General features: G+C 43.7%; 7 protein-coding genes and 1 long non-coding RNA gene across 11 annotated transcripts in view; 5 read left to right on the forward strand and 3 right to left on the reverse strand.

The window, feature by feature from the left end:
- Positions 1 to 1,356, reverse strand: part of LOC107075991 (butyrophilin subfamily 1 member A1-like) — an 18,667-nt gene extending 17,311 nt beyond the window's left edge. The window contains exons 1-3 of one of the 2 annotated variants that reach the window (XM_069187958.1): positions 1,177 to 1,356; positions 821 to 937; positions 1 to 54 (exon numbers count right to left, since the gene is read on the reverse strand). The exon at positions 1 to 54 is cut by the window's left edge and continues 21 nt beyond it. In XM_069187958.1, the coding sequence (XP_069044059.1) occupies positions 1 to 52 (52 nt within the window). In that variant the 5' untranslated portion in view covers positions 53 to 54; positions 821 to 937; positions 1,177 to 1,356. The remainder of the gene's footprint in view (positions 55 to 820; positions 938 to 1,176) is intronic. The other variant, XM_069187957.1, reaches the window with a different exon arrangement.
- Positions 1,357 to 5,181: 3,825 nt separating this feature from the next.
- LOC138238103 (tryptase beta-2-like) lies at positions 5,182 to 8,688 on the forward strand. The gene is made up of 5 exons (XM_069187985.1): positions 5,182 to 5,437; positions 5,829 to 6,003; positions 7,245 to 7,516; positions 7,855 to 7,985; positions 8,405 to 8,688. The coding sequence occupies exons 1-5, from the start codon at positions 5,389 to 5,391 to the stop codon at positions 8,564 to 8,566; spliced, it is 789 nt and encodes a 262-aa protein (XP_069044086.1). The 5' UTR covers positions 5,182 to 5,388; the 3' UTR covers positions 8,567 to 8,688.
- Positions 8,689 to 18,572: 9,884 nt separating this feature from the next.
- LOC138238118 (uncharacterized) lies at positions 18,573 to 103,559 on the reverse strand. Its single transcript, XR_011189277.1, has 2 exons — positions 103,501 to 103,559; positions 18,573 to 19,525 (listed from the first exon to the last, which is right to left on the reverse strand). It is a non-coding gene; the product is annotated as an uncharacterized lncRNA (long non-coding RNA).
- Positions 24,017 to 40,514, reverse strand: LOC102682410 (butyrophilin subfamily 2 member A2-like). Its single transcript, XM_069188233.1, has 11 exons — positions 40,375 to 40,514; positions 39,734 to 39,806; positions 32,959 to 33,237; positions 30,556 to 30,663; positions 29,420 to 29,437; positions 29,151 to 29,177; positions 28,322 to 28,354; positions 27,792 to 27,818; positions 26,507 to 26,533; positions 25,997 to 26,023; positions 24,017 to 24,171 (listed from the first exon to the last, which is right to left on the reverse strand). The coding sequence occupies exons 2-11, from the start codon at positions 39,804 to 39,806 to the stop codon at positions 24,017 to 24,019; spliced, it is 774 nt and encodes a 257-aa protein (XP_069044334.1). The 5' UTR covers positions 40,375 to 40,514.
- Positions 44,157 to 50,220, forward strand: LOC138238084 (E3 ubiquitin-protein ligase TRIM39-like). Its single transcript, XM_069187952.1, has 5 exons — positions 44,157 to 44,820; positions 47,583 to 47,678; positions 47,812 to 48,045; positions 48,172 to 48,331; positions 49,389 to 50,220. Exons 1-5 carry the CDS (start codon positions 44,230 to 44,232, stop codon positions 49,937 to 49,939), a joined length of 1,632 nt encoding a protein of 543 aa, XP_069044053.1. The 5' UTR covers positions 44,157 to 44,229; the 3' UTR covers positions 49,940 to 50,220.
- On the forward strand, positions 56,031 to 69,949 carry LOC138238083 (E3 ubiquitin/ISG15 ligase TRIM25-like). 2 transcript variants are annotated; one of them, XM_069187948.1, is made up of 8 exons: positions 56,031 to 56,870; positions 59,856 to 59,951; positions 60,097 to 60,330; positions 60,457 to 60,616; positions 60,989 to 61,048; positions 62,461 to 62,493; positions 63,226 to 63,252; positions 69,072 to 69,949. In XM_069187948.1, exons 1-8 carry the CDS (start codon positions 56,280 to 56,282, stop codon positions 69,653 to 69,655), a joined length of 1,785 nt encoding a protein of 594 aa, XP_069044049.1. In that variant the 5' UTR covers positions 56,031 to 56,279; the 3' UTR covers positions 69,656 to 69,949. The 2 variants fall into 2 exon arrangements, with proteins under 2 accessions (XP_069044049.1, XP_069044050.1); XM_069187949.1 differs by lacking the exon at positions 69,072 to 69,949 and adding an exon at positions 63,777 to 64,489 and having other exon boundaries at positions 56,033 to 56,870.
- Positions 75,161 to 79,904, forward strand: LOC102684240 (mast cell tryptase-like). Its single transcript, XM_069187988.1, has 5 exons — positions 75,161 to 75,449; positions 76,105 to 76,270; positions 76,974 to 77,230; positions 77,941 to 78,083; positions 79,430 to 79,904. Exons 1-5 carry the CDS (start codon positions 75,398 to 75,400, stop codon positions 79,586 to 79,588), a joined length of 777 nt encoding a protein of 258 aa, XP_069044089.1. The 5' UTR covers positions 75,161 to 75,397; the 3' UTR covers positions 79,589 to 79,904.
- LOC107075988 (E3 ubiquitin-protein ligase TRIM39-like) lies at positions 89,777 to 99,864 on the forward strand. Of its 2 annotated transcripts, XM_069187959.1 has the most exons (8): positions 89,777 to 89,933; positions 93,114 to 93,209; positions 93,350 to 93,583; positions 93,710 to 93,869; positions 94,411 to 94,470; positions 95,702 to 95,734; positions 96,049 to 96,075; positions 98,986 to 99,864. In XM_069187959.1, exons 1-8 carry the CDS (start codon positions 89,874 to 89,876, stop codon positions 99,567 to 99,569), a joined length of 1,254 nt encoding a protein of 417 aa, XP_069044060.1. In that variant the 5' UTR covers positions 89,777 to 89,873; the 3' UTR covers positions 99,570 to 99,864. The 2 variants fall into 2 exon arrangements, with proteins under 2 accessions (XP_069044060.1, XP_069044061.1); XM_069187960.1 differs by lacking the exons at positions 95,702 to 95,734; positions 96,049 to 96,075.
- Positions 103,560 to 109,018: the final 5,459 nt, after the last annotated feature.

The following is a 109,018-nucleotide window of genomic DNA, read 5'->3' on the forward strand; positions in this document are numbered from 1 at the left end:
GGTGGAGAAACAGCAGAGTCACAAAGAGCCACTGTGACTGGTCAGACTCCATCTCTGAAAGAAAGAAACACTCTGAAGTAAGAAAGACACACTTATGAGCTACACGTCACATCTGAATTAAAGAAAAACAGAGATGAAATGTCTCAGAAAGACACAGGTACAGCAGTGTACAGTCCTGACCTGACTGTTCACTCACACACTGCTGTACCTGACTGATCTCACTGGCACTCCAGCACACAGCAGCTTCAGTCCTGACCTGACTGTTCACTCACACACTGCTGTACCTGACTGATCTCACTGTCACTCCAGCACACAGCAGCTTCAGTCCTGACCTGACTGTTCACTCACACACTGCTGTACCTGACTGATCTCACTGGCACTCCAGCACACAGCAGCTTCAGTCCTGACCTGACTGTTCACTCACACACTGCTGTACCTGACTGATCTCACTGTCACTCCAGCACACAGCAGCCTCAGTCCTGACCTGACTGTTCACTCACACACTGCTGTACCTGACTGATCTCACTGTCACTCCAGCACACAGCAGCTACTACTCTGACTCTACCCATGCACTATAAAGAAAGGAACAGCACTTTATTTGACAATACAATGTGTGGAAATAGAGCAGGGTTTCCTGTCTCCCTTTACAGATGGACAATAACATACCTGATTCACACTCACCTTTTTCTATACATACATTGTCATTGATCTCTGCAGTACTAAACACATCACACTGAATTAAACCTACAAGGTTCAGAAATATATCAAGTTTCTTGTCTTCTTACACAGCTAGACAATAACACAGCAGATTTACACTCACCTGTTTTTATATTAACAGGGTGTTTACAATTTTAAATACAGACCGGATTCAGAGAAAAGTTTTTTTGTCTTTACAGTGTCGAGAGATGTTGTTCTGAGAGAGAGAAATGCCATTCAACTACAGGAAACACAAAGTGAAAGAAAAACCTTCAGCAGGAGCCATGACATTTATTGTTTGCCTGTTAGATCAAAAACGGTGAACATCCAGTGAAAACAGTGATATTATACACCTTCGGATACACATTAATAAGTAATCTCTCGTGTGAATAACTGTACTACCTGACTGCTACAGGTATAGCATACTAACATTACAGGACACCATGCTGTTAACTGATGTGAGAATGACAGGATACTTACAGGCTGGATACTCTGATCATACCACTCTGAGCTCCACTTTTATTGTTCAGAAAGAAATCTGTTATTCTCTGAGGCCTTTTTATAATTAGATTTGAAAATAAGCTCGCTCTTTCTCACAGTAATGAACTAGTTTCACTTTCACTTCCTGCTGTAACACACAGAGGAAGGAGAGGATTCTGGGAAACTGGGCTGTGGCTTCAGGGTGTGTTGTTGTGATCATGCAGCTCGAGCACAGATCAGTGTTCAAGGACGCAGGAGCTCTGGGACTTTTCTGTGAAACAGGTATATCAAGCTGGAGCCCAGCTCCTCTTGTCCACAGGCTGCAGGATGTGGCTCTTCTCTCTCTTGAAGGAGAAGTTTAGCTCCTGATTACCTGCCTGTGAGGCTGTGAGATCCTGAGTGAGGGAAAGGAGCTGTTACGATAAGATGTGTGTAGAATTATCCTCCTCCTGACTAATTAAGACCTCTTGGGAGAAAAGGGATTTGTCCAGAGTCCAGTCTGGAAGGAGAGCATGTGAGAGCTCCAGTAGAGGCTCCAGTAGAGATCTTGTCTCTAGTGATGATGAGGGGCTCACAGGTGCTGGACAGGAGGGCTGTGTGCTGGTTCCTTTGCCAGGTTCAACGGTGATGAAGTGTGATGCCAAGGAACAGGCCAGCTGCACCAGGGCTGACTGGGGGCATAGGCCTCCGAACGGCGTACAGATCTTCTATTATCACTTTAGTTAATTACATTAATGAAGTAAAGACTTGGATGTGTGAAAACTCTTTGTTATTCAACCTGCAGACAGTGCCCCCACCTGGTGTGTCCTCTGCTTTAACAATTCGATACTCTGCCTGCTGTGAGAGATCAGTTATCCTGTGACTCTGTCAACAGCTCAATAAAACTGCAAGCATTCAAAATCCTGGCCTGGATACTGAAGTTATTCACAGAGTAATCAGTGAGGATTGGGGTACACATAGAGAATAGGGTTCACTGTTAGACTGACAGGAATCAGTGAGGTTAGGGGTACACCTGGAGAATGGGGTTCACTGTTGGACTGACAGGAATCAGGGAGGATTGGGGTGCTCATGGAGAAGAGGGGTTCACTGTTGGACTGACAGGAATCAGGGAGGATTGGGGTGAACATGGAGAATGGTATGAATTATTAAGAGTGTGGATAGATACTTTATTGATCCCGTGAGGGAAATTGCAATGCAACAGCAGCTTAACACAGACACAGTGTAACGAATGATACAATAATACAACAATACAATCCATACAATACAATCAGTCCAGTGAGTGAGAATTGCACTAAGAAGAGTTACTCACGGTCCAGAACATAGAAAGAACAAACCAGAAACGTGAATTCTTTATTCTCTGGCACAGCTTTGGTGAGAGGAGTAATTATCCAGGCACACTTAGTTAAACAGATATTTATTACAATGACAGGACACCAACGACGCTACACATAGCATACAACACACACGTTACATTATGTAGAGTATCTCAAAACAAGGCATTTCAGAGGCCAAAACCCAGGTCACCCAGAAAATACCAGACTGCTACTAAGCACTAAACTCATAATATACCTACAGAGGCCACACAAGAGATCAGCTGCCTCCTAACTAAATACAATCCAACCTGCAGTTAAATCTCTCTGCACCCTGGGTGCCACAAGGTTAATGGGAGCCTATATCCCTCTCCATATAAATACACCCTATGTAGCGATGCGTTGGTCAGGACCCTGTGCAGATGGTATAATGGGAAGTGGAAACGGACATGGGGAGGAGACAACGAGGAACTGGGCAGGTTGACAAACAGAGGGGGGCTAACTGTGCTCGGGTGCTCGGGTGCTTGGGTGCTTGGGTGCTTGGGTGCTTGGGTGCTCAGGGAGGGGTGTGGCCATGGCGAACTAGTCCAACTGGAAAATCCAGGGCGAAGACCAAGAGTCCAGAGCCGGGAGATTCATCCAAGACCAAAACAAGACAAGGCTTAATAAAACGGAAGGGGATCTGGTGCGGGGACAGGGAGTCAAACCGGGGTAACGAGGCAAGGCACGCCGAGCCCCGGACTCAGATGGGCAGGACGCCATGGTGAAGCCGATGCCAGGTCTCTCCTGGACCCACTGGTAAGGATAGCGGGAGCACAAGTCTTAAATAAGGAGACAGAACAGGGTTCAGGTGCGTGTACTCAACTAAAATACGAAAGAGCTGGGAAACCCTTAAGAGGAGGGATTGCGATCGTGACACCCTCAGCAGGAAAGACGTATAACCGTGAAGCAGATATCTGTGAAGCAGATATCCGGGCCGCGTGGTTTCTGAGTGGGCTGGCCGAGACACACAGAGACATCCAGGGACAAACAGAGACACATGCAATCCTTCTGCAGCTGAGGCGAAACACTGGGCCTTCGGGTTTGCAGGAACACAAGACGATTGCAAACGAGAGGAGGCCTTTAGGCCCTCTGAGCCCACAGAGTAGTTAGCAGCTACATGATCTGAGAGTCTCACCCGGCTGTGTCTCCACGGAATCCAGGGTATCAGCTCGTGCCATTCTCCCACCACCCTTTGTGTAAAGAAGTGCCTCCTGTCCTGATTGCAGGATCTCATCCATCGAAAGGAATCTTGTTCATCAACTAGAACTTGTTCATCTCAGGATCTCATCCAGCTGCGTCCGGGGCAGGGGTTCTTTACACAAAGGTGATGAGCGGATGGCTCGGGCTGCCCAGACATGTTGTTAAAGCTGATTCAGGAAATGGCTGGATAAGATCCTGGAATATGATGGTAATATCGAAAGTTGAACACTGTCCTCCTATCTGTGACCTGTCCTATTAGAGTTGTGACCTAGTAATCTCAGGACCTCATCCACCTGTGCCTGGGGGGGAGGGGGGTTTACACAGAGGGTGGTGGAGTGTAAAACAAGCTGCCAAGCCATTTTGTTGAAGCCCATACCTTTCTTTCAGGAACTTGATTCACGAGATCTTGGAGATGAGCATGACAGTAATTCTACATGGGTTACAATATACAAATTATATACAACATAATTCTATACGGGCTGATGCGAGACCACTCTGCTCAGACAGCTGCTGCAGATCAACACTGGATAACAAGGTGCTGTGAACTCGGCCTACTTTCCTCGTGGTCTTGCAGTTGTGTTCTGTTCTGAGTCACTTCTTATCATTCTGTACCATTCTCGCATTGATGACATGTCTCTTTCGCGATCAGATCTGATATGCCGCGCTGATGAAGAGCAGACTGATGATCTGATTATCTGAGCAGCACTGCAGTGTGGTCTGAGCATACAGCTCTGTGGCACTCAAAGTGTTCCTGAAAGATCCAACATCTGCAGCTCATCTGTCTGCAATCACTCAGACGGTCCAGGTCAGGGCTGTCCAGTCCTGGTCCTGGAGGGGTCAGTCAGTGTGTCTGAAGCAGGGCTGTCATGTCCTGGTCCTGGAGGGGTCAGTGTGTCTGCAGCAGGGCTGTCCAGTCCTGGTCCTGGAGGTTGCAGTCAGTGTGTCTGCAGCAGGACTGTCCAGTCCTGGTCCTGGAGGGGTCAGTCAGCATGTCTGTAGAAGGGCTGTCCAATCCTGGTCCTGGAGGGGTCAGTCAGTGTGTCTGCAGCAGTGCTGTCCAGATGCCGGTCATTGTGTCTGAAGTGGGGTTGGTCCTGGAGGGGTCGGTCTGTGTGTCTACAGGTCAATTCAAAGCTGAAAGACACAAAAAGCTGTCAGAAGCAGGAAAATGTTTGAATTTGTCCTGATAAGCCTAAAAAATAAAAATGAACTTTCATGAGTCCAGACTCACAGTGACCTTTAACCCCTGAGTGAAGACACTAGAGCACTGAAGGACTGGAGACCAGGGCTGGAGAATAGTTTTCGCAGCTCCTGTGTCCTCTGGGTGTCTTCTCAGCTGAGCTCTCTGAGGTGCTGACTCAGACTCTGTGGTCTGTACTCTGTGGGCCCACTTGTTTTTGTGTGCTTTTGTTTCCTGTGGGAGTGGTTTGTATCAAGGTATGTATATATATAAAATGCCTCAAGGGTGTTTGATACAACAGGAGGGAGAGTCGTCTTCTGTCTACTGCAGTAGTTGGGGTGGGTCAGTCCTCTGTGTCCAGCACTAGTTAGGGAGGGACTGTCCTCTGTGTCCAGCACTAGTTAGGGAGGGACTGTCCTCTGTGTCCAGCACTAGTTAGGAGGGACCATCTGTTTGCAGTGAGACATTAGAAGAGTGAAGATGCTTTTCCTGCAGCTGCTGTTTGGGATCCTGATCCTGGACTCTGAAGGTAAGAGCAGAGCTATTCTACTACTGACTGTTACTGCTCTTGTTCCTGCTTCTGTTAAAACTCATCACACTAATAATAAGCAAAACCACCTGGATGTTCCCAGTCTGGAATCATTCTGTCTGCAATCAGCACGACAGACCACTGTCTCCTGTGTCCAGCTCTCCTCTGTCCAAGGGCTCTATACTGGTTAGTCAGGGTGTGAAGGAGGGACAGTGGTCCTGGATGACCGATCTCAAGACAGTTCTGTATGAACCCCTCTGTCTCTCTCCAGTGTCCAGCTCTCCTCTGTCCAGGAGCTCTATAGAGGTCAGTCAGGGGGTGAAGGAGGGACAGTGGTCCTGGATGACTGGTCTCAAGCCTGTTCTGTATTATCCCCTCTGTGTCTCTCCAGTGTCCAGCTCTCTTCTGTCCAGGAGCTCTATAGTGGGAGGTCAGGAGGCACTGAAGGGAAAGTGGCCCTGGATTGCCTTTATTGAAATTGTGAGGTTTAATAATAGAATTGAAAACTGCGATGGCACCCTCATCAGTGATCACTGGGTTCTGTCTGCGGCCCACTGCTTTAACAAGTGAGTGTCTGTGTCTCACGGATTTCATACCTGAGTCTGTGTCTCACTGATTCCATGCCTGAGTCTCTTTGTCTCACGGATTTTATGCCTGAGTCTCTGTGTCGCACTGATTTCACGCCTGAGTCTCTGTGTTTCACTGATTTTATGCATGAGTCTCTGTGTCTCATGGATTTTACACCTGAGTCTCTGTGTCTCACTGATTTCAATCCTGAGTGTCTGTGTCTCACCGATTTCATGCCTTAGTGTCTGTTATTTGCTTTTCACCTGCTCTTGTTTCTCTCTCTACTGGAGGTCTGTCAATCTCCCTGTCATATCCTTGGTCCTTTAGGCTGTGCTGTCCTATTTGTGTGTGCATGTCTTTGTGTTTGTCCCTCTGTCTGTCCCTTTCTGTCTGTGCACCTGTCTCTCTTGTGACTTTCACGGTAACCTGTCTCTCTCTCTCAGCACTGTCACTGTTACTTTTCCATATCTTATGTATGTCAATGATACTTGTTTCACTCTCTCATGACCCATACTGCTACTCCTCTCTCTCAGGGTTGTCACTGCTACTTGTCTCTCTCTCTCTCCTGACTGTCACTGTTACCTTTCTCTCTCTCCTGACTGACGCTGTTACCTGTCTCTCTCTCTCCTGACTGTCACTGCAACCTGTCTCTCTCTTCTGACTGGCACTGTTACCTGTCTAGCTGTCTCTCTCTCCTGACTGTCAGTGTTACCTGTCTCTCTCTCTGTCACGATATTAGTTCCCCCTCCTTAAGGGTGCTCCAGCCCTTTTACTTAAGGCTTTATTCTCTGCACCTGTTCCCTATTCCCAGCCCACCTTAAAAGCCAGGCGCTGACGCTCATCCGGGCTCTGCTCTGATTTTATATCGTGCGAGTCCAGGACCTGGAAGCGTCTGGTCCCGTTAAGGTTTTAATCTCGGTTCCCTTTCCTGTTCCCTGTCCGCCGGTTCCGTCCCGGCTTTCGTGGTTTTTAATCCTTCTTCTGATGGATCTCCTGGTTTTGGACTTTCTCGTGTGTTTTAGGATTTTCCCTAAGGACTACTCTCGGATTGTTCGCCTCGGCCACACCTCCCCCGTGCACCAGCGCACCTTGGACACGCCCCCTTGTCTTCAGCCCCGTTTTCCTGCATGACGTTTCCCTAGTGTTTCCCCACTCCGTCGGACTGTGTCGTCTGCATAGGGTCCGGAAAGAACTGTTCGTTACACTCTCAGGACTGTTGCTTCATTGTTTGCTTTTGCAGACATGACAGACTGAGAGACTCCAAGGTGACTCTGGGCCGTTACCAGCTGTCGAAGCCCAGCAACAATGAGCAGGTCTTCTCAATAAGGAATGTCATCGTTAACGGGAACTTCAGTGATATCATGACAGGGAACGACATCGCCGTGGTGGAGCTGGAGGGGAGAGCGTCCCTCAATGGCTACGTCAAGCCTCTCGCCCCACAAAACCTGCACACAGACTTCACCAGAAACTCCAACTGCTGGCTGGTGGGCTGGGGCAACATGGACAGCAACGGTAGGTGATCCCAGGGGCTGCTGGGTAGGTGCCTCTCTGGCCAGGGCAACATCAACAGCAATGGTAGGTGATCCCAGGGGCTGCTGGGTAGTTGTTTCCCTAGTTTCCCTTGTTTCCCTCTGCTTTTCCTCGTACCACCATCCACTGTCTCCTCTGTGTGTTGTAACTGTGTTTTGTCTTGTGTATTCTTTTTATTTATCGTTGTTCTGTAAAGCGCTTTGAGAAGCCACCTTTAAAGGCGCTATATAAACTAAACTTTTTTATTATTATTATTATTATTATTATTATTTAAAGACGCAGGCCATCTATTGTCCCAAAATTGTGTCCTGTGTCTGCAGTTCCCCTTCCAGAGCCCAGGACTCTGCGCAACGTGAACCTCCCTGTTCTGTCGAAGGAAGAGTGTGAGGATTACTGGCCGGTTAAAGGTGGAATGGTCTGCGCTGGAAGAGGAGCAGTGGGAGGCTGCTCTGTGAGTCACAGGGGCAACTGAAGACACAGTAGGACTTTAGGACAGAGAACTACAGCATCAGAGCAGCAGAGCTGTAGGACAGAGAGCAGTGGAGCTGTAGAGCTGTAGGACAGAGGGCAGTAGAGCTGTAGAGATGTACATCAGAGGGCAGTGGAGCTGTAGGCTTGTAGGACTGAAAGTTGTAGAGCTGTAGGACTCAGGAGTGTAGGACATCAGGTCACAAAGCTGTTGGACCATAGAACACAGAACTGTAAAGGTGTAAGATGGTGAAATGTAGAACTGAGGGAGAGAGAGGCTTTTAGACTACAGGGCTGAGGGACTGTTAAGCAAAAGAAAGGAAGAGTTAGTTGGCTCTCTTTGCCCCTGACAGCTTCTCTCCTTCTCTCCCCCTGTCTCCCTCTCCATCACTCTCTCTGCAGGGTGACTCTGGGGGTCCCCTGGTCTGTGAGAAGGCCAGTCACTGGGTCCAGGTGGGATTGGTCAGCTATGGCCAGGCAAACTGCTCTCCTCCCTTGAAGCCCACAGTCTTCACTCAGGTCTCCAGCTACAGGAACTGGATCAAGAAAAAAACTGGTGTCTGACCTGCAGACAGCACCCCCACCTGGCTGGGTGTGTCGCCTCATCCTCTGCTTTAACAATCTGATACTCTGCCTGCTGTGAGAGATCAGTAATCCTGCGACTCTGTCAACAGCTCAATAAAACTGCAAGCATTCAGATTCCTTGATTCATTTTTTTTAGTGAAAAAGGTGGGACACTGAGGGACCAGGACAGACATCACACTGAGGGACCAGGACAGACATCACACTGACCGACGAGGACAGACATCACACTGAGTGACCAGGACTTGCTCAACATTACTGTGATTTTCCTCTGCCTTCTGTGAGATTTGAAGTCCAGGAAACTCTGCTGCTCTGAGCTGAGCTGTGGTCTGCTCTTGAGAGAACGGTGTCTCTCGGGGCAGGACGAGCAGACCAGTGATAGATAGCAGATACCGTAATTGTGTCAGGGGGCTGCGGTCTGGCAGTCAGTCCTCTCTGTCTGCGTTCTGCACTGACGCAGGAGGAGCTGTGAGAGTACAAGACTGTCACAAACTAGGTCACAAACTAGAGCAGGCCTTTCTGCCCATCTAGGCCCTCTGGGAGTTAGGAGCTAATTAATCTAGATGTCTCACCCAGCTGGTTCTTGAACAAAGCTCGGTTATCGGCTTCAACAACATGGGTGGGCAGCTTGTCCCACACCTCCACCACTCTTTGAGCAAGGAAGTTCTTGCTGTCCTGATTGAAGGATCTCTTCCAGCTGCAACTCGAGAAAAGCCAGGGTTTTAACTTCAATGACAGAGCGGGATTGCTTGTTCCACACTCCCACTGCCCCCTGTGTAAAGAAACAAACAGTGCTTTGCTGTCCTGCATGAGTATCGAGCTCACAACTCTCAGATTATGATACTGATGACTATTTGCTGCGCTGGAGAGCCTGGACTCTGCTCTTAAACGAGGCTAGATGGTAGCATCTAAGGTGTTGAGCAAGTTACAAGTTGAGCAAGGTTTGTCCTGGGCTCAACTTGTAACTTGTCCTTTCTCTCAGGGCTGAACAGAGCCAGTTACTGTCTTCATGAGTCCAGATTCACAGTGACCTCTAACCCCTGACTGAAGACACTAGAGCACTGAAGGACTGGGGCTCTCAGGGCTGAACAGAGCCAGTTACTGTCTTCATGAGTCCAGAGTCACGGAGTTTAAAGAGAAGGAATAATGTATTAACTGATTCTCCCTCTGTAGGGAGACTCTGGAGGTCCTCTGGCCTGTAAGAAGGAGGACGAGTGGGCCTTGGCTGGGATTGTGAGCTTTGGAAGAGGTTGCGCTCGGCCCAACTTCCCTGGGGTCTACACCCGGGTCTCCAGCTACAGGACCTTGGTGCAGGAGAACAGTGTTCTGCAGCTCAAACCGCGAGCTTGCGGGAGCTCCCACCCACAGTCAAACCCTCGAGCCCCAGCGGGTCTGTAGAGACAGCCGAGGATGGCCCCATGCTCCGGTTGCACTCTGAACCCCTCCTGTCTGGAAGATCGGGGCAGGCTTTGCAGCTGAAGCCCTGAGTGCGAGGTCAGGCGAAGACTCTGCCCCCTTTTCTGTTTCAATGCACTCGTCGTCTCAGATCATACCAAGGGCCGATGGGGACCAATTATTTTAAATGGCTCCTTCTCGGTTGCGAGCTTTCTTATTGTCTTAATGAATATTCTGATCTGAAGTCTGTACGTGCATACGCTTGATTGAGGGGTCAGATCTAAGGCCAGTCTGGGTGTCTCCTTCCCTGGTCAGTTACTAAATTGTGAAGTGTTTTCTGTGGGGTTGACCTTACACTGGCTGTAGCAGAGTGGGAGTACAGGAGCATGGGACTATATTGCATTGCAATATGGGAGAGTAGGAGTATGGGAGCACAGGAGTCTGGGATTTTGGGAGTCTAGGAGTGTCGGACAGTGATGCTATGGGGTGAAGTAGAGTATGGAATTATAGGAGTATAGAAGTAAGAGAGTATAATAATATGGGAGTATAGGCATATGGGAGTGTGGAAGTACAGAATTATAGGAGTTTTGGAATATAGGAATACTGGAGAATGGGAGTATGAGAGTTTGGGATTAAAGCTGTATGGGAGTCTGGAAGTATGGAATTCAGGAGTATGGGAAAATGAGGGTATAGGCACATGGGAGTACAGGATGATAGGAATATGGGACTATTGGAGTCTGGGGGTATAAGAGTATGGCATTTCCAGAGTATAGGAGTAACTTAGCAGCTTTCCTCTCTGCCTGCTCATGATCACAGTCTGGGTCACTTCACACTGTGAAGGTATCTAATTTTAATTTTTTAATTTCTCTTTTATTAGTAAAATCCCTACAGACTGGAATCCAAAGCACAGTCATATATGTTTGGAGCAGCAATAAGACATGGTCGTCATGCGCTGGATAAGCACAGACCTTTAATTGTGCAGTTTCTCCTGCCTTTCGCTATCATTAACGTTAAAAGTTAAATGTTATTGCACTCATGATTAAATCATGACTAACTCAACGTCTTTTTTAAGGTGTAGTGGGGGGGGGGTTGTGAATTCGACTCAACTCAGGGGTGATCAATAAGAATTTCTCGAGAGGCTGTTCCCCTCTTCCCCCCTTCTGGCGTTGCCTCACTGCCCGTTGGGGGAATGAGTTCGTTAATGACTGGGCGCATTTCCGTCCTTAAACCACACATCTGGTCATCTTGCACAAGCTACTCTGCCCCTTGTCAGGCTGCAGCCATTACTTAATCATTTGTTAATAAACCATAGATAGAAAAACGTGTTCGGCATCAGTGGTGCAGTGGTGAGAATGTCCTCACAGAGCTGGGGCTGTGGGCTCAGGTTCTGGGGTGCTGTGTGTGTGGAGGTCTTCTTGTGTTTGCTTGAGTTACCTCCTGGAGGTCCACTTTCCTCCAGCAGCCCAGAGATATCCCGGGAGACTAAGTGACTTTGAGCTAACTGGCCCCCTGTGCTCATGTCTGTGTCTGTGTGCTGCCCCATGATGGACTGGACTCTCTGCCTGATGGGATAGGCTCTGCCCCCCCGCAACCCAGAAGCAGATGTAGAGCTGAGAAAATAGATGGATAATTCCAAATTTTGGGGGGAATCCTCAGACTAAAGACATACTCCCCAAATTTGCAGATGCATTTTTAGAAGAGGGAGACAGATTTCCATTATCTTTTGGGCACCCAATTTATATAAGAAGGGAGATCATTAGCATTTTAGCATTAGTATTAGCAGTATTAAAAGTATTATCAGTGTTAGTATCAGTACTAGTATCAATTGTAGTATTAGTTTCTATAGTTTATCAGCAGCTATATCACTCTGCAGCACAGCACTGGCAGCCCACTGGAGCTCAGCAGTGTGAGGCTGGTCAGTACCTGGAGAGGAGACTCCTGGGAAAGCTGAGGCTGCTGCTGGAAGAGGTGTTAGTGGGGCCACCAGGAGGCGCTCACCCTGTGGTCTGTGTGGGTCCTAATGCCCCAGTATAGTGATGGGGACACTAGATTGTAAAAAGGTGCTGTTCTTCGGATAAGACGTAAAACCGAAGTTCTAACCCTCTGTGGTCACTAAAAATCCCAGGGTGTTTCTCGAAAAGAGTATGGGTGTAATCCAAGCATCCTCCCCAAATTTCCCATTGGCCCTTACCAGTCATGGCCTCCTAATAATCCCCATCTCTGAACTGGCTTCATCACTCTGCTCTCCTCCCCACTGATAGTTGGTGTGTTGTGAGCATTCTGGTGCACTATGGCTGCCGTCGCATCATCCCGGTGGGGCTACACACTGGTGGTGGTGGAGGGGAGTCCCCATTACCTGTAAAACGCGTTGAGTGGAGACTCCAGAAAAGCGCTATATAAGTGTAAGCAATTATAATTATTAATTAGTTTCTGTGTTAGTGTTAGTATCAATTTTGGTATCAGTATTAGTCCCTGCATTAGTACCACAATCAGTATTAATATCAGTATCATTATTAATATCGGTTTTTGCATGAAGATTAATATAAGTATTGTCATCCATCTATATTTCTATAGTTTTACCAGCTGTAGATTCTAGTATTCTAGGTTTAAATATGAAGAAAGATGTGAAGACAGGGGTTTGAATTTAATCCTTTCTGTAGGGGGTTTAGACTTCTAAGTCACAAGCTGGGGTTTATGGCAGGAAAGGGGGTTCACTGATAAGGATTGCAGATGCAAGCTAGGAACCCCCCTGGGTGTAATCTTAAACTGACCATTTGTCCAGAACATCGTAAACTGGCCAAATACCATGAACCCCCCTCTTTACCATCAGACCGAGTGACGTCAGAAACGGAGAAGAAAACACTATATAACCCAAAAGTTGGTACCAGTACGGTGAACAATACTTCGGTTTTGTTGTTTCTTGCGGGAAACAAGACTTCGGCTTTATTGTTCCTTGCATGCAATAAACTCATCAGTTTTACTTCATCTCGGGATCAAGAACCTTATTCGTTCTGTTACAACAAATATTTTCAGTGTGATTGTTAGTATCAACAGCAGCAGAAATATTTAAAAGAATCCTGGCTCACGATTTCACAAAGTTGTAATTTAAGGGTTTTTTTTCTTCTGAAGCTGCAAGAGGTTTGCACAAGCTGTGCTGAAGAAACCAATCCGTTATCGACCACAAATCTGGCAACGTTTCACAAAGGAGAGATTGGCTCCCTCGGTCCCCTGCCAACGGCCCGCGGTTGAGAAACCAGACCGCAGCCCTGATTCAGCAGGATTCAGGATTCCCCTCTCTGCCTCTCGCTGCTCTCGCTGTTTCCTGGAGCTGTTGATTCATAGAAACCATGACTTCCTGGATGGGCAACTAGAGCTGAAGACTACAAGCCAGAACTACAAATACCAGGAAGCTGTGTGGCACCAGAGGGCCAACTGACAGTTTCACGGGGGTGATGGCTCACAGAGGTTTTCCACTGGCCCTTTCACTAGCTTGTGTATACAGTATAAGGCCTTGGCAAAGACAGTCCTAGTGCCTTTGTTTACAGATTGGAATCTATTTGGGATACATTGAAGGAAGTAAGTTGAAAGGGAAGGGACTTTTGGGGGGCTGAAAAAGAATTCTGTAGGAGAGGTTTTGTAGTTCAAAGGTCAGAGGAAAATATGTTCTTTAGGAAAGTAATCAGCTTCAGTTTAATTGTTAAAGCCTTGAATAGAATTGCAGTTACAAATAGTAGGTAAGAACTCACCTGCAGTGCCAAGAGGTCATTAAAGCCATAACCTCTCTTGAACTTCTGAATTGCTTGGATGCTCTTCCGCTTTGTGGACATCTGGAAGTTTTAGCACTGTCCACTACACTTACTACTCCAGCAGCCCTACTCTTACTGACAGTGTCCTGGGATCTGTACTGACCAGCAGTCAGGACACCCCTACTCTTACTGACAGTGTCCTGGGGTCTGTACTGACCAGCAGTCAGGACACCCCTACTCTTACTGACAGTGTCCTGGGGTCTGTACTGACCAGCAGTCAGGACACCCCTACTCTTACTGACAGTGTCCTGGGACTTGTACTGACCAGCAGTCAGGACAGCCCTACTCTTACTGACAGTGTCCTGGAATCTGAACTGAGCAGCAGTCAGGACAGCCCTACTCTTACTGACAGTGTCCTGGGATCTGTACTGACCAGCAGTCAGGACACCCCTACTCTTACTGACAGTGTCCTGGGATCTACTGACCAGCAGTCAGGACAGCCCTACTCTTACTGAGAGTGTCCTGGGATCTACTGACCAGCAGATTAGACAGTATTTTAGGAAAAAATGTTTTTTTAAGGGGGAAACTGCTTTAGGGGTATTGTGACATTTGTACTGTGACTCCCGAGATGAACATCCCCCAGCCAGGGGCCGCTGTCCTCACATCTCTGTGTGATCCTTTATCCAGGCCCTGTAGCTGGAGACCCGGGTGTAGATTCCGGGGGACAGCGGGACGGCACAGCGGAGCCCGAAGCTGACGATCCCGGCCTGGATCCAGGGGCTATTCTTGCCCTTCTGACAGACCAGGGGGCCCCCAGAGTCGCCCTGCAGAGAGAGCAGGGAGAGTCGGGGGTGAGAGGTCAGGGAGGTCAGTCGAGTGCAAGGACTTGCTCTGGCACAGGTATAAAGTGATCATTCGCACGAGATGTCGGCAGGATTCCAGCTGCCGAATTCTGAAGTAAGATAAAATCACCTTTTTAGCCATATATAATTTCTAGCATTAGGAATTTGTCTTTTCACAGACCCCAGCTTGCTCTCCCTGAGAGACGCAGACAGAGAGAGAAGCTGGGGGTCAGAGTGCAGTGTCAGCCATTTATACAGCACCCCTGGAACAGCTAGGGCTAAGGGCCTTGCTCAGCTCAGGGGCCCAATGGAGTAGGATTCCTCTGCTGGCCACAGGAACAGATCCCAAGACGAATGTAAGCTGTGAGAGGGATTTCGGAATCTTTGACAATTTACTTCAAGTTAAGGCCAGAGCAACAGCAATAGCTGTCGAGGGTTTGATCATGTTTAAGGAGAACAGGTCTTGGCAGTGGCTTGAAAAACTAGATTCTGGAGTTTTATCTCAAGCTAGAGTATCAGTTCAAGAGCAGAGGGCTGTGTTTTGTGAGAGGATGGCTAGGATAACAGATGCCAGGTTGCAGACACTTAGAGAGAAGAAGGAAAAAAAGATAGAAAAGGAAACGAGATATAAAGACAAAAGAAGCACTAGCAGTAGAGATAGGAAAGTAGGGGGGACTTTGGAACAGTGAGGAAGAAATAGACGAGCAACTGAGGAATTTAGATGAGGACAAGTAGCTTCCTGCAGTTACAGCACAGTTGAGGTTTAGGAGATTTGTAATAGGAATGAAAAATGAAAATGGAGTTTTCAATTTTTCAAAGGATGGGAAAAGGCTTAGTCTAGAACAGCTGAATGGGAATTTAAAAAGTGTTGTCTGCAGGCCAGAGGAAATCCCAGGTACATCTAGAGAAGAAAAAGATTATTGTTTGGCACCATCAGAACATATTGTTGAAGAAAAGGCAGAGTTTTTAAAGGAGGCTGTTAAGCAGCATTTTAAGGCTAGAGATCTAGGTAGAAAAAGGGTCGGTATGGAAAGATGAAGAATTCCTATGTTAATTCAACCAGAACACTTGTTAGGAAAGACAGTTAGACATGCTTTTGACGAGAAGGTAGAAAGGTGTGGTACAAGGGCACGGTCGCTGAAATGAGACTAGATGGCCAGGAGAATATTTTTAAAATAAAATATGGATTTAGAAAAATGTGGTGGTTTGCTTTGTGGAAAGATTACATGGATAGTTATTTAGAATTGCTTCCTGTTTGTGCAAAGGACTTTGTAGGCAAGAAAATAGAGCACATTTGTGAGTAGCGAAGATGGGGGTGAATGTTGGTGGCCAGGCAGGGTAGTCCGTGTAAATAGAACAGGAGACTTGTTTGTTGTGGATTATGTAGAGGAGGGTGATGATGAAGTTCGTGGCATAATTGAGTATCCATTGTTAGATGATCACATTGATAATGAGGTGAGGATTGTTGCTTAGGTTTTTTAGGTTCTGAGCAGTTGCTAATGTTACACTGTGTGACAGATGCAGATAATCTTGAGGAACACGAATAGGAAACCATCTTGTAGCTGATGCTGATGCGCCCGGGAGGCTGGTGAAAAGCAGATCTCTGGAGCCAGCGTCTTAAGATATCTGTATTTGTAGATACCTAGGGGGTAAATGAATTGGAAAACATGCAGATTATGGATGCTGATGTGCCAGGGAGGTCAAAAGGCTGATCGCTGGAGCCAGCAATACGAAATTACTCCTCTCTGTGCAACTGCTGATGTAACTTCCCCATGCCTTCTGATAGCTGGTTTCCAGCACTGTATATAGTTACTTGTTAGTTATAATTTCTTAAAACATTCACATGATTATTCATTGTTCATTGTTATTCATTGAATATGTTTGCTGTTCATTTACAGTTTAAAAACTTTTATGGTTTATCTTATGATGTAGCTGTGATAATGCCTTTTTTCCCCCATCAGGTCCAAAGAAAGTGTATGTCCTCAGCGACTCTATGTTGCGGGGCCTGGAAAAACTGACGCCAGCAGAGCAGGTGTGGCTGCACTTTGGCACAACACTGCAGCGTAGTGCCCACCAGCACCTGTACCACCTCCAGGCCCTGACAGAGGATATATTACTGATCGTTCACATAGGGACAAATAACATAGCCCAGGGTGACTCACCCTATGACATCCTTAGAGCTGTGAAATGGCTGACTGTGGCAGTAAGGAGAGCATCTCCTTGTAAGGTTCATATTGCAATTTGCAGCTCTGCAGTGACTCATTTACGGCTGGAGCTGTGAAGGACGTTTACTGGGCTTCTCAGATGCACCACGAGCAGCTCCTCAGGGGCAACAGAGGGCTTCTGAAGAATAAGCAGCCCATTGCTCAGTCCTTTGCTGCTGATGGGCTTCATCTCAGGGCCAATGGGCAAAGGAGCATTTTATTTATTTTATTTCTCCTTGTTTTAGAACTTTAATTTGATGTGCAGTATTTTATTGTATTACTGCCACGTTTTATTGCAGAATTTACTTTTTTGTTTACTTTCATTCTGTGATGTTTTTATTTTGTCAGACCCAATGCACATTTGACCAAAGTCTTGTACTGTAAAGAATCACTTTTTACAAGATATGGATAAAGGTGTAACAATTTATTCTAATGCAATTTTGATATTAATTCCCGTATTTGTCATTTATACTGTAGCGCCACGCTGAGAACAGCACCTGGGGGCGGGACTACGGGACTGTATATAGTGGAACGGAGGCTGGGAGACTGTGTGTGTGTGTGTGTGTGTGTGTGTGTGTGTGTGTGTGTGTGTGTGTGTGTGTGTGTGTGTAGAGCTGTAACCCCTGTCCCTGTCCCTGTGTGTGTGTGTGTGTGTGTGTGTGTGTGTGTGTTAGTGTGGGTGCAGTACTGTAACCCCTGTCCGTGTGTTAATGTGTGTTAGTGTGTGTGTGGTGCTGTAAACCCTGTCCCTGTGTGTGTACCTTTGTACCTTTTCCTGGTTCTGGTTATTAAATGTGTTGTTCTTGAGTCCTGAGTCCTGTGCCTGCTCCATTCCGTACCGAAACCCACGGTCATTACAATATTTTGGATTATGTATATTAAATCATTTTAGAATTTATACGACCACATTAAACTGTCACATAATATTTACAAAATGCAATCGAGAATAATTTTGTGTGTTTTGTATGGATTAAACCTTTCCAAAACCTATAAATCATTAAAGATGATTAAAAACAATTTTCCACAATAATATAATTAATATCATTTTAGGAAGTACAATAAGATCCTTCATTGTTTGACGATATTATCAAATGATCAGTCTAATTGGTGAAAAAGATCTCGTTTCTTTAATGATAAATTAAAAACAAAATTACATTGGTGATAAATTAAAAAAACTAAGTTATAGAGACAGACGCGGTCGGTGCCATAAGCACTCCAGGCAGCAAGAACAGAGCTCAGTGGGCGAGGCGTTGCTTTCTCGACCTCTGACTGGAAAAAAAGACCTCTTGATGTGGATCACGCACAGGGAGAGAGGAGGGTGATTTTCTCTGTACGAAACGCGTGTTGCGTTTATGAAATTCAAGTATTTTAAACATTTCATGAAAAAGTAAAAAAAAAATTACAGCTTACACAAAGATTCTAAGCTGGAAGCTGGAATCACGAGGAAGAAAAAATACCCATTTTTTGCTTGTAAAAACTGTTTTTTAACTAAACCCGTTTTTTAGAGCTTTTAAAGTGTCGCTATGCCTAAGTAAGGCAGGGACACGTCATTCTTTCTTATTTTTTATGTTTGTTTTTTTTTTTAAAAAAACAGTTGTCCAGTATGCTTAAGGGCAGCTGGGTAATAGACTGGCTATAGCTGCTCACAGACACAGTGTTGGATGTGAGCTACAACTCCCATAAACACCCTGAGTCACTTCCTGACAGCATTTACATCATAGTCCCTATTCCGCCTGGCTGTGGTGACGTCAGCGAGTGCCTCCCACTTCTGGCAGCTTCACAGTCACTGGGGCGTACAGGATTTCTTTTTTTAAACTTTATTTTCTCAAAAATTCAAGAAAAAAACTAGTAGGGTTTCCAGAGATACTGTATATACAAGTCAAGAGTACAGTCAGCAGGCTGGTAGCAAGGTGTATCTCCCTCTCTTGTACGTGTTATTCCTCCCTGTAATATAACGTTTAAACACAACACAACATTGTCATCATTTAAAATATTTCAGGTGGGCAGCTGCGTCAGCATGCGTAGTCTGCAAAGGAACAAGTAATAGGTTTATTCCATGCTGAAAAGAGAAGAGAGACACACCTAAAGAAGGCTTCACAGCCGAAACATTGTGTTTTCTCTCTTCTCTTTTCAGCATGGAATAAACCTATCATCTAAAATGAATATTTTATTATAGTTATACATTATCTTACTCGGAGAGTCAGCCTGTTCATGAGTCAGTGACGGGTTAAATCTCCACACTGACAGCAGGCAGCAGCTCAAGGTCTTTATAACATTCATCAGTCCAGAAGACAGGATAGATCTTCTCCCCCCGAGTGAAGACCATGTCAGTGAAAGTGTAGAGATGAGCTCTGGACTCCACTGTGTAAAAGGAGACCTTCCTCTCCTCAATATCCACACACACCCCCAACTTCCTGGGCTGCAGACTGAGGGGAAGATCAGTCTCAGGGTCAGTGAGAGCAGAAAAACCAGGGTTAACATCCAGACACCAGTAACCCTGCTGGGGAGAGAAGCTGAAATCTCCTTTCCTCTCTGCAGACTCTCTGGTCACTCCTATTATCCACCTGTCATTCACTTCCACCTCCCAATAGTGTCTCCCTGAGGTGAAGGCCTCCCTGCTCACAACACATTCCCAGAAATCAAATCTGTAACGACTGTCAGAGAGACTCTTCCCCTGTCCCCATCTCACTCTCTTCCCATCCTCAGACAGGCTGAGCTGACAGTGAGCTGTATCAGGGTCCAGAGTCACAGCAGCTGGGGAATAAAACAGCAAACATCACAACAGGCTCCTGAATTACATTCAAATTAAACAAAATTCTACCTGTGAAATATCTTTGCCCCCCAGCACACCAAGAGAGAAAAACAAGTAAATGACTAATTACTTCTCTTCCCTTCCAGAGAAACGAAATATTCTATTAGAGTATTACACATGCAAGTGATCTGTGATATCCTCTAAATACAAACCTTAAACACTTGTTTTCACAGCTTTCACAACTTTTTTTTTAGCTCAGGTGGGTAGCTGCATCAGCCTGCGTAGGCTGCAAAGGAACAGATTGGTTAATGAACTCAATCATCTTCTCCAGAAAAATACCATCAACACTCCTACGACTTCCACCAATCCTAACCTTGATATTATTATACCCTCTGACCTTTCTCTTTCATAGTATGAGCGATCTCTCCTCAGCAAAAGCCTCAGGTTTGTACCAGTCCCCAGGAAGCAGGACCCCCAGACCCGAGTCGACCTTCACCGATTTTACAGCAGGACTTGTCCCAGAGCACATTTTGTTGATGACTCCTCCTCACAGGCAGCTGACGACAACCCGGTTATTGATGTCATTAACAACGTTAATCCCAAACAGAGCTGTTGGACTCCCCCCTCCGGCTGTTTTCCACCAGTCGATTACTTCATTAACCAATGCACCAATCAAGCTCCCAAGACACTCTCTACACCCAGTAAACACAGGTCCAACCTCTCCCAAGGAGAAAATCAGGTGCTCCATTGTCTCCACAATAGAGATGATATCGTCATCAAAGCAGCGGACAAAGGAGGCACTGTTGTGGTGTGGCGAAAGGACCTTTATATTATTGAAGCCTCTAGATAGCTTTCCAACACTTCTGCCTACCTTCCTCTCCAACAGGATCCTACCACTGACTACCAAAGGAAGTGGTATCCACCATCCCCCTTATCAGCAGCAAGGAGCTCCCCAGGACCCGGACCTATACAAGTAATACATTGATGACTGCCTTGGTGCTGCTACATGCTCTAATGATCAGTTAGAGCACTTCCTGCATCACTTCACCAACTTCCACCCATTCCTCAAATATACAGTTAACATATCCTCCACTACTCTTCCGTTTCTAGACATCAACTTCTCCATTAACTACTCCCAACTCTCTACTTCAGTTTATTACAAACCCATGAATTCACACAGCTATCTCCTGTATAGCTTATTTCAACTCAAACACTCTAAAAACTCTCTCCCTTTTTCACAGTTCCTTTGGCTACATTGACTCTGCAGTGATGACATGGATTCCAAGAACCAAGCACTCAAAATGCACTCCCTTTACATCAACAGAGGATACCCAAGCAGTGTGATTGACAGGGCCCTCATCCGAGCCAAAAACACCCCTCAAACCATCGACTCAATCAGGAACTCCTGCCGTAACAACCGCATTCCTTTGGTGCTTCCCTACCATCCCCACACACTTCCTATCCCCAGGACTATTAACAACAACTTTTCCATCCTATAGGATGATCCCTCCATTGGGGCCCTCTTTTCTGATCGCCCCATCATCTCATATTGCTGACCACCTAATCTGCGCAACCTTCTTGTTCACAGCTCCCTTGACCGCCCTCAGCAACCATCCACACCAGGCACTTTCCCTTGCAACAGAGCTCGCTGTATCACCTGCAAGTACATATCTAACACCACACTCATTCAAGGCCCCTCAGGACAATTCCGGATCACCCAGATGGCATCTTGTACCTCCAGCAACCTTATTTACTGTATCTCTTGCAGTAAATGCCCATCCATCTACATCGGGGAAACAGGAAGGAGACTCAGAGACCGCTTCGGAGAACACGTCAGGGCTGTGAAGATTAAAGATTTCACTAAGTCCATAGTTTCACATTTCATGTGACCACATGACCACACTAATCTCTCCGTCTGCATTCTCAAAGAAGGATTTCTTAACTCCTATAGCAGAAAAATATCTGAAACTAAAATCATCCTGAGACTCGGTTCACACCTTCCCCATTCTGTCAATGAGCGACTTGTTTTTTTCTAATTCTCTCTATTCATTTGTAGGTTGATCTTCACTTCACCCCTCTCTTCACCTCTCTTGATTTAGCACCACCTGAGTGGCCTCTCTGCCTCTTCCTCTCTCCCAGCTTTTGTTCTCCCAAAGAAGGCTCCGTAGCCGAAAGGTTGTGGTTCCTTTCTTCTCTTTTCAGAATGAAATAAACCTATTGCGTGTTTTTTTAACTGACATTATAAAAAACATAGGACTGCAAGAGAAACTACAGCCTGACCACTCGTTTTCAAAATCTTAAAAACCCACCATAATAACCTGTATATTGTAAGAAACTAGACAGCTTGTCTTTTAAAAAGGTTTATTTCAAATCCCAGTTCAGCAGCTCGTTCATCTTCTCTACAACCATTTTCCTGACGATTCAGAATAAAAAAGTGCTGAATAAAAAGACTGCGTAATGCTCGTTTGTTACAGAAAAAATATATAATGGCAAAAGCAAAACCTTGCAGAAATATAAGAAAGCCTTCCCACTTACTTTGAAATTGTGAAGAAATATCCAAAGTTTTCAATTTAAACCAGAAATAACACATCCAGAAACCCGGAAAGAAAGACGAGAGAAACAGAGGCGCTCATACTGACTTCAGACTGCTCGCGCTCAGCTATCCGCCTCTCTGATAGGTGACACCAGCTGTCAATCAGTGAGCTCTGTCCACTGAGAGACGGGGGGCGGGGCTTACACATGTTCAGATGAATGGTGGTTTTAATCAATTCAATTCAAGGAGCTTTATTCGCATGATCAATGAACACTGACTTAATACTCTCCTGACTCTTAATACTTAAGTATTAACTCCTAATACTTAATCCTGAATAAACACTCTCCTTCATTTGTCTGCCTGTCGATCTAGTGAAGGTCAACGAGCTCTTATTTTTTAAGTCCTGGAGCCTCGAACGACTGACACAGCCACCTACAGGAATTTGTACAAAAAATGACTGATTTCTGGACACTGCCTTTAGTTCAGTGATGAGAGAGGGCGCCCTCTGCTGGAGAATGGTAGAAAGTGCAGCTCTGAAACCGATATGGCAACATCTTCCACTGATATTTCAATCTTATTCTATGTAGCTCAGGACACAGTGTCATTTGTTTCCACACATACTGTACATTCGTAGACACACAGTCACTGTGTCACTCTAAGAAGATAAAGACCGGTCTGATATGGAAAGAAAGAAACTAAACTTACTCTCCCTGCCCTGTGAGAAACAGTCCACAGATATGCCCCCTGTCTTGGGAAGAGCCCCTCATTCCTAGATAATTACCCCCTGACTGAGAGACATGTGCCCCAGACCCCCTTGAAACCAGACTGGTGTGGTGACAACAGCCCATGAACCTCAATTCACAGCTCTACGTAAACACATCACATCAAAATGTACACATCAGAGTGCCCTGTAATTAATTCTGGCAGAGGGATCCCCTCCAGGCTCCCAGATTTCCTGCTGGTCCCCTTTAGTAGAAGCCTGCACAGTCCACTGTTCAGACATTCTTCCCAAAAAGATTTGTAGACTGTAAACCCTCTTTCAGGAGTGAGCAGAGACCAGAGCACATTGCTTTCAGGGGAAATTGAGTTTATTTAACTAAAGTTCGGGAGGGATGACAGCAACCACGCTCAATCATCCCCAGCCATCAGCGATTAGCAATCACTCAGGTGCGTCTTTCGCGTTGCACAAGCCCGTGCTTTTTCTCTTGCGTTTTGATCGCCCTCGGTCCTGTAAGTTTTCAGCTCCGACGAAGAACCTTTGGCAGCACAGAGGATTCCCCTACACTCCTCGACCAGCACGTTCCTCCTGTGCCCTGTCGCCTCCATCCCCTGCCTTCCTACCAGCAGCGCTCATTTCTGGCCAGCTCCCTCAAGACTCAACTCCTCGCTCAAGTTCACATTCTGCAATCGTCGCCCTCGCCTCACCATGAATCCAGCTCTCCTTCCTCCGCGGCGAATTCTCCGAGCAGCCCCTGCCTCATACGTAAACGTTACCACCGCAGTCTCGCATATCCGCTCCTCTTTTTCTCCGGTTTCTCCTGCGAGAAGGCTTGCGACAGTCCAGATAAAAGAAACGCTTCCAAATTTTCCCGCGCTCTCTGCTGACGTCAGCCGCGCAACCATTCTCCAGCCCAGACTGGAGACCGCCAGTCGGTTTCTCACTTCTGGGATATTAAACGGCTTCATTAACCCAGTTTTACATGGGTTCATCAATCGCATCCATCTAAAAACGCCCGCTTTCACACAAAAAAGGGGGGGAGGAAAGAAAGAACAAAACGTGAATACGCAAGAGAAAAGAAGCTAAGCTGCCCATGCCTCTGCCCCTCGTCTTCTGTCGTCTCGTCCCGCTACACATCCGTCTGCGTCTCGCCTTCACGGGGCAACGGCAGTCCGATCCTGCAAACCCGCTGTCAACGGCGTCCAAGCCCAAGCACACCCTCGGGTGCCCATCCTCTTCAGATCACTCGTCGGAAGCATACGAATCCATGGAGAGGCGCTCCAGCTCGTTGTCTCCTCCCCGGCCGTCGCCCTCAACCTCCATCTTACACAGCTTTTCCAGGGAGCCCTCCTCGTCACTCACGACAGCCACCACTGCCTCCTCCCACCGGGAGAGTGCTGGTCGGGCCCTCACCCCGCTCTTACCCAGCTTCCTCTCTCAACTCTGGCACCACGTCTCCCCCTGCCCCCGCTGTCCCCCTCCCGCCATCCTCGCACGCCCCCGCCGTCCTCGCACGCCCTGCATTAAACAGCCATGCCTTTCCCAAGACCAGAACCCGGCATTCCCAACCCATTCATTCGAAACACCTAGCATCTGAACATCCAGATACTTCTCCTGTTAATCCAAAATGAGCTGCTCTTGGCAAATGCATGCTCACCGCCACGTTCGCAAATTCAGCCCCCGGTCCCCGTCTCTGTTGCTACTGTGGCCATCTCCTCGGCCCTGGGTCTGTCCAGCGTCCTACCTCCGGCCCAGTCAGCAATCGTCTTGTGTCCCCGTACCCGGCGTTCAATTCAGCCCCGGGCTCATCCCTCCTGTCTCAGCTGCTACTGCGGCCATCTCCTCGGCCCCAGGTCTGTCCAGCGTCCTACCACCGGCCCAGTCAGCAGCCGTCTCGTGTCCCCGTACCCGGCGTTCAATTCAGCCACCACCTCTCAGCCCTGGGTCCACCCAGCCTCCTACCCCTGCCTACTCAACAACCACCCCCTGACGTCCAATCCAGCACCGGGCTCATCTCTCCCACTCCGCACCGCTTGTTCTCCGATCCAGTACTGCTCTCACTTCACGTAAATTCCATGAGCTACAGTACCACAGCTTGAGCCCGGAGCTATCCAAAAAATGCTTAGCTGCCCGGAGGGGGGGCATCCATTTGGCTGGGACCCCCAGAGGTTTATTTTCTCCCAACGGGAGTTTTTGTTTTCCTCTCCACAGCGCACACATGGATCTGTCATAAGGCCATCAATGCTCACCATCCAGTTCCAGAAGAGTCCCAGCAGTCAGATCCTTATACTCAATTTACCGTCCAATAGTAAGGTGTCACTTGCCATAAGGTTTACAAGCCTCCACACTTTCTTCAAGCCTGCCACTCTTTCCATCCAGGAAACCCTCATCAACAACGGCTATAAAAGGCCAAGTCACTACTGTCTACCTCCATTCCTCCTCCCGATCACCGTGCCAATCAAGTGCAGGAGTCTTCAATTTCCACTGCTGCCTTTGGGGGACACAATCACAAATACGGGCCTGTACACATCCAGATAACTCTGGCACCACTAACCCAATCCAATAATAGCAGCGATTTTCCTTTCCCATCCACGAAGAGCCTCCACAGTTCCTCATCACTTAGACCTCGCGTCAGTTCTAATTCCCTTCCATCAACGCCTCAACGTGTTTCCATAATAAGCGACTCGCCAGGCCAACAGAAGCGACTTCCCTACAGCAAACCTATACAGAATGCAGACAGGCATTCCGACTGCCCAACCGCTGCACGATCCACGCGCCACAGATCATGCCTTCTTTCCTTCTTCAAGCTCTTCCAAATTCTGCATTGGTGGTTTGGGGTCCCGCTTGGTTCTTTTGGGGGTCTTGGCCTCCTTGTCCTATGGCAAGGAGGTCGGCCCTCAGCCAAGCGGGTTAAGCCAAATATTAATTCCACAAGAGTTCGCCACGCTTTGATTTTGGGGCGTTGTCATTTCAGTCCCTTCAGGAGACACTCATACTGGTCATTAGACTGAAACACAGGATGGAGATAGAAATTCCCAGCATGAAACTTTGATAGACCTTCAAAGGCTCCCATTGTGATTTTGTTACATAAACATAATGTGGAAATTCATTCAACCACGAATGACCCTCTCAAACTAAAGAGGTAATCTGAGACTGGACTCAATAACCCCTGACAGCAGGACCTAAAACAGACCCTGTGTCATCAAGAAGAGAAAGTCCTACCTGCAGCACTGCACAGCCACTGCCATTCTGAAACACAGAGATACAGACACTGTTAATCACAATCACACACTGGAGCACAGAGACACAGACACTGTTAATCACAGTCACACACTGGAGCACAGAGACACAGACACTGTTAATCGCAGTCACACACTGGAACAGAGATACAGACACTGTTAATCACAGACACACACTGGAACACAGAGATACAGACACTGTTAATCGCAGTCACACACTGGAGCACAGAGAGACAGACACTGTTAATCACAGTCACACACTGGAGCACAGAGACACAGACACTGTTAATCGCAGTCACACACTGGAACAGAGATACAGACACTGTTAATCACAGACACACACTGGAACACAGAGATACAGACACTGTTAATCACAGACACACATCCCCCATTAACACCTTGTCACCTTTAAATACCCCTCTGTCCTCCACACACACTGAAGGAGAGATATGGAGCCCAGCAGGAGCTGTGACTTTACACACAGTGGACTTACGCAGGTCAGGGATGGGGCTGCCTTCACCTGTACAGAAGAAAGGACAGGGTCAGTACTGAGCTGTAGTGTCCTGGGGGACACTGAGTCCAGCACAGACAATACTGGGGTTATGGCCAGTGTGATGTGGTGTTGTGGACAGGTGAAAAGGGCAAAGGTCATATTAGGATATAGTTTATAGTGTGACAGTGGGTGGATTATAAGCTGTTCGCTGACTTTACTCTGTCTAATATCTCTGAAGGAGATAGAGCACCAGTGTGAAATTGCTCTGCTGTAGTTCCTTTATTATCTGAGTTTAAGAGCGAGAGATACGGCTCTGTAACAGATTTATTTTCTCTTGAAGTCCAGCTATGTAAACCTGGCCAGTACCTGGAGGGGAGATTCCTGGGACAGCTGAGGCTGCTGCTGGAAGAGGTGTTAGTGGGGCCAGTAGGGGGTGCTCATCCTGCGGTCTGTGGGGGTCCTAATGCCTCAGTACAGTGATGGGTTAACTATAAAAGAGTATGGCTGTACACTGATGGGGACACTAGACTGTACAAAGGTGCCTTCCTTCAGCTTAGATGTAAAATGGAGGTCCTGACTCTTCATGGTCATTACAAATCCTGGGGTGTTTCAATAAAAGAGTCGGGGTGTTACCCCGATGTCCTGGCCCAGTTTCCCCCTGGTCTTTACTAGTCCTGGCCTCCTAATAACCCCTAATAATCTCTGAACTGTCTTCATCGCTCTGCTCTCCTCCACTGAGAGCTGCTGTATGTGAGCACACCGGTGAGGATCAACACTGCTGCTGCTGTAAGGATGATGACGATGATGATGACTATTGCATGAGGAACATGAGGTCAGCAGTGAGAGAGTGTTGTTACTGTTGTCTAACGTGCCCTTAGTCTGTACATGATGATCAGTTTTCATTAGTTGTGTAATTATTGCAATTAAGGGTTCTGTAATCTCTATTTAGTAAAATACTCCACTGTATGGACTCCCACACCACTGAGTCACAATCTGTACCCTTGACAACTTTTTTTAATTAAAAAAAAAACTGAGTCATTTAGGAAGTAGTGATTTTATACCTCAGTCAGTTTAGCACAGACATGGGTCCACTGTCTGAATGACAGTGGATTAAGTTTCTCACAGGAATTTGTCTGAACCTGCAGTGATCTTCAATTCACACTGTTTCTCCTTCTCCTCTCTCTCATCAGTACGTTTCTCACCAGGACTCAATACTAATTAATATAAGTGCTCAATAGCAGTACCGTGTTTGTATCTTCAACAAGAAACAGACCTACAGACCTACCTGCAGCACTGCACAACCACTGCCATTCTGAAACACAGATACAGACACTGTTAATCACAGTCACCCACTGGAACACAGAGATACAAACACTGTTAATCACAGACAAACACTGGAACACAGAGATACAGACACTGTTAATCACAGACACACACTGGAACATGGAGATACAGACACTGTTAATCACAGTCACACACTAGAACACAGAGATACAGACACTATTAATCACAGACACACACTGGAACACAGAGATACAGACACTGTTAATCACAGACACACACTGGAACATGGAGATACAGACACTGTTAATCACAGTCACACACTAGAACACAGAGATACAGACACTGTTAATCACAGACACACACTGGAACACAGAGATACAGACACTATTAATCACAGACACACACTGGAACACAGAGATACAGACACTATTAATCACAGACACACACTGGAACACAGAGATACAGACACTGTTAATCACTGTCAGTACAGTCCGTACTGTCAGTCAGCAGAGTTTCACACAGTGTACATACGTGATCTAGGGATAGGAGCTCGCTTCACAGCATCTGCAGAGAGAGAGAGGTGGAATCTTACCTGTTATTACACTACAGTTCATCTAGTAATGCAGGTTAAAGTAAGTCTTACTCAATAAGTCAGATGAATAACAATATAGACTGCTCTCACACAGCCTGAGTGACCTGTACCCACAGTGATCAGTAACACTGACTGAGTGACCTGTACCCACAGCGACCAGTATCACTGACTGAGATAAAGAGACGTCCTGCTCAGTGGTCACACTGCCTGATCTCTGGACATCAGCTGGACAGTGAGAGATGACCAGTCACACACCATGGTGAGTACATCTCCACACCAGGCCTGATCCAGGCAGACTGACACACAGACAGTATCAACAGGGGCCCAGCTGGCTGAACACAAGCAGTCAGAGCAGCTGTGTTGTTCCAGCACTACAGACACTGTGTGTAACAGCAGGACACAGGCAGGACCCCCACAGTGTCAAGATACAGACTGTTCACTCAGGACAGGGGGCTGATGGCTTGTTGTCAGTCTGAAAGGAGGCTCTTCAGATAAGAGTTGACACATAAGCACAGAGCAAAGACGACTCATGTTGCGTTTCTTTTTTCCATCAGTATGTACTCAACCAGCATTTCTTACAAAAAAATTATTTGTAGTTTATACTGCCAATTAGTTTCTTTCACTCACTGCTTTCATTTATTAGAACTGAAATTTTAATACATTTCATTACAGAGAGTACAGTAAAATTTAGTGTATTAAATGTAGTAAAACATAATAAATGTTTGTATTTATGGATCTTTGATCTCACAGATACACAAGATCACTTACCCAGTTCTGCGAGGATGACAGGAATGGCTGGAAATAATAAGACATGATTTAGACCATCAGAGCTGTCAGTGTCTGATGACGCTCAAATTGGTTTAAACTATCAACATTAAGAAACATGTAACAAAAATCTTATATGTGGACTTTTCATCAGAATAGCAAAAACTTTTTGTTACAATTCAGTTGGAAAACTGATGCAGGATCATTTACAGAGGAGCTCCTGCTGAAATCACTACAGGACACAGCACAGAGAGTCTGACTGATTTACTCACCATTGAGTTTCTCCTCCCCTGTAAAGAAACACAGACAGGACACTCAGTGACACAGGACCAGGGCTGCAGAAGCTGGAAAATAATTTTAGCCATGTTTTCTCTTAAAAATATTCTATATTTCACTGAACAAAAGAACATGAGAGACAGAAGAGTACCAGGTCATTCTGCCCATCTAGCCATATGTTCGAAGGTAATAAGATAAGATAACTTTATTAGCCATATACAATTTCTTGCATTAGGAACTTGTCTCTTCACATACCCCAGCTTGCTCTCCATGAAACACACAGACAGTGAGAGAAGCTTGGGGTCAGAGCACAGCATCAGCCATTGTACAGCATCCCTGGAGCAGCTAGGGTTAAGGGCCTTGCTCAGGGGCCCAAACAGAATACAATTCCTCTACCAGCCACAGGATTTGAACCAGCAACCTTCCAGCCAGAGATCCTTAGACACAGAGCCACCAGAGGATTCAACCCACTCTGCTGTGAACAACCACAGAACTGACCCCTCTTACCTCAGTTCTCTCTGATAGATGAGAATGTCTGTCTCTCTACAGTACATCTGTTATTTCTGTGATAGATTAGAGGGTCTGCCTCTCTACAGTTCACTGTGATTTATCCTTTAAGAGTCACCCCACCCCCCTTCTGTCACATGGTCATGATTGACCGATGAAAGCAGAGCTCATGACTGACAGACTGAAAGAAAATCACTGACATCAGGGGGTAATATGGTCAGGAAGACTTGGTGAGGGGTGTGTTAGAATTGGCTTGACAATGGTGAAAATGAAGATATTTCCTATCCACGGTAAACAGAGTATATATATGTAGCCACTTGCCCCTCCTCTCCCTGTGCTCCAGGTTTGCCCTGTAAGGATCTGACTTTGACACAGTGGACACATCCTGACCCTTGACCACATGCGTCAGTAAGACAGTGGATCCTGCAGTAACAGCTGATTGACAAAGAGTCCCCATCCAGCAGGAAGATCAGTGATATCAGCCACAAAGTGACAAGAATATATGACTGGCATAGTGAATATATCACTACATCAAGTGTTTAGTCTTAATTTAGTCTTAAGTGTTATTAAAAAATTATGATAGCAGATTATTTAAAAATGGCAGATTTCTTAATAGATCACATACTGCCCATTCTTCTCCACTGGATCACTAGAAGTACTGATGCTGCTACAGTAACAGCTGCTGTTAGGAAGAGAGCCACCATCCATCCAGAGGGAGCAGGGAAATAGTCTCCTGGAAAACAGAATAAATTACGAATAAATTCGATAAATGTAGTGTCATTCTGTAGTGTTTCCATGGCAGCCAACCTCTCCCCTTCTCTCCTGTCAATCAGTGCTGGTTTCCATGGATATTCAATAAGACAGGAGACCTGGATCACCTGGACAAATTCTGATCGTGCCTGTGTAGGTGATGGTAAATTGCAAGAGTACTTGTCAATTTTTATGAACCAATCAAACATTATAATGTACAGTTTCAACATACCATTTCTAAATTTACAAAAATACAGTTTATTGATAAAAGACCAACACACAAAACAAGCAAGAAATGTAATAGAATATATCAGTGATGATCCACTGTGATACAAAAGGCAAATTGTTCACTCAGGGACAAAGGTCAGAGACCAAAATGTGTTATTGTTTACCTTATAGGTTTTATCAGACTCATATCATTAAATCACAGCATGTTGCTGAACCTCAGTCTTGCAATAATAGTCTTTGCACACTTTGTCTTCTTTGCTGGGGCTGCAAGGTACACAGATGAGAAGAACTAGGCTCATCCTGGCTATAGCTTCTGAATGTCTTTGGTTATTCTGGATGTTGTAGAGTGCAACTGTCTTATTTCATTGATAAGGTGAAAATAACAGTGGGTTTGCAAACACAACATCTCTTTTGTTTCAGAGAGAATAGTTTGGGCAGAATTATGTACTCTACTGAGTCACTCTCTTGGCCTGGGCTCTGTCACGATATTAGTTCCCCCTCCTTAAGGGTGCTCCAGCCCGATCACTCAAGACTTTATTCTATGCACCTGCTCCCTTTTCCCAGCCCACCTTAAAAGCCAGGCGCTGACGCTCATCCGGGCACTGCATCTGATTTCCATATTGTGCGAGTCCGGGACCAGGAAGCGCCTGGTCCCGTTAAGGTTTTAACCTCGGTTCCCGTCCCTGTTCCCTGTCCACCGGTTCCGACCCGGCCTTCGTGGTTTTTAATTCTTGTTCTGATGGATCTCCTGGTTTTGGACTTACTCGTGTGTTTTGGATTTTCCCTAAGGACTACTCTCGGATTGTTCGCCTCGGCCACGCCTCCCCCGTGCACCAGCGCACCTTGGACACGCCCCCCTGTCTTCAGCCCCGTTTTCCTGCATGACGTTTCCCTAGTGTTTCCCCACTCCGTCGGATTGTGTCGTCCGCATAGGGTCCGGAAAGAACTGTTCGTTACAGGCTCTTGGAGAAAAGTTCTCCTCGGTCCTGAGTCTTGACTCAGACTCCTTGAAGTCACTTGATATAAAAGTCAGATGACCAGTTCAGTTGGAAGCCAGTGAGTTAACCAGTGAAAATGACCTGGGTTCTTGTTTTTAAGGTGGGGATTTGCTGAGATGCTATCAGGTACCCACCCTGCAGACCCCCAATTAGTGAATCTTGCTTTGGGTGATGAGCAATAACCTTGGACCTGTGGTTTTGAGAAAACAGACTACAGACACACTGGAGCCCATCTGCTCTTGGCTCCGGACTCGGTTTCCCTCCTTGACTTCGGATTCGGATTCTCCTTGCTCTACATTCACGTGTCACGTATCACTGTGTCTGGCTGCCTGTTCTCACTCCTGTGTGTTTACTGCACACACTGCACCACCTGTCCTCACTCCTGTGTGTTTACTGCACACACTACACCGCCTGATCTCACTCCTGTGTGTTTACTGCACACACCACACCGCCTGTCCTCACTCCTGTGTGTTTACTGCACACGCTGTGTTCAGCTTCACTGTCAGCACCTGACATGTAGTAAGAAGTTAGTTATGAAGGTTCTTTTATGCAGAAATGTGAGTAGGGAGCTGCATGTGTTGGCTGAAAAAGAACAGGTAAAGGTTTATTCCCTGCTGAAAGGAAAATATAAGAAACACAGTGTTTCAGGTGTGAGGAAGATAGAGAAAGTACCAAATAAATATCTAGAGAAATATTTAGTAGAAAGAAACTGAAGACAAACCTTTGAGGAACTTTTTATTTTAAAGTTTTACCCTTATGTTTTAAGCTTAGTCCTGAAACATCTAATAATTGCAGTTCACTTGAATTATTCTTGATTTTTTCTGGTTTTATACTTCATTTCCTCATAATCAGAGAAAACATTTACAAGGAAGTAAAGTGTGTCTCAGATTGACTAGTGATGTAGGACTTTCTAATGGGTTTTGAGTAGAGTCCTTTCACAATAAGTCTCTAGTGCAGGTTGTGCTCAGTGTCCCAGGTGTGTTATATCCTGGGTGTGTGTTATACCTCAGCTGTGTTACAGGTGAGCTCCAGTGTTCATGTTTAATACTCACTTGCTATGTGGAGCTGAGATCCCCAGTCTGGCTCAGGAAGAGCACTTCTCACCAGGCAGGAGAAGATGTTGGACTCCTGTTTGACTGGGATGTAGCTGCTGACACTGAGGAGCCCCTGACTGTCCGTGTCCACTGTGGGGGGCTGTGATGTCACCTCGTTTCCATCCCTGTCTGTCCAGATCACTGCAGGTTGACGGAACCAGCCCTCTGATCTGCACAGCAGCTGGGTCTGATCTCCTCCAGGGGAGTGGAGAGACACTGAAGGCTGGGAGCCCAGGGCTGTTGATTCGACAAAACAGGAGACGCTTCAAAGCTGATAAAACAAATGATGACTCAAACAACACAAACACAAAGTTAATTTGTCAAGTAACTGTAGTATTCACAGAATCACATCTGTCTAAAAGGTCATCATGTCTGTAATCAAGGTGATCATCTTATCTGTGTGAAAGAACAGGAGTGATGTGAGGCTGGGTTGTTCTGTACTGTGTTCAGTTGTGTTGTGTTAAAGTCAATGTCTGGACTGAGCTCTTAAAACACACTATGAGGAAATCTATTGTCTGCTGATCTTCTCTCTCCCCTAGAAGGAGGGTCATAGTTGATTAATGATAAGTAACTTATAGTAACTTATTTATAATACTCTGCAATTAATTAAATCACAATTTTAATATAATTACTGCCTTTACCTGCATTAAATGCTCCTTAATCTCTCAGTTTCTCAGGGATTAAGACAGAGTGATGAGAGTTTGTGGTTTTACAGTATATGGTCGAAAACAGAACTACTTACTTAGACCACTTTTCATTCGTTTATAACAAAATGGTATCTAACATCTGGTATCTAACTGGTGTAAATTAACTCTGAGCTCAGGAGCAAAGATGAAAACCTAGTGGCTTTCACCCAAGCTGTCTTAACACATAATCATTCATTATTTCTTGAAAATCATATTTATCTTGTGCATGTTTCATCTCCAAACAAAATTCTTCCCATCAGCTTTGAAAATGTGTCCTACCAGCTTTGTTGCTGACTTTTCCCAGAAATATATTAATATATTATAAATATTGCATCATATTCCACATGCTGTATGTAGTATGCCACTCTTCCACAGATCTCCAGATGTTCTGCTCTGATAATGGTCTTTCTGGACTCCAGGAAGAGTTCATCACTGTTCACAGTCATCTTCTCCATCAGCCATTTCTCCAGCCCAGTCAGCTGTTTCTCAGTCCCAACCTGCTACCTCACCCAGTCTGTTCTCTTGAGCTTCTCCACCTCACTGAAGAGCAAGACCTGCTGCTGCAATTCCTCTGCCTGCAGAACCGTTATCCAAATAATCTTCATCCACATCTCAGGGCCCTGGTCACCACCTTACTGTTTCACTACATTTTATCTCTGTCTGTGACCACATAATCTAACTGGATTCTAAATATTCACATAATTCAAAATATAAATCTCAACATAATTCTCAGTCAATGGTGTTCATTATGATTCCATGGTCAAGAAGGAACTCCTTCCTTATCCACAAATTGCTTTTCCTACACAACACCTGCACATTCTACAAAAACTGCAAGTCAGTGAGCTTCAGACTCCAGATCTTCTTGTAAGTATAAACTAACTCCTGCTTTTTCCTGCACTTCCCCTTCCTCTGTCCCCGGGCCTTTTCCCTGGCTCATTCTTGGTGTAGCCTGATATATTGAGATATTAGGATTCTTTCATTCTGCCACCTGTTGCTCCTAATACCACCTCCAGAGGCCCAGGTCTATCCGATGTCCTTCCTGTGGAACAGTAATCAAGAGTCCTACCACATCTTCTCTCTTCCTTGTGCCCTAAAGTTGAACACAGCTTAGTGATAGCCCATATTTTCCCAGCTCCCCCACATTTAAAAACTCTTTTCCCCAAAGCATGCAATATTCCCTCTTCTTTCAGTAACAAATCAAACAACGAGCACAAATTAGTCTTGTACGTCTCCTCATTCACTCTACTTTCTCCTTCCAAGCCAGAAACGTTGACAGCAGCCCAGTGCAGCAAGATCCTTATCTTCTGTGATCTCTATTTGCAAAAAACAGGAGTTCAGTTCACTGTGGATAAAATATCTGGTCCTCCTACCATCACTGAATTCTGTAGAATTATTCAGATCTGAAGATTTTTGCCTCCTTGCTTCACAATAAGCTTGACTGCATTCAGTTGTATATTTCTACTAACTCATCCACTACTGTAGGTCTTACACAAAAAAAAAAGAAACTCTTCTCTTACTGGGATAACCTAACAATTCTTATGAAAATCATTCCACAGGATTGACCATCCACTTGCATTATCTAGATCTCATCTCATCAGATTACATCAATTAATCCACACTTCAAATTACAGAGCAAAGCTTCTGTTGTGGTGATTTTTGGAAAACTAGAATGAGCCGTCATTCTTATAAGATGTGTTTAAAAAATTTTCAGCTGTTACAAGCTCAGCTCCTGTTATCAAAGTCCCTAGTCCTCCAACTCCATCTGCTCCAATAGCTCTCTTATCAATTAGTTTCTCACTGTTGCAGCTCACATCCCAGGACACTAAGAACATCTCCAAGTGATCCTCTTTCCATTAATGAGTAATGTAAGCAACCAAGCATCTCATGATACACCTCCAGATGCAGCCATTCAAAGTGCGTGGTACAGACACGTACCGGAGGTAATTGGCTATGGCGTCACGCATATTGACGCAAGATGACGCGCGGTACCACGGTACGTGATTGGTTGACCGACAGGGGCAACTCATGGTCCGTTGGTCTGTCGTAGAAAGATTTACAGTAAACGTCTTTACTGTGCCCGTTGTAGTATTGAATATTCATATGGAATTTTACCACTGAAGGGAAATCTTAGTAGCTGAGCATAAAAAGAATAGGAGCATACTGTAACGCGTGTGAAGGCCATAAACTATATTAATTTTGGAACATAAACATACAGTATATGGCTGGTCTTGGTACTTTAAAGAAAAAATACACACCAGTATTCCATTTCTCCCTAAACATTTTAAGCATCGAAGTCTTTAACTAAAGAGATACCGGAGTCAACGAGCATACTTTTAGAATTTGATTAAAAGGGAATATAATATGGAATCACGTATCTAAAGAAATTAATAACGATATAATTATATTCATGTACCGCAACACAAGAATAGTACACGCTGTACATTGTCTGTCGATAATGTTACTGTAGTGCTTTTTCAGCACACTGCATGTGACCTTGCTGGTGGTGCTGTGGGTTAGGTTCCTGACTCACATGTCACATGGGCTGTGATCAAATCCCACTGGAAGTATGACTTTATTTTTTAACAAACATTTCTTTGAAAAAGTGAAACATTTCCCTTGGTCAGAAATTAAAAAAAAGCTCACTCGCACCAAACAAATTTATATTTCTAAATATCACAACATGATCGAATTTAAGTCTTTTTAATAACAATGAATAGCCACCTATGCGTTAAAAAATAAACATTTATATTGATTTGAATCACGTTTTGATTTAAATCGTAAATGCGTGTTTAAAAATATGTATTTAAAGGTGATATATAAAAGCGCTGATTCCTATGGAGTGTGTTCCGCCGGGGATTCAAAACATTTATTTTTTTTAATCACGTATCTAAGGAAAATAGCAGTATAACTTTGTTCATGCACAAACAGTGGGATGTTACATTATTAATTTGGGTGTCTCCTCTTGCCAGAAAGCTCTAAATTGCATTTTGAGTGCGGTTTTTGACTTTTTCTAAAGTGCAACCCAGAAATAAAGCTGATACAGTTTAGACTTATTTTAAGCTGTATTATAGCAGCACAATGGACAATGCAATGTAAATTGCAAAAATGCACTTGGAATCTGTCCAAGCCCTACTTTGTCAGGCATTTTCTTTTACTGCAACGGACGTAAAAACTCCCTTGCTTTTAACAGAGCGTTTCATAATTTCTAACTACAAAAATTATTTAAACTGTGACACTTATCATTCAACTAGAACTCAAAATATCACAAGGATCACTTATACTTTAGATCTTTTTTTCTGAATCGGGGAAAATCTGATCATGTTTCTCTATAACAATAATAAAAAAACATTATTTTACATATCACCTTTATGTGATATCACCTTAAGGACAGCACAAACAAGGGTTAATTGCACAATGGACCGCGCAAAGAAATTTAAAATATACTTCTTTAGGTGTGAGGGTAGGAGTGGATCGCAGCAGGCATAATCGGCAAATTAGGAAAACAAAGAACAGGACAGGTGAAACGTTTATCCAGAGAGCGAGTGATCAGAAAAAGGAACAGCTGTTACATCCAGGTTTTACGCTCTCTCTCTGCTGAATGAATGAAAGCATTTTATTAAAAACGCGTTTGCGTTTGTCTGGGTATTTACTTTGTAATCTGTGGTTTACATATACTGTATTGTTTTGAGATGCCACTTTTAAAGGTGATATGTAAAATAAAGTTTTTTATTATTGTTATAGAGAAACATGATCAGATTTTCCCTGGTTCAGAAAAAAGATGATTAAAATCTGTAATCTTTCCACTTGTACTGTATGTCATCGGAAAATACAAGAAGTTTCTGCTTTGTGTAAGGATGGTATCAAAAAGTAATCTAAGTAGTGAGAAAGCTGTGCTTAATGTATTTAAGGAACTTAAAAGTAAAAGGAGATGCTTCATATTGCTTGACTAATTTTAAAAACTAAGTTATAAATGCAGACTCGGTGCCGCGCCGGGTCTAAATATCAAAATATACATTCGTCCCGGGCAGAGGCCGAAGAGCGCCCGGCTGGGGTGCGCGGGGAAGAGCAGGACAGGAGTGAAAGTGGTCAGGGCGGGGTTTAGGAAGGCGTACAGTCTGGGCAGGTATAGATTACACTTTTCTAAAACGTATTTGAAAAATAAAAACGATTACAATCTAATCCTTCCACATTTGATCCCAAAATCCCAAGAAAAATAAATCTAAACGGGTAGAAAGCTATGCTGAAAGTTTATTAAGATACTTAGAAAACAAAGATACTGTATCAATTTATGTTGCATTAGTCTGATTATGATAAAAAAACACATATAATTAAACACGCGTTTGCGATTTAAATCAAAACACGATTTAAATCAATATAAATGTTTATATTGTAACGCATACTGTCCAGCCTCCATTTCTCTATAAAAATTTACTCTATTACAAATTTACAATTTGTTGATAATAGAAATGTTAGGTTCTCTAAAGCTTTGTGATAGTTGACCCACCCAGGCACCAAAAGATCAGCTGCACTGGTAAGATGCGACACCGAAGATATGATTAATAACCTTTTAAATCTGAAGGGAAATCTGAAGGGATCCCCCCCCACACACACACATAATAGAATCAGGAAGCAGAAGCAGGGACCGTTGTCAGAAGGGAAGAAGGTGACTATTCATTGTTATCAAAAATGACTTAGAATCGATCATGTTGTGATATTTTGAAATATAAAAGTCAATTGATTGTCCATAATATTGCTATTCTATTTTTTCGAAGAAATGTTTGTTAAAAGAAAAGTCACAGCACCAGCTGGATTTGAGCACACAACCCATGACTTGGTAATCAGGCACATAGACCAGTGGGCTACAAGGGAAGTCACAGGAAGAGAGAGGCGAAACAGCCCTACACAGCCCGGTCGCAGTACACGAATATAATCATATCGCTATTAATTTCTTTAGATAAGCGATACGCCATATTATATTAGCAGAAAAGCTTAAAACTATCACTTTTTCACACGCTATTTCACATGTTAGTTAAATACTTCGATGCTTAAAATGTTTAGGGAGAAATGGAATACCGGTGTGTATTTTTCCTTTAAAGTACCGATTCCGGAATCTGACTGGCTGACACCCTTCTGGAGTGGTTCCAAAATATCTGGTATACGGAAAAGAAAGCGTTGATAAAAAAGCCTGGATTCTCATGTATCTGATACAAGTATCTTTTAATACAGTCTTTGCTGTGCTCTTGAGGATCCTTGTGATATTTTGAGCTCTAGTTGAATGATAAGTGTCGCATTTTAAATAATTTTCATAGTTAGAAATTATGAAACGCTCTGTTAAAAGCAAGGGAGTTTTTATGTCCGTTGCAGTAAAAGAAAATGCCTGACAAAGTAGGGCTTGGACAGATTCCAAGTGCTTGTACAAATGTGCTAAAGAAATTATACTTTGAGTATACAGCTTGTCCAAAGTCATTCATTATTAATACTATTAGTAATATCTTCGGTAAAGGCTTTGATGCATAAATATTTCTGATAAAGGTAGGTTGTGTACTTTTGTCCAACTGAGCAATCTTGCTTTCATAAAATATACCAACATTTTAATGACTGATGATTAACATGCTGTAATACACAGTTTAAATTTAAAAGCTCAAATGCTGTACATGAGAGGTTAAGCTTTATTGGCTCCTCCTGGCGGTTTTACAAGGTGATGCCGGATACTTTCCAGCATGATGTCAAATGACGCGATTAACCCCGTGATACTGTGTGATACCGCAACACGCCCACCGGGGTATACCGCGAAATACCCCACCCATTTTGAATGGCTGCATCTGTATGACAATGGTGACCAGAGGAACAGCATCACATCAGAACCAGTATTGAAACTGGTTGAGATGAAAGAGATGAAAAAAGCAGATATTAAATTATATAATTTTTAATCTATGAGCTTCAGAAATTTGATTCTTGGAAACTGTACTGAAATTATTAGTCATCAGAGAGAAATCTGTGTTCCGGTCAGGTTATAGATTAAAACACCAATAAGAGTCTCACTGTACCTGATCCTGAGACACAGGACTGGTGGAGAAACAGCAGAGTCAAAAAGAGCCACTGTGACTGGTCAAACTCCATCTGTGAAATCAAGAAACACACTTATTATTTACACATTCTCCCTGAAATAAATACACTTATTAGTTAAACTTTGTCTCTAAAATAAAGAAACACTCTGACAGAGATCAAATGTCTCTGATAGACATAGGCAGCATACTTGACTGAACCACACTGTCACCCTGACTTGTCACTGTTCCATATCGCCATTAACAGAAGCCCCGATCTTTCATACTTTTTTGCCAAATCTGTATGTTGTTATAACGCAGCTCTACATCGATCCACAGGTGTGTCTGGTCAGAATCATGCAGAATGAAGCAGGAGGGACTGGAGAGTGATGGACATGTCGTTCAGAGAGAGATGCCATTACATCACAGGAAGTGAAATAAAACTTTGCAGGAGGAGCTATGAAATTTACTGTCTGCCTGCAATCAGAGCTGATACAATGAAAATACGGCAAAAACTGTGATATTATACACCTTCAGACACACACTAATAATTAATCTGCTGTCTGAATAACTGTACTGTCTGACTGCTTCAGGATGGCTCCTAACCCTGCAGCACCCTGTGCTGTTAACAGCAGGATACTTACAGTCTGGATACTCTGTCCATACTGGTCTGAGCTCCACTCTGTTGGTCTGAAATAACTATATCAATTTCAGAAGCTTCTTGTTAATTATATATGAAAAAATATTCATCTCACTTTACATCTGACTCTCTTTTTATCTTAGTCATGACCTATTTTCACTTCCGTTTACTGCTGCGACAGGAAAGAGGCAGGAGGGGATTCCGGGTAACTGGGCAGCTGCTGCAGAGCGTGTCCAGATTGTATTTGAATTGGCTTTACTCTGCTCTGCTAGCCACTTACAGATGGTATGTGTATTGCTGCACTTTAGCTGCCGTTGCATCATCCAGGTGTTGCTACACACTGGTGATGGTGGAGGGGATCCCCATTATATGTAAAGCACTTTGAGTGGAGTGTCCATAGAAATGCTATATAAGGGTAAGAAACCATTATTATAATAATAAGGTAAGATAAGATCACTTTATTGGCCGTATACAATTTCTTGCATGAGGAATTTGTCTTTTTGCCTACCCCAGCTCACTCTCCATGAGAGGCACAGACAGGGAGAGAAGAGTTTGGGGTCAGAGCACAGCCATTTATTCAGCACCCCTAGAGCATTTGGGGTTAAGGGCCTCACTCAGGCGCCCAACAGAGTAGCAATCTACTCTCCTAGCCATGGGAGTTGAACCAGCAACCTTCTAGCCACATCTGCAGATCCTGAGCCCCAGTGCCACTCCAACATTTAATATTGTTATACACTATGAGTTAATACAAGTCTCTTATCAGCTGATCTAACACCCAGGTGTTTCTCATATCAGGTCTTCTTCCTTCTGTAATTTCTAGTCACCTCTCTCAGTTCATTAACCCTCCATCAGTTCACCTGATTCTCTCCCGTCACTCTGCAGGTTCACACGCTCACAGGTTCCAGATCAAGATGTAAGAGCGACCACACACCCAGTCTGCACCAGTCAGGGGCCTGAGCTGTCAAGGCACACGCGTGTTTCTGCGAGAGGACAGTCCTTCAGGCAGTATGAGGACTGTGAGGACATGCAGGAACACAGATCTACAGGCCTGTGGCTGTGTGATGTGTACAGTCTACCTGCTCTCTGCCTTCTTCTTCCGTCACTGAACTACATCTCTCTGTCCCTCCTGGCCTCCTTTAACCTCTTAAACTTAGTTGACATGATCTAGATGCATGTTCAGTCAGCAGTATTTACAGTATGTATGGCATCACATTGAACACAATTATGTACATGGTTGTGTCTTTAGTCAATGAGAGGTATTTTTAGAGCTGAGAGCAGAATTTAACAAGGTCTGGGCAGCCCTGTAGTTTCTCTCCAGCTCATCCAAAGCATCTAGAAGAGTACCTGCTGTAACAACGGAGGTGTTGAAGGGTTTGAGAGAATAATAGTATATGAACAGTAAAGAAATGTCAGGACACTGCTGTCCTGTGAGCACTGAGGGACACACTGTCTGTGTCACTGCTGCAAATGTTCACAATGGAAAGAGAAGCTCTGTGTTTCGTTCATGTAGATTTAAGAGCAATTTAAAACCCATTAAAACATATGAATATATAAGTAGACAAGAACATCAGGAAGGTTGGAAACTAGAAGTGTTTTCAAGAACTAATTGATCTGAGGATTTCATCCAGCAATTTCTTCAAAGCAGCCAGAGTATCACCTTCAATGGAAGGCTAGGAAGCACATTCCATACTGCCACAACTCTGGCGATGAAATGACTGCTGTATGATAAACAATTAAGGAATCCAGGTAATATTGTTCCATACCAGCTCGTCTAATACTCCTGGGGTGTCAATTTGAAATCACAGCAGGCCTGTACCTCTGACTTCACCCCTCTGTCTGCTCTGATCTTTCACTCTGATCAGTGTCAGGCACCTCATTGGTTCTCCCACTGAACTTTGACCAGCCAATCATTCTGCTCTGAACTGGTTAAATGCATCTGCCACTCATATGTCTTCTGCTCTCTGATTAGCCTGAGAGTCTGTCAATCATCTGGGCTCTTTGATATATACAGTAGGTGAAGTAGTAGAATTTTGTGCCTTCCAATTTATCAAATAGGACTCTTTGGAACTCAACTCTTGCTCTGGAAAACTTTGGTTAGGTGAATCTGTCTTTTACCACGCAGTACAAAACCTCCAGGAAAACCGCTGACAGGAAGGTGTGGAGTGAAACTGGCACCATGTGTTACTGACAAGAGCCCAGCCCAGCTCCCTGAGAGAGTGAACAGCACTCAAGAGTAACATTCAAGAACAACATTTTAATATTATCAAGAAATTCATGTTCAATGTTAAAATAACTGATATCACGTGACATAAGAACTTTGTTATTTTTCATAAAATAATTAATACTGATACTGTAACTCCAAACATTCTGCTCTGTAATGGATGAATGTATTTGACTCTCATATGTCTACAATCCCACACTGGCAGGCTGCAGGAACTGAGTCTCTTTAGTCTGAAGGGAGTGTCCCACACTGACAAACTGAAGGAATGGAGTCTCTTTAGTCTGAAGGGAGTGTCCCACACTGACAAGCTTAATGGAAATAAAACTCTCAGCTACAAGTCAAAAGCAGGTCCTGCAATTAGAGGTAACCATCCGTGACATTTACCAACTCCAAGGGCCGCACACAGTAAATATACAAACACAGGTTCCGCATTGGCTGAAGGCTCTGCTTGTCTTTGTGTGATTAATTCCAGTTCATTGTAAAATACACCTATTGTATCAATTCCTTAAACTGCTCTGATGTGAAAGACGCGGTGTTGTCTGACACAATTGTTTCCGGTACCGTGTGTCGCAGATAATTGACGTCACTGTCATGGCCTTTGAAGATGTGGATGATGTTATAACAACTTCTAGGCACTTTGAATAGGCATCCACTATGGCCAACAGCATCTTGCCCATCAGTGGACTTGCAAAGTCCAGGTGTCAGCGTGCCCAGGAATGCGGAGGTGTCTTTAGTGATGCACGGTGTATCTGCTGACAATTTGCACAACCCCTTACCACCTGCTCTACTTCAGTGTCCAGACCAGGCCACCACACATAACGTCTTGCATTGTGCACTGTCTCTGGATGTGCCTCATATGGAGAACTCTAAGAACTCCATCTCTTGCCAACTCAAGAATCACCACACGGCAACCCCACAAAACACAGTTCTTGAGGCTGGTAGGCCTGTTTCAGGTCCAGATTGGTGAACAGCAGGTCTGTGAGTCTCACAGAGGGGGTCACTGCGCAGGTGAAGCACGAAGCCCTGGACGTACCCTGCTGGCCCACACGCTGCAGGGCAGAGCCAGACAGCAGGCTGGGCTCACTGGCCTGGAGAGAGAGACACAGCAGGCTGGACTGCTCGCAGTAAGAGCTCACACCCGGACAGTGAAATCCTCTGCACCATGTGGAGCTGTGACACCCCTCTGTCAAAACACAGCTGGAGGAGATCCTGGAGCCAAATAACTCCCAACGATTAAACAGCTGGATGGGCCAGCTGGCCTCCTCTTGTCTGTCACCATCATGCTCTGATCTTCTCATGCTGTGTGAGTGAGTTAGGATTTGATTGTTTTGATTATTGGGAACACAAACAACTGGATTGACTCCACATGAGCAGCTATTAACATCCAAGTTTATTAAAAAAACTTCTTTCTGTCAGTCCTAAATGATGCCGTAAGACACCTCCCCCACAACACCAGACCTTCTTTTAAACAAAAACTACCAAAGCCGTTTTATTGACTACAGCTCTAAACCACATCCGCTAATAACCCTGCAGATCCAGGAAGTGTCACTCAGAGATCAGTTTTGTTTTACTAGAAACAGCCTCACTGCAGCTCGGTCTCTACTGCTCCTCTCTGTGCAGTTTTTACTTGTCAGAAAAATGGCAGAAGGCAGTATTTCAGTTTCTCAGGACCAGTTCAGGTGCTCAGTGTGTCTGGATTTGCTGAAGGATCCAGTGACTCTGCTCTGTGGACACAGTTACTGTATGAGCTGTATTAAGAACTGCTGGGATCAGAACTATCAGGCTGGGATCTACAGCTGCCCCCAGTGCAGACAGACCTTCACTCCAAGACCTGATCTTCACAGAAACACCATCCTGGCTGAAGTGGTGGAGAAACTGAAGGAGACAGGACTCAGTGGCCCTCCTTCTGCTCACAGTCCTGCTGGCCCTGGAGATGTGCTGTGTGATGTTTGCACTGGGAGACAGAGGGGAGCTGTGAAATCCTGTCTGGTGTGTCTGGCCTCTTACTGTCAGACTCACCTCCAGCCTCACTATGAATCTCCTGCTTTCAAGAGACACAAGCTGGTTGAGGCCACAGGACAACTGCAGGAGAAGATCTGCTCCACTCATGACAAACTGCTGGAGGTCTATTGCCGTACTGACCAGAAGTGTGTTTGTTATGCTTGTGCAATGGATGAACACAGAGGCCATGATACTGTCTCAGCTGCAGCAGGAAGGACAGAGAAACAGGTGAGGACTTTAAGTCTGTATTTAGTGTCTAGTGCAAGATGTAAAACGGATATTTAGGATATTTGGTGCTCTAACTGATCACCGCACTGTACTGTATTTACTGTATCTGTAATGCTGGATCTCCACTGCTGAGTCCTGCTCATGTACTCAGCTGTGATCCACACTGTTGTGTCTTTGAAGTGTCTCCTGTTCTTCTGTCTGTTGTTCATTATCTCCTCCTCCTCTCCTTCACTGTTTCCCTCTTTACTGTCCTCATGTAGCACCGTACAACTTCACAGCACACTCAACACCTCTAGAACAGACTGCACCCTCATTAATGCACAACACACTCAACACCTCTAGAACAGACTGCACCCTCATTAATGCACAGTACACTCAACACCTCTAGAACAGACTGCACCCTCATTAAGGCACAGCACACTCAACACCTCTAGAACAGACTGCATCCTCATTAACACATAGCACACTCAACACCTTTAGAACAGACTGCACCCTCATTAATGCACAGCTCACTCAACACCTCTAGAACAGACTGCATCCTCATTAATGCACAGCTCACTCAACACCTCTAGAACAGACTGCATCCTCATTAATGCATAGCACACTCAACACCTTTAGAACAGACTGCAACCTCATTAATGCACAGCACACTCAACACCTTTAGAACAGACTGCATCCTCATTAACACATAGCACACTCAACACCTCTAGAACAGACTGCACCCTCATTAATGCACAGCACACTCAACACCTCTAGAACAGACTGCACCCTCATTAACGCATAGCACACTCAACACCTCTAGAATAGACTACACCCTCATTAATTAAATTCCTACTTTAATTTCACCCCAAAAAAAAAAACAACAGAAAAGCAAAGGGGCAGAAACAGCCCCAGTTAAATTAAAGCTCTTAATGAATCAGAAGGTGTGAGTCTGGATTTGAAAAAGCTCAGGGAAGGTGAGTCTATGATATCCACAGGGATAGAATTCCAGAGCTCTGGGCTGCAGCAGGAGAAGCCCTGTCACCCAGAGTGCTGGCTTGGGGGACGGACAGGAGACCACAATTAGAAGAGTGAAGGTTGTGAGGAGGGGAGTAGGATGATAGTAACTCTGACAGGTACTGAGGTGTCAAGCCAGGCAGAGACTTTTAGGGGATCATGAGGACATTGAAGTCGACATGAAACCTGATAGGAAGCCAGTGCAAGGACTCCTGAACAGGATAAATATTATCACTTGCACTAGACCTGGTCAGAATTCTGGCTGCCAATTTCTAGAGTTTGTAGCCTGGAGTTACTTCTGAGGCAGAAGACTGATGTTTTGACAATTTGTTTTACATGTCAAGCCTGGATCAGATATCACCCCCAAGTTGACTGTGACTCCAGTACAGTGTCATCCACAGATAAGGATACTGCGTTGGTGTGCCAAGAAGCATGACTTCTGTCTTGTCACAGTTTAAATGAAGGAAATTGTGAGTCGTCCATGTGTTTATGTCAGAGAAGCAATTAGAACAGAGACATATCAGTGTCAGTTTAGTATGGACGTACTGTACTGTAGATGTGAGTATCATCAGAACTCATACATGCTGAAGGGTAGGGGGCCAGTGTCAACCCCTGAGGAAGACCAGACTTAATGAGTCCAATTTCAGAGCTACAATCGCAGAGAGAGACAAAGTGAAAGTGATCAGTGAGGTAAGACTGGAACCATTGAAGAGCAGTGTCAGAAACTCCAAACACCGTCTCAAGACAAGAAAGTGAGAGGTCATGGCTGACAGTGTCGAAAGCAGCACTGAGTTCAGTAAGAATGAGGACAGAAAGAGAATGAGAGTCAGAAGCCATAAGAAGATTGTTAGTGAGGTTGGTTGAAATCAAATTCGAGTTCAAAGAGGATCATTTCACTTAAATCTAACAGCACATTCTAATCTTTTTGCAAAAAAAAAGGATAAGCTGCATATAGGGTGAATTGTGTTTAGGCTGTCCAGAGCCATGATTCTCTTTCTCACACAGGGGTAACAGCAGCAGTTGTGAAGCCACTGGTACCACATCAGTGCTCAAGGATTCATTTCTTATATTGAGGCCTATGGGGCAGAAAGCAGAGAAACAGGATTGAAATAAAGTGCTGGGAAGGGGATCTAATAGGCAGGTGATGGACCTCAGACACATAAACCAGTGAACTGTGGTATAATACCTTCACCTGCTTTATTAAATACAAGACTCACGCTGGGCTCTGCTGGAGTCAATCTGACACAGAACATGTTTCCTTTTGTTCTCTGAAATGATCTGAATTTTCCCGGAAGCAGACAGGATGTGAGATGTGGTCGGACACAGGGTTTGCCTGGTCAAGCACATCAGCCACAGGGTCTCCACTGACTAAAGGGGAATCTAGTAGCAACCAGGCTCATCAGCACTGCTGAAATCCTCTGTTTTGAGATGCAGAGAGCAGTCAGGACACAATATAGAAACTGAATTCTCTAGATTCTGTGTCAGATATAATTTGTGTTTTTACATTTACCTCACATACACATGTGCAGACCCAGGAGTGAGGTGTAAAACTCGAGCAGGAGGTGGAGACTCGTGCTCTGCTGCGCTGCACACGCCGCCAGTGTAGATTAGACATGAAACAGGAGCGTGTCAGACAGGACCAGGAAATCTCATGTGGATAAGACATCTCATGTGGATAAGAATTTTCCAGGGTGACTCTAAGGGGTGTCTCTGTGATGTGATTCTCTTACAGCAGAAATGTCCTGAGTGTCTCTGTTTCTCCACAGAAGCAGCTGGGGGAGACACAGACACAAACCCAGCAGAGACTCCAGGAGAGAGAGAAGAAGCTACAGGAGCTGAGACAGGCTGTGGAGTCACTCAGAGTGGGTATTGACCAGAGAGGTGGACACTTTGACACACATTTCTACAGTTGGACACTTTGTAAACATGGCATACATCATAATGCAGTTTGTGTGTTTTCCAGTGTAATAATCTACTGTGTATCTCCTACCTCAGAGCTCTGCACACACAGCAGTACAGGACACTGACAGGATCTTTACTGAGCTGATCCGCTCCATTGAGAGAACACGCTCTGAGGTCACAGAGCTGATCAGAGCTCAAGAGAGGGCTGCAGTGAGTCAGGCTGAAGGACTTCTAGAGCGACTGGAGAAGGAGATCACTGAGCTGAAGAGGAGAGACTCTGAGCTGAACCAGCTCTCACACACAGAGGATCACATCCATTTCCTCCAGGTAACATCACTGCTCTGTGACTCTGCAGTACAGAAGGGTGTCTCTCACACAGAGCTGCTCCTGGCTTCTCCCCAGGAATGTGTGATGTGTTTGACTGGAAACTCCTCTTTCTCTTCCCTGCTGCAGAATTTCCAGTCTGTCTGTGTCCCTCCTGGAGCTGGAGATTCACCCAGCATCCCTGTCCATCCACACTTCTCTACTGAGGCAGTGAGGAGAGCTGTCTCTGGACTGAAAGAGCGACTGGAGGATCTCTGCAAGGAGGAATCAATAAAGATTTTCATTACAGGTTGGTGGAGAAACATACTGATGTCTTTCTAGATAGCTTATAAATTTCCTTTTTTCTCTTGCAGTGACTGTCTTTATCAGAGCAGCTTATCAGTCGGTTTCTAGGTGAAACATCCTAAAAACTCTAGTCTCACAAATCTTTATGACAGTAACAGAATTGTTAAATTGGGCTCTACAGTATATAACTTAACAAGAACATTTTAATAGGGTCTACAGGCTTACTAGTGACTGAAGTCTACAGTCTGCTGACTGTAGAGCCCTGGTCCAGAGCAGAGCTTTTACACTGTGAGTCTGTATTCACAACACCTCCCCCCGAAATATACCTGGAGCTCAAACACACAGTAGGAACAGTGATACATAAACTGATACACACTCTGACACACACACTGATTCACACTCTGATACACGTCTGAATTCAGAAAGTCAAGCTTGCAGACAGTCACTCCGTGTGGATCAGAGACACACTGTGTCAAACACACAGATGGACAGACAGAAAACCCAGTGGGGGTCATTTTTTAAGAAAATGCACTTTATTACAGCAATGTGTAGCACACAATTCTAACAATTCTTCTTCTTGAATTCAGCACTTTTTTATTCTGCGTCGTCAGGAAAAAGGTCTTAGAGAAGATGAACAAGCTGCTGAACTGGGATTTGAAATAAACCCGTTTAACAAACAGGCTGTCCAGTTTCTTACACTATACAGGTCGTTGTGGTGGGTTGTGAAGTGTTTGAACGCGAGTGGTCGGGCTGTAGTTTCTCCTGCAGTCCGGTCGTTCCTGTGTTTATTAATAATGTTGTTTAAAAAAATAAAGTTTCATCGCTGTGAAAACACGTTTAATGTTTGTATTTAGAGGATATTGGGGATCACTCCCATGTGTAATAATAGTGAAACAGTGAAGAAGATGTCGTTTCTCTGGAAGAGAAGAGCAGTCATTAGTAACTGACTGGTGTTTCTCTCTCGGTGTGTTTGGGGACAAAGACATTTCACAGTCTGATGGAGTTGAGTTGGACTGTGATCGGCAGGAGCCTGTTGTGATGTTTGCTGTTTTATTCCTCAGCTGCTGTGACTCTGGACCCTGATACAGCTCACTGTGAGCTCAGCCTGTCTGAGGATGGGAAGAGAGTGAGACTGGGAGAGGAGGAACAGGATCTCTCTGACAATCCTCACAGATTTGATTACTGGCGCTGTGTCGTGAGCAGGGAGGCCTTCACCTCAGGGAGACACTACTGGGAGGTGGAGGTGAACAACAGCTGGAGAATAGGAGTGACCAGAGAGTCTGCAGATAGGAAAGGGGGGATCAGCTTCTCTCCCCAGCAGGGTTACTGGTGTCTGTACTCTTACCAATCTGGTTTCTCTGCTCTCACTGCCCCTGTGACCCCTCTCTCCCTCAGTCTGCGGCCCAAGAAGCTGGGGGTGTGTGTGGATATTGAGGAGAGGAAGGTCTCCTTTTACACAGTGGAGTCCAGAGCTCATCTCTACACTTTCACTGACATGGTCTTCACTCAGGGGGAGAAGATCTATCCTGTCTTCTGTACTGGGGATTCAGATAAAGACCTTGAGCTCCTGCCTGCTGTCAGTGTGGATATTAGACCTGTCACTGACTCATGAACACAGGCTGACTCTCTCCCAGCTCTCTGTCCACTGCTCACACTGGGAGACGGGTTTAATGACCGGTAGTGAGATGATGTCGTTAATATAATAATAATTTTAGATGATGACGATGTTGTGTCGTGTTTAAACATGTTATATCAAATGGGAGAAAGTGACATGTACAAGAGAGGGCGAGATATCTCGCTACCAGCCTGCTGTACTCCTGCCTTGTAAATATCTCTGGAAACCCTCCCATGTTTTTTTTATAATTTTAATAAAATAAACTTTTAAAAATGAAATCCCGTGTGAGTCTCTCCTGCACGCGCCGGTGACTGTGAAGCTGCCAGACCAGGGAGGGACCCGCTGACGTCACCACAGCCAGGAGGAATAGGGACTGTGACGCAGACAGGAAGTGGCTCAGGGTGTTTATGGGAGTTGTAGTTTGTAGGCAGCGCTGTGTCTGTGAGCAACTACAGCCAGTCTAAATACCCGGCTCCCCTTAGACGGGATTACATCAGCATATTCAGTATTGTGTATTTTATGTTCTTATGGGGTTTATTTTTCCTGTGGTGGTTTGTTTAGTGTGAGAGCAGTTATATTTGATCTCTGTCTCAGGGGAAAGTGCGGTGTGGACGCGCTGTGTCCGTTACTCTTTTTTTCTGCTCTTTTCTTTATTTTAGTTTAGTTCCTAATAAAGTTTGATAATTGGCCAGTGAAAGCTCTGTTTTCCTTCATATGAAAGCCCACAACCCTAAACCGAGCCCAGGTTTTTACATCTGTTTGGTGGCAGTGGCGAGTTTTTTTCTTCACAGACAGAAACTTGGGCTCCTTGTCAGTCTTGTCTTCCGTCCTGCCGTTTGGACATTTCATGTGGAAGATTCTCTGCTCACAGAGGGACTTTGTCATGAGAGGTAATTTTGACACACTCCCTTGTGCGCTGGTTAGTGTGGTAATTGTGAGACGCTCCCTAGAGCAAGCGGGTTAGAAGATGGCTGAGCTGCTAAATAACTGTTCAAGTAAAAAGTGAAGTTAAACGCATTCCTGGTGTTGTGTTCAACCTTGTTTAATTTATATAAACCAGGGTGCCCAATCAGTCGATCGCGGAGTGCTTGCCAGTCAATCGATCGCAAGAATGTTTGGCAAAAGATAAATGGGCTATTGAATTAATTGCTTTTATTAAATATTATTTAATAATATTTATTTCCAGCAGCCAGCTCACAACTGGCAGCCCACTGAAGCTAAGGAGGTGTGAGCCTGGTCAGTACCTTGATGGGAGACCTCCTCGGAAAAACTAAGGCTTCTGCTGGAAAAGGTGTTAGTGGGGCCAGCAGGGGGCGCTCACACTGTGGTCCATGTGGGTCCCAGTGTAGTGATGGGGACACAATACTGTAAACAGGCGCCGTCCTTCGGATGAGACGTAAAACCGAGGTCCTGACTCTCTGTGGTCATTAAAAATCCCAGGGAGTCTCTCGAAAAGTGTAGGGGTGTCACCCTGGTGTCCTGGCCAAATTTCCCATTGGCCCTTACCAATCATGGCCTCCTAATAATCCCCATCTATGAATTGGATTCATCACTCTGCTCTCCTCCCCACAGATAGCTAATGTGTGGTGAGTGTTCTGGCACACTATGGCTGCAATTATTATTAATTTTTTTGATAGCCTAAAATTTCATTCAGATCTGTCCATGTAGTCATACACTTTACTGCCCTTGAGTGTGTTTCACCCTTGTCGAAAGGGTTGTAAAAGTCTCTTCCCTGAGAGCTGGCTGACACTGAAGAAAGGCTGCAGGAGCTCTGTAATGAGGAGCTGTGTGTGCGCTACCCAAGATCGTTCTCTGGGTTATTGCCGCACAAACCCCGGTGTGTAAAACACTTAGTTGCAGCAGTGTGGGTGTTTAAATGCTCTTGGCTCGTGAACAGCAACCCCCTATCCCAGTGCATTGCCTGTCTAATAGCGCCACATTCAATAAAACCACGAGAGAAAGAGATTCACAATGCAAAGCTGTGTCAGTCTTCTGTGTAAAATATCGGTGTGTAAAAATTCGCTCTGAATCTGGACTGTAATTAACACTATAAACATCCCGTTTGTTTAAAATCAGGTGAGTGTAAATCTGCTTTGTTATTGTCTAGCTGTGTAAGAAGACAAGAAATATATATTTCTGAACCTTGTAGGTTTAATTCAGTGTGATGTGTTTAGTACTGCAGAGATCAATGACAATGTATGTATAGAAAAAGGTGAGTGTGAATCTGGTATGTTACCGTCCATCTGTAAAAGGAGACAGGAAACCCTGCTATACTGTAGTTCAGAGTCATTTGTTTTCTCCAGTTTTCATAACCTTCGCTTATTAAAATGCCTATTTTTGAGACCACGATTTTTCAGATGTCAATAACTTTGCAAAAATGACACAGTTACTTCAAACCAAACGCGTTTAAGAGATCACGATCTGTGAAAATTGTCGCAGCTTTTATTTAAACAATATCCAGTACCTGGCTGCATATTTAGAAACCTGAGTTTGAATAAAGCGTATTCCAGGTGTAAGCGAGTTCATAACGTGAGAACACATGATGCCATATTTTTATGCATCAAGTTGAAGCCTTCTGAGGTCTCTCAAAAAAACATAAACATGTAACATGATTGTAAATGTAGCCTCTATGACTAAAGTGCGAAGAGGAATGGCTTAAGCCATAAGCCAAACATAGCCGAAAAGGTTTGGTGCCATTTTCTCTGCTTTAAAGGTACCATCCTTGCAGAAGACTTTTCACGGCGAACATTTGCCCACCAGCACGCAGACAAACTGAATAACAATACAGGATGTATTGGCAAGAATAGCGACTACAAACGTTTCAAACTGTACGTGCAAGATCACAGTAATCCACTGCTATAATAAAACTAACACTCTATGGGCACCACACTGCGACTTCACAGGGGCAGCGTCACATATCTAAATCATGGCTGGATACAATTTTATCTTCCCTCCTGAAACCGAAAATCCAGACATATCAACAAAATCTCAGTAATCTCACTGTGCGCCCCGGTGCTCAGTCAATTTTCACACCCCCGTTATAATTAAAAACAAGAGCAAGGTTACTTTCTGCTCAAGTACATAAAAAAATAAAGCTATGGAACAGACAGTTGTTTCATTTTTTAAACAAAATGAGCTGTTTGTCAAAATCAGCTACTTTGCAATCAGTACACAACTTCTCAAAAGGTACCTTTTGTCTCTCGTACACAAAGGTTTTTTTTTGATAATTCCGAAAGTTGGATGACACGCCCCCCGCGGGTCTCGCCTCCCGCTGTTCCACACCCGCCAATCACAGGAAGTCAGACACACAGATACACTGAGACAGTAGCGCACACGGCAGTGTGGTGTATAGTGTACAAATATACTGTATATACAGTCTGAGACTGTATGGTTTCAAAGACTCTACAACGTCTTTAACTAACGTGAAATAATGTGTATAAAAAGTGGTAGTTTTAAGCTTTTCTGCGAATACGCTTGATACCGGAGCAAACAAGCATACTTTTAGAATTTAATTAATAGGGAATATAATATGGAATCACGTATCTAAAGAAATTAGTAACGATATAATAATATTCATGTACTGCAACACAATAGTACACGCCGTACAATATCTGTTGATACTGTTTGTGTAGGGCTTTTTCAGCCCTATGTATACAACCTTGCAAGTGGCACTGTGGTGTAAGTGCTGGACTTGTGAATGGTAGGTTGGCTTTTCAAATCCAACCACTGCCATGACTTTTCTTTTAACAAACATTTCTTTGAAAAAATAAAATAGCAATATTATGGACAATTAACTGACTTTCTATATTTCTAAATATCACAACATGTTCGAATCGAAGTCATTTTTTAATAACAGTGAATAGTCACCTTCTTTCCTTCTGACAACTGTCCCTGCTTCTGCTTCCTGCTTCTATCGTGTGGGGAACCCTTTAGATCTCCCTTCAGATTTAAAAGGTTATTAATAATATCTTCGGTGTTGCATCTTCCCAGTGTAGCTGATATTTTGCTGCCCACACATGCTTACACAGCTCCCTGGGTAAACTATCACAAAGCTTTAGAGAACTTAACATTTTTATCATCAACAAATTGTAAATATAACGTTTAAATTGGCATTATTAATTTTTCACTTGAGTGTATGGAGGATTGTCAGCTGTCACTGAGAGCAGACCCCCCCTCTTAGGCAGCGCAAACAATTTGTTAAATTTTTATACAGAAATGGAGGCTGTATGCGTTACAATATAAACATTTACTGTCAAACTTTAAATCAACAATTGATTTAAAGACGATCTGTCAAAGTGCAATGAAATACAATATTGTTGTTGTTGTTATTGTTGTTTTTATCCTGTGAAGCGTTTTGAATCTTTAAAGGCGATATATAAAAGCGCTGATTCTTATGGAATGTGTTTTCTTTCTTCTTTTTTTCAGCATGGAATAAACCTATTACTTGATTCTTATGGATGCTCGGTTCCGCCGGGGAATCAAAACAAATCATGGAATCGCGTATCTAAAGAAATAACAGTATAACTATGTTTATGCACAAACAGTAGCATGTTACATTATTAATTTGGGTGTCTCCTCTTGCCAGAAAGCTCTAAATTTTGAGTGTGGGTTTTTACCACAAAAATTACAACCCATAAATTAAGCTGATACTGTTTAGACTTTTAATTATTTTAAACTGTATTACAGCAGCACAATGCACATTCCATATTATATTCCCTATTAATTTAAATTCAAATAGAATGCTTTTGTTTACACCGATAATGAGCGAATTCATAGAAAAGGTTAAAACTATCACTTTTCACAAAGTATGTAAACCTAATATTGTTTTAACAAAAAGAATAAATTTCTGGATCCCGAGATGAAGTTAAACAGATGATTTTATTGCATGCAAGGAACAATAAAGCCGAAGTCTTGTTTCCCGCAAGAAACAACAAAACCAAAATATTGTTCAAAGTGCTGGTACAAACTTTAGGTTTATATATCCTTTCCTTTCTGCTTCTGACATCACTCGTTATTATGGTAAAGGGGGGAGGTCACGTGTTTGGCCAGTTTACAGCTATTTGGCCAAATGGTCAGGGATTAAATCCCCAGGGCGTTTCCCAGCTGGCATCTGGAATCCTTATCAGTTAACCCCCTTCCTGCCATAAACTCCAGCCTTAGAAGTCTGATCTTCATGCAAAAAGGACTTAAAATTAACCCCGTCTTCACATCTTACTTCAATATGTGCAGAAGGAGCACATAAAAACGTTTCCGAAATAAACATATGTAAGACTTTGATGCTTAAAATGTTTAGGGAGAAATGGAATACTGATGTGTATTTTTTCTTTAAAGTACCGAGACCAGCCATATACAGTTTACATAATATGTTTATGTTCCTAATTAAAATCGTTTATGAGCATGTGAAAGGCATGGTGATAACTTTGGTAATACTTGAGTTTACAGCTTGTCCAAGGTCATTCATTATTAATCCTATTAGTAATATCTTCATTAAAGACTTTGATGGCGACAGCTCAAACATGAGAGGTTGAGCTTTATTAGCTCCACCTTGCGGAAATTCCGGATACTATTATTTTATTTGCGGTAACATGCGGTACTATACGAGAATATACGGTTAACTTGCGTTACACCGCGAGAAGCGCACCGCAAAATAATGCAGTATCGCTCGCTTGTTTTGAATGGCTGCATCTGTATCTATGTAATCACTGAACAGTGTTCACATGTTCTTTTATAACACAGCTTTCTGTGATTTTTTGTATACCGAAGCTTTAACAGGTGGTCCTGCATTTCTCCTCTGCACTATGTCTGGTCACGATGCGCTTTTTTCTGTTTGCTCATTTCAAAGTAACACCTGCTCCATTTCTAAAACTCTTGAGCTATTAAATTGTGGAGAGATGGGCTTGTGATTCTCTGCAGCGCTCCGCAGGTCTGTGTGGCTCACAGAGGGGTCACTGCGCAGGTGAAGCACAAAGCCCTGGCCGTACCCTGCTGACCCAAGCGCTGCAGGGCACCCAATTATTGGGAACACAAGCCACTGGATTGACTTCACATTAATCTCTGTACATGAGTAGCTACTGACAGCCTAAAAAAAGTGCAATATGACACCATAAGTTACATTCCTACAGCACCACACCTTCCTTCAAAAAACAACAACCAAAGAAATCACAGCTGTTTCTAAACCACTCCCCCTAATACTCACATCCCTCCATACTCACAGCCCTGTAGCTCTGTGCAGATCCAGGAAGTGAAACTCAGAGATGAGTTTCGTTTCACTTGAAACAGCCTCACTGCAGCTCCTTCTCTACTACTCCTCTCTGTGCAGTTTTTACTTGTCAGAAAAATGGCAGAAGGCAGTATTTCAGTTTCTCAGGACCAGTTCAGCTGCTCAGTGTGTCTGGATTTGCTGAAGGATCCAGTGACTCTGCTCTGTGGACACAGTTACTGTATGGGCTGTATTAAGAACTGCTGGGATCGGGAAGATCAGACTGGGATCTACAGCTGCCCCCAGTGCAGACAGACCTTCACCCCAAGACCTGATCTTCACAGAAACACCATCCTGGCTGAAGTGGTGGAGAAACTGAAGGAGACAGGATGCAGTGGCCCTCCTCCTGCTCACAGTCCTGCTGGCCCTGGAGATGTGCTGTGTGATGTCTGCACTGGGAGAAAGAGGGGCGCTGTGAAATCCTGTCTGGTGTGTCTGGCCTCTTACTGTCAGACTCACCTCCAGCCTCACTATGAAGCTGTTCCATTGAAGAGACACAAGCTTGCTGATGCCACAGGACAACTGCAGGAGAAGATCTGCTCCACTCATGACAAACTATGTGAGGTCTATTGCCGTACTGATGAGAAGTGTGTTTGTTATCTATGTGTAATGGATGAACACAGAGGCCATGATACTGTCTCTGCTGCAGCAGGAAGGACTGAGAAACAGGTGAGGACTTTCAGTCTATATTTAGTGTCTTGTACAATATGTGAAATAGATATTTAGGATATTTGGGGCTCTAACTGATCTCTGGACTGTATTTGCTGTATCTGTAATGCTGGATCTCCACTGCTGAGTCCTCCTCATGTACTCAGCTGTGATCCATACTGTTGTGTCTCTGAAGTGTCTCCTGTATTTCTGTCTGTTGTTCATTATCTCCTCCTCCTCACCTTCACTGTTTCCCTCTTTACTGTACTCATGTAGCACCGATGAACCTGTACAACTACACACAGCACACTGAACACCTCTAGAACAGACTGCACCCTCATTAATGCACAGCATACTCAACACCTCTAGAACAGACTGCACCCTCATTAATGCACAGCACACTCAACACCTCTAGAACAGACTGCACCCTCATTAATGCACACCACACTCAACACCTCTAGCACAGACTGCACCCTCATTAATGCACAGCACACTCAACACCTCTAGAACAGACTGCACCCTCATTAATGCACACCACACTCAACACCTCTAGCACAGACTGCACCCTCATTAATGCACAGCACACTCAACAACTCTAGAACAGACTGCACCCTCAACACCTCTAGAACACACTGCACCCTCATTAAGGCACAGCACACTCAACATCTCTAGAGGAGACTCCATCCTCCTAATAAATAGAAGGTTGTGAGTTTGGATTTGAGAGAGCTCAGGGAAGGTGACTCTATGATATCCACAGGGATAGAATTCCAGAGCTCTGGGCTGCAGCAGGAGAAGCCCTGTCACCCAGAGTGCTGGCCTGGGGGACAGACAGGAGACCAGAATTAGAAGAGTGAAGGTTGTGAGGTGGGGAGTAGGATTGTAACTCTGACAGGTACTGAGGTGCCAAGCCATGCAGAGACTTTTAGGGGATCATGAGTCATGAGTCATTATCACAAGTTATACATTTCTTTTTGGAACTTATGGTATATAGACCTCATTTACCTGAAGTTATGTGTAGCCCGGGAAAGAACACACCGTACTACAAGAAACTTAAATGGGGATTATTTTTATTCTGGATCTACATGAAATCATGTTACAGAACTTAGATTGCATGCAGTTTAACCTTTAACCCGAAGGATTCACATAGATATACATGGAGATATACACACACCAGGATGCACAAAGTGCTACTAAAACATCATTTCCTCCACAAACAGTGGTTAAAGAAATGCAAACATCTAACAAAAATGTATGACCATTTACCGTTACGGACATTATTCCCGCGAACCCTCCCCTTATATATCAACAATATACATCTCTTTTAAGGATTTCCAAACTTCATTTTTGATAGCTATATCAACTAAATTCTGAACATTTACCTCTACATTCACATCACCCAAAGCCACACACCACGCTCTATATATGATGTCCACTCTCACAATTACTGGCACACTGACGTCACTCATATGTGCGTGTCTTAAAGCGACAGCTACCGATTTCAGTGTCAGATTTCAAATATCCACCCCGTAACCACACGGTTACATATGCTTCTCGTTTTTGAGTAAAATAAACACAGCTTATGTGTTATTTTGACTACAGTAAAGACCAGTGGAAAACTTGTTGAGTGATTATCAAACACTGGTATGTGTCAAGGTTTGGCCAAGATACTTTTTTTAAAACCATTTCAAATTTTGCAAGGTACCACATAATTATATCTGTTATATCTGTTTCTAGTCAAAACTGACCATATGATTTTATTTACTAAGAAAAGAGAGAGAGTCAAAAATTGTGTTCAAATGACCATTTATTTTGCAAACATCACAAATTCAACCAGCCTTTAAGATAAAATGAACAGTCCCATTTGTGTGTGTTTGTGTGTGTTCACACACATGAGTGCAGCAGGTGGTAATGTTGACGTGTGCCTATAGTTGTGGTGTACGATGCTGGATTTTACATCCCTTGGGGCACAGAGCTGGCGCCTCTTCCTGTTGTCTGTTTTTTTTGTTGGGGGCAGCTGCTGGTGAGGCAGCATGTATTGTTGGGAAAAGAAAGCTGTAACGAGTCCAAGTGATGAAGTAGTAAGATCCACTGCAGACGAGAGAGAGAGTAGAGGCAGAAACAACACAGGTGTCCAATCCAAATCGACAGGCGAGTTCGGGGACGAGAGCAAAGGTTCAAAAAGCTGAAAGTAGTCGTACAAGAGAGGTTTCCAGAAAAGGAGCGAGGTAGGAGCTCGCTAGGAGAGAAGTCAATAGCGAGCGGCGAGTAGCCAGTTTAGAGGGTTTTATAGAGCTGAGTGCAGAACGGTACAGCAGGTGGTGATGGTTTAACACATGCAGCGGCAGCACCTGTTATGATTAGTCCGCTGCTGGAACTGGTCTGTGGTTTGTGGGTCGATCTCTGATGACTGGCGGTCGTGACAACAGCGACCTCGCAGGGGGACCAGGTGCTCATCCACAGTGACTTCCAGCCCAGGACTGTAAATGAGTGGCAGCCGCTCAACCCACTTGTCCCAGACATCTCCAGTGCAGGGAGTTCGTCTCCTTGACGTCGTGCAGGTCTTCTGTCCCGCTTGTCAAAGCGAATGGCTCTTGAGAGAATATGAAAGGATTGACATAGTAGCCTGAAAAATGGGCATGCCATAAGCTGGAGGTGGCCTCATTCCTTGATCTGTACATGTCAGACAGACCCACGTATGCTTGAGAGTCTATTCAGTCCACCTCCCTCCAGCTATCGCTATGCACACTTCTCCCCTACAGGTTTGTCATATCTAGGACTGGCCTTTCAATAGCCTTTGGCAGAAACAATTCAAAGTTGGACTTTATATCTTCAGCACGGGACATAGTATACAGGGACATGGTATCAGACAGGACCAGGAAACACAGCTCGTGTGGATAAGACATCAGGGATACAGAGTGTGAATTTTCCAGGGTGACTCTAAGGGGCATCTCTGTGATGTGATTGTCTTACAGCAGAAATGTCCTGAGTGTCTCTGTTCCTCCACAGAAGCAGCTGGGGGCGACACAGACACAAACCCAGCAGAGACTCCAGGAGAGAGAGAAGGAGCTGCAGAAGCTGAGTCAGGCTGTGGAGTCACTCAGAGTGGGTATTGAGCAGAGGAGTGGACACACAGACACACATTTCCACAGTTGGACACTGGACAGTACCCTGAGAAAACACAACATACAGCATAATGTGATTCAAGAGTTTTCCTGTGTAATAATCCATAGTTTGTCTCCTCCCTCAGAGCTCTGCACGCACAGCAGTACAGGACACTGACAGGATCTTTACTGAGCTGATCCGCTCCATTGAGAGAACACGCTCTGAGGTCACAGAGCTGATCAGAGATCAAGAGAGGGCTGCAGTGAGTCAGGCTGAAGGACTTCTAGAGCAACTGGAGAAGGAGATCGCTGAGCTGAAAAGGAGAGACTCTGAGCTGAACCAGCTCTCACACACAGAGGATCACATCCATTTCCTCCAGGTAACATCACTGCTCTGTGACTCTGCAGTACAGAAGGGTGTCTCTCACACAGAGCTGCTCCTGGCTTCTCCCCAGGAATTTGTGCTGTGTTTGACTGGAAACTCCTCTTTCTCTTCCCTGCTGCAGAATTTCCAGTCTGTCTGTGTCCCTCCTGGAGCTGGAGACTCACCCAGCATCCCTGTCAGTCCACACTTCTCTCCTGAGGCAGTGAGGAGAGCTGTCTCTGGACTGAAAGAGCGATTGGAGGTTTTCTGCAAGAAGGAATCAATAAAGATTTCCACAACAGGTCAGTAGAGAAACACACTGATGTCTTTCTAGATAGCTTATACATTTCCTGTTTTTCTCTTATATTGTTAATGGATTTTCTTTTCAGTGACTGTATTTATCAGAGCAGCTTATCAGTCAATTATTCAAATTCTAGGTGAAATATCTCTAAAGTTTTAGTTCACAAATCTTTATGACAGTTATGAATTGTAATATTGTGTTGTATGTAGTTTAACAGGAATGTTTTAATAGGAGTGACAGTCCCAGTACAGTAGAACAGTCCTGTTACATTAGGGGCTGCAGTCTCAGTACAGTAGATTCAGTCCTGTTACAATAGCTCTGTTATTCCTGTTACTGCAGCCCTGATGAGACATTTCTCTGTGTGTCTCCCCAGTGACTGAAGTCTACAGTCTGCTGACTCCAGAGCCCGGGTCCAGAGCAGAGCTTTTACACTGTGAGTCTGTTTTCACAACAACTCCCCCCTGAAATATACCTGGAGCTCAAACACACAGCAGGAACAGTGATACATAAACTGATACACACTCTGACACACACACTGATTCACACTCTGATACATGCTGACACACGTCTGAATAAAGAAAATCAAGCTTGCAGACAGTCAGTCTGTGTGGATCAGAGACACACTGTGTAAGAAACACACAGCTGCACACAGACCGAAAATCCAGTGGGGGTCATTTTTAAGAAAATGCACTTTATTACAGCAATGTGTACTGCACAATTCTTACAGAGAATACAATTATAACAACAACACTTCAACAGAATTTAAAACTTCTTAAAGAGAGTGATTGTCCATTATCAATCACTCCATTTTGCAAGTGGTCAGTGAGGCTGGTTCACACAATAAGAGCCCCTCCATGCCTCCTGGGTGTTACCACTGGCTGCAGTCCTGGCTCTGAACCTGCGATTGTCCATTTCTCAACAGGAGCACTAAGGAACAGGTTTTTCTGGGTTTTCTTCAGCCCTCAGTACTGTCCAGTGCTCTTTTACTTTGGAGAAACCCCACCAGGCTACATTGTTAAATAGTTTCATCCTACATGACTCCGTTATGCTTTGTGAGCAGGAGGTTCCAGCTGACGGATTGCTGTCCCACCCCACACGTCTGGTCGCTGCTGTTGATGATCAGCTGATGTCCAGAGATCATTCAGTGTGACCAGTGAGCAGGACATCCCTGTATCTCAGTCAATGTTACTGGTCACTGTGGGTACAGGTCACTCAGTCAATGATACTGGTCACTGTGGGTACAGGTCACTCAGACAGTGATTATGGTCACTGTGGGTACAGGTCACTCAGTCAGTGATACTGGTCACTGTAGGTACAGGTCACTCAGTCAGTGATACTGGTCACTGTGGGTACAGGTCACTCAGTCAGTGATACTGGTCACTGTGGGTACAGGTCACTCAGTCAGTGATCTGGTCACTGTGGGTACAGGTCACTCAGTCAGTGATACTGGTCACTGTGGGTACAGGTCACTCAGTCAGTGATATTGGTCACTGTGGGTACAGGTCACTCAGACAGTGATTATGGTCACTGTGAGTACAGGTCACTCAGTCAGTGATCTGGTCACTATGGGTACAGGTCTCTCAGTCAGTGATCCGGTCACTATGGGTACAGGTCACTCATGCTGTGAGAGATCAGTCAATAATGTAAAACATATGACTGAGCAATGATCTGTTCTCACTATCACCGCTGGTTCTTTATGAAATCACTGCTCTGATCCACACTGCAGTGGAGACTGGGGATCCTGAAATGAACTGACTGCAGACTGTAGTATAAACTCTGGTAAATAACAGGTAAGAAGCAATAATGGTCTTTAATACAATGAAAATCTGCTCTCTCTCTCTGCAGATCCTGTGAAGCGAGCTCCTATCCCAAAATCACGTATGTACACTGTGTGAAACTCTGCTGACTGACAGTACTGACTTTACTTAAGTCTTATTACCATTGAACAACTGTGATTAACAGTGTCTGTATCTCTGTGTTCCAGTGTGTGACTGTGATTAACAGTGTCTGTATCTCTCTGTTCCAGTGTGTGACTGTGATTAACATTGTCCATGTCTCTGTGTTCCAGTGTGTGACTGTGATTAACAGTGTCTGTGTCTCTCTGTTCCAGTGTGTGACTGTGATTAACAGTGTCTGTATCTCTCTGTTCCAGTGTGTGACTGTGATTAACAGTGTCCATGTCTCTGTGTTCCAGTGTGTGACTGTGATTAACAGTGTCTGTGTCTCTCTGTTCCAGTGTGTGACTGTGATTAACAGTGTCTGTATCTCTGTGTTCCAGTGTGTGAATGTGATTAACAGTGTCTGTATCTCTGTGTTCCAGTGTGTGTCTGTGATTAACAGTGTCTGTATCTCTGTGTTCCAGTGTGTGAATGTGATTAACAGTGTCTGTATCTCTGTGTTCCAGTGTGTGTCTGTAATTAACAGTGTCTGTATCTCTGTGTTCCACTGTGTGACTGTGATTAACTGTGTCTGTATCTCTCTGTTCCAGTGTGTGACTGTGATTAACAGTGTCTGTATCTCTGTTTTCCAGTGTGTGACTGTGATTAACAGTGTCTGTATCTCTGTGTTCCAGTGTGTGATTGTAATTATCAGTGTGTCTCTGTGTTTCAGAATGGCAGTGGCTGTGCAGTGCTGCAGGTAGGACTGTGTCTTCTGGATGGTAGAGATGCTGTTTTAATCCCTATTGTCTGGGGTTATTGAATTCCTGAGTCCAGAAAGTCTATTTAGAGTGAGATGGTTATTCCTGGTGTGTAAACAGAAGGAGATGTATTTCAATCTCATGTTTCTGTAACATCCTACAAGTAATATCAGTGGGCTGTGAAGATCCATCAAAGTTTCCTTGTGGGAGTTTCTGTCTGTATGTGGCATTTCGTGGGGGTGTGTCCAGTGTGGAGGCGGAGCCCTGGTTGAAGGGCTTCCAGCTGATGAGCCCCAGTTGGGCGGCTCCTATAAAGGCACAGTGGACACCCCTCAATGGGACAAGCAGGGACACCCCTGGAGGGGGGAGTTTACACCACCAGTCCCAGAGGGGATTGCACCCGCATAAGGTGTTCTTTTACTTTTCTTTTTGCCTGTCTTATTGCATATTGTCACTGGGGTAGGCACACACACACAAACCTTTTTAAATACACAAAGTTGTTGTTTTGTTTTTGTCTTACAAGCCCGGCTCTACCAGACTAGACCCCGCTAAATAGGGTCAGCTCAGTCTGGAGGTAACGTGGCACAGCGCTATACTTTCTTTTGGACTTTTTGTTGAATTTTTATGTGTTTTTGTGTTATTTGTGGTCCCTGCTCACCTCACACCGGTGCTTCTGTCCCACACTTCCACATGTGTTTCAGTCTAATGGCCAGTATGAGTCTCTCCTGGAGAGACTGACAGTGTGGAAAACTCATTTTCCCTGAAGGCCATGTGCTCTGGTCTCTGCTCACTCCTGACTGAGGGTCTACAGGATGAATGTGGCAGAGCCAGTGACCCTGGATTTGGGAATAACTGTGGAATATCAGGAGGAATCAGGAGCAGAGCCAGTCTCATAATAACAAGCCATTCAAATCGTGAGGAGAAACACTGTTAAAGGTTGGGGAAAAGGACGGTATAATGACAGTATTCTTCCCCTGCAGTTTCACAGACACACAGCCTCTTGTGAGAGGCAGCAGTGGGACTCTGGTACAGGGGCTCCTCTGGGGCCTGGAGGCCTCTCTCTTGTCTGAGAAATAATAATAATAATAATAATAATAATAATAATAATAATAATAATAATAATAATAATAATAATTGCTTACACTTATATAGCACTTTTCTGGACACTCCACTCAAAGAGCTATACAGGTAATGGGGACTCCCCTCCACCACCACCAGTGTGCAGCCCCACCTGGATGATGCAGCCATAGTGCTCCAGAACACTCACAACACATCAGCTATCAGTGGGGAGGAGAGCAGAGTAATGAAGCAAATTCAGAGACGGGGATTATTAGGAGTCCATGACTGGTAAGGGCCAATAGGAAATTTGGCCAGGACACCGGGGTTACACCCCTACTCTTTTCGAGAAACGCCCTGGGATTTTTAATGACCACAGAGAGTCAGGACCTCGGTTTTACATCTCATCCGAAGGACGGCGCCTATTTACAGTATAGTGTCCCTGTCACTATACTGGGGCATTAGGACCCACATGGACCACAGGGTGAGCGCCCCCTGCTGGCCCCACAATCACCTCTTCCAGCAGCAACCTTAGTGATGCTTAGTTGCTGGCTGCTTCTTTTCATATATCAACCAGGCTGATGGGTCAGCAGGAAGAAACTATAAAATCACCATTTCTTCTCTCTTTCCTCTGGCTGGGTTAATAGGATGTTCATACAAACACAGTGCAGGCACGATGTGCTTCATTACAGAGTACGTTCAGACTGGGGGAATAATAAATATTATCAGGCAGATAAACTTTATTGCTAAACAGCTCGTGTTGTTGCTTTTTGTGTTTAAAATTGTGACTCTGTCAGGATTTACTTGTTTTAAAGTTTGGGGAGCTGAACCTCTTTAACCTCCAGCCCCTCAAAGGTCATTTGAACCTGGAGTGTTTGTGTCCTGAACATCTTGCAATATCTTGGACAGGATACAGATGCAGCCATTCAAAATGGTAGATGAGGTATTTCGCGGCATACCCCGGTGGGCGTGTCGCGGTGTCACGCGGTATCACGTGGTTAATCGCGCGTCATTTGACGTCATGCCGGAAACTATCTGGCGTCACCTTGTAAAACCGCCAGGGGGAGCTTAACCTCTCATGTACAGCATTTGAGCCTTTAATTTTGAACTGTGTATTACAGCATGTTAATCATCAGTCATTAAAATGTTGGTATATTTTATGAAAGCAAGATTGCTCAGTTGGACAAAAGTAAACAGTATATTTATCTAAAATATTTATGCATCAAAGCCTTTACTGAAGATATTACTAATAGTATTAATAATGGATGACTTTGGACAAGCTGTATACTCAAAGTATAATTTCTTTAGCACATTTGTACAAGCTAAACCCTCCTCCCATCCCAGTTTACCCTCTTTATCATCCTCAAAATCTACCTCGATTTTCGACTTAAAGCATTACTGCTTACTGGGTTTTTGAGGGGGAGGTGTCTTTCGCTGGAAATCTCGCCTGCCTCCACTACTCAACCCCCTCCCTCCCGGAGTGCTGGCTGTGACGAATTATACCGGTTTCACAGGTATTCAAAGTAGGAAGTACAGTGTTAAGTGGTAGCTGGGCTACTCCCTCAATAGAATCCCTTTAAGGAAAAGCATTTTCAGAGAGCAATCACGCTGTGTTTATGTAGAAAAGGTGATTAGGTTTATGAGCAATCTAATTACCTATTCGCTTAAAACGCTATATAAAATAAAGTTTATTTAGAGATGAATGATCAGTGTCGCAGTTTAAATAATTTTTGTAGGAGGGCTTGGACAGATTCCAAGTGCATTTTTGCAATTTACGTTGCATTGTCCAATGTTCTGTTGTAATACAGGCTAGAATACAGTTACAGTAGTCTAAGCTTTATCAGCCAATTTAAAATAATTTTTTTGAATCCCCAGCGGAACACACTCCATAGGAATCAGCACTTTTATACAGTATATCGCCTTTAAACACATATATTTAAACACGCGTTTACGATTTAAATCAAAACGCGATTCAAATCAATATAAATGTATATTTTGTAACGCATAGGTGACTATTCATTGTTATTAAAAAGACTTAAATTCGATCATGTCGTGATATTTAGAAATATAAATTTGTTTGGTGCGAGTGAGGTTTTAATTAATCTCTGACCAAGGGAAACGTTTCATTTTTTCAAAGAAATGTTTGTTAAAAAATAAAGTCATAGTTCCATGGGATTCAATCACAGACCATGTGACATGGGAGTCAGGAAACTAACACACAGCGCCACCGGATTTAATAACGCAATAAAAACGCTATAAAATAATGTGACTAGGCACAGAAAAAGTTTACAGCACAGCAATAATAAATGCTGACCATGACTTTAGAAGCATAAATTACCTTACACTCAATTTATACACAAGCTGTCTTTCAGTATGAACCTCTAAGCTGGTTCATACAGAAAATGTAGAAATGCATTAGCCTGATTATGATTAAAAAACACATAATTAAACACGCGTTTGCGATTTAAATCAGAACGCGATTCAAATCAATATAAATGTATATTTTGTAACGCATACTGTCCAGCCTCCATTTCTCTATAAAAATTTACTCTGTTGCAAACACACACACAATAGAAGCAGGAACCGCTGTCAGAAGGGAAGATATGTTCAAAATATCGCAAATATCGATCATGTTGCGATATTTTGAAATATAAAAGTCAATTGATTGTCCATAATATCACTATTCTATTTTTTCGAAGAAATGTTTGTTAAAAGAAAAGTCCAGCACCAGCTGGAGTCAAACACACAACCTGTGCGTTGTTAGTCACGCACCTAGACCAGTAGGCTACAAGACAGCTCACATGAACAGGGAGGCGAAACAGCCCTACACAGCCCTGTCGCAGCACACAAATATAATCATACCGTTATTAAATTCTTTAGATACGCAATTCCATATTATATTCCCTTTTAATCAAATTCTAAAAGTATGCTTGTTGACTCCGGTATCACGTTAGTTAAAGACTTCGAAGCTTAAAATGTTTAGGGAGAAATGGAATACTGGTGTGTATTTTTTTCTTTAAAGTACCAAGACCAGCTATATACTGTATGTTTACGTTCCAAAATTAATATTGTTTATGGCCTTCACACGCGTTACAGTATGCTCCTATTCTTTTTATGCTCAGCTACTAAGATTTCCCTTCAGTGGTAAACTTCAATATCTACAACGGGCACAGTAAAGACGTTTACAATAAGTCTTTCTACGACAGACCAACGGACCACGAGTGCCCCTGTCGGTCAACCAATCACGCACCGCGTCATATTGCATCATGATACGCGATACCGCAGCCAATTACATGCGGTACGTGTCTGTACCGCGCACTTTGAATGGCTGCATCTGTAGAGAGTCCAGGCCTGGTTCAGTGTCTGAATTCAAGGAACCACCTGGACATCAAGTCTGGAACATCAGATTTCTATATATCTTACTCAGTACACACACAAGGAAGAAATATCCACCCCTCCAAAAAACAGCCCCTCAAAGGTCATTTGAACCTAGACTGTTTGTGTCCTGAACATCTTATATAGAGTGTACAGGCCTGGCAACCGCCATGACAGCAAGTTTGAAACATAAGATTTTTCTCAGTATTTTTATATATCTTACTAAGTACACACACTAGGAAGGAATATCCACCCCCACCCCCCAAAAACAAATTCCAAAAAACAGTAACAGTTCATTTTTTCAAATGTAATTTTTTCAAGTTGTAGTACATGTAGATACCCATTATTTCCAGGCCATGTCCAGTATATCTGCTACTTCATTATTAGTAGAATTGAGCTACAGCCTTTCTATGCTGGATAAAAAAAAATAAAAAGTGAGAACTAAGAATCTTGTTTTTCACTAGATTGTCAGGCAGACAAACGAAGGAGAGTATGAATTCAGTATTAATTATTAAGAGTTTATACTTAAGTATGAAGTATCAGAAGAGTATTAAGTCAGTTTACATTTGTATTGCGAATAAAGCTTCTTGAATTGAATTGATTAAAACCCGCATTCGCTCTAAACATGTAACACGTCTCTCAGTGGTCAGAGCTCACTGATTGACAGCTGGTGTCTCCTACCAGAGAGGCGGACAGTGAGCACGAGCAGTCTGAAGTCAGTATGAGCGCCTCTGTTTCTCTCGTCTTTCTCTCTGGGTTTCTGGATGTGTTATTTCTGCTTTTAATTGAACACTTTGGATATTGCTTGGCATTTTCAAATTAAGTGTGATGGTATTCTTATATTTCAGAACGGTTTTTCTGTTTCCATTATATTTTTTTTCTGTAAAAACGAGCATTACACAGTCTTTGAATTCAGCACTTTTTACTCCATCAGGAAAATGGTCTTAGAGAAGATGAACGAGCTGCTGAACTGGGATTTGAAATAAACCGGTTTAACAGACAGGCTGTCCAGTTTCTTACAGTATACAGGTCGTTGTGGTGGGTTGTGAAGTGTTTGAAAGCGAGTGGTCGAGCTGTAGTTTCTCTTGCAGTCCGGTCTGTCCTGTGTTTATTAATAATGTCGTTTAAAAAAATAAAGTTTCATCGCTGTGAAAAACAAATGTTTAATGTTTGTATTTAGAGGATATTGGGGATCACTTGCATGTGTAATACTAGTGATACAATGACAGAAGATGTCGTTTCTCTGGGAGGGAAGAGAAGTCATTAGCAATTGACTTGTTTTTCACCTTCGGTGTGTTTGGGGACAAAGACATTTCACAGTCTAATGGAGTTGAGTTGGACTGTAATCGGCAGGAGCCTGTTGTGATGTTTGTGTTTTATTCCCCAGCTGCTGTGACTCTGGACCTTGATACAGCTCACTGTGAGCTCAGCCTGTCTGAGGATGGGAAGAGAGTGAAACTGAGAGAGGAGGATAGCGATGACTGTGATGATGGTGATAAGGAGGAACAGAATCTCTCTGACAATCCTCACAGATTTGATCTTTATACATGTGTCGTGAGCAGGGAGGCCTTCACCTCAGGGAGACACTACTGGGAGGTGGAGGTGAATGAGAGCTGGAGAATAGGAGTGACCAGAGAGTCTGCAAAGAGGAAAGGGAGGTTCAGCTTCTCTCCCCAGCAGGGTTACTGGTGTCTATACTCTTACTCTACTGTTTTCTCTGCTCTCACTGACCCTGTGACCCGTCTCCCCCTCAGTCAGCGGCCCAGGAAGCTGGGGGTGTGTGTGGATATTGAGGAGAGGAAGGTCTCCTTTTACACAGTGGAGTCCAGAGCTCATCTCTACACTTTCACTGACATGGTCTTCACTCAGGGGGAGAAGATCTATCCTGTCTTCTGTACTGTGGATTCAGATAAAGCCCTTGAGCTGCTGCCTGCTGTCAGTGTGGAGATTAAACCAGTCACTGACTCATGAACACAGGCTGACTCTCTCCAAGCTCTCTGTCCCACTGCTCATACTGGGAGATGGGTTTACTGACGGGTAGTGAGATGATGTCATAAATATAATAGTAATTTTAGATGATGACGATGTTGTGTCGTGTTTAAACGTTATATTACAGTAAAATGTTTAAACGGGGGAAAATAACATGTACGAGAGAGGGAGATAAACCTCACTACCAGCCTGCTGTACTCCTGACTTGTAAATATATCTGGAAACACTTCCGTGTTTTTTTTTTAGTTTTGAGAAAATAAACTTTTAAAAATGAAATCCCGTGTGAGTCTCACCTGCGCGCGCCGGTGACCGTGAAGCTGCCAGAACGGAGAGGGACCTGCTGACGTCACCACAGCCAGGAGGAATAGGGACTGTGACGCAGACAGGAAGTGGCTCAGGGTGTTTATGGGAGCTGTAGTTTACAACCAGCGCTGCGTGTGTGAGCAGCTCCAGACCCTGACAGTCTAGTACATGGCTCCCCTTAGAGTTACATTTAACGTTTAAATAAAATCAGTTTTATTTGACATGTGTCTTAGAGGAAAGTGTGGTGTGGATGCGCTGTGCCCGTTACTACTTTTTCCTGCTCTTTTCTTTATTTTAGTTCCCAATAAAGTGAGATAATCGCCCGTTGAAAGCTCTGTTTTCCTTCATATGAAAGCCCAAAACCCTAAACCGAACCCTGGATTTTATATCTGTTTGGTGGCAGTGAGGTAGTTTTAATAAATTGGCTATTTAATTATTTACTTTTTTCGATAGCCAAAAATTTCATTCAGATCTGTCCATGTCATGTCATACACTTTACTGCCCTTGTGTGTGTTTCACCCTTGTCGAATGGGTTGTAAGTCTCTGCCCTGGGTGCTGGCTGACACTGAAAAAAGGCTACAGGAGCTCTGTAATGAGGAGCTGTGTGTGTGCTACCCAAGATCGTTCTCTTGATTATTGCTGCACAAACCCTGGTGTGTAAAACACTTAGTTGCAGCAGTGTGGGTGTTTAAATGCTATTGGCTCGTGAACAGCACCCTCTTATCCCAGTGCATTGCCTGTCTAATAGTGCCACTTTCAATAAAACCATGAGAGTAAGAGATTCAGTCTTCTGTGTAAAATATCGGTGTGTAAAAATTCGCTCTGAATCTGTACTGTAATTAACACTGTAAACATCCCGTTTGTTTAAAAACAGGTGAGTGTAAATCTGCTTTTTTATTGTCTAGCTGTGTAAGAAGACAAGAAATATATATTTCTGAAACTTGTAGGTTAAATTCAGTATGATGTGTTTAGTACTGCAGAGATCAATGACAATGTATGTATAGAAAAAGGTGAGTGTGAATCTGGTTATTTCCCATCTGTAAAGGGAGACAGGAAACTCTGCTCTATTTCCACACATTGTATTGTCAAATAAAGTGCTGTTCCTTTCTTTATAGTGCATGGGTAGAGTCAGAGTAGTAGCTGCTGTGTGCTGGAGTGACAGTGAGATCAGTCAGGTACAGCAGTGTGTGAGTGAACAGTCAGGTCAGGACTGAAGCTGCTGTGTGCTGGAGTGACAGTGAGATCAGTCAGGTACAGCAGTGTGTGAGTGAACAGTCAGGTCAGGACTGAAGCTGCTGTGTGCTGGAGTGACAGTGAGATCAGTCAGGTACAGCAGTGTGTGAGTGAACAGTCAGGTCAGGACTGAAGCTGCTGTGTGCTGGAGTGACAGTGAGATCAGTCAGGTACAGCAGTGTGTGAGTGAACAGTCAGGTCAGGACTGAAGCTGCTGTGTGCTGGAGTGACAGTGAGATCAGTCAGGTCCAGCAGTGTGTGAGTGAACAGTCAAGTCAGGACTGAAGCTGATGATTGCAAAATGTTGAAGAGTGAAGTTAGAATTGTATTCTTTGTAAGAACTGTGCATTACACACCGTTGTAATAAAGTGCATTTTCTAAATAAAATGACCCCCACTGGGTTTTCTGTCTGTGTTCATCTGTGTGTTTCTTACACAGTGTGTCTCCGATCCACACAGAGTGACTGTCTGCAAGCTTGACTTTCTGACTTTCTGAATTCTGAATTCAGACATGTATCAGCATGTATCAGAGTGTGAATCAGTGTGTGTGTCAGAGTGTGTGTCAGTTTATGTATCACTGTTCCTGCTGTGTTTTTGAGCTCCAGGTATATTTCAGAGAGGAACTGTTGTGAACTGTTGTTGTGAAAACAGACTCACAGTGTAAAAGCTCTGCTCTGGACCCGGGCTCTTCAGTCACTGGGGAGACACACAGAGAAATGTCTCATCAGGGCTGCAAGTTCGTTCTGAGGCCAGGAAATGCGAGGATTGTGCTTCTGTATCCAGGGGTAACCAAGAACGAATGGGTGCGAAGGTGATTGGAAGTCGGAATTGAATGACCTCCAGGCGGGTGGCGCCGACACAGAGAGAGAGGGGTCCTGTCTGCCTGAACAGGGCTGGAAAGGGGGACAGGGAGGGATTGATACTCGGACTTGAGCTCCCGAAGTCTAATATCCAGTTTGAAGATACGCGAGATGAAGGAAAATCAAAGGGCAGGTGTGTGACCTGATCCTTTAGCTCGTTGGATAATCCGCGCCGGAACTGCTGGATAAGAGCGTCGTGATTCCAGGAAACTTGGGAGGCCAGGGAACGGAATTTAAAGCGTATTCCTGAAAAGAAGGGGCTCCTTGAGTGAGGGAAGTGAGCTGTGAGACAGCCAGGTGGTGAGAAGGAAACTGACCGAAGACGGACTGCAGAGCTGACATCGCCGGTCACAGGGAGGTCCCGGGCGACGAGGTCGGCTGCCCAGTCCAGGGCTCATCCAGTGAGGTAAGAGACCAGGTAAGCTACCTTCTCCCTGTTGGTGGGAAAACACTCCGGACGTAGGTGGTAGGCCATCCAGCATTGTGACAAAAAGCCCTGACACGTCACAGGATCTCCATCAAATGTTTGTGGAGCTGGGAGAGGGAGAGGAAAGGTGGCTGGGCGCTACTGGCTGAGGGGGCGTGAACGAGTAACGTGGTCAACCAAACGCTGAACGGCTCTGGTGAGCTCGCCCAGTGTCTGGGAGTCTTGCTTTAGGATGGAAAAGGGGTAGTTCAGGCCTGCTGGGTGCATGTTTGTGGCTCACAGCAGAGACAGGAGTCTTCAGGTGTGTGTGTGTGACAACAGAAGAGACAGGAGTCCTCAGGTGTGTGTGTGTGTGACAACAGTAGAGACAGGAGTCCTCAGATGTGTGTGTGACAACAGGAGAGATAGGAGTCCTCAGACCCAGATTGTGAAACTGGTACAGAGTACTATAGGACACAGTATAGCACCAAGTCAAAAATGAAAGAAAGGCTTTATTATCTCTCCCACAGTGACAGTGAGTGTGAAGCTCCACTTTTCATCTTCTCACACACTGGCTGACAGGGATCCTGAGGCTCATGGCAGAACTGTGATACTGTGGAGAGAGAACTGAGACAAGTTCCTCTGTTCTTCAGAGATTGAGTGTTTTTAAAAAAACAAATAATAAACATGTTTTTTTTTTTGCAAAATCATATATTTGATTGCCTCTGAGAAACAGACTGTGTGGCTTTGGGGTTTGAGAGGAATGAAAACTACACTGTTATCTTCATAGCAACTGAGATCACCGAGATGGAGAGATCAGTCTTCATGACATATATGGTCCTTTTCTAGACCCTTCTCATCTCATCTTGAGTCAGCAGGAAACTGAGTGTCTGTATAAGACCTGAGCTGATTCCACAGACAACTTCTGAAGAGCTCTGGACTGACCATCCCAGAGACCTGCTCCATCACACACTGAGACTCTGGACTGAGCAACACCAACTTCTGAACAGCTCTGGACTGACCATCCTAGAGACCTGCTCCGTCACACACTGAGACTCGGTATAGAGCAACACCAGTTCTAATAAAACCAGGAGTGCGCAAATGAATTTCCTGCAGTTACTGTTTGGGCTCCAGATCTTGAACTTATTTCAAGGTAAGCGAGTTTGAATAATTATATTTTGTAAGGTTTTTACAACTCTGAGAGAATGTCACAAACACTACTGTGTCTCCTGACCCACTATGATTCTTATCACTGGGGAGACACACAGAGAAATGTCTCATCAGGGCTGCAAGTTCGTTCTGAGGCCAGGAAATGCGAGGATTGTGCTTCTGTATCCAGGGGTAACCAAGAACGAATGGGTGCGAAGGTGATTGGAAGTCGGAATTGAATGACCTCCAGGCGGGTGGCGCCGACACAGAGAGAGAGGGGTCCTGTCTGCCTGAACAGGGCTGGAAAGGGGGACAGGGAGGGATTGATACTCGGACTTGAGCTCCCGAAGTCTAATATCCAGTTTGAAGATACGCGAGATGAAGGAAAATCAAAGGGCAGGTGTGTGACCTGATCCTTTAGCTCGTTGGATAATCCGCGCCGGAACTGCTGGATAAGAGCGTCGTGATTCCAGGAAACTTGGGAGGCCAGGGAACGGAATTTAAAGCGTATTCCTGAAAAGAAGGGGCTCCTTGAGTGAGGGAAGTGAGCTGTGAGACAGCCAGGTGGTGAGAAGGAAACTGACCGAAGACGGACTGCAGAGCTGACATCGCCGGTCACAGGGAGGTCCCGGGCGACGAGGTCGGCTGCCCAGTCCAGGGCTCATCCAGTGAGGTAAGAGACCAGGTAAGCTACCTTCTCCCTGTTGGTGGGAAAACACTCCGGACGTAGGTGGTAGGCCATCCAGCATTGTGACAAAAAGCCCTGACACGTCACAGGATCTCCATCAAATGTTTGTGGAGCTGGGAGAGGGAGAGGAAAGGTGGCTGGGCGCTACTGGCTGAGGGGGCGTGAACGAGTAACGTGGTCAACCAAACGCTGAACGGCTCTGGTGAGCTCGCCCAGTGTCTGGGAGTCTTGCTTTAGGATGGAAAAGGGGTAGTTCAGGCCTGCTGGGTGCATGTTTGTGGCTCACAGCAGAGACAGGAGTCTTCAGGTGTGTGTGTGTGACAACAGAAGAGACAGGAGTCCTCAGGTGTGTGTGTGTGTGACAACAGTAGAGACAGGAGTCCTCAGATGTGTGTGTGACAACAGGAGAGATAGGAGTCCTCAGACCCAGATTGTGAAACTGGTACAGAGTACTATAGGACACAGTATAGCACCAAGTCAAAAATGAAAGAAAGGCTTTATTATCTCTCCCACAGTGACAGTGAGTGTGAAGCTCCACTTTTCATCTTCTCACACACTGGCTGACAGGGATCCTGAGGCTCATGGCAGAACTGTGATACTGTGGAGAGAGAACTGAGACAAGTTCCTCTGTTCTTCAGAGATTGAGTGTTTTTAAAAAAACAAATAATAAACATGTTTTTTTTTTTGCAAAATCATATATTTGATTGCCTCTGAGAAACAGACTGTGTGGCTTTGGGGTTTGAGAGGAATGAAAACTACACTGTTATCTTCATAGCAACTGAGATCACCGAGATGGAGAGATCAGTCTTCATGACATATATGGTCCTTTTCTAGACCCTTCTCATCTCATCTTGAGTCAGCAGGAAACTGAGTGTCTGTATAAGACCTGAGCTGATTCCACAGACAACTTCTGAAGAGCTCTGGACTGACCATCCCAGAGACCTGCTCCATCACACACTGAGACTCTGGACTGAGCAACACCAACTTCTGAACAGCTCTGGACTGACCATCCTAGAGACCTGCTCCGTCACACACTGAGACTCGGTATAGAGCAACACCAGTTCTAATAAAACCAGGAGTGCGCAAATGAATTTCCTGCAGTTACTGTTTGGGCTCCAGATCTTGAACTTATTTCAAGGTAAGCGAGTTTGAATAATTATATTTTGTAAGGTTTTTACAACTCTGAGAGAATGTCACAAACACTACTGTGTCTCCTGACCCACTATGATTCTTATTAAGGAATTTTCTGTCATCTCCTCTCTGTTTCTCTAGTCATGCTTTTATTACTGAGTGTTTCTTTATATTCTCTCTCTCTCGCTGTGTCACAGCTAACTTGATACTTGGATCATTAGTTACTTTCACATCAGTTTCATAGATTGAATGGTCACCTCTCATTTTTTTACCTGTCTTCTCTTCTCATGTGTTTTGAGATTCATATGAAACCTGTTGTCTCCACATCTATATCACCAGCGTCCTCAAGGCTACAAGATTTCACAGCAGCTTCACTGTTTTAAGACTGAGCCATGAATATTTCATGTTTTCCTCTGTGCAGGATAATATGTATATGTGATCCTGGACATGGTCAGTTTTCAGTCAGAATGTGAAGGAAGGACAGTGCTCCTGGATGACTGATCTCAAGCCTGTTCTGTATGAACCCCTCTGTGTCTCTCCAGTGTCCAGCTCTCCTCTGTCCAGGAGCTCTGTAGTGGTCAGTCAGGGTGTGAAGGAGGGACAGTGGTCCTGGATGACTGATCTCTAGACTGTTCTGTATGAACACCTCTGTGTCTCTCCAGTGTCCAGCTCTCCTCTGTCCAGGGGCTCTATAGTGGGCGGTCAGGATGCACAGGATGGAGAGTGGCCCTGGATGGCTCGTCTCAGGACAAATGGAGTGTATAGCTCGTGTGGTGGCTCCCTGATCAGTAGTCGCTGGATTCTGACCGCTGCACACTGCTTAGAAAAGTGAGCATTTACAACTTCATTTCACTTCACTTGATCTCTGTTAACACAAACCACAGCAGGTGTCCCACTTGAAGTCCAGATCTCTGTATCTGAGCTCTATTAACACAAACCACAGCCGGTGTCCCACTTGAAGTCCAGATCTCTGTATCTGAGCTCTATTAACACAAACCACAGCAGGTGTCTCACCTGGAGTCCTGATCTCTGTATCTGACCTCTATTAACACAAACCACAGCAGGTGTCTCACCTGGAGTCCTGATCTCTGTATCTGACCTCTATTAACACAAACCACAGCAGGTGTCCCACCTGGAGCCCTGATTTCTGTATCTGAGTTCTGTTGACACTAATATTCAAGCTTTACTTGAAGTCTAACTCCTAATCCTCCATGACCTATAGCCCTCTGAAAACAGTGGGCCTGTCTGTTAACTTAGAAAACTAGTAATAACTCTAGATATTACTATTACTATAACAGTGCTACTGTTGCTACTGTTTCTGTTGCTAATGCAGCTAACTGGAGTAGTGATAGTTCTCATGTACTGTAGTATCTACTGCCAGTTCTATTCAAGCTAATGTAACCTTTACCGCTACCCTTCCTATTTTTACATCTACTGTTTTTCTGATACACTCGTATGAAGAGCTTTCTTCTGATATTGATAATACTGTTACTATAAGTGCTAATATTTCTGATAATTCAATGTTTTCTAGTACCAGTGTGGTGAAGGTGTCCCTGGGAGCTTTACAGCTGGTAAAGACACCAGAGTACCAGGGCTCTGCGAAAAGGATCATCACACATGAGAACTACACTCAGTTTACAGGGGGCTTTGACATCGGCCTGGTGGAGCTTGAGGACAAGGTGTCTTTCAGTCAGAGGATCAGTCCTGTGAATCTGCCCTCATGCTCTGAAAACATCAGTCCAGGCTTGCAGTGCTGGGCTACAGGCTGGGGGAATATTCGAGAAAACGGTAGGAGACTGCCCTCTGTGTCTCAGTCATGGTTCTGTGGGTAGAATAGAGGGAGGAGAGAAACAGGGAAAAGGGCTTTACAGTGAGTTACAGACTATAGTTCACTGGGGGAAATATCTGTCTGTTACTGAACAATATCTGTGTCTGTGTTATTACTGATCTGACTTTACTGTTAGTTATCAGTTTATACATATTGTGAAATAAAGACAATGCTTTCAGTACAGAAAGAGGGGGCAGGTGTGTCTATAAGCAATATAAATATATTTCCTTTTGAATATTTCTTTTTTAGAAACCTGTCAGATAACAGTCCCAGGACTGGATTCAGCTGTGAAAAGATGTAAAAAACAGAACAGCATCAGACTTCTCAGTTTTAATAGTTTTATATTGTGTCTTTTGTGATATATCATTTCAAGTTACAGTGAAACATTAGACATACAGAGAAATTAAACCAGTGAATGAAACAGAATTAAATGCTACACTAACAAAGTAAGAGCTAAGCTGGTATTCGAAAGTGTTGAATTTGAATAAACTATTCAAATTGTGAAAATGTCAGATTCCCAGCAGTTCAGATATCAGTGTCACTGGATCTCCTGTCCTCTGAATCCAGGTGTCACATCATGTCAGTTCAAGTGAGAATGAAGCTTCCTTGTGTCCTGATGGGCATGAGGCTGTACATAATACTATGTTTTTCAATCTCTCTATATGTTCAGTGAGCCTGGAATATCCTTACACTCTACAGGAAGTCCAGATCCCCATTGTAGACAACCAGCAATGTAATCAGATGTACAACTGCATCATTAGACCAGACATGATGTGTGCTGGGTTCTACTGGGGAGGGAAGGACACCTGCCAGGTGAGTCAGACTGCCTGTGAGCTGATGAGGCTCTCTAACCCTTTCAGCAGGTACAAGACTATATTCAGTAGTACAAACAGGGAGGGAAGGACTCCTGCCAACTGGACCTCAGCTCAGTCTTTCCTCCTGTCTCCAGCAGTCAGCTGTCTTGTTCACACAGTCCCCAGACACAGATCATGATCAGAACTGTAAGACAGACAGAATAATGTAAGACAGGTCACAAACAGGAGGAGACCTGGGGTAACACTCAACATGTCTGGTAAATGAGTGGAACCTGTGCCGAGGGTCTAATCATTTCTTGAAAGAAATCCAGGTTTTGGCTACAACAGCATGGCTGGGAAGCTTGTCCCACACTCCCACCTCCCTTTGTGTAACATAGTGCCTCCTTTTCATGGTTTTAAATTCTCTTCCCTTTATTTTGTTTGTGCACTGTGTGTTCTGAAGAAGTCATCTGGGTTGACTTTGTCATGACTCTGAGGATTGTAAATACACAAGTTCTGTTCCAAGCCTTTATAGCTCTATCAAGAAACAATATCATGGGGAAAAAATATCATCCCCAAAGCAAAACCTTGTCAAAATACAGAAAACCAGAATTCATAGCCATCATTTCTTCATTTTCCATCATGTTACCTGGAAAAACCCTTTTCCAGGAAACAAGCGGGGAGTCAGACTCACACTATCCTGCTGCGAGTCTGGCTGGTCTGTCAGTCAGGGAAGTCAGCCCAGGCAGAGGTTTACAGCTGCTCTGGTTATTGCCTGGCTGTGAAACCAGCTCTTTCCTGCCTGTGCCTGTCAGTGGTGAGAGAAGCAGACAAACACTCTGACTGTTATCAGTTTATCTCTGCCTGTAATCAGCTGGCTTCCTGCAAGCTAGTCAGTCTGTTTTTACAGACTAAAAACTACAAAACGTCCTCCAGAACTGCTTGGAGCTCAACAATAATAATAGAACTAATGGACCTTTTAGTCTTATTTTTATAATTTGATCATTTTATTGTGAAAGAGAACCATACCAGGACCTGACTATATACAAATCTTCATGCAGATTTATTTTTGTCTTTGATCAGTTTCACAGTTTTGTCTAAAGTAGTAGACACATTGCAGAAGCACTGGGGAAAAAATGAGCCTTTCAATGTGCTCGTTTTGGGAAAAACATGACTTTTTGAAGACAGAAAATTAAAAGTGTTCATTGTTTCTTTTTGCTTTTATTTTTTATATTTCTTTCTAGTGTTTGAGCTGCGTAAGAGTTTGAAATATAAAAAATCTGATTTGCAGACTTGAAGCCCAACTCATAAACTCATTAAGTCATAAACACCTTAACCATTGTGACACAAAGACTCTCTCTACAGGGAGACTCTGGAGGTCCTCTGGTCTTCAAGAAGGGGGATGATTGGGTCCAGGCTGGGATTGTGAGCTTTGGAAGAGGTTGTGCTGAACCCAACTCTCCTGGAGTCTACACCCGGGTCTCCAGCTTCAGGGACTGGATACAGACCAAATCTGGGGTCTGAGTCTGACCTCAGAAACCCAGCAGCTCCCTCTCCTGTCTCAGACCTGGAGCTTCCAGATCTGATTGTTGCTTATGCCAGCAATTCACCAGCTCCTCTACTGTTGTGTGTGTTTATTACTGAGGGATTAATCTCGTCTCTCCTCTCTCCGTCTCACTGTGTCTCCTGTCCTGTTGTTGGATTTTATTACCTGGAGATTCTGTGTTTTCTCCTTTCAGTGTATCTTCTGACCTCTCTCCCTGGTGAGACTCTTGGCTCTGCTCTGCCTGCTGTGAAAGATCACTTGTATTGTGACTCAATAAAGCTCCAAGCATTCAAATTCCTGGTCTGCAGTAATTATTGATCTGTAGTTTATTTCAGCCTTTTAACTGGCTACTATGAGGTTCAGAAATGCAGAAGAGACTCTGAAGGGGTTTTTAAATGACATTTGAAAATAAACTTCTATATCATCAAGATTATACTGCTAGAATTTTAGATTATAATACAGATTTGGCCCACGAATCTACATCTGTTTTGTGAGTCACTGGAAAATCTGATGTGGACATGACTTAAACTCCTCAAAATGCAGAATTAGAGTTAAATTTGTCCCTGACCGATCATGTCAAATATTGTGGCCATTTACAGCATTGCTGCACTGATCACTGCTGTGGGCTTTTTTGTCAAAGTGCAGTAAGAAGCTACAATTGTTTAGGTAGTCAAACAGAATGTGTAAAATGATTAAGCTTTTTCTGAATTTCCAAACTATTAAACCAAGTTCAGGGCAGCACAGTGGCGCAGTGTTCAGTGTTGCTGCTGCCAGAGCTGTTGTTGGGCCTGTGTGTCCCTCTGTCTTGAGCTGGACTGGTGTCCTGCCCAGGGCGTGCCCTGCCTGGGGCCGTTTCTTGCTGAAACAGGCTTGGCTGCACCCACAGCCCTGGACTGGATAAAGCGGACTGGAAAATGATGGATGAAACAAGTAACACGTTTTTTTTTCTTTTATGATGTAGTTTAATATTGTACTGTAGGTTAAAAAAAATGAAATTAAAGTTGCTTATATATTTTTAATTTGTGATTCATAGTTTTTATTGCAGGTCCTAATGCCCCAGTATAGTGACGGGGACACTATCCTGTAAATAAGCGCCATCCTTCGGATGAGACGTAAAACCGAGGTCCTGACTCTCTGTGGTCATTAGAAATCCCAGGGTGTTTCTCGAAAAGAGTAGGGGTGTCACCCCGGCGTCCTGGCCAAATTCCCCATTGTCCCTTACCCATCATGGCCTCCTAATAACCCCCCTCTCTGAACTGGCTCCATTACTTTGTTCTCCTCCCCCCCACTGGTCGGCAGGCGGAGCGACGCGCCGGTTGGAGTATTTCTCGGTCGCAGTTAATGGCAACGTCAGCTCAAAGATTTGGTTCAAACCACCAAATGGAGACTGGTGTGCCGACAAGCGGACCCTGCGGGATTAACGCTACGAAAGAGAGAGAGTTTTTATTGCAGTAAAAGCATCACATGGAACGTGAGACTAGGCTCTTGTGGTGCTGCAGCCCTGGACAGCATCTTGTACCTCCAGCAACCTTATTTACTGTATCTCTTGCAGTAAATGCCCAGCCATCTACATTGGAGAAACAGGAAGGAGACTCGGAAACCGCTTCAGAGAACACGTCAGGGCTGTGAAGATTAAAGATCTCTCCAAGCCCATTGTTTCTCATTTCACCTCTGACGGCCACGACCACTCTAATCTCTCCGTCTGTGTTCTCCAAGACGGTTTTCCGAACTCATACATCAGAAAGACCACCGAAACTAAAATTATTCTGCAGTTAGGATCACACATTCTCGCTTCCCTTAACGACCGATTACTGTTCTTTTAAATTTTCTCCATTCATTGGAAGTTTCATTTCACACCTCTCTGCACCCATTCTGACTTCACACCTCTTGATTGGCCTCTCTTTCTGTCCCCTGCTCCCGCCTCTCACTCCTCCTCCCTCCCAACCTTTGTTCTCCCGCTACTTTACCTTTGCCTACTGCCCTGTCTCTCTCACACCTGAAGAAGGCTCCACGGCCGAAATGTTGTGTTCTCTTTCTTTTTTTTTTCAGCATGTAATAAACCTATCACTTGTTCCTTTGCAGCCTACGCATGCTGACGCAGCTACCCACCCGATATTAATATGCATTCACCTGGCGTTGTGCGGTTTTCATCACTCTCTACGGGAGTTCTGGCTGTGACGAATTAAACCAGTTTCACAGGTATTTTCAAAGTAGAAGTGGATGAGTCTTCCAGCAAAAGACACCCTCCCCCCCGACAAAACCTCTTTTTTTGCTTACAGTAGTACTTAAGTACAGTACAGTAAGTAAGTACTTACAGTACTTATTTATAGTAGTAGTTCTCGTGTTAAGAAAGTTAGGTGTTAGCATAAAATATTAGTAATCAATAATATTACATTTAGCACTGTAATAAATTGTGCTAATAATAAATTATATTCTCCTCTGAGAATGTATGGGGGAGGAAGAATGCCCATGGTCTTTTTACTGATAAACTTGTGTCAAGCTGTCAACAAAAACCAGCTGTCAAAAAAAGTTTTTTTTTTAAAAAAAGTCAATTGAGTGTCCATAATATTGCTATTTTGCTATTGCTAATTGCTATTTCTACTGTCTGAGTCTCTGTGTCTACAGTACATTGTTTGTAAACAAACCGGTTTCACAGGACAAAAAATCACTCGTGTTTCGTGCATAAAAAGTGGTTATTAACTATTGAAACCTGTTTTATTTATTTTATTTTTATTTAGATTAAGAGTTCCTGTCACCCCCATTTCCATTTAAATCGCAAACCTGTGTTTAATTAAATGTCTGACAATGCAACGTAAATCGTTATCTTTGTCTTCTGCATAATAATGTTCACCTCTCTGTCCAGCAAATTAATTCTAAACTTTATTTTATATAGCGCCTTTAAAGGTGGCTTCTCAAAGTGCTTTACAGGATAAAAACAATGACAACCATATTGTATTTCATTGCACTTTGACAGATTGTCTTTAAATCAATTGTTATTCCCAGAATATTCCCACCTCCAAATAAGAACAAAACTGCAACAATTTTATTAACTGGCTGTTTCAGTAACTTAAAGTATACATTTAAAGTAATAATTTAACAATATATGTAAATGTTTTAAGATATGTTTATGTTGTAAATGTCTGTAGATTGTATCTTATTTTTAGTTTTATTTTTGTTTCACGTTAATTTTATAAGGGAGAGTGTCATAGAGACGACTCCCTTACCCCAATCTTGATTAAAATACTTTTATTTTTTCAGAATCTGGCAATGCCAGACAGAATTAACATTCCCTGCAGCCAAATGGCCTTGCAGATCAGAAAATCAAGGAACAAAACAATTATCGTGCTCGGCTCCTCAATGGAATTGCTTTAACTTGCTAATGCGTTGGTATAACAGTCCGTGTGTGGCAAGCTTCTAATGTCTCCCAACTTCGGCAAAAGGCGACTTCAGAACCCGTCTTTCATTGGAAGACAATGAACATATTCTACCCGTACATGAGAATATAATGCTGGCGCGCGGGCGCGGTGGGGTGCTGTACCAGCTGTCAAAAAACATTTTTTTTTTTAAATCAATTGAGTGTCCATAATATTGATATTTTGCTATTGCCAATTGCTATTTCTACTGTCTGAGTCTCTGTGTCTACACTGTTTGTAAACAAACTGGTTTCACAGGTATTTTCAACCCTCGGCCACTGTTGTTCCATCAGTTGTCATCCTGTAAAGCGCTTTGAGGAGCCACCTTTAAAGGCGCTATATAAAATAAAGTTTATTATTATTATTAATATTGATCATATTTTTCCTCCCAGAACTTGTAAATTGTTGTTGTTATCCTGTAAAGCGCTTTGAGAAGCATACTGTCCAGCTTATTGTATTTCATTGCATTTTGACAGATCGTCTTATAATCACTTGTTTTCAGAATATCCCCCCCTCCAAAACCCCCTTTTTTTTGCTTACAGTAGTACTACTTACACTAGTACTTTTCGCGTTAAGAAAGATAGGTGTTAGCATAAACTATTAGTAATCAATAAAATTAAATTTAGCACTGTAATAAATTGTGCTAATAAATTCTATTCTGCCCTCCAGTGGCGAGGTCACTGCTTGCCCAGACGAGAGAGAGACACAAGACAAGCCCGCCAAGAGTGCGGGCCTGAGAAGGAGAGAGAGAGAGAGAGAGAGAGAGAGAGACCAAGAACCAGGGAACTATTTACATGGAAAACGGGCGATCTCCCCAGACTGTACCTGGATACCTCTTGGGGGATATCCTCTATATCCTCTTGGGGGATATTCTAACAGCAAGTGATTATAAGACGATCTGTCAAAGTGCAATGAAATACAATATGCTGGACAGTGCTGGGAGGAAGAATATCATCAATATTAATAATTATAATAAACTTTATTTTATGTAGCATCTTTAAAGGTGGCTTTTTTTAAAAAAAAACTTTTTTTAAATGCATTTACATTTGCACACAGCGCGGTGTTTACTTGAACATGGAGATGCCATACTGAATAAAACCATTGCAGCGGAATTTGCATCGTTTGGCAGGGCTACAAGTGGTGGTGGATTTGGAGACTAAATGTATTTACATTAGGTTGCTGTAAGTGGAGCACTAATAAGCCCAAAGCAACTTTATTTTATATAGCGCCGTTAAAGGTGGCTCCTCAAAGCGCTTTACAGGATAACAACCGATGAAACAACAGTGGCCGAGGGTTGAAAATACTTGTGAAACTGGTTTGTTTACAATGTACTGTAGACACAGAGTGTTACACCAATGCATTAGCATGTCAAAGCGATTCCATTGAGGAGCCGGTCCCGATAATTGTTTTGTTCTTTGATTTTCTGATCTGCAAGGCCATTTGACTGCAGCGAATGATAATTCTGTCTGAAAAAATACAAGTATTTTAATCAAGATTCCCTTATAAAATTAATGTGAAACAAAACAAATACTAAAAATAAGATACAATCTACAGACATTCACAACATAAACATATCTTAAAACATTTACATATATTGTTAAATTATTACTTTAAATTTATACTTTAAGTTACTGAAACAGCCAGTTAATAAAATTGTTTCAGTTTTGTTCTTATTTGGAGGTGGGGATATTCTGACAACAATTGATTTAAAGACAATCTGTCAAAGTGCAATGAAATACAATATTACGGGGGTACCTTTAAAGCAGAGACGACGAAAATAAAGTTTATTATTAATTTGCTGGACAGAGAGGTGAACATGCAGAAGACAAAGATAATGATTTACGTTGCATTGCCAGATTATGAATCAATAAAAATATTTAATTAAACACGGGTTTGCGATTTAAATGGAAATGGGGGTGACGGGAACTCTTAATCTAAATAAAAATAAAATAAATAAAACAGATTTCGATAGTTAATAACCACTTTTTATGCGTGAAACACGGGTGATTTTTCTTCCTCCTGATCAGGTTAGAAATCTGTGTACGCTGTAAGGTTTTTACTTCCTAATTAAACTTTTAAAATACACTTTTCGAATAGAATCAGCATATGCTGTTGTCTTCCTGCTATGTAGAACAGATCAGCAAGCTTTTTTTTCTCCAATCAGAGGGGTGTCAGATGGTGTCAGCCAATCACCATTCTGAAGCCTACCGTAATCTCTGGTATAGGGACACCCCAGAATTCTGTCACATTTTCATTATAGGAAATTATTAAATGCTCAGTTAAAAGCAAGGGAGATGGTCCGTTATAGTGGACATAAAAACAAGAGTTTGCTGCGGCGTTATTGGAAACCCAATTTTAACACAAATCGCTGGCATTATATCCTAGAAGACACAGAAAGAAAATGCAGACGAACTAGGGATTGGACAGTTTCTAAGTGCTTGTACAATCGATGGAAATGTTCAATAAACGTGCAAAAGAAAGAAAAAAATCATTTATTCCTTTATCATTTTTTTAATTAAAATTCATTCTATACAGCAATCGCATATTTGGGGACCGTTTCATAAAACTTTGATGCTTAAAATGTTTAGGGAGAAATGGAAGACTGGTGTGTATTTTTTCTTTAAACTACCAAGACCAGACAAATACAGTACAGTTTACATACAGTAATATGTTTATGTTCCTAAATTAATATCGTTTATGACCCTCAGATGCGTTATGCGTCTCTTCTTTTTATGCTCAGCTACTAAAATTTCCCTTTAGTGGTAAAATTCCATATACATATTCAATACTAAGCGGATTAAAACGTGCACAGTAAAGAGATTAAATGATTAAATCTTTTCACTACCGACCAATGCACCACGAGTGCCCTTGTCGTTCATTTTGGCCAGCCCAATCACTTACCGTGGTAGACTGCGGTGGCTTGTGGGTAGTTGTGTCCGGTTTGGGTTTGTACTGTGCATTTTGAATGGCTGCGTCTGTATTTAACTGTAATACAGCATGATACTGTATGATTTTAAAGCCACTACATGTTCTGTGCTAAATACCTTTTATCACAACAGCACGCATTATACTTGTCACACTCAGTACACCTAGAGGGCGCTCTACTTTTCTCCTGTTCCTAGTTCCTTGTGATTATTCATGTCTTTCTGGTGTGTCTTGTTGTGTAGCCTATTTACTTCCTGCTTCTGCTCTGCTTCTGGCTCAGCATTGACGTTCGGATGTCCTGAGACCCGCCTAGCACCAGGTTGCCCCACATCCGCTGCCTGATGGCATAGGTTTCTATACGACTCATGAACTGCTGAGCCCGGGCTAACTCCTTGTCTCGCCGCTACGCATAGGGTCTTTTTCGCTCTCCTGCCTCTCCACAGTTCGTCCCTTCTGACATCCGTGACAATGCTACATTATTTATGCATCAGTAAAAGCGTTCTAAAGTCTCTCAAAAACATAAAAAGTTAACATTATACTGTACTTTAAAGAACATCAAAAATAAGAAATAATAACATGTCCCTGCCTAAAACAGACATTGTATGACTATAGAAAATAGGTTTAGATAAACAACTTATTATGCATGAAAAGAGGGTGATTTTCATTCATCATGATTAGCTTAGAATCTGCGTGAAAGCTGTGAAAATGAAAGCTACATTACAATCAGATAGATTTTAAATTCTTTAAGCAAAATTATACTTATAATTATAATTATAATTTGCAAGCAGTACACAACTTCTCAAAAGATACCCTTTATCTCTCAAGCAAACTCAACAAAAAAGGTTTATTTTTTTATAATTTCAAAACTTGGATGGTTTGCCTCAGGGACTCATTCATAGCTTAATCAAACAAACCCCCCAGCTGGGTCTCATCTCCAGCTGTTCCAGACAGGCCAATCCCATGAAGTCAGATACACAGATATACAGCAAAGTAAGCGCACACAGCAATGAACATCAGTGTGATTGTATGTAAGTTATATATATATAACTGTAATACAGCATGATACTGGTTTTAAAGACACTACAGTACAGTATGTGTGAAATATTTTTCATAATCATGATTTAAAGTTAATTGCTGATTTTTCATTGCTGAAATTTGAATTAAGACAAAATATAGACAATGCAAAAATTACAGCCAAAAGGATTGCTCTGACAAGGATCTGAACTATTTATCTCAGAACGTTCCTCAGTTAGTCTTAACTGCTGTGCTAAACTGCCACTTGTGTGTAAGGTTCTACATTAATGTCTATCATCATTTCAATGTCCATTACCACTCTAAGGACAATAAAAAAATGTAAAAATGTTTCCAAAATATCCAGAAATGATATTTTTATCTACCAGTTTTTTTAGTTGCACGATTCCATACTAATGTAACTGTAGGGTTCATGCGATGGAGGTTAAACACTCTGCAGGTATGGATGGGAACTGGATGGAGACAGATATTTATATATATTTGCAGTTTATTATTGAACAGCCACCTGTACTTCTCCACGTTCTCTCCTGCTCTGGTCACGTTCTCCCCATAAACCTCTCCAGCACCTGAACCAGAGAACTGCACACAGCTCGCACACATCTCAAACTGCTCAGCTGGACAAAACTACAGCAGGACCTCAGCTTACACTACTAAGATAAGATCACTTTACTGGCCATATACAATTTCTTGTATTAGGAATTTGTCTTTTTGCATACTCCAGCTTGCTCTCCATGAGACATATAGACAGGGAGAGAGAAGCTTGGGGTTGGAGAGCAAGGTCAGCCATTGTACAGCACCCCTGGAGTAGTTGGTGTTAAGGGCCTTGCTCAGGGGCCCAATAGAGTAGGATTCCTCTGCCAGCCACAGAATTTGAACCAGCAACCTTCCAGTCACAGGGGCAGATCCGGAGACACAGAACCACTGCTCCGCCCGGGTGGAATAATGTTCCTTATCATGTGGTACTAAATCAACATTGCACCTTTTTTTACAACAATAATGACAAGTGTTTTTATTACATATCCTTTGAAAATAAAAAAAAACTTTATAGCTTTTTATGAAGTATATAAACTTTATGGTGGAATTCTGTGTATAATTTTAATTGTAAGCTACTACAGTACAGTATGTGTGAAATACATTTTTATTATAAAAATGTAAAGTTAAATTGTTTCCTGATTACTTGTTGCCGAAATTTGCATTACATTAGGTATAAACAGTATTATGTTATACTTTTTTATGTCCATCCACCAGAATTTCCCTTTAGTTGTACAATTAGTTGTACATTTCCACATTAATATTCCATATGAAGTGGATTTAAAATGTACAGGAGAGATTCAGGTTTCACTAACATCTAACGCACCACAAGTGCCACTTATTGATCATCTTTGGCCAGCGAACTGCATACCGCAACACACCGCATGACCTTTACTGTATTAGAAAGAAATACTGTGTGTTCTGAGTGCCTGAATCTGGAGTTAGGGGTCTTTTGTCTGAGAGCGATTTGAAAGTCTGTTTTTTGTGATGGCTTGTCTTGGACAAAGCGAGTAATTCTGCAGTTTGGTGTTTGTATTAAGGATTCCATTTGCTTTCATTTTTCTTCCTAAAAGAAGGAGTTTGCTTGTGCCTTTGGATGCCTTTGGTGTTAAAGACCTGAGGACAAAATCCCGGCTTTTCTCAGGAGTACAGCCTTGAGATCCCGGTTGGTTGTGACCAGACAACCTCTGAAAACGTCACACTGAACACCAGTGAATCTCAGCTGTAGGAGGTTCAGGAGGGACTTACTGTATCCAGACTGATTAACTTCTCAGAGGTGTTGACAAGAAAGTGGGTTTCTATCACAGTACAGGAGTACTACTTTACACAAACAGTGGTGAGAGTATGAAACAGGTTCCACAACACTTTAGAGTAACATGAGATGAGATAGTCAGATTAATCAGTTTCTAATAATAATCAGATACGCAGGGTGTTGTCAATCTCACAGAGAGATCAGGGGTTTGTTAAAACAGCTGGATGGGCCAGCTGGCCTCCTCTTGTTTGTCACCATCATGCTCTGATCTTTTCATGGTGTGTGAGTGAGTTAGTATTTTTTTGGTTTGATTACTGGGAACACAAACCACTGGATTAACTTCACATTAATCTCCAAAATGACAACATAAGTCACCTCCCCTACAACGGCACCTCCTTCTTTTAAACAACAGCCACCAAGAAATCACAATTCTTTCTAACCAATGCCTCTAATATCCTTAATCACACCCCTAGCAACCACACCCCCTAACACTCACAGCCCTGTTGCTCTGTGCAGATCCAGAAAGTGAAACTCAGAGATCAGTTTCATTTCACTAGAAACAGCCTCACTGCAGCTCAGTCTGCTCCTCTCTGTGCAGTTTTTACTTAGGACCAGTTCAGCTGCTCAGTGTGTCTGGATTTGCTGAAGGATCCAGTGGCTCTGCTCTGTGGACACAGTTACTGTAAGGGCTGTATTAAGAACTGCTGGGATCAGGAAGATCAGACTGGGATCTACAGCTGCCCCCAGTGCAGACAGACCTTCACTCCAGGACCTGATCTTCACAGAAACACCATCCTGGCTGAAGTGGTGGAGAAACTGAAGGAGACAGGGCTCAGTGGTCCTCCTCCTGCTCACAGTCCTGCTGGCCCTGGAGATGTGCTGTGTGATGTCTGCACTGGGAGAAAGAGGGGAGCTGTGAAATCCTGTCTGGTGTGTCTGGCCTCTTACTGTCAGACTCACCTCCAGCCTCACCATGAAGCTGTTCCATTGAAGAGACACAAACTGGCTGATGCCACAGGACAACTGCAGGAGAAGATCTGCTCCACTCATCACAAACTGCTGGAGTTCTATTGCCATACTGATAAGAAGTGTGTTTGTCATCTTTGTGTAATGGATGAACACAGAGGACATGATACTGTCTCAGCTGTGGCAGGAAGGACAGAGAAACAGGTGAGGACTTTGAAACTGTAATCAAGCTCTCAAGTACAAGATGAAAAAAGGATTTGTTGTATATTTGGGGCTCTAACTGATCTCTGGACTGTATTTGCTGTATCTGTAATGCTGGATCTCCACTGCTGAGTCCTGCTCATGTACTCAGCTGTGATCCACACTGGTTGTGTCTCTGAAGTGTCTCCTGTTCTTCTGTCTGTTGTTCATTATCTCCTCCTCCTCACCTTCACTGTTTCCCTCTTTACTGTACTCATGTAGCACCGATGAACCTGTACAACTACACAGTACACTCAACACCTCTAGAACAGACTGCACCCTCATTAATGCACAGCACACTCAACACCTCTAGAACAGACTGCACCCTCATTAATGCACAGCACACTCAACACCTCTAGAGGAGACTGCACCCTCATTAATGCACAGCACACTCAACACCTCTAGAACAGACTGCATCCTCATTAATGACGTACTTCTTTAATTTCACCACAATAGGATTATTAATATTAAAAAAGTGTATTTGTATATGGTATCTTTAAAATGGCTTCTCAAAGCACTTTACAGAAAAATGCATACTGAGAAGAGAAGGTAGAAGGGGGTTTGATCAAACAGAAGAAAAGCAAAGGGGCAGACGGAGTTAAATTAAAGCTCTTAATGAATCAGAAAGTTGTGAGTCTGGATTTGAAAGAGCTCAGGGAAGGTGACTCTATGATATCCATAGGGATAGAATTCCAGAGCTCTGGGCTGCAGCAGGAGAAGCCCTGTCACCCAGAGTGCTGGCTTGGGGGACAGACAGGAGACCAGAATTATAAGAGTGAAGGTTGTGAGGTGGGGAGTAGGATGATAGTAACTCTGACAGGTACTGAGGTGTCAAGCCATGCAGAGACTTTTAGGGGAGCATGAGGACTTTGAAGTCGACCTGAAACCTGATAGGAAGCCAGTGCAGGGACTCCCAGACAGGAGTAATGTGATCACTTGCACTAGACCTGATGAGGACTCTGGCTGCCAAATTCTGGACATACTGTAGTTTGTTCATTGTTGGTTTAGATACCCCAGTGAGCGGAGCGTTACAATAGTCACAGCGTTAGAGTTACAGAGCGTTAAAGTATCATTAACTCGATTAGGATCTCCTGGCCTCACAAGTGCATGTCATTGGTGCTTCCCTACCACCCTAACACCCCTTCTATCCCCAGGAACATTAACTCTCAGCCCATGTAAAAGACAGCTTTCTATTGGTGATGTTCACACCCAAAAATGGGTGTCCAATATTATTGTTTATAAAGTAATTATAAAACATATATTAAGTTGACCAACATCATTCCTAGTCATTATCACAAGTTCTGCACTTCTTTTTGGAACTTATGGTATAAAGACATCATTTACCTGAAGTTATGCTACTCGTTTTTGAGTAAAATAAGCACAGTCTATGTGTTATTTTGACTACAGTAAAGACCAGAGGAAAACATGTTGAGTGATTATCAAAGACTCGTATGTGTCAATGTTTGGCCAAGATTTCAAATTTTGCAAGGTGCCACATAATTATATCTGTTATATCTGTTTCCAGTCAAAACTGACCATATGATTTTATCTACAAAGAGTGTAAAAAAATGTGTTCAAATGACCCTTTATTTTGCAAACATCACAAATTCAACCAGGTTATAAGATAAAATGAACTGTCCCATTTGTGTGTGTTTGTGTGTGTGTGTTCACACACATGAGTGCAGCGGGTGGTAATGTTGACGTGTGCCTATAGTTGTGGTGTACGATGCTGGTTTTTACATCCCTTGGGGCACAGAGCTGGCGCCTCTTCCTGTTGTCTGTTCTTTTGTCGGGGGCAGGTAGAGCTGCCCAGATCTTTATGCCATATTTGCCTGGTTTACTCGACATGTATTGTTGGGAAAAGACAGCTGTAACGAGTCCAAGTGATGAAGTAGTAGGATCCTATGCAGACGAGAGAGAGTAGAGGCAGAAACAACACCGGTGTCCAATCTGAATCGACAGGCGAGTTCGTGGTCAAGAGCAAAGGTAAGTTCAAAAAGCCGAAAGTTTGTTGAGTTTGTTGAGTCGTACAAGAGAGGTTTCCAGAAAAGGAGCGAGGTAGGAGCTCGCTAGGAGAGCAGTCAATAGCGAGCGGCGAGTAGCCAGTTTAGAGGGTTTTATAGAGCTGAGTGCAGAACGGTACAGCGGGTGGTGATGGTTTAACACATGCAGCGGCAGCACCTGTTATGATTAGTCCGCTGCTGGAACTGGTCTGTGGTTTGTGGGTCGATCTCTGATGACTGGCGGTCGTGACAACAGCGACCTCGCAGGGGAACCAGGCGCTCATCCACAGTGACTTCCAGCCCAGGACTGTAAATGAGTGGCAGGGGCTCAACCCACTTGTCCCAGAGATCTTCAGTGCAGCGAGTTCGTCTCCTTGACGTCGTACAGGTCTTCTGTCCCGCTTGTCAAAGCGAATGGCTCTTGAGAGAATATGAAAGGATTGACATAGTAGCCTGAAAAATGGGCATGCCATAGGCTGGTGGTGGCCTCATTCCTTGATCTGTACACGCCAGACAGAATCAACAGATCCACGTATGCTTGAGAGTCTATTCAGTCCACCTCCCTCCAGCTATCGCTATGCACACTTCTCCCCTACAGGTTTGTCATATCTAGGACTGGCCTTTCAATAGCCTTTGGCAGAAACAATTCAAAGCTGGACTTTATATCTTCAACACGGGACACTGTATACCTTTTGGCCCCGGGGCCATCCTGAAACTTGCAGCCAACGGGATCATCAGCACTGATGAAATCACTTGTTGTGAGGTGCAGAGAGCAGTCAGGACACAGTATTGAGCTGTTAGAATGAAAACTGAATGCTCTAGATTGTGTTTCAAATACAATTTCTGTGTTTTTATATTTCACTTCACATATAGATTTGCAGACCCAGGTGCGAGGTGTAAAACTCGAGCAGGAGGTGGAGACTCGTGCTCTGCTGCGCTGCACATGCTACTGGTATAGATTAGATATGAAACAGGAGTGTGTCAGACAGGACCAGGAAACACATCTCGTGTGGATTAGACATCAGGGATAGAGAGTGTGAATTTTCCAGGGTGACTCTAAGGGGTGTCTCTGTGATGTGATTCTCTTACAGTAGAAATGTCCTGAGTGTCCTGAGTCCTGAGTGTCTCTGTTTCTCAACAGAAGCAGCTGGGGGCGACAAAGACAGAAACCCAGCAGAGACTCCAGGAGAGAGAGAAGGAGCTGCAGGAGCTGAGACAGGCTGTGGAGTCACTCAGAGTGGGTATTGACCAGAGGAGTGGACACACTGACACACATTTCCACAGCTGGACACTGGACCCTTTGTAAACACAGCATACAGCATATTGTAGTTGGAGTGTTTTCCTGTGTAATAATCCAGTGTGTGTCTCCTCCCTCAGAGCTCTGCACACACAGCTGTACAGGACACTGACAGGATCTTTACTGAGCTCATCCGCTCCATTGAGAGAACACGCTCTGAGGTCACAGAGCTGATCAGAGATCAAGAGAGGGCTGCAGTGAGTCAGGCTGAAGGACGTCTAGAGCGACTGGAGAAGGAGATCGTTGAGCTGAAGAGGAGAGATGCTGAGCTGAACCAGCTCTCACACACAGAGAATCACATCCATTTCCTCCAGGTAACATCACTGCTCTGTGACTCTGCAGTACAGAAGGGTGTCTCTCACACAGAGCTGCTCCTGGCTTCTCCCCAGGAATGTGTGCTGTGTTTGACTGGAAACTCCTCTTTCTCTTCCCTGCTGCAGAATGTCCAGTCTGTCTGTGTTCCTCCTGGAGCTGGAGACTCACCCAGCATCCCTGTCCATCCACACTTCTCTCTTGAGGCAGTGAGGAGAGTTGTCTCTGGACTGAAAGAGCGACTGGAGGATCTCTGCAAGAAGGAATCATTAAAGATTTCCACGACAGGTAAGAGGAGAAACACACTGATATCTTTCTGGATATCTTATACTGTATATTTCCTGTTTTTCTCTTGTATTGTTAATGGATTTTCTGTTCAGTGACTGTATTTATCAGGGCAGCTTATCAGTCAATGGTTCAAATTCTAGGAGAAACATCTTAAAAGCTCTAGTCTCACAAATCTTTATGACAGTAACTGTATTGTAATATTGTGCTGTATGTAGTTTAACAGGAATGTTTTAATAGGAGTGACAGTCCCAGGATAGTAGAACAGTCCTGTTAACATAGGGGCTACAGTCTCAGTACAGTACAACATACCTGTTACAATAACAGCTATAGTCCCAGTATAGTAGAACAGTCTTGTTACAATAGGAGCTACAGTCCCAATACAGTAGATTCAGTCCTGTTATAATAGGGGCTGCAGTCTCAGTACAGTAGATCAATCCTGTTACATTAGGAGCTACACTCCTCGTACAGTAGAACAGCTCTGTTATTCCTATTACTCTGTTACTGCAGCCCTGATGAGACATTTCTCTGTGTGTCTCCCCAGTGACTGAAGTCTACAGTCTGCTGACTCCAGAGCCCGGGTCCAGAGCAGAGCTTTTACACTGTGAGTCTGTTTTCACAACAGTTCCCCTCTGAAATATACCTGGAGCTCAAACACACAGCAGGAAAAGTGATACATAAACTGATACACACTCTGACACACACTGATTCACACTCTGATACATGCTGATACACGTCTGAATTCAGAAAGTCAAGCTTGCAGACAGTCACTCTGTGTGGATCAGAGACACACTGTGTAAGAAACACACAGATGCATACAGACAATACAATTCTAACAACAACACTTCAACAGAATTCAAATCGTCTCAAAGTGAGTGATTGTCCACACAATCACGGTGAGGCTGGTTCACACAATAAGAGCCCCTCCAAGCTTTCTGGGTTTTACCACTGGCTGCAGTCCTGGCTCTGAAACTGCGATTGTCCATTTCTCAACAGGAGCACTAAGAAACAGTTTTTCTGGGTTTTTTTCATCCCCTGTACAGAGCCCTCTGTCCTGTCCAGTGCACTTTTACCGTGGAGAAACCCCACCTGGCTACCTTGTTAAATAGCTTCATCCTATATGGCTCCATTATGCTTCGTGAGCTGGAGGTTCAAGCTGACGGATCGCTGTCCCACCCCACACTTCTGGTCGCTGTTGATGATGTGGGGCAGGACGGTCCTCAGTCTGCTGGCCAGTAGCTTGGACAGGATCATTGACACCTCTCGCTGTCCAGCTGATGTCCAGAGATCAGGAAGTGTGACCAGTGAGCAGGACATCCCTGTATCTCAGTCAGTGTTACTGCTCACTTTGGGTACAGGTCACTCAGTCAGTGTTACTGGTCACTGAGGGTACAGGTTACTTAGTCAGTGATTCTGGTCACTGTGGGTACAGGTCTCTCAGTCAGTGATACTGGTCACTGTGGGTACAGGACAATGATAACTGAGCAACGATCAGTTCTCAGTATCACTGCTGGTTCTTTATGAAATCACTGCTCACTGCTGTGGATAGACTCTGTTTATTTCTTATCTCTCTCAATGGATCAAGCACCAGACTCCAGGGTGTCCTGTGATGTGTCTGTGTGTCTTATTGCCTTGTGCTGCTCAGTCTTATTGAGTGAGACTCCAGTCTTATGGCCACTGCTTCTCACACTCACTGACACTCTGATCCACACTGCAGTGGAGACTGGGGATCCTGAAATGAACTGACTGCAGACTGTAGTATAAACTCTGCTATAATAACAGGTAAGAAGCAATAATGAACTTTAATACAATAAAAATCAACTCTCTCTCTGCAGATCCTGTGAAGCGAGCTCCTATCCCGAAATCACGTATGTACACTGTGTGAAACTCTGCTGACTGACAGTACTGACTTTACTAAAGTCTTATTACCAGTGAACAACTGTGATTAACAGTGTCTGTATCTCTATGTTCCAGTGTGTGACTTTGATTAACAGTGTCTGTATCTCTGAGTTCCAGTGTGTGACTGTGATTAACAGTGTCTGTATCTCTGAGCTCCAGCCTGTGACTGTGATTAACAGTGTCTGTATCTTTGTGTTTCAGTGTGTGACTGTGATTAACAGTGTCTGTATCTCTGCGTTCCAGTGTGTGACTGTGATTAACAGTGTCTGTATCTCTGTTTCAGAATGGCAGTGGCTGTGCAGTGCTGCAGGTAGGTCTGTCTCTTCTTGATGACAGAGATGCTGTTTTAAACCCTATTGTCTGGGGTTATTGGGGTCTTGAGTCCAGAAGGTCTCTTTAGAGTGAGATGATCATTCCTGGTGTGTAAACAGAAAGAGATATATTTCAATCTCATGTTTCTGTAACATCCTACAAGTAATCTCAGTGAGCTGTGAAGGTCAATCAAAGTTTCATGGGGGGAGTTTCTGTCTCTATCCTGTATGCGGCATTACGATGGGGCGTATCCAGATTGGAGGCGGAGCCCTGACCCAGTGTGGAGGCGGAGCTCTGGTAGTCCAGCTGTCCTGGCTTCCAGCTGATGAGACCTAGCTGGTTGGGTCCTATAAAGGCACACTGGACACCCCCCAATGGGACGAACAGGGACACCCCGGAAGGGGGAGTTTACACCGCCACTCCCAGAGGGGATTGCACCCGCATAAGGTGTTCTTTTACTTTTTTTTTGCCTGTCTTATTGTGTATTTTCACTGGGGAAGAGACACACACACACACACCTTTTTTCATACACAAAGTTGTTGTTTTGTTTTTTTCTTACACGCTCGGCTCTACCAGACTGGACCCCTCTAAATAGGGTCAGCCCAGTCTGGAGGTAACGCAGTACAGCGGTATACTTTCTTTACGACTTTTTGTTGACTTTCTATTTGTGTTTGTGTTATTTGTGGTCCCTGCTCACCTCATACTCACACGGTACTTCTGTCCCACACTGTCACATGTATTTCAGTCTAATGGCCAGTATGAGTCTCTCCTGGAGGGGCTGACAGTGTGGAAAACTCATTTTCCCTGAAGGCCATGTGCTCTGGTCTCTGCTCACTCCTGACTGAGGGTCTACAGGCTGAATGTGGCAGAGCCAGTGACCCTGGATTTGGGAATAACTGTGGAATATAGGAGGAATCAGGGGCAGAGCCAGTCTCATAATAACAAGCCATTCAAATCCTAAGGAGAAACACTGTTAAAGGATGGTATAATCAGAGTACTCTTCCCCTGCAGTTTCACAGACACACAGCCTCTTGTGAGAGGCAGCAGTGTGACTCTGGTACAGGGGCTCCTCTGGGGCCTGTAGGCCTCTCTCTTGTCTGAGAAATGGCTGCTTCTCTTCACATGTCAACCAGGCTGATGGGTCAGCAGGAAGAAATATTATAAAATCACCTTTTCTTCTTCTGTTTCCCTCTTTCCTCTGTGTTAATAGGATGTTCATACAAACACAGTACAGGCAGGTTGTGCTTCTATAAAGAGTACATTTAGACTGTGGGAATAATAAATATTATCAGGCAGATAAACTTTATTGCTAAACAGCTCATGTTGTTGCTTTTTGTGTTTAAAATTGTGATTCAGTCAGGATTTACTTGTTTTAAAGTTTGGGGAGCTAAACCTCTTTAACCTCCAGCCCCTCAAAGGTCATTTGAACCTGGAGTGTTTGTGTCCTGAACATCTTGCAATATATTGGACACTGTAGAGAGTCCAGGCCTGGTTCAGGGTCTGAATTCAAGGAACCACCTGGACATCAAGTCTGGAGCATCAGATTTCTATATATCTTACTCAGTACACACACAAGGAAGAAATATCCACCCCTCCAAAAAACAGCCCCTCAAAGGTCATTTGAACCTGGACTGTTTGTGTCCTGAACATCTTATATAGAGTGTACAGGCCTGGCAACCGCCATGACAGCAAGTTTGAAACAAAGATTTTTCTCATTATTTTTATATATCTTACTCAGTACACACACTAGGAAGAAATATCCACCCCCCACCCCCTAAACCCCCCCCCCCAAAAAAAGAGTAACATTTTTTTCAAATATAATTTTTTCAAGTTGTAGCACATGTAGATACCCATTATTTCCAGGCCATGTCCAGTATATCTGCTACTTCATTATTAGTGGAATTGAGCTACAGCCTTTCTATGCTAGATAAAAAAAAAACTGAGAACTAAGAATCTTGTTTTTCACTAGATTGTCAGGCAGACAAACGAAGGAGAGTATGAATTCAGTATTAAGTATTAAGAGTTTATACTTAAGTATGAAGTATCAGAAGAGTATTAAGTCAGTATACATTTGTAATGCGAATAAAGCTTCTTGAATTGAATTGATTAAAACCCGCATTCGCTCTAAACATGTATAAGCCCCGCCTCCCGTCTCTCAGTGGTCAGAGCTCACTGATTGACAGCTGGTGTCTCCTACCAGAGAGGTGGACAGCTGAGCGCGAGCAGTCTGAAGTCAGTATGAGCGCCTCTGTTTCTCTCGTCTTTCTCTCCGGGTTTCTGGATGTGTTATTTCTGCTTTCAATTGAACACTTTGGATATTGCTTGGCATTTTCAAATTAAGTGTGATAGTATTCTTATATTTCAGAACGTTTTTTCTGTTTCCATTATATTTTTTCTGTAAAAACTTGCATTATGCAGTCTTTGAATTCAGCACTTTTTTATTCTGCGTCGTCAGGAAAATGGTCTTAGAGAAGATGAACAAGCTGCTGAACTGGGATTTGAAATAAACCGGTTTAACAGACAGGCTGTCCAGTTTCTTACAGTATACAGGTCGTTGTGTTGGGTTGTGAAGTGTTTGAAAGCGAGTGGTCGGGCTGTAGTTTCTCCTGCAGTCCGGTCGGTCCTGTGTTTATAAATAATGTCATTTAAAAAAATAAACTTTCATCGCTGTGAAAAACAAATGTTTAATGTTTGTATTTAGAGGATATTGGGGATCACTTGCATGTGTAATACTAGTGATACAATGACAGAAGATGTCGTTTCTCTGGGAGGGAAGAGAAGTCATTAGTAATTGACTTGTTTTTCACTCTCGGTGTGTTTGGGGACAAAGACATTTCACAGTCTAATGGAGTTGAGTTGGACTGTAATCAGCAGGAGCCTGTTGTGATGTTTGTGTTTTATTCCCCAGCTGCTGTGACTCTGGACCCTGATACAGCTCACTGTGAGCTCAGCCTGTCTGAGGATGGGAAGAGAGTGAAACAGAGAGAGGAGGATAGCGATGACTGTGATGATGGTGATAAGGAGGAACAGAGTCTCTCTGACAATCCTCACAGATTTGATCTTTATACATGTGTCGTGAGCAGGGAGGCCTTCACCTCAGGGAGACACTACTGGGAGGTGGAGGTGAATGACAGCTGGAGAATAGGAGTGACCAGAGAGTCTGCAAAGAGGAAAGGGAGGTTAAGCCTCTCTCCCCAGCAGGGTTACTGGTGTCTGTACTCTTACTCTTCTGTTTTCTCTGCTCTCACTGACCCTGTGACCCGTCTCCCCCTCAGTCAGCGGCCCAGGAAGCTGGGGGTGTGTGTGGATATTGAGGAGAGGAAGGTCTCCTTTTACACAGTGGAGTCCAGAGCTCATCTCTACACTTTCACTGACATGGTCTTCACTCAGGGGGAGAAGATCTATCCTGTCTTCTGGACCTGGGATTCAGATAAAGACCTTGAGCTGCTGCCTGCTGTCAGTGTGGAGATTAAACCCGTCACTGACTCATGAACACAGGCTGACTCTCTCCCAGCTCTCTGTCCACTGTTCACACTGGGAGACGGGTTTACTGACAGGTAGTGAAATGATGTCATCAATATAATAGTAATTTTAGATGATGACGATGTTGTGTCGTGTTTAAATATGTTATATTACAGCAAAATGTTTAAACGGGGGAAAATAACATGTACGAGAGAGGGCGAGATAACGCGCTACCAGCCTGCTGTACTCCTGGCTTGTAAATATCTCTGGAAACCCTCCCGTGTTTTTTTTCTAATTTTGAGAAAATAAACTTTTAAAAATGAAATCCCGTGTGAGTCTCTCCTGCACGCGCCGGTGACTGTGAAGCTGCCAGAACGGAGAGGGACCCGCTGACGTCACCACAGCCAGGAGGAACAGGTTGTAGTTCAGGTGGGTAGCTGCGTCAGCATGCGTAGGCTGCAAAGGAACAAGTAAAAGGTTTATTCCATGCTGAAAAAAAAGAAGAAAGAGAACACAACGTTTCAGCCGTGGAGCCTTCTTCAGGTGTGGAAGAAGGCTCCACGGCCGAAACGTTGTGTTCTCCAGGAGGAATAGGGACTGTGACGCAGACAGGAAGTGGCTCAGGGTGTTTATGGGAGCTGTAGTTTACAACCAGCACTGCGTGTGTGAGCAGCTACAGACCCTGACAGTCTAGTACATGGCTCCCCTTAGAGTTATGTTTAACATTTAAATAAAATCTGTTTTATTTGACATGTGTCTTAGGGGAAAGTGTGGTGTGGACGTGCTGTGCCCGTTACTACTTTTTCCTGCTCTTTTCTTTATTTTAGTTCCCAATAAATTGAGATAACCGCCCGTTGAAAGCTCTGTTTTCCTTCATATGAAAGCCCAAAACCCTAAACCGAACCCTGGATTTTATATCTGTTTGGTGGCAGTGAGGTAGTTTTAACACACTCCCTTGTGCGCTGGTTAGTGTGGTTATTGGGAGACACTCCCTAGAGCAGGCGAGTTAGAAGATGGCTGAGCTGCTTCATAACTGTTCATGTAAGAAGTGAAGTTAAACGCATTCCTGGTGTTTTGTTTAACCTTTAACGTTTAATTTATATAAACCAGGGTGCCTAATCAATCGATCACGGAGTGCTTGCCAGTCAATCGATCGCAAGAATGTTTGGCAAAAAATAAATGGGCTATTTATTTACTTTTTTCGATAGCCAAAAATTTCATTCAGATCAGTCCATGTCATGTCATACACTTTACTGCCCTTGTGTGTGTTTCACCCTTGTCGAAAGGGTTGTACAAGTCTCTTCCCTGAGTGCTGGCTGACACTGAAGAAAGGCTGCAGGAGCTCTGTAATGAGGAGCTGTGTGTGCGCTACCCAAGATCGCTCTCTGGGTTATTGCCGCACAAACCCTGGTGTGTAAAACACTTAGCTGCAGCAGTGTGGGTGTTTAAATGCTATTGGCTCGTGAACAGCATCCCCCTATCCCAGTGCATTGCCTGTCTAATAGTGCCACTTTCAATAAAACCACGAGAGAAAGAGATTCACAACGCAAAGCTGTGTCAGTCTTCTGTGTAAAATATCGGTGTGTAAAAATTCGCTCTGAATCTGGACTGTAATTAACACTGTAAACATCCTGTTTGTTTAAAAACAGGTGAGTGTAAATCTGCTTTTTTATTGTCTAGCTGTGTAAGAAGACAAGAAATATATATTTCTGAAACTTGTAGGTTTAATTCAGTATGATGTGTTTAGTACTGCAGAGATCAATGACAATGTATGTATAGAAAAAGGTGAACGTAAGTGTTATCGTCCATCTGTATAAGGAGATAGATAGATACTTTATTGATCCCGTGAGGGAAATTGCAGTGCAACGGCAGCTTAACACACACAACACAGCCACAGTGTAACGAATTATATAATAATAGTACAATACATACAATACAATACAAGAGTTACTCACACTCCGGACACACAAGAACAAACTAGAACAGAACAGTACACAGAAAATCGTATCACACATATGAATATAAATATAGATGTAACTATAGATATAAATATAAATGTATTGCACAGGTCCCTGGCATATGTTGCACAAAAAATGGTTGTAAACGGGAAAAAGAATAGAAAAAGAAAGAGAACAGATGTAGCAGTAGATGTGTAGATGCATTTAGTCCAGAAACAGGTCACTGTCGATGTTGCCTCTGCCCAGACACACAGTGAATGAGTTGTACAGTCTTATGGCAGACGGCAAGAATGACCTCCTGTAGCGCTCCCTGTCGCACCCTGGATGAATCAGTCTATTGCTGAACGTGCTCTTCATTCCTGCAAGCCTGTCATAGAGGGCTTGTTCAGCCTTTTAGAATCCACTGCTCTAATCCCAGAGCCCCAGCACACCACTGCGTAGAAAATGGCACTCGCAACCACCGACTGATAGAACATGTGTAGCATCTTACTACACACATTGAAGGACCTGAGCCTCCTCAAGAAGTAAAGTCGGCTCTGTCCCTTCTTATAGATGGCCTTGATGTTCTTAGACCATTCCAGTCTATCGTCGATGTGCACTCCCAGGTACTTGTACGAGTCCACCATCTCCACGCCACTCCCATGGATGTAGACAGGAGTAGGTTTGACCTTTTTCCTCCTGAAATCTACCACCAGTTCCTTTGTCTTTGTAACATTCAGTTCCAAGTGGTTCACCCCACACCACTCCACAAAGCTGCTGACCAGTCCTCTGTACTCCTCCTCCTGCTCACCCTTGATACATCCCACAATTGCAGAGTCATCTGAGAACTACTGCAGGTGGCATGACTTTGAGTTGTACTTAAAGTCCGAAGTATAGAGGGTGAAGAGGAAACCCTGCTATATTTCCACACATTGTATTGTCAAATAAAGTGCTGTTCCTTTCTTTATAGTGCATGGGTAGAGTCAGAGTAGTAGCTGCTGTGTGCTGGAGTGACAGTGAGATCAGTCAGGTCCAGCAGTGTGTGAGTGAACAGTCAGGTCAGGACTGAAGCTGCTGTGTGCTGGAGTGACAGTGAGATCAGTCAGGTACAGCAGTGTGTGAGTGAACAGTCCTGTGTGCTGGAGTGACAGTGAGATCAGATAGATCCAGCAGTGTGTGAGTGAACAGTCAGGTCAGGACTGAAGCTGCTGTGTGCTGGAGTGACAGTGAGATCAGTCAGGTCCAGCAGTGTGTGAGTGAACAGTCAGGTCAGGACTGAAGCTGCTGTGTGCTGGAGTGACAGTGAGATCAGTCAGGTACAGCAGTGTGTGAGTGAACAGTCAGGTCAGGACTGAAGCTGCTGTGTGCTGGAGTGACAGTGAGATCAGTCAGGTCCAGCAGTGTGTGAGTGAACAGTCAGGTCAGGACTGAAGCTGCTGTGTGCTGGAGTGACAGTGAGATCAGTCAGGTACAGCAGTGTGTGAGTGAACAGTCAGGTCAGGACTGAAGCTGCTGTGTGCTGGAGTGACAGTGAGATCAGTCAGATCCAGCAGTGTGTGAGTGAACAGTCAGGTCAGGACTGAAGCTGCTGTGTGCTGGAGTGACAGTGAGATCAGTCAGATCCAGCAGTGTGTGAGTGAACAGTCAGGTCAGGACTGAAGCTGATGATTGCAAAATGTTGAAGAGTGAAGTTAGAATTGTATTATTTGTAAGAACTGTGCATTACACACCGTTGTAATAAAGTGCATTTTCTAAAAATAATGACCCCCACTGGGTTTTCTGTCTGTGTTCATCTGTATGTTTCTTACACTGTGTCTGTGATCCACACAGAGTGACAGTCTGCAAGCTTGACTTTCTGAATTCAGACGTGTATCAGCATGTATCAGAGTGTGAATCAGTGTGTGTGTCAGAGTGTGTATCAGTGTGTGTGTCAGAGTGTGTACCAGTTTATGTATCACTGTTCCTGCTGTGTGTTTGAGCTGAAGGTATATTTCAGAGGGGAAGTGTTGTGAAAACAGACTCACAGTGTAAAAGCTGCGCTCTGGACCCGGGCTCTGGAGTCAGCAGACTGTAGACTTCAGTCACTGGGGAGACACACAGAGAAATGTCTCATCAGGGCTGTGAGTTCGTTCTGAGGCCAGGAAATGCGAGGATTGTGCTTCTGTAACCAGGGGTAACCAAGAACCAATGGGTGCGAAGGTGATTGGAAGTCGGAATTGAATGACCTCCAGGCGGGTGGCGCCGACACAGAGAGTGAGGGGTCCTGTCTGCCTGAACAGGGCTGGAAAGGGAGGGATTGATATTCGGAGTCTAATATCCAGTTTGAAGATACGCGAGATGAAGGAAAATCAAAGGGCAGGTGTGTGACCTGATCCTTTAGCTCGTTGGATAATCCTCGCCGGAACTGCTGGATAAGAGCGTCGTGATTCCAGGAAACTTGGGAGGCCAGGGGACGGAATTTAAAGCGTATTCCTGAAAAGAAGGGGCTCCTTGAGTGAGGGAAGTGAGCTGTGAGACAGCCAGGTGGTGAGAAGGAAACTGACCGAAGACGGACTGCAGAGCTGACATCGCCAGTCACAGGGAGGTCCCGGGCGACGAGGTCGGCTGTCCAGTCCAGGGCTCGTCCAGTGAGGTAAGAGACCAGGTAAGCTACCTTCTCCCTGTCGGTGGGAAAACAATCTTTAGCACCCTGGAGCTGACACCGTCAGAACCTGCTGCCTTCCCTGCATGGAGTGTCCTCAGCTCCCTTCTGACCTGGTCAGCTGTGATGGATAGGCCGAGGAGGGCAGGGGAAGATGGAGTAGGAGTAGGAGGGATCACATGATGGGGTGACTGAGGACATGAAGAGGGTGTCTGGGGTGAATGGACAGTGGGCCCTGTATCGAATCTGTTAAAGAAAAGATTCAGCTCATTGGCCCTCTCCAGGCCTCCCTCACTCTGTTGGCCGCCGAACAACTTGTATCCGGAGATCTTCCTCACGCCATTCCACACTTCTCTCACATTGCTCTCCATCAGCCTGTCCTCCATTCTCCTCCCTAACTCTCACCTTCAGCTCTTTCTGCACTCTCCTCAGCTCCTCCTTGTCACCTGCCTGGAAAGCCCTCTTTTCCTATTTGACCCAGGGAAGCAGCGCACTTTCCTGGTGGGCACTGCACTGTCAACACAGAAGTTTATGTAGTCAGTGACTACTTTTATGAAACAGTCCCCAAATATGTGATTGCTGTATCGAATGAATTTTATTTATTTTTTTTAAATTAACACGAAAATTAAGCTGTTTACGTTCCTCTCCCTGAGAATATAGTCACTCGTTGCTACCCAACGCAGAAACACAGCCACTAACTAACATAGAGAGGACATTAGCTAGCCAATATGATAAAGAAATAAAAGATTTTTTTGTTTATTTCTTTTGCACATTTATTTGAACATTTCCATTGATTGTACAAGCACTTGGATACTGTCCAATCCCTAGTTCGTCAGGCATTTTCTTTTATCCTCCGGGCATGCTCCCGATCCGGCGCTGGTCTGTGTCTTCTAGGATATAATGCCGGCAATTTTTTGTTAAAATTGGGTTTCCAATAACGCCGCAGCAAACTCTTGTTTTTATGTTCACTATAACAGACAATCTCCCTTGCTTTTAACCGAGCATTTCATAATTTCCTCAAATGAAAATGATTTAAACCATGCGACAGAATTCTGAGGTGTCCCTATTCCAGAGATTACGGTACGGCTTCAGAATGGTGATTGGCTGACACCATCTGACACCCTCTCATTGGGGAAAAAAGACCTGCTAATCTGTCCTACATACCAGGAAGACAACAGAAGATTATTTTTTCTATTCGAAACGTGTATTTTAAATGTTTAATTAAGAAGTAAAAACCTTACAGCGTACACAGATTTCTAAACTGCTCAGGAGGACAAAAAATCACTCGTGTTTCGCGCATAAAAAGTGGTTATTAACTATTGAAACCTGTTTTATTTATTTGATTTTTATTTAGATTAAGAGTTCCTGTCACCCCCATTTCCATTTAAATCGCAAACCTGTGTTTAATTAAATGTCTGACAATGCAACGTAAATCGTTATCTTTGTCTTCTGCATAATAATGTTCACCTCTCTGTCCAGCAAATTAATTCTAAACTTTATTTTATATAGCGCCTTTAAAGGTGGCTTCTCAAAGTGCTTTACAGGATAAAAACAATGACAACCATATTGTATTTCATTGCACTTTGACAGATTGTCTTTAAATCAATTGTTATTCCCAGAATATTCCCACCTCCAAATAAGAACAAAACTGCAACAATTTTATTAACTGGCTGTTTCAGTAACTTAAAGTATACATTTAAAGTAATAATTTAACAATATATGTAAATGTTTTAAGATATGTTTATGTTGTAAATGTCTGTAGATTGTATCTTATTTTTAGTTTTATTTTTGTTTCACGTTAATTTTATAAGGGAGAGTGTCATAGAGACGACTCCCTTACCCCAATCTTGATTAAAATACTTTTATTTTTTCAGAATCTGGCAATGCCAGACAGAATTAACATTCCCTGCAGCCAAATGGCCTTGCAGATCAGAAAATCAAGGAACAAAACAATTATCGTGCTCGGCTCCTCAATGGAATTGCTTTAACTTGCTAATGCGTTGGTATAACAGTCCGTGTGTGGCAAGCTTCTAATGTCTCCCAACTTCGGCAAAAGGCGACTTCAGAACCCGTCTTTCATTGGAAGACAATGAACATATTCTACCCGTACATGAGAATATAATGCTGGCGCGCGGGCGCGGTGGGGTGCTGTACCAGCTGTCAAAAAATGTTTTTTTTTAAATCAATTGAGTGTCCATAATATTGATATTTTGCTATTGCCAATTGCTATTTCTACCGTCTGAGTCTCTGTGTCTACACTGTTTGTAAACAAACTGGTTTCACAGGTATTTTCAACCCCCAGCCACTGTTGTTTCATCAGTTGTTATCCTGTAAAGCGCTTTAAGAAGCCACCTTCAAAGGCGCTATATAAAATAAAGTTTATTATTATTATTAATATTGATGATATTCTTCCTCCCAGGACTTGTAAAATTGTTTTTGTTATTGTTGTTAACCTGTAAAGCGCTTTGAGAAGAATACTGTGTAGCATATTGTATTTTCATTGCACTTTGACAGATCGTCTTATAATCACTTGCTGTTAGAATATCCCCCAAGATGATATTCCCCCCAAGAGGATATAGAGGATATCCCCCAAGAGGTATCCAGGTAACAGTGAAACGGGCGTACAGTCTGGGGAGATTGCCCGTTTTCCATGTAAATAGTTCTTGGTCTCTCTCTCTCTCTATCTGTCTCTCTCCTGTCTCTCTCTCTCTGGCCCGCGCTCTTGGCGGGCTTGCTTCTCTCTCTCTCTCTCTCTCTCTCTCTCTCGGCGGGCTTGTCTTGTGTCTCTCTCTCGTCTGGGCGTGGGAGTGGTGCTGGCGGGTGGTGACGGAGAAGAAATAAAGCGCAGTTTTTAACTCCACAAGTTTGAGTCTCTGTGTTCGTCCTCAACAAACCCAAATTCCATTTCTATTTTAAAGATGTTAATATTTAGAGTGGACTTTGTCCATTTCATCTTATAGATATGGTGTCTCCCCATAATTAGTAATAGATTTATTGTAAATATAAGTCTTTGATCAATGTCCGGGTGTGTAAAATAAACTAAGGTGTCAAACCCATTAAAAGAAACCTGAATATGTAAAGATTTTAATAAGAAATATTCCAAATCACTTCAGAACTTTTTGGTTTGAACACATTGATAAAACAAATGACCTGGTTTTCTTATTCATGTTACAATATACACATTGATCATTTAAGTTGAGTTTAAATCTGGATAATGTTTGTTTAACAAGATACATTTTATGAATAATAATATATGACTGTAATTTTATTGATAAGACAATATATGTTCGCCATTTTACATACTTTCTGCCAATTAATATTATTAAATTTAGAATTCCAGTAAGTCTTTGCAGGTGGATTATATTTTGGTAAACATATGTTCTTTATATAATTATTATTACATTTATTTTCTAAACTGTTAACACCACCCAATAAGACAATAGATGTAAATTGATTGGTGAAGTAATTACAATAATAGCCATTATTGCCCCTAATGAGAGTAATAACACCTCTAGGAACAGCATCAAACACTATTGCATATTCTTGGGGTGTAACAGGAACCTTAAAGGTCTCCAAAAATTCTGAAACATTTAATTATATGTCATTCTCATTTAGTAATTTAGTCTAATTTAGTAAAAACTCAAGTCCACCCACCCTCTCAATAACAAATTTAGGGATTATGCCTTTTTAAAGATAATTTTAATCCAATTAATTTAAAAAACATAATTTTGAAGTTTTAAAAGAATATGTAGGCCACCTCGATCCTGTTTATGAGTAAGAGTTGTTTTTTTTTTCAAATTGTGACATTTATTTTTCCAGCTAAAATCATATAAAACAGGGGTGCCAAATGAATCGATTGCAATTTACCAGTCAATCAATCGCAAAAAATAATAAAAAATAAATGGCCTATTTGACTATTTACTTTTTTTGTTAGTCTAAAAATGTATTTAGATCTGTGCATGTAATGTCGTAAATTTTACTGCCCTTGTGTGTGTTTAACCCTTGTCAAATGTGTTGAAAAAGTCTCTTCCCTGAATGCTGGGTGACACCGGAAAAAGGCTACAGGAGCTCCGTAAATACAGAGTGTTGTATTTTCTACCCAATAACTTTCTCTGGTTATTGCTGCACAAACCCCGAAATTCGCTACAGCACATAGTGGAGCAAAACAGATTGGCTGTGACAAATTTGCCAACAGTTTGATAAGTTTGATTGCCTATTGATAGCTTCGTCATGAGTGAAAATGATGAAGCAAAGAGACTGAAAACTTACCATTACCACAAGGAATGGGAGCATGATTATTTTTTTGTACTTTCGCATTCGAATCTGCAATGCTAGCATCTACGCGAAAAAGGGAAATATAGAACAACATTTCAAAACTGCACACAAAACGAATGAGGTGGACTTTCCTGCTAAAAGTAAGTTACGGAAAAGAAAAGTGGAAAAATTTAATCTCAACTAGCAGCAGTCGGTTTTCATGAGGCCTCATACAAGAGAGAAAGCGGCACTCATCGCATCGCTCCACGCGAGCCACGTCCTGGCTCAACACAAAGTCATTCAGGGATCCAGAAGTAATAAAAAAAACGTTTGCTGAGGCTGCTGACTTGCTGTTTGGAGATTTCAAAACAAACATTTTTGTCGAGGTTCAGACAGCTGTTGCCTGAAATCAAAGAGTTTCTCAAGTTGTCTAAACATGGTGAATACGCCCGATATGACCAGTGTCTTCTGGATTTAGCCTTCCTCACAGACCTGACTGAACTGCTGAATGAGCTGAATGTCGAGCTGCAGAGACACAATAAAAATGTCATCGACATGATCAGCAGTGTCAACACGTTAAAGAAAAATTACAAGTGTTCTCAAGTAAGCTTCTCAGTGCCTATGCTTGCATTAAGGTAGGATATTCT

The sequence above is a fragment of the Lepisosteus oculatus genome, chromosome 4, assembly GCF_040954835.1.
Source record: "Lepisosteus oculatus isolate fLepOcu1 chromosome 4, fLepOcu1.hap2, whole genome shotgun sequence".
Lineage (NCBI taxonomy): Eukaryota > Metazoa > Chordata > Actinopteri > Semionotiformes > Lepisosteidae > Lepisosteus > Lepisosteus oculatus.

Coding starts and splice junctions, on each gene's coding strand:
- LOC138238084 (XM_069187952.1), top strand. CDS start 44,230: ATGGCAGAAGGCAGTATTTCAGTTTCTCAGGACCAGTTCAGGTGCTCA. Junction 44,821..47,582: donor CAGGAAGGACAGAGAAACAG/GTGAGGACTTTA, acceptor GTTTCTCCACAG/AAGCAGCTGGGGGAGACACA. Junction 48,046..48,171: donor ATCACATCCATTTCCTCCAG/GTAACATCACTG, acceptor TCCCTGCTGCAG/AATTTCCAGTCTGTCTGTGT.
- LOC138238083 (XM_069187948.1), top strand. CDS start 56,280: ATGGCAGAAGGCAGTATTTCAGTTTCTCAGGACCAGTTCAGCTGCTCA. Junction 59,952..60,096: donor AGGCTGTGGAGTCACTCAGA/GTGGGTATTGAG, acceptor CTCCTCCCTCAG/AGCTCTGCACGCACAGCAGT. Junction 63,253..69,071: donor GTGGCTGTGCAGTGCTGCAG/GTAGGACTGTGT, acceptor TTTATTCCCCAG/CTGCTGTGACTCTGGACCTT.
- LOC102684240 (XM_069187988.1), top strand. CDS start 75,398: ATGAATTTCCTGCAGTTACTGTTTGGGCTCCAGATCTTGAACTTATTT. Junction 77,231..77,940: donor GGGGAATATTCGAGAAAACG/GTAGGAGACTGC, acceptor CTATATGTTCAG/TGAGCCTGGAATATCCTTAC. Junction 78,084..79,429: donor GAGGGAAGGACACCTGCCAG/GTGAGTCAGACT, acceptor CTCTCTCTACAG/GGAGACTCTGGAGGTCCTCT.
- LOC138238103 (XM_069187985.1), top strand. CDS start 5,389: ATGCTTTTCCTGCAGCTGCTGTTTGGGATCCTGATCCTGGACTCTGAA. Junction 6,004..7,244: donor GCGGCCCACTGCTTTAACAA/GTGAGTGTCTGT, acceptor TTGCTTTTGCAG/ACATGACAGACTGAGAGACT. Junction 7,986..8,404: donor GAGCAGTGGGAGGCTGCTCT/GTGAGTCACAGG, acceptor CTCTCTCTGCAG/GGTGACTCTGGGGGTCCCCT.
- LOC102682410 (XM_069188233.1), bottom strand. CDS start 39,806: ATGGAGTTTGACCAGTCACAGTGGCTCTTTTTGACTCTGCTGTTTCTC. Junction 28,355..29,150: donor TGTCATCCTCGCAGAACTGG/GTAAGTGATCTT, acceptor CTCTCTCTGCAG/ATGCTGTGAAGCGAGCTCCT. Junction 26,024..26,506: donor CAGCCCCATCCCTGACCTGC/GTAAGTCCACTG, acceptor TCTGTGTTTCAG/AATGGCAGTGGCTGTGCAGT.
- LOC107075988 (XM_069187959.1), top strand. CDS start 89,874: ATGGATGAACACAGAGGACATGATACTGTCTCAGCTGTGGCAGGAAGG. Junction 93,210..93,349: donor AGGCTGTGGAGTCACTCAGA/GTGGGTATTGAC, acceptor CTCCTCCCTCAG/AGCTCTGCACACACAGCTGT. Junction 93,584..93,709: donor ATCACATCCATTTCCTCCAG/GTAACATCACTG, acceptor TCCCTGCTGCAG/AATGTCCAGTCTGTCTGTGT.